The sequence below is a fragment of the Ambystoma mexicanum genome, chromosome 13 (genome assembly GCF_040938575.1).
Source record: "Ambystoma mexicanum isolate Mex_15411 chromosome 13, UKY_AmexF1_1, whole genome shotgun sequence".
NCBI classification, from domain to species: domain Eukaryota; kingdom Metazoa; phylum Chordata; class Amphibia; order Caudata; family Ambystomatidae; genus Ambystoma; species Ambystoma mexicanum.
The window spans coordinates 516,729,947-516,874,125 of NC_090938.1; the positions used below are offsets into that span (position 1 = coordinate 516,729,947).

General features: G+C 46.5%; 1 long non-coding RNA gene across 1 annotated transcript; it reads left to right on the plus strand.

The window, feature by feature from the left end:
• Positions 1-1,896: 1,896 nt before the first annotated feature.
• LOC138521409 (uncharacterized) lies at positions 1,897-115,275 on the plus strand. The gene is made up of 3 exons (XR_011283039.1): positions 1,897-1,958; positions 2,490-2,520; positions 111,688-115,275. It is a non-coding gene; the product is annotated as an uncharacterized lncRNA (long non-coding RNA).
• The last annotated feature ends 28,904 nt before the right edge of the window (positions 115,276-144,179 follow it).

Genomic DNA, 144,179 nt, shown 5'->3' on the forward strand with positions numbered 1-144,179 from the left:
CACTAGCTGTGCTGGTGGGGCTTGCTGGCCCTGCCTTGCCCTCCTTCTCCTCCTGCATCTCCTCTGTGCTGCCTGTAGTTGTTGTTGTTGTTGTTGTTGTTGTTGTTGTTGTTGTTGTTGTTGTAGCACTTGCATTGCAATCAGGTCCTCCAGCCCCAACATTGCTAGTCGTATTAGAATCATTGTGGAATGTGCCTGGGTGTGGGAAGGGGTGGGGTGTGCTCTTTTTGTACTTGGCCAGTCTGTATTGCCTCCACCTGTGCTGATTGTGTGCACCTGTGGCAGCTGGGAGCACTGCACATGGCCATTTACGTTGGTCCACGATGGCGGTATTAGCACCATGGCGCTAAGGTACTTAACGGCCTTCGCGAGGGCATTAAGAGCATGTCCGCTTAACTCGTGATATTCCCCACTTTGCGCCATGCCGGTATTTACGGCATGAGGGGTCGCGTGCCCGCGCACTTGGTGCTGTTAGCGGCATCGTTGATTATGGTGCCGCTTATTGCACTTTCACGGGTCATGGGTCCTCATTACGACCCTGGCGTTGGACCATGGTGCTATTAGCACCATGGTCCATGCCGGATTCCGCCATGGTGGATGGCGGAATTACCGCCCCATTACAAGGTTGGTGGGGCGGTAATTCCCCATTCACCATGGCCCCTTCCCCATTCCCAGTTTTGGTCCATAGGGCACAATGGGAATGGGGAAGGCGCTAATTACGGCACCGTAAATTACGGTGCCGTAATTAGCACCAAGGTCCCTTAGCTGGTTGGACTTTAACGCCTGCAAAAAGCAGGCGTTAAAGTGTGAATCGGGCGTCAAGGGTTTAACGGCGCTGCAGCCTTTTACGGTGCCGTTAACCCCTTAACGCCAGGGTTGTAATGAGGCTGATGATCTGACCTAGCAGTAAGCGATGCCGGTAATCCTTTACCGGCATCGTTTTTCACTTACCGCCAGGGCTGTAATGAGGCCCAATGAAATGGGAAATTTCTTATGAACAAATGAATGTTAATCGCTATGTGTATCATTATATTTATGACATTAGGGTGAAAAATGGGTAAGAGAAAACTATAATACGTACTGAGGAATGAAATAAAGGGAATAATGTTAACATTGTATTTAGGTTACAATCATATTAAGAGGGAAGGGCTGACATAATATATATATTTTTTCTAAAACTATATCAAATTAATGGTCTAACTCAACATGTGTTAAAAAGGAGTATGAGTGGTAATTTGAATAACTGAGTCGAGGAATGTATTAATAGAAACAAAATAAATAATGCTTTGCACGCAGTATGCTCATGCACTAGACACAGCATAAATATGATGGCAGACTTTAGCATCTCATGTATGGCACCAACACTTTTACAAATAATATTCGTGAAGTAGCACGTTTAGAAGAATTTTACACTTAAAATGCACTCCACTGCCTGGACCAGAATCGTTAATATGATTACTATGTATGTTCTCCCAATTGCTTTTGTACTAATGTGGTCATACCATAAAAGTGTTTACTCATACCAATAAGAGAAATAAGGGAAAAGAAAAGAAATGAAGGTGGAAAGGAAAAAAGAAAGGAATAAAAAAGAAAAAGGAAAAAAAAAGGGGAAACGTAATATACTTGATTATGAACCGGTTCATAATGTAAGTATGTAAAATATGTTTGCACCAAAATATAATGCATAATGGGATTGTTTATTTCAAATAATGCAAAACATTAAAATACTGGGTCAGGCAGGTATATACATTTGACATTTAATAGCAATTACTAATGTGCTTGTATTACTTGGTCCCGTTTCTCACACCATTCTAATATGGCCGCTAGGTAAAATGAGTGGAAACTGAGAATGGATTGTAAGTAACCATGGCAATAGTATAGAATACAAGGCAGGACTCGCGGACCGGCCCACTATTGTGCTAAACCGACGTGAGGAACATGCAATCGAAGCACTCAAGGTAAGCAGTCAATGAAGGTCTCGGAGCAGGGGGGGAACGGAGACGTTTTTCTATGCCCGTATATATATTTTTTCGGCACCAAACCCGATACAGATGTTTGCACGGAAAATCTAGAGTCCATTGGATTAATGGGAAGCGCACATTGCGGAATGACATGCTGTGATGTGAAGCGCTGCCACACCCTTTTTTTTTTTAACCTGGAAATTAAAGCAAATCTATCTTATTAAAGTTAGTACGGAGGGGTGCATGGACATTTGACATGTGCCTTTAAATTAATATGTAGCACATATCACAGAATGACATGCGATTATGTAAGGCATTGCCACACCGTTATTAATTATTCCTTAAAATCATGTATTCTATTTTAAACAAATGGGACTCGTTCTATTATTCATATTAGGAGGGGCACGCTAACATTACATGAAAAAGGGATGTCAAAGGATTAATAATTTTGAATAATGAACACTAAATAAGAATGTGCAAATCAAATCAAATTGATAAAGTTTATCATAATTATTGCCTCAATTACAGGGATTTACCCGGGACTATTGCAATAAGACGGGTAAGAGAACTCTATTCAAATTACAATATAGCCATATGTGAGATGGTATGGACCTATAAATAAGATTATGTAGTAACCACCAAATGTAAACGGGATAGTATATGGAACATGTTTGGGAGGTAGATAAGAGGATGATGTATGAATTATAAGCACAAATAATATAAACATGATTTCATATTCTTTTCAAAGAATGACAAAGCATGCTAAAACGATGTTTCTCTCTTTTTTTCTGTTTTTTATTTTTATTTTTTATTTTACTTTTCTCTTTTTGTCTTTTTGTTTGTATACCTGTTCTCATGAATTGATAAATATTTCCACTTATAATATACAAATTCCATGAAAACAAAAATATTTTTTGTGTTAAACTATACATTTATGTTTATTTGTTTGAATTTTTAAACACGTTCAAATTTAAACCCTCCATTTTCTTTCTACTTTCCTTTGTGGTCAAACATATGAATATGTCTATAACATTGTATATAGATTATGACTTATTTGCTGTTGCCCTGTTTGTTTTGAAAAAGGCTCTTGAGAAGCCGAAACTCGTGTAAACTATGAATAAAGGGCATTGTGATTCGAAACCAAGAATATAGAGTCTTGCAATTTGAAAATTCGTCTATGGCGCAATCCTTAAGTGTCAGACCACCTTAATCTTGCCTCGATTAAGATAGCAAACTCATGGCTACACATTAAGATAAATATAAGCTTGTCGGTCCGGTAACAACGGTACCGGTAAGTTGGGCGGTGCTGTTGTTACCGGACTGGCAAACTACGAGGTCTGCTCGCGGGTGCCAGTCCGCCCGCCAGGTCTAACCTGGCAGGCAGACTGGCACCCGTGAGCAGACCATGTAGGATTCACAGGCACCATTCACGAGTGGTGCCGGTGCATCCAATCTCCTCATTCCCATTGAGTCCAATGGGTTTTCAAATGGGAATGGGGAGTAATATTTTCTGGCACCTGGTAATGTGCAATTACTGTGTCTGCCGGGGCTGTAATGCCCCGGTAATTGATCAATCCTGGGCACCGGAAAAAATATAACTCTGGCGGCAGCCGTGCCGGTTTTACCGGCACAGCTACCGCCGGAGTCATAATGAGGCCCAAAGTCTATTTGTATTTGTGTTTTATTGGGATTTGTAGAGCACTTTTGTCAAAGCCCTTGCACGGCATCAATCATACAGTGGTACCTTAGAATGCAAATTGAACAAAACAAAAGACATAAAGCGTACCATCATTTATCGAGAGCAAACAGAAAAGGAAAGAAAATTACCTTTCAGTAGAGAACGGGAAGTAGCAAGGGAGGACGCGATGCGGATACAAAATGGTGAGGCCTTCCAATTTTTAGGTGCGATCAAGGAAAAAGCACGAAATTGAGATTGAGCACAGAGTGGACAAGAAAGAGAGAGAAGAATCAGAGGAGAATGGGAGGGGTACAGAGGGAGACTCAAGATGAGAGGTAAAGGGGTGCTTGACCATGTATGCATTTATAGGCTATGCCGAAGTAGTGAACAAGAATGTGATTGTGAAAAGTGAGCCAAGGAAGAGAAGGGAAGAAGTGATAAAGGATCGAGATGAGAGGTGAAAAAGTGGATCAACGTGAATACTGACAATTTTATGACTGCGCACCCCAACATATTGAAATCTTTATTGTTGTTACCCGATTTCACTGCTTATATATGCGGGGTTTGGAGGGGCGGGGGAATCCGTGCAACCCTGTCCTATATTCCCCCACATTTATTATTAACTTACCCCCCCCACATATATATGCAGTGAAGTGGTGTGTTAAAATTGCGACATTTTGGAATGTGCAGTAATGGTGTGCGCAGCAAAGGGGTGATATCGAAAAAGAAAAACAGATAGAGGAATTAAATATATATTGAAGTGGAACTAATGGAGGGGGATCGACCAGAAGCACCGAGTAATAGTGGAGCCCGGGTAAGACCAGAGAGGTAATCAGACTTTTAATATCAGGAAATGTCAAGAATGGATGAATTTTGAGGATATTGTAAAAAATGCAATCAAGCAGATCTAGCTGTGTTTCAGATGCACGCTGAAAAAGAAAGAGACGGGTCAAAAATCGCCCCAAGATTTTGTGCAGGTGGCGCGAAAGGAAGATGTGAAGGGGGTAAAAAAAAAAATCAAACCATTTAGAGAATTCACTGAAGGAGTAGGTGAAGTGAATGGAACAGCATCCAAGTGTGAGAAGTTGACAGACAGGACTATAGAGTACATTTAGCGGAGCGTACCTGAACACAAAGAAAACCACAACCAAAAACATCTTCCCCACGATCCAGAGGGATAACATTGAAGGCTGAGAGGTTTGCTTGGCCTGGCTGTAATCTTACTTCAAGGCAGAAACTCTCCATGTGAACTCTAGGCTGTGCAAATGGGAATTTGCTTACAATAGATGGTGTGCAATTGTTATGCAGAAGCCGCATACAGCCATCACACCCTAGATTCAGTGTACCAGAGTCCTTTTTATATTTAAAAGTACCTATGCTTTTTTTCTTTTTTCTTTATGTTTTTCATTCTTTTTTATACAGTTTATTACAAACCTTTAAAAAAGAAAGAAGACACGAAAAAAGGAGACACAATATTACAAAATGACAAGACAATTTCAGTTGTTAGGATTCTGTTCGCTCTTCCAACAATGCAATTTTCACCTGCAAACGTTCTTTAAGTTATTTAGGTTACCGTTATAGTCCACTATATTGGTAGTACAGCAATACTGTCAGAAATGTAGATGACTACCCCCACCTCAACTGGCGCTATCAATACCATTTGTGATGTAGGAGCCAAGTGCAGGGCTCTCGGTCTGTAATGTTCCCAGTATTTTCTTCAGGAAATGAATCAGGGCAAATGTTGGTTTATTATTTAAGCCCTCAAAGATGACGGCCCACCATTGTTCGCCAGACCAAGTGGATTTTTTTCAATTTCTGATCCCAATAATGTTGTTCTCAGATCTCGTAGAGTGGGACAGAATAGCACTAAATGTTTTAGGTTTTCTACCGTAATTTTACAGAGCCTGCAGGTGGTATCATTCTCGTAATTCTTTTTCCTTAGTTTTAGAATTTATTTTGTTTCAAGTTGCTACAATCTGAATCTTAAGAAGAGATCCTGTGAGGTTCTATCTGGAAAATTGGTCAAGTACTTAGCCAGAGTATTATACACTTTTGCTTCAGGCGGTACCAGCTGCATACATTTGTGGAGGCTTCTTTGCTGTATCGTTAGCAGCCAATCCCATTGCCAGAGCTTTTTCTTGACCTCGTTGGGGTTGGAGCATAGCGTATCTTTTGTTGTATTTAGCATTTGAATCAGGTCCATACAGCTCTTCTTCCACATTCCTTGTATTGTTCAATCTCCGTTATCAAGGGATTTTTTCAATATCTGGAATTGCGGAATGTTATCCATGCCATACACTTTTCTGTATAATTGCACATGACTTTGGCGGTTATTGACGTCAAGCCCAGCTCGAATCTGATACACGCCATCGGGGTTCCATTAGGTAGGTGCGGATCTTTTTCCAAAATGTGTATTCGCATGCCTCCCATACCTTGTAGGGACATCCAAACGGGGCCTCGGCTCCATGAATTAGCGCCAGACCTACCTTACTTTTATAAAAGTCAAGGACTGATTTTAAGCTAAATTTCCCATATTTATTATTTATCATTACTCCCTGGGTGGTGAAATGTTTACCTTTCGATTGAATTACTTTTGCCATGGGATCATCATTAATATTTGAGCTTATCATCACACCAAGGTATCTTGTCTGACTGACACTCCTCACCTTCTCACAGCTGATTTTCCATTGGAATTTTTCCTTCGATGTTCTTTTTTGTCCACGTAGGTTCTTCAATTCCAAAACCTCTGTCTTTAAGATGTTAATTTCAAGACCATTTTTATCAATGTACTCTTGCAAGGCATTCAGTTTCCGTTGCAGGCCTATTCGCCTTAGATCTAAGAGCACTATATCATCGGCATATAGTATCCATTCTACCAAGTTTCCATTAAGTTTTGGCGGAACCGATCTTGTGTTTCTGAGTGCATCACCAACATCTGATGTAAAAAGATTAAACAGGACCGCACCTAAGGGGCAACCCTGTTTGACACCTCGCTCTTTATTTATTGGTTTTGACAGGGTGCCATTGCGGTCCAGGCAAATTTTTAAGTTGGTATTAGAATATAAGGGCTTCATTACGACCCAGGCGCTAATGGGTTAACGGCGCCGTAAAAGGCTGCGGCGCCGTTAACCTATTAGCACCTAATTACGAGGTCCCTTTGCGGGACCCGACCTTAACGGCTGGTGTAAAAGTAGGGACCCTCAAAGGGACCTTGGTGCTAATTACGGTGCCGCAATTTCCGGTACCGTACTTAGCACCTTCCCCATTCCCATTAAGCCCTATGGGGCAAAAATGGGAATGGGGAAGGGCCAAGGAGGAAGGGGGAATTACCGCCCCGCCAACCTTGTAATGGGGTGGTAATTCCCCCTTTCTCAATGGCGGAGTCGGTAACTTACCAGCATGGACCATGGTGCTAATAGCACAATGGTCTTCCGCCAGGGTCGTAATGAGGCCCAAAGTCTCTTATTGCTCGGATAAGTCCTTCAGGGCTTTCTCTCTCCCTTAGTTTCTTCCATAGCAGATTCCGGTCTACTGTGTCAAAGGCATGGGCTAGGTCCACAAATGCTAAATGTATTGATTGTCTTTTTTTTAATTGCCTCCATTTTTAGCATGGTGATTATCAGTAGATTCAAGTTACATCCTACACCCTTTATGAACCTGGTTTGTCTGACATCATAGTTGCCTGATGCCATGATCCATGCTGTTAGTTGTATTTGCAGCTGGGTGGCAAAAAAGTTGCCGACTAGAGCAATCGGTCTATAGTTCCTTGGTTCGCTGCAGATTCCTTTTTTGAAAATGGGGACTATGAATGTGCTTTTCCAGGATGTTGGTATTCTCTTTTCGCTTAGAACGATCTTGAATAACACATCACAAAAATCTGCTCATTCCTCAGGGTTTTGTTTTAGTATGCAGTTTGTCAGGCCATCCGAGCAAGGTGCCCTTGAGGAGTTCAATCTTTTGATATTATCACTGATGTCTTGTCTCGTTATGGTTAGATTCCATTGGACATCCTCCACAAAGTTTTCTTGAGCATACCCGTCATGTTTTTTAAATAGATCCGTATAATGTTGGATCCATTGTACTTCATTTACCATAACGCTGGATAGGGCTTGTTGTTGTACTTCAGTTTTGTTTATTATAGCCCAAAATTCTTTTGAGGTTTTGTATGCCATACTTAATTGCATAAGCTCAGCGTCGTTTTGGTACATGGTTGCCTTGTGAGATCTTATCCAATTTTTGTATTTTCTTTTCAGTTTTTTTATCTCATTTTTGTTCAGCCTGTTGTTTTGATTTTTCAATACTCGGATGTTTCGATGTAGCTCGCGGTTCTTGGTTACAATTTCATGGTAAAAGCTATGTAGGGGTTTACATTGTTGGTTTCTGTTGTTTGCCCTGATTTTTTTATATTGATTAGGGCTGTACAGAATAACATATTTAGTATTCGGCCAAATACCGAATAGTGTGTCAACTATTCAGCCGAAGCCGAATATGAAGTCGAATAGTTGCTTTATTTAATAAATCATGTTCCAAACTTCAAAACACACACTTATTAAAAGCACAAATAAAGCACCATTTTAAATGCATTATATACTTTTATTTCTCTACATTGTAATTAATGTAGCATCTTTATTTAAAGTATAAAAAACAGAAATAAAGCAGATTTAACCAAAATGAAGGGACCAAATGTAAAGAAGATTGTTGCATATTCAGTGCCAGTTAAAGTAGGAGGCTTCACAAATTCAAAAGGACTGCCTTTGTGAATCAGGTGCATTGCATTCTCTATCCAGTTGCAACGTTGATGAGGTTGAGTTTCGAAACTTCTTTGCAGCTCACATTGAAATGTATAAAATGGTTCGTGTTGGCTCATGCAGGACACAAGTCAAGAGGAAATCATAAATGTGTGAACTCCATCTCACAACTATTCACCCCATCCAAACAAATGCTGCTCACCTTTCACTTACCCTATCCACTCTTTCTTGTCAATACACAAACATATGCAACTTATAATTTCCTGATAAAATATCAGATAATGTTAAACTCACGACTCAAGTCATTAAAAAAACAAAAGGGGGGACTATGAAGTAGGCAATGGGAAGTGACATGATAGGAACTGAAAGTATCTATGCAAATGTCTTTCAGTTTGTTTTTCCAACTGAAAAAGTGCACATTGCATATAAACATTCACCAAAAGAAAAGATGTTCCTGTATTGTTGCAGGTTAAGTATCAAAGATGAGCACCTTTTTTGTCTAAGAATCTGTAACAAAACATGCCCTAAAGAGCAGATTACAATATAAGATATTTTTCAGCTGTGTGATAGCAATTTGTCTAGTCTAATTGTATTCAGTTTTGCAAACTGAAGTTTATATTTGCCTTTCTCAGTTCATGTTGCATGGTATTCAAATGAGAATGTCCATGTATTCGGCAAGAGCCGAATGGCTAGAAACTATTCGGCCGCAGCAGAATAGTTTTTTTTCAGCCAGAATTCGGTCGAATACTTACTCGAAGCCAAAGTTCGGTACACCCCTAATATTGATCCAATAATGTAATGTAGTTCATGTCGAAATTTCCTTTGACCGTCTTTGTGATATTGGGTATTCTTTTTCCATTTAATCTCAGTCTGTTCCATCCCAGTTCAACTTCTACATCGTGGGGAAACACTTCTTTGGTGTTTGAGTGAGATAGATTTCTCATCGCAATGGTTACCAAGTTGTGATTGCTCTGTGTCATGTTGATTACTTTTAATGATGTTGTATTATCAGCACTCCAACTTGAGGTGAAAAAGTAATCCAGAACAGAGTGTTGTTTATCATGATTCCACATTGGTTGTGCGAGGATGTCATCAGGGGTATTCCCGTTTAGCATTCTCAATTCTCTCATGCTCATTTCACTTTGCCAGTGAGCTGACATCATCTCAAGGTTGTTTCAAAGATTTCTTTGTTTCACCTTTTACATTTGAGCTAACGGTCGTGTTCAGAAAGTCCAGGTTCCAGTCACCACATATGATGATATTTGGTCTCTCGACTGTTGACATTATTTCATCTATGATTTCGTATAGCCCGTTCATAAAAACCCAAGTCCTGGTAGCTTTGTGCTGCCAATAGATGTGTATTATAAGCAGCCATTGATCAAGTCTCGTTTGGCTGGCATCCAGGGCTATTGTTGATATTTGATTATAAAGTGATTTTTTACAAGTCTTTAAAATTTGCAATCCACTTCGTTTTTTCACTAAGGTAATCAACCCAGACATAGGACGACCTTTGTTTGGTTTAATGGCAGGATTCATGGCTATTTCATAGTCGGCAGCAATGTGTGTTGTTGTCAGCCATGTTTCCTGTAGACACAGGATATCCAGGTGAATTAGATCCTTTGGATGGTCTTGAAAAAGGTGGAAGTGGCCCCTTGTGTTCCCTGAGCCACTTTTTATGTATTCCTCATCGACATTCCTTGAGCATTAACTGGTTTTGTTTGAGTTTAACACTCCAGCTATCCAGTTCCAATTTTCAGCTAATTGGTCGACTTCATGCTTTGCCGTTTCTCTGGTGTTAATGTTCACGTTGTTATCGAGAGGAATTGTGATTTTTATTTGTCTTTTTGGGGCTAAAGTTGGTTCCTATTCTAATTCATGTTCATCAATGGGCCTCACTGGTCCATTGGAGACGGTCACTGGGTATATTGGTGGTTTGTCTTTTTGTGATGTAATTTTTAATTCTCTACCAGTAGTGCACCAGCCGTCTAAGTCACTTCCCACCAAGTTTAGTGAACCGGGCATCTGCACTTTGTCCATTGATATTTCAGCAACTTTGAAGCCCAGCTGGTTCAGGACTATTGCACCCTCAAGGATCTGATCCTTGATGGCACCGGCATGAATGTGCAGTAGGACACGGTCTGTTTGAGTTTCATTTAGAAATTCCACAGTTTCTATGTCTTTCAGTGCTACTGATTTCAGTTGAGGAATATGATGAAATAGGCCTCTCAGGTTGTTCCTGTTTAGAATTAGCCCATCTTCAGAATGATAGCTCCTCTCCAGCATAATACAATAATTGGAGGCTATCCTTTTTTTTGTCATGATGCCCGCTCCAGGAGAGCCGGTTCAAGCCCTGCGTCCCCGAAAGCGGACATCTAGTCCCCAAGGAAGGACCCAGCAACCCCATATAGGGGCCCTTTGGACAGTGTCCTGGTGCCTATGGCGCCAGGCTCATAAAAGACATCAGTCCTGGCGCCATAGGCGCCAGGCTCATTATGGAAGTGCTTGGGTGCACTTACCTGATGCAAACCATGCTGCAGAATCCCGGCCTCCTTGAGGCCTGAAAGGAACTACTTTACCTGTGGGACTAATTTACCATCCGGGCGTGGTCGGGGAAGGATACATACCTGATTGGAGGAAGGATACATACCTGGAACTTCTTCCAAGGCTATTTAAACCCCACCCGAACAGCCACACGTGCTTCGCGTTGTTCTGCATATAGCGGCTGGACGCTCACCGTGTCTGCTCCTGCATCCTGACTTCTGCCACGCCTGCCAGCATCCTGGGTCACCTGCAAAGGAAGAGAAGAAGAGAACAGAAGAAGGAAAAGTCCTTACCTGCTAAATCCGCATCCCGGAGACATCTCGCCGACAATCCTGAAAAGGAAGACTTTTATTTAAAAGCTCATCGCGTCGATCGCTGCAGCGCCGCATTCCACTCACCTTTACAGGGCGCCTCCATGTTCAGCAGTGATTATCCGGATTCGCAGTCACGCCCCAGCGCCTAGGGAGAAAAAGACCAGAACAAAAGGTGAGAGAGAGAAGGGAATAAGGAAAGCTAAATCTCCATGTTAAGACTTACCTGTTGATTCATTCCCTCTTCATTTCGGGTCCACGCCGCATCCTGGCATTTCCGGACCCCGGCCCCTAAGGGGAAAAAGAGACATCAGCGTTAATGAGCGAATGAAAAGACATTACCAAAAAACGCTCATTAAAGACTTACCTGATTTCTACAAGGATTTCACCTCTCATCTCGGGTCGGTGCCTGTTCCCCGGCATTCCGCACCCCGGCCCCTATGGGGAAAAAGACACTAGCATTAGTACGTTAATGCAGGGACACAAGGGGAACCTCTTATCAAAAAACTTACCTGGAAGCCAAGCAAGTTTGGTTCTCACCAATCCGAAAATCCAGTGAAGTAACTGGATACCAACGCGCCCCTGCGTCAGAAGCAGGATGGTGAGCGCGCCCTTCCAGACCCTAAGGTGAGACGCTACGAGGAATCACAGAAGGGTTTCGAGGAGGGTGAGAGGGGAAAGTGGGAGGCTGATTGCATTACCCCGCAGACAGTTAATCCCCTATTTTCGCCTACAGAAGGATATCTCTGCGAGCCAGACAAGCCAGATTTGGGGGCCCGGTCCAGTCCGTCTTCCGAACCCTGCGCATCACCTTGGAAGAGGTCACAGCAGCGCGAACCAGGCCAGCACCTCCGTGGGAGTCAGGTGAGCGTTACATTTTTGTGGTTCTTTTTATTTTTATTTTGATTAATTGCTGTTCGAGGGTCTCCTCTACAACTCAGGTCAGAAGTGTTCTGAAGCTTTCTAAGAGTGTTGGATTTGTTCTGTAAGACGTTTTTCAGAATTCTATCTGGCTCAGGTTCCACTCCGTTGGCTCTTATCTTTGTTGTTTTGTCGCCAATTGACGGGGTTCTCATCATTGTAGCTTTTTGTTGTGCGGCTTTTCGTTTCTCTTCCATGGTTAGGAACTTAGTGAAGGCTACAGACTTTGAGGCAGTATCACTCATTTGTTTGCTTTTTTTAGGCTCAGGAGAGGCCTCAATTTCAAACAATCTTTGAGGTTGTGTTTTTGTGATCCTCAAAGGCATATGATTTGAGTTCACCGCCGCATTCACGTTGTTGGGGCCTGGAGGACATGCTTGGGGTTCGACCTGTGAGTCAGTCCTTTCTTCCAGTCTGATTTGCTCCTCATCACTTATCTCGTAAATCGATAGATCCATCAATTCATCAATTGTTTCACCATCTTTTTCTACAGTCAAGTTCCTCTCTTATATCTTTGTAGTTTTTGCACTTTTCACTGTCTCTGTGCTGGCTGTAATAGTTGTTCCACTTGTTGCTCCAGCTGTGTGCACAACAAGATTTAGCGATTTTAGGTTCCTCAGAAACTGCCACGATCCAATACCGTTTTGTCGTTTCATACATGTTAGATTTTTAGTTTTCTTTTTGAACTTTCCTTGTTTTTGTTGGACCTCTTGCTTTGGGATAAGCGGGAGTTGTTTTTTTTTTCTCAAATATTGTATAAGATGTTGAACTCTTTTCAACTGCAGGCTGTTCCATCATGAATTCCGGTGTCGGGATGGTTTTAGCAGAAGTTGAGGGGGGTTCCTCTCTGGGCAAATTCTCAGTGACATTAATTCCCACCAAGATTTCCTTGGGTGGAGGATCTTCAAGGGTGATGTGAGTTGTTATAACAACACTCATTTCTTGTGGTCTTGGCGCGAGAACACACTCACTCTCTATGGTTTTATTTACAACTGTTTGCATCGAGATGAGAGGCCTATGACAGTGATGCTGCTCCAAGATGGACGCTCTTAGCTCCTTTGCTTCTGATGAAGCAGGTGCCAACTCCGCATTACCAGATGTCATTAGGAGTCTTTCGTGATCGTTTGGATTACTGCAAGTCTGTGCCTCGTCTCTTTCCCTCAGACACGGGCAGAGTCGTTTGCTTCCATCACTGACCTGACATATGTAATTTCCAGTGCACACAGGCCCTGTCACTTTGGCAATGTTGTCTAGATGTGTTTTTTTAAGAATTGAGAGAGCTTCTCTTGCGACCTCTGCCAGCAGTTTCTGATCATCTGCAGTACAGCGCAGTTGTTCCTTTAGTAAGTCATTTGCTTTTTCCAGTGCTTGGAAGTCATTATGCATCTGGATTTTCATTTCTCACATTTCAATTTCAATGTTCACCGTTTTGGAGTTTAGTAGGGCAATTAGTGTATTTTGATCTCCGTTATTGTCATTAAATTGCTCATACATTTTTGTGAACGGTGCGGTTGCTATTGTAATGGCTGGTGATATTTTAGGTGTCATTTCCGGACAGATCATCTCAGCTAGTGAACTTGTCGGGCGAGGAACAAGCTTTAGTGGATGCAATTTCACACGTGTTACTCTTCTGACCTTCGGGAAGGCTCTTTCAGCAATTGAGGAGTCTTGCGAGTTATCCTCAGATGATGAGTCTCTTTCCATTTCTCTGTTGTAGGTGGTACTATGCACACCTAGATTTATAACATCTTATCTGTCCCGATCGTTTTGAGGATTATTGTGCGATCTTTTTTGGGAGTACATTCTATCTCTTTGGGCACTCAAGTCCAGGCGCCTCTGTTTAATTGCACCACAAGGGAACCCGGTCTGCTCTGTTAGAGTCTGACTCAGGTTGCTAGTGTCATAGTTATCATTTTGGAGGCTTGGATTGTTCCGCGTTCCGTTGTCGTCATTTCTCGATGCTGTTTGATTTTCAAAGCCTCCTCCATTATGTACTTTTTCATTGAGTTGCATCAAATCTCGCAGAAGTTGATCTGCAACAGCCAACGATTTCCTTCTAGTCTTAGAGTGGATTGGATCCTCAGCGAGAACTGGATCGCCTTCCTCTGTTGAGGATTTGGTAGCATTTGTGGTGGCAATGTTTGTTTTAGCTCCAGATGGAGGTATGTGGTGGTTTTCATGCAGGAAGACTTCACTTTGACAATCATTAGGTGTCAGCACTTTGGCAGTTTCCTGGAAGGATTCGCCAAATGACGCTTCCTCAATTTCCTCCTGGAGAGTGCATGCCTGTAAGTGGTCATATTGACTTTTGTCATTTACTACTTTTACCACAATCGTCGGATTCCTCATTGCATCATTTATTTCATTCTGAGCGTCTTCTTTTATTTTGGCATTTGTGGAGATTTGATTCATTTTAGTCCCGTTTAGGGCTGTTTCCTTCTCGCTATGGGAGCTATCGAGTATCCGTGTTCTTAATACACTAAGGGAGGGCACTACCGGGCAGGGTGTGCGTTCTTCAATCTATGTTCACGTGGAGTAGATGGACGATCATCGGCCATGTCCGCACCCGTGCCAAACTCGAAACTTGCTCCCAGTCTCTCCCGGTCCTCAGGACAGCCGTTAGCCGACTTCCGGTTATCTCTGAATCCCCCACTTGCGCCGCATGCCAGCTCGAATGTGAAGCTCCTCCCCGTCCGTTCGACTGCTCGGCAGACGCGGCTGGTACACCAGGTTCCTGGTGTTGCCCAGCATCTACAGAAATCCGAGCTGCGACTGAGTCGGGATTCGCAGGTAGGTAGGTGTGTGGCATATTTATTTACGCTCCATAGCTCACAGAGTCTTGAGATTGAGTTCTGCTGTATTGTACTACATTGGTAGGCTGCTCGTCAAAGTTCTGTTGATCTATTGCTGAATTACAGCGTCTGTGTTGGAGGCGAGTCTGTGGATGTGAGGAAGCCGCTAGGGGAACGGACTCTTTTTCCGCTAGCTCGCGCATGTTAACGTCACGTCTAGGCGCTGCAACTGAATCTGTGTCGGTAGATGCAATAAGGGCCCTGGCATGTCAGTAACATTCAAAGTTTCCATAAGTCTTACCTTTAGGTGCCTCACCCCACGAACACCACAAATACTCTGCTTCACTCCGCGTTTGTGGAGTGTCTTTAAGCAGAAAACTCCTCCTCCAAACAGTTGAAGTGAAAAAACACTCCTAGCTGGAGCTCCTCTGATCGCGTGTGTGCGTGCTTTGCTGTCAAGCTGCACCGGAGCGGATGCTGCACCCAGCTGATCTTCCGCCACCGCCGCCGGTCTTTCTCGCACACTCTCTGCCAATCCAGGAAGCTTTGCTCGGGGAGGGGCATGGTTTGCTTCTAATGCATCCATGTTGAAGTAGAAGAAATAAGTTATACTGCTGCACTACATGCTGTACAGGGGCAGCAAAGCTTCAATGACAGTCAATAGCCTCTGCTCTATTATTGAGCATTAGAGAACTCCCAGGGCCTGATCCTGGCACGTATAATTCAAAGTGCTCTTTGGCTCCAGTCATTGACCTTGCTCGCCACATAACTAACTAGGCAAAACTTGGTTGCGCTCAAAGGTCACCTCTGCCTCCTACACAGAAGAGATCATCTTAATGGGGCAAGCACTATCCTCCAGAAGTAGTAAACGCTACCAAATTTCAAAACCACATGAGATCAAGTCAGCTCATCCCCTAGGTTCAGTTCATGGCTTTAAACCATACATTCCAGGATGACATCCGAGGTTCCTCAATGTTTTGGTTTGCCTGGATCTCTCAGAGTGCTAATAAATGGCAATAGAATATTTTTGGCCAATTCGATAGTATAGCATTGGGCCAATGGTCAGGAGTGTCACTTGCCCCAGTGTCTATTAATTGAGTTGGGGAATTTCCTTTTGTTGAACACACCTTCATCACTTCCTGGACGGCGACTTGAAGGAAGGGGCTAAATCATACTAGCAACATGGAGGCCCACACTTTGTCCTTACTGACTACAATGGACTATTATTCATGTCTCAGGAGGATAGCTGAGCGGCAACGTGCTCGCCTTGGAAGCAAGATGACTCGGAGCAACACAAGTTCGATCCCCGGTTCTGCGGTTAGAAACTTCTGGGTATTAAATGCGTTATAAATAACCTATCATATCATATCATATCATAACTATTCTCATCGCTCAGTGAGATGACGTCAATGCTGTCTTCTATTCGGGCACTGGGTCCCCTGGTCCAACCGCCACTGATGGAGTGCCAACTTATGCAATGTAATTTGTCATTTGGATAGCGCCTTTTCACATTGGTACGGCCTTAAATCGTTATAGGCGAACACCTTTGAGGGACCGGAGTTCAAGGTATGGGAGATTCGTCAGAGGAGTTTAGTATGTGTGTGTGCCTTTAAGCCAATACAAAGGTAGGTAGGGGTGACCAAGTCCCTGATTAGTAACCCATGTGGAGCTGGCATGTGGACAGGTGTTGTGATGTTGTCAGGAGAGTATGCAAGTGCAGGAGATTGATTACGTGTCCAGCTAGACTGAATTGTTATTGTGGGACTTAGCTCCATTCTAATGGCAGAGGTGTTGTGCGATGTGTCATTCAAACAGTGAATGATAGCAGATGCATGTGGGTGGGTGTCCATGCCCGTGGCAATCTTCCATTGACATGGAGTGCTATACAGAGCCATGTGGATTGAAGATGCTGGTGTGATTGTGGCAATGGAAGCGCACAGTCAAAGTGAGCAAAATGCGAAAGAAGCATAACATGCTGCAGCACAATGTGGCCGATGTCATCAAAGCAAATTATGCCAATGCCTTGTGGAGGATGGCAGCACATGGCACAGTATAAGGCATCATTCACTACAAACGTACCAGCTACATCCATTATGCAATGGGATACATTATATTGGTCTCTTTATAAAAGGACCCTTATACGTGCCTGAAGGATAGCTTGACTTATAAAGAGAGACCCCCCATAACCGTCATAGGGATTGAAAGCATAGTGTACCCCTCCAAGTCATTTAGCATCTTGAGTCGAGACGGTCTTCGACTGTGACTGACTGGAGTAATCAGAGGGGCTGGAAGTGTGACAATTTGCTTGAAAAGCTCTATGGGACCTGACATTGGGCCTCATTTCAAGTCGGGCGGACTGGTTAAAAAGGGCCGGTATTCATGGATACCTGCACTTTACCGGATCGCTCGACTACGGGTTTGCCAGTGGAGCACCTTGGATTACCTCCAGCTAAAAGCCAGATGCCATACCGGCAAACAAAGTCCTCATTAACGGCACCGGCATTGCCGGTAATCACGGCAGATACCCTCATGGAGTCCTATGTGACTCCATGAATGGGGATTTACTCCGTCCCTCCCAGCACTCGTAATCCGGGGGCAGTGCCGGAAACGGTAACAGCCTTTGTCAGACTCCTGACGGGTTTACCACCAGGATACTGGCAAGGTTGTAATGAGACTGTGGCTTGGAGCTAGTAGAGCAGGAGGCCCTGTGGTGATGACTTCTATCCCAGTGCGAGAGGATGTGTGTGTGAAGCTCTGTGCTCTTTGGAGTTTGTGTGTGAGGCCGCCAGCCACAAGCTACTGCAATGAATTCTTGAGAAGATGAGGACGTTTACATTCATCACCTGGGGGAAAGGAGAAGTACTATTCAAAACAGGACATTTTCCAACATGTATAATACTGGCATCTGCAGTAATGGTCAAACGAGCCAGTCCAGCTCCAAATAGTTGATTTGTTATAGATTTTCATTTTTTAGGGCTTGGCCATTTGTAAAATATGCATTTCGCATCGGTCTTGTAATGCCGGCATTTACTGCGTTGGCTGGCGAAGCTAGGCTCATCAGAAGGCAAACGAGAAGGGAAGACATTAGCCGCTACTTTGGCCCTGCAGTTATTGGCAGCCTCTTTATCTCCACGAACCAGCAGCAGTCTCTCAAGGCACTGGCAAAGACCTCTTTAACTGGCACTTAACCGGGCAGCAGGCGCGTTGCTGTGCGAGGGAAATGGCGCATTCGAGTTCTAATTATTTCAAGAACACATCACGGGACCATTATTTAAGAACATAAAACAGCGGAGGCATGCACTGAATTGGTGCCGGGAAGAGGAGCAGACTCCTCCGCTGAGTGTTTTAGTCCGTCTGATATTGTGGACTGCACTGCGGATGTCATTTTGGATTTGGCAACGAGTCAGTCTCCAAGGACCCTGTAGGCTCCTCCAGCTTAAAAAATAAAGGGCCAGGTTCATAGTAAGGTGCTGCATAAGAATGGCAGAAGAAAATGGCTCCTCACGATCTCACCACGTGTCGTTTGCACAGGACCTGCAGTGGTGTAGCACAACACTTGGGGCCCCTCTTGCAAGCCATTCTGAGACCCCCAACCAAGCTAAGCAACAAATAATGGGTCGCACAACACTCCGGGACGGCTTCGACTACGGCACTTGTGCAATACACAAAGTGATCATGCACACAGCACTTAAAAAATATATACATTTGTGTTGTAATGCATTACTCAGCACACTTTCTGAGAAGAATTGGCTAAAAAGCCAGAGCATTTGTAATTGTTTTGTATGGTAACACCAATACAACAATACAATCCATGCAGGTCAATGACAGTGCTCAAGAACATTAATGCTTTAATTCATTTAATGTTGCTATTAAAATGCCATGCCACAATGAAAACATGTCCATCTGCCTGCAAAATGTAGACCAATTTAGACACGAAGTAAACATATTACAGTAAAACATACCATGCCACATTATGACATGCATAGACTGGTTGCACAAAAATATCAGGCGAAGCAATAACACTTATCATGATTATTTTTTCACAGATGTCCAGAAAAATATACAAAGCCACAGTAGGAAACAGCTAGACTGCCTGCACCCAAATACTGGTTTAGCCATGTAATTACACTTAGCAAGACTGTGTAGGGGAGGACTGGCCGCGAGGCCCTCCTCACATACAGCTTTCTCCCCAGGTGAGGACCATGACTCGGTGGACGCCCCCTCATGCCACCCGGGCCCAGGTGGAGGAGGATTCGCCCGCCGACGACATTGCCCACACGCACCTCGTCTTTGCATTTACCAAAAATCGAGTCAGGCCTAGATGCCATCTTGTCTAGCAAACACGGCGTGAGTTTAGCACACTGTAACGAGGCCCCCACCTTTGGAGGGCCTTTCATGCATCTCTGTCGCCTCAGCAGCACTGGCAGATCCGCTGCGAGCGCGTTCCCATGAGAAAGTCGGAGATGAGCTAAACCCGAGATGCCAACACGGCAACATTATATTAGTAACAATGTGATATTGCACCCCGTATGACCCAGACCGCAAGGCCGGGGCAACGGGGAAAAAAGCTGAAGCATCACTATCTGAAGAAGGTAGAAAATAGTTCAAGTATTGGTGTTAATGAACTACCTCTGTTTAAAATGTGAACGAACCTTAAAAATGTAACGTTATATGATATCCCTCCAGGTCTGGACTAATGCTGCTATAACCACGGAGAAAGATGTTGACCAAACGTGTAACCTCTATTTGTAAAAGTGTTTTTCAATAGTATGTAGAAACTTGAACTCATATATGTTTTGAATCACCCAAAGCGGCGAGCATCAATCTCTGTAGGCCATAACCTAGATATCCCTCGTATAACGTCTAATGTACATACAATACGCACACAATGTAGTGAACATAATGTTAGGTAATGAAAAGGTACTGGAACCGACTGTATTAAAGAAATGTGTAACGAAAATGAAATATATATATATATATATGTGTGTCTGAATAACGTTAAAATGAGGCAGAACAGTATAAAACTTCTGCATTCACTGATCAGCAACGCACGAGGAAAATACCTTTGTGAGTATATGCAAGGTCATTCCCTCTCCCACCCCACCAAGCCTGCCAGATAAAAAAGCTAAGACTTGTGCTGCGCTCCCTCACCTCCCCCAACCAAGCTGGCGTTACTTCAGAGAGTCAGAGGCCCCGGCGCCGCAACCAAGGCCACAGCCCGCCACCTGTGTTATTTACAGCACGGTAATAAACCCACGGATGAACCCACTGATCTACCAGCACCCTCTCATAAATCCCCACGAACCCCCCCAAGAATCCTGACCCCGTGTAAGGACGACCCCCATCATTGGGACAAGACACAGAGACCCATCTATATAATAACTTCTAACGCAGCAGACAGACATGTATCACTCGGCCCAGGTCCCAGAGCCCCGTCCCGTGACCTAAAATACCGGTCAATAAGACTCAGGTAAATCTCACCCCAACCAACAACCACCAGACCTCTCACGAGGTGCATTCCTCATGTGTTGCGTTTATTTTATAAGATAAGCTACGGAACAATTTATTAGTGAACGTAAATGTCATTTTCTGAATAACTGCAGTGTGCATGGCCTAGGGCAACTAAGACAGGAAAGGTATTCATCATTGTCACAGGCTGCCCCAGCGCACCAACACCGCACGGATGACCTCAAGCCGGCCTGCCAGGCCCAACCCAACCCACGAGGCTGACCAGTGACGTCGTCTTGCCAAGACCAACCATGCTGCAGCAACACCTATAGTTAGTCGACGATACCCAATCCCAATTAACTTGTGCCCCCTATAGTGTTTAGGTGTTGATGACGTTTTCTGTATTAGAAATACGCCTGTCTTTGCTATTGTCAGACAGAGCGCTCTCGTAGGTTGCAGAGTTCTTTGCATGCCTTATCCTTGGATAAACTCCCACTTACGCTCACCCGCACTCTGTCTTGGTCTTATTCCCACTACGGGAGAGTCCCTTATTGTCTCTCATTGCGGGGAGGATCGTGCTGAATTGGGGGCGCTGGGGCCTGGTTCTTCACCTCCTATAACGAGAAGGTACAGAAGAAGGGAGAAAAGTAGGCGGAGAAGAGAGACTGGTGGAAAAGGGTATGATGAGTATTATGGGCTAGGGTTAGACAAAATGGAAGACCCACGACACCCTCACCAAGCAAATAAATGGTATGCAGATATGAGCACAACAGCTAAACAAACAACCAATGAGAGCTGTTATGTCTGCTCACTTATCCCCCATGCATCAGGCACACCTAAAGTATTGTTGCCACGAGAATTGCCCATTGTGGATGCCCAATGTCTCCTTCATCTCACGCTGTGTAGAATAAAGAACACTTTCCAAGCACACGATGTCTCTTTCAGAATGGTACAGAACAACAAAACGTGCTATTCGCAAGCGTCTGGAGTGATCTGCCTTAAAGAACCTTTCTTTGCAATACAAGGGACACTGTTTTCCGAAAGCAAATGGAAAGACGAAGAAGTGCTGTGCAAGGCAGAAGCGCTGAAAGGTGTCCAACCGGACAAGTTGCGGTGGATGGAAAGAACGTGCTTGCCAATATGGAAAGAACACATCCCTAAACTAACATGGGTAACAGCGATGGAGAAACCCTTCAAGCTACAAAGTGAAATACAAAACGAACTATGTTTCAAGGGAGAAGGAAAAATGGCAATGGGAACGAACACGAACTGTAACAAAACTCTCACCATCCCGGATATGAAAAAAGGGACAGCAGCATTAATGGACACCTACTGGGTATGCGGAAACCAGGCGTACCTGCACCTTCCCCAATCATGGAGTGGTAGCTGCTCAATGGCCACCTTGCACTCGACACTAATGGTGATTCCAGAAAGCCATATTGACAGAAGTAACATGATGAAAGGAGGCTTGAACCAGAATGCAGCTTCTCCAACTACACAAGCGCACCTTTATGTCCTGTCCTCCGGGGGGAAGGAAGAAGAGCTCTCAAGAAACAAGCGAGCCTCGAACTACATATCACAAGCATCATCTGATTTATTGGCACAGATCCCAGACAAGTATCGCCTGTTCAGCTCCGTGGAAACATTCTTTGCTTCACTAGTGTCCAGTGTCCAAGCAAGAGCAAATGCAAAATGGCTCCAGATCACACGGTGGGAACTGATCCAGTTGGCCAATGACACTGAAGAAGGGTTCAACATAATAAAGGTGGAACTACGAGCTCTGCGATTAATGACCATGCAAAACAGGTATGTCCTAGACCTGTTAACAGCAATCGATGGAGGTGTTTGCCGAAAAATAGGAAGTGCATGCTGCACGTTCGTACCTTCTGAAGACGCAGAAAATGGGTCCCTGTCCCACGTTATTGAAGCAGTACATAACCTGGGCGAGAAGATGAAAATGGAAGGTGGAGCTGAGGATAGCTCGTGGTTCGACAATATCTTCTCCTGGGTTCCCTCATGGCTTGGAGTGACAATGAAGTTCCTGATACCAATAGTGGTGATCATCCTTGTGATGTTCTGCCTGTGCCAGGTGGGCCTCCGATGTTGTGCTAATGCAGTCCCTAACGGTGCAATGATGATGGTGACAATGGGCAACTCCGGTGGTACAATTAAAGCAACACAAGAAGTACATGTGCAGACAGGAACAGACAACACCCCCAGGTACCAGTTAGTGCCTATGTGCCGTGACAAGTACATAGTAGATAAGCTATGGCACACCACGATTAAAGAACCACGAGACGTAGAACTGGAATGGTATGAGGAGGTCTGGGTAGATCTGGAAGAGACCGGCGACTGTATATATTTGACATGTACACCAGACGAGTATGCTAGGAGAGGTGAGAGCTTAAGGGGGGTGTGCAGAGCATGGATGCCTATAAAAGGAACCCCTGCATGGGATGGTGCAGTGTTAGAAGAACAAGAATGTAGGAGATTGGAAGAGCTAAAGAAATTCGTTACTTTAAGTAACGAAAGGGGGGAAATGTAGGGGAGGACTGGCCGCGAGGCCCTCCTCACATACAGCTTTCTCCCCAGGTGAGGACCATGACTCGGTGGACGCCCCCTCATGCCACCCGGGCCCAGGTGGAGGAGGATTCGCCCGCCGACGACATTGCCCACACGCACCTCGTCTTTGCATTTACCAAAAATCGAGTCAGGCCTAGATGCCATCTTGTCTAGCAAACACGGCGTGAGTTTAGCACACTGTAACGAGGCCCCCACCTTTGGAGGGCCTTTCATGCATCTCTGTCGCCTCAGCAGCACTGGCAGATCCGCTGCGAGCGCGTTCCCATGAGAAAGTCGGAGATGAGCTAAACCCGAGATGCCAACACGGCAACATTATATTAGTAACAATGTGATATTGCACCCCGTATGACCCAGACCGCAAGGCCGGGGCAACGGGGAAAAAAGCTGAAGCATCACTATCTGAAGAAGGTAGAAAATAGTTCAAGTATTGGTGTTAATGAACTACCTCTGTTTAAAATGTGAACGAACCTTAAAAATGTAACGTTATATGATATCCCTCCAGGTCTGGACTAATGCTGCTATAACCACGGAGAAAGATGTTGACCAAACGTGTAACCTCTATTTGTAAAAGTGTTTTTCAATAGTATGTAGAAACTTGAACTCATATATGTTTTGAATCACCCAAAGCGGCGAGCATCAATCTCTGTAGGCCATAACCTAGATATCCCTCGTATAACGTCTAATGTACATACAATACGCACACAATGTAGTGAACATAATGTTAGGTAATGAAAAGGTACTGGAACCGACTGTATTAAAGAAATGTGTAACGAAAATGAAATATATATATATATATATGTGTGTCTGAATAACGTTAAAATGAGGCAGAACAGTATAAAACTTCTGCATTCACTGATCAGCAACGCACGAGGAAAATACCTTTGTGAGTATATGCAAGGTCATTCCCTCTCCCACCCCACCAAGCCTGCCAGATAAAAAAGCTAAGACTTGTGCTGCGCTCCCTCACCTCCCCCAACCAAGCTGGCGTTACTTCAGAGAGTCAGAGGCCCCGGCGCCGCAACCAAGGCCACAGCCCGCCACCTGTGTTATTTACAGCACGGTAATAAACCCACGGATGAACCCACTGATCTACCAGCACCCTCTCATAAATCCCCACGAACCCCCCCAAGAATCCTGACCCCGTGTAAGGACGACCCCCATCATTGGGACAAGACACAGAGACCCATCTATATAATAACTTCTAACGCAGCAGACAGACATGTATCACTCGGCCCAGGTCCCAGAGCCCCGTCCCGTGACCTAAAATACCGGTCAATAAGACTCAGGTAAATCTCACCCCAACCAACAACCACCAGACCTCTCACGAGGTGCATTCCTCATGTGTTGCGTTTATTTTATAAGATAAGCTACGGAACAATTTATTAGTGAACGTAAATGTCATTTTCTGAATAACTGCAGTGTGCATGGCCTAGGGCAACTAAGACAGGAAAGGTATTCATCATTGTCACAGGCTGCCCCAGCGCACCAACACCGCACGGATGACCTCAAGCCGGCCTGCCAGGCCCAACCCAACCCACGAGGCTGACCAGTGACGTCGTCTTGCCAAGACCAACCATGCTGCAGCAACACCTATAGTTAGTCGACGATACCCAATCCCAATTAACTTGTGCCCCCTATAGTGTTTAGGTGTTGATGACGTTTTCTGTATTAGAAATACGCCTGTCTTTGCTATTGTCAGACAGAGCGCTCTCGTAGGTTGCAGAGTTCTTTGCATGCCTTATCCTTGGATAAACTCCCACTTACGCTCACCCGCACTCTGTCTTGGTCTTATTCCCACTACGGGAGAGTCCCTTATTGTCTCTCATTGCGGGGAGGATCGTGCTGAATTGGGGGCGCTTCCTTTCAGTGGTGACCCCGATAGCGTGATATCTCCAAACTATTTTTCCTAACTCCTTCTTAAACGACCCCCTTGTGGCACGAGAATCTCCGGTCGAGAAGGGATACGCACGGTGAGCCGTCTCCGGGAGGCCGCCCGCCAACGGCGACCGGCACAATAAGAAGTGCGCACTCAATGAGAAAGGGTACGGGATCCCGATTGGAAAAAAATCCCCTTTGAGTGCCGCTCGCCGGAGCCAGGGGCTGACCGTTGAGTTACCGGTGACGCCGCCTGGACGGACCCAGTTTCGGAGAGTATCGGTTCAAGACGGGCACGTGAGTACCGAGTGCGAGTGATCGTCAAGGGGAAAAGAAAGGGAATTGGGAATAACAGAACGGGGACAGGTAGAGGAGAAGAATATCGGGGGTCTACTACAGACGGGTCTTGAAATTTTCTTTATTCTTTCTTTTGCATATGGCCATTAGGAGTAAGAAATAAGTGACGTGGTAGAAGTGACGGAAACCTAGCTCCGAGAGGGGGTGGAAGGCGGCGCCGCATAGTACTATCTAAATTAGTACTGGGAATATATGAAGAAGTGAGAAATAAGTTATTGGTGTCTAGCAAAAGGAGACACCGGGAATATTTTTTAGTGATTGTGCTCTCACTCTCTCTCTATTTCTTTTTTTCCATTTCCACGGGGTAGGGGGTGAAAATGAGAAGGGTATGAAGTAGTTAGAACATCTTAAAAAGTGGGGACTCAGTAGTGGCACGTACAGACGTGAACACAGTAACCTTAGTAGGGAAACAGGGACAGCTGGCTAGGGAGGAAAGGGAGGAAAAAGACAAAAGTGTGAGTGGGAAGTATTGTGAAGGGTGCGCGCACCGTACGAGTGTGAGAGACGAACGGGTGGCCGCGAGGTGGTGTCAGAGAGTGTGGCCATAACCAGTACTTGATCAATTACAAGTGAGATCACATAAGAGTGCCTGGGAATGGGAAGGAGATGAGATATGGTGAGTGAGAAGAGATTTGTGCAGTGAATAACGGTGGGTGATAATTTTAAGAGGTCCGCTCTTGTCTGTGCCATAAAGGAATACATACGCATATTTACAGCTAATAAAAGGTAACGAAAGCGAACAAGGTAGCGCTAGCGATTTAAAGGATGGGGGCTGAAACTCCCTTGTCACACATTTGCAAGAGCTTGCCGGGATATGCTGAACGCATAAATAAATATCATGATCAATGGTTAACAGAATTGAAAGGGGAGGGGTTGCCCCAGATTTGGCCAGAAGGAGGGTCTTTTGACAAAAGCGTTCTCGATATGGTATGTACCTGTATTCGCCTCAAGTATAAGGGGAAAAAATGGCAGAACAGGAAGGAGATATTAGATCTTTGGAGATTGTTTGAGGAAGTACCCCCACCCAAAGCTCCAGCTCCAAATATTGATTTACCCTCCACCACAGACAATCCACTAATGATCCCGCGAGAGGAAAAGGAACAGTTAAGTACAGACCAGCCTGCGGAAGTGGTTATGTTGTACCCAATATTACCTAAACCAGCCCCTGCAACAGGATATAGCGACCCGATTTATGTGCCTCCCCCTTCAACCAGCACGCCACAAAGACCAACTGCACCCCCACCATACGAAAACACTAGAGAGCACACCCAGGGAGGCACACAGAGAGTGGACATAGAGAAGTTAACGAGTGACTTAGAGTCGAGGCTTACAGTGGCACGAGATGAGCTCTCAAGAATAAAAGACATATGTGAACGCACAGCGTGCGCCCCCACACAATCTGGACGCACGTCTAGAGCGTCGAGCGAAAGTAGACAAATTGAGGAAGGATGGAAAAAGGGGGAAATACTGTTCAGAATTGAGGAAGAACCGACCAGGATAATAGAAGTAGGGACAGCAGAAGGAAGCATTGGTGATGTCTCGAGAGAGAGAGGGATCAGAGAGGATTTGTTATGTGATGTCAGAGGAGGGGGGGATGAGAGTGATAGATTGAGCATGGCAGTAGGAGGAGAAGGCGAGGAGCTAGATGGGGCATGTTCACTGGGGACTATAGAGGATGAATGGATAGGACGACTAAGAAATAGGGTGGGGAAGATGGCGTCATTAGAGTCAGCAGTGACTAAGGAAAAGGAAGCTGCAACGGCAAAAGGGAAATTACAACTACCATTACTCCACAGGGGAGGTGGGAGGCCGAACTATATACCGTGGGCTCAGATGGACAAGGCTAACTTAATGAAATTACTACCACAGCTGTCAGGAGGGGCAAGCAAGTGGATATATGCATTTGAAAAACATACCGCGGGTATACCGCTGGCAGTAGGCGATGTGAAAAGCCTACTAGTGTCCTCAGTAGGGGATCAGGCAGACAGAGTGTGGGCTAAAGCGGGTTTTCCAGCTGTAACTTTGGAGTGTGATCGCCATGATGGGGCTTCTTTTAACACCGTGCGAGCAAGGGTGTGGGACGCACTGCGGGAAACTTTCCCAGATACCCCTGATCTGCAGTCAGTAATGCAATGTACCATGAATGATGGGGAGGACGCTATGGATTACATTCTCCGGGTGCAGGAGATGTGGAGAGCGGAAACGGGTACGCCCTGGCACCAATCCACGTCTCTATTTTACTTCATCATTAAAAGAGGGCTCCCAAAGGAAGTGCAAAAGGCACTAGATAAAATAGCAGGTGTTGAGGCAAAAGGCTGGCCGGAGATCCAAAGCATAATAGTACACCATTGTAAAAGGATCAAAGAAAGAGAGAGGGAAGTAGCACAGAAAAGGTTGGCGGACGAGGCGAAGTTGGTGCAATCAAAATTGGTGAAGGTCGCAGCAGCGGTAGCGGGACTCCCACTCATACGGGAGGGAGAGGAAGGAGAGGAGGGGCAAATAGCAATACAAGGAAGAATAGCAGCGAATTGGGCAGGACAAGGGCAACGACAGTGGACAGAGCAGGAGCAGAACGGAGGTCCAACGTGGCAAGAGTGGGCCCCAAGAGGAGGAAGAGGTGGGTACAGGGGGCGAAGAGGAGGACAAGGGTATGGAGGAATGGGAGGAAATGGGTGGCAGGGTCCCAGAGGTCCACAGGGGAGCTGTTGGAATTGTGGGAGATGGGGGCATTACTCAAGGGAATGTAGGAGCAGACAAAACAACGGTTTCCAAGAGATAGAACAGTACGGACACCCCCATCCAGGAAGCCCCTACGGCCTCCCCATGGGACAATACCAGCAACCAGACAATGTAGTACAAAGGAGTAACGCACAACTACACGGACATCAATACCGAACACAAACCAGCCCACAGAATAATGACAATGTGCACTACACGCCTGGTAATACTTTCGCCACAGGAGCTAATGGGGCACCAGCCCCCGCACCTTACAGTGGAGTGTCAGTAGTTTCGGGGAATATTTTCGATCAAGGGGGGGCAATGAGACACCCCGCATAGGACAGCCCACAGAGAGCACTTGCGTGTCCAGTACTGTCTACGACCCACAATGCATCAGAGGAACCATTGATAGGAGCGCAGATAGGAGACAAGCAATTCATATTCATGGTGGATTCGGGAGCGGAGAAATCATGCATTAGAGAGGGCCGGTTCCCGTTATCTAATAGAACGTTAGAGACGCAGGGGTTCTCTGGGGCTGTAATTGAAGTTCCTTACACAGAGGTATTGGATGTGACAGTGGGGGGTAAAACAGTGAAAGCACCCTTGCTGTACTATGAAAACTCTCCCATCAACTTACTGGGGAGAGATCTCTTGAGCAAACTAAACATGACCATATCATTCACAGGGAGCGGCATCGTATGTTCAACGCCAGGCATATGCCCCCTCCGTATATTAGCAGTAATACACGGCCACACAACAATAAAAGAGATCAGAGGGGTACCAAGAAATGAGGAGATGTTTGTTGAAGGCATGAGAACATTGGCTCTCATAGTACCAGAACTAAAAAGGGTGGAGTGGAGAATACCAGCAGAATTCCTTTTTCGTCCCATAGCAAGCCCTGACACTGCTCTTGGGGAAGTACTATCATTGGATTTGCATGCAATACATGTATCAGCAAACAGAATATGCGTGATTGGTATTGACATGGAAGGGTGTGAGTGGCGGACAGTATTGTGTACAAATGCAAATATCCCCCTGAGAGAGCTCTCGGATGAGGAGCTATTTTCTGACACTGAGGGAGATGGTGAAGTAGTGATGGAACTGGCAATGCCCTGCGACATCGTAGTTACAGCCAGACAAACTAAAGTTGAACTAATGGCGGTAGTAGGAGCACCGCATACATTTTTTGATGAAGACATGAGTTCAGTACCCGCTAACTTATGGACTAATGGCCCCCACGATGTAGGGTTGCTACATGAAGTTCAGCCTGTGGTGATAAAAGTAAAACAAGGAGCAATACTACCCCGGGTGAAACAATATCCACTGTCGCGAGAAGCAGAAGAAGGGATCAGAGAGACAATAGAAGCACTGCTAGCACAGGGTATAATAGTGCCCTCAAACTCCCCATGCAACACATGCATTTACCCAATCAAAAAAGCGAAGGGGGGTTCATGGAGGATGATACAAGATTTACGCCCATTGAACGATGTGGTAATGAAGGAGTTCCCTTTAGTCCCGAACCCGGCGACAATACTGTGCAACATTCCAAAAATAGCATCACACTTCACAGTAATTGACTTAAAAAATGCATTCTTTTCGATTCCCTTGGCAGAAGAGAGCAGGTACTTGACAGCATTTACATTGGGAGGAAGGAGGTTCGAACACTGCAGACTACCACAAGGATATTGCGAGAGCCCAAGCATATTTAACAGGGTACTACATGAAGATCTGGGGAATTTGTCTGTAGAAAGCACAGTGATTCAGTACGTTGATGATTTATTGGTTTGTGCACAGGCTGAGGAAGAATGCAGACAGGACTCGATAACACTCTTGACATTATTGGCAAATAAGGGGTACAAGGTGGACAAGGGGAAGTTACAATACTGTCTGACGGAGGTCCTATACTTGGGTCAGTTGATATCAAAGGATGGCAAGCGAATTATACCAGACAGGGCACAGGCGATTAGAACAATTGGGGAGCCCAAAACAGTAAAAGAGATGCAGAAATTTCTGGGTATGTGTAACTATTGCCGAGCATGGATATTGGACTATGCGGCGTACACAAGGCCCCTGCTACAGGCACTGAAAGAAGCACAACAAGAACACAAACACATAGAATGGACAGAGGTGACGAACACAGCATTTAACTCACTAAAAGAGCTGATATCAAGCGCTCCAGTACTAGCAAACCCAGATTATGGGCGCGAGTTCTTCTTATTTTCACACTGCAAAGGAACATTGATGACAGCAGTACTGACACAGAAAACATCCTTAGGGCACAAACCACTAGCTTACTACAGCGGCACCCTAGACGCAGTAATGCAAGGTCATTTCGCGTGCGAGCAATCCCTAGCTGCAGCCGCGTTCGCAATTGAAAAAAGTGCCACGATAGTAATGGGCTGCCCGGTGACACTGTTCGTGGAACACTCACTTTTTGCAATATTAGAGCGAACAAAGAGCACATTGACAACACAACGCGCCACAGCATATGAGATAATACTGTCCAGCGCTAACATCCATATAGTAAGATGTAAAACAGTGAACCCAGCCACATTCATCACAGAGGCATGCACCATAGAGGACATGCAAAACCACAACTGCGCCACGTACACAGGTGACGAAAGTAAGGATCAAGTAATTTTTGAAAATGCCCTGACCGAGGGTGAGGTGTATTTTGTGGACGGGTCAGCATCAATAGACATGGAGACAGGAGAAAAGCATGTGGGTATGGCAGTGGTACGATTAGAGGAAGATGAATATGAGATACTAGTACAACACCGCCTCCCATCACACTATTCAGCGCAAGCAGCAGAACTAATAGCGCTAATAGAAGCATTGCATGCCGCCAAGGGGTGCGCAGTGACCATATATACAGACTCAGCATACATGACAACAACAGTTCACGGCGGGTTGGCCCGGTGGGGGCGGAGAGGGTTCCGACGAGCAGACGGAACGCCAGTCCAGCATGCAGAATTATTGAAAGAACTGATTGAGGCCCTGCAAGACCCCACGGCAGTGGCCATCGTAAAATGTCAAGCTCATACCACCAATACAGATTTTGTATCTTTGGGGAACGCGGCAGCAGACGCCGCTGCCAAAGCAGCTTCATATCTACAAAAAGGTGAAATAGGAGAGTACATGTTGCACCACACAGCAAGCCAAGAAGTCCCCACAGGATACAACATGATGTCCACACAGGAGATAATAGAGCTGCAAGAGGGAGCTAGTGCAGAGGAAAAATTGCTGTGGACTAAGAGAGGATGCAGCAAATCACCGACTGATTTATTGTGGCGACAAGAGAGTTCAGGAAAAGTGGTAATGCCAATCACGCTGTTAGAAATAGCATTTCAACAACTACACTTTCCTGCACACAACACAAAGAAACACATAATGGCAGAGATACAAGAAGATTGGTTTACACCTTGCCTCCAGGAACACGTCACAAGGTTAGCTCTAGAATGCACGACATGTCAAATTTACAACTCAGGTATGACATTGCGTACACTAAGGGGTACGATACCAAAACCAAGTGGCCCATTCAGAGAGCTCCACATTGATTATGTAGACATGGGAGAAAGGTGTAACGGGGCTCGATACATGATTGTGGTTGTATGTCCATTTTCGAGGTGGGTGGAGGCAGGCCCTTGTGCCCGCCCTGACGCGAAGGGCGCCGCGAAGTTCCTAGTGCGGGAAGTGTTTCCGCGCTGGGGAATTTGCGACGTTATTCGCTCAGATAACGGGACGCATTTTGTTAATGAACTCTTTAAAGAAGTGACTACATTATTGGGAATAAAGCACAAATTATGTTCGATTTATCATCCTCAAAGTAATGGCGTCGTAGAAAAGATAAACGGCCTGTTAAAAAGCAGATTATCAAAACTTTGTTTTTCCCTTAAAAAGACTTGGATGTACTGCCTGCCTTTGGCCTTGTTTGAGCTACGAAACCAGCCAAGTAAGGATCACCATTTGTCCCCGCACGAGATCGTCACGGGAAGAAGAATGCACACAGCGCATTCGCCTCTCCGTGAGCGTTCTGATGCACACAGAAGCGCAGCCATATTGGGGGAGGAGTTCACAGAATACCTGCGAAAATTGACACGGGCAGCGCGCGTAATTTCAAAGCAACTAGCCCCCCCCTCGACAAGAGAGGAGGGGAACGCGACTGAACCAAACGGTTTGCCTGAAAAACCACTACAGCTAATGCCTGGGGACCTTATATATGTTAGAAGTTTTGTGCGGAGGTGGAACGCACCACGCTTCCATGGCCCCTATGAGGTAGTGTTTTGCACGCCTACAGCAGTAAAGGTTAAGGGCCTGCGATATTGGGTGCATTTGACAGATGTACGTAAAGCTTACAGCGCTGCGGAGAGTGAGGTGCAGGATGAGGCACAGGCAACAGCGGACGATGAAGTTGTGCGGAATGAATGATTTGAATTTTGTGTGCTTCATGAGATGAACAGTGAACACAATTAGCGCGCAACAAATGTCCTGGACTAAAACATGTACACATGTATATGTAAATTTTCTTTTTACAATTTTTGAAAGTTTTGCGTGGGGTTCTTTTTTTTTTCCTTCCTGTACTATTTAAGATGTTTTTTATTATTGTTGTTTTTAAAAATGTCATGTTTTTTTTTATTATTTATATATATATATAGTAAGTTACGAATAATATTGACTGAAAGCTACCTTGTCTGTCAACAAACCCCCTTCCTCACCCAACCCTATATTTTATCACCGAAACGTTACAATGTGGAAATGCTTACATGTTTGTATTTAATGAACTTTTGTGTCTCAAACAGGATTTATCATGGCATCGAATGGGCAGCCTGCAACTAATAGATATGTTAGATTTAGAGAAATGTTAGTGGCTAGATTAACATATTCATTTGAATGTGGTTTATCAATGTGTGCTATCGTGTTCTTCATCTCAATGTTTTGTCTGGTGTTACACTGGATTATAGCGTTCATCTCTACCGAGATGAACGAGGGGGGAGGGGGGAACAACACCACCCTTGCTCCTGGAACGAAAACAATTCCGACTGTAGGTATCAAAGAAGGTGATTTCTTGATCTGGGATGGATCACACTTTGTGTGGGGATACTATACTACACCACCCACTGCTGTCCTCTCACAATGGAGAACCAAAAATGTAGATAATGACACAATGTCCCAACCTGGAACATACAACAACCACACGATCCCTCCCGCCCCAATTTCAAACAACGATCTCTTGTTTATTAATGAGGATGGAAAAGTGATTATGATGACAGAACACACGTCCCTATATGAAGAATTAGAAAAGGGGGGTGGGAGGGAGGAAGGGGGGCCTGGTTCTTCACCTCCTATAACGAGAAGGTACAGAAGAAGGGAGAAAAGTAGGCGGAGAAGAGAGACTGGTGGAAAAGGGTATGATGAGTATTATGGGCTAGGGTTAGACAAAATGGAAGACCCACGACACCCTCACCAAGCAAATAAATGGTATGCAGATATGAGCACAACAGCTAAACAAACAACCAATGAGAGCTGTTATGTCTGCTCACTTATCCCCCATGCATCAGGCACACCTAAAGTATTGTTGCCACGAGAATTGCCCATTGTGGATGCCCAATGTCTCCTTCATCTCACGCTGTGTAGAATAAAGAACACTTTCCAAGCACACGATGTCTCTTTCAGAATGGTACAGAACAACAAAACGTGCTATTCGCAAGCGTCTGGAGTGATCTGCCTTAAAGAACCTTTCTTTGCAATACAAGGGACACTGTTTTCCGAAAGCAAATGGAAAGACGAAGAAGTGCTGTGCAAGGCAGAAGCGCTGAAAGGTGTCCAACCGGACAAGTTGCGGTGGATGGAAAGAACGTGCTTGCCAATATGGAAAGAACACATCCCTAAACTAACATGGGTAACAGCGATGGAGAAACCCTTCAAGCTACAAAGTGAAATACAAAACGAACTATGTTTCAAGGGAGAAGGAAAAATGGCAATGGGAACGAACACGAACTGTAACAAAACTCTCACCATCCCGGATATGAAAAAAGGGACAGCAGCATTAATGGACACCTACTGGGTATGCGGAAACCAGGCGTACCTGCACCTTCCCCAATCATGGAGTGGTAGCTGCTCAATGGCCACCTTGCACTCGACACTAATGGTGATTCCAGAAAGCCATATTGACAGAAGTAACATGATGAAAGGAGGCTTGAACCAGAATGCAGCTTCTCCAACTACACAAGCGCACCTTTATGTCCTGTCCTCCGGGGGGAAGGAAGAAGAGCTCTCAAGAAACAAGCGAGCCTCGAACTACATATCACAAGCATCATCTGATTTATTGGCACAGATCCCAGACAAGTATCGCCTGTTCAGCTCCGTGGAAACATTCTTTGCTTCACTAGTGTCCAGTGTCCAAGCAAGAGCAAATGCAAAATGGCTCCAGATCACACGGTGGGAACTGATCCAGTTGGCCAATGACACTGAAGAAGGGTTCAACATAATAAAGGTGGAACTACGAGCTCTGCGATTAATGACCATGCAAAACAGGTATGTCCTAGACCTGTTAACAGCAATCGATGGAGGTGTTTGCCGAAAAATAGGAAGTGCATGCTGCACGTTCGTACCTTCTGAAGACGCAGAAAATGGGTCCCTGTCCCACGTTATTGAAGCAGTACATAACCTGGGCGAGAAGATGAAAATGGAAGGTGGAGCTGAGGATAGCTCGTGGTTCGACAATATCTTCTCCTGGGTTCCCTCATGGCTTGGAGTGACAATGAAGTTCCTGATACCAATAGTGGTGATCATCCTTGTGATGTTCTGCCTGTGCCAGGTGGGCCTCCGATGTTGTGCTAATGCAGTCCCTAACGGTGCAATGATGATGGTGACAATGGGCAACTCCGGTGGTACAATTAAAGCAACACAAGAAGTACATGTGCAGACAGGAACAGACAACACCCCCAGGTACCAGTTAGTGCCTATGTGCCGTGACAAGTACATAGTAGATAAGCTATGGCACACCACGATTAAAGAACCACGAGACGTAGAACTGGAATGGTATGAGGAGGTCTGGGTAGATCTGGAAGAGACCGGCGACTGTATATATTTGACATGTACACCAGACGAGTATGCTAGGAGAGGTGAGAGCTTAAGGGGGGTGTGCAGAGCATGGATGCCTATAAAAGGAACCCCTGCATGGGATGGTGCAGTGTTAGAAGAACAAGAATGTAGGAGATTGGAAGAGCTAAAGAAATTCGTTACTTTAAGTAACGAAAGGGGGGAAATGTAGGGGAGGACTGGCCGCGAGGCCCTCCTCACATACAGCTTTCTCCCCAGGTGAGGACCATGACTCGGTGGACGCCCCCTCATGCCACCCGGGCCCAGGTGGAGGAGGATTCGCCCGCCGACGACATTGCCCACACGCACCTCGTCTTTGCATTTACCAAAAATCGAGTCAGGCCTAGATGCCATCTTGTCTAGCAAACACGGCGTGAGTTTAGCACACTGTAACGAGGCCCCCACCTTTGGAGGGCCTTTCATGCATCTCTGTCGCCTCAGCAGCACTGGCAGATCCGCTGCGAGCGCGTTCCCATGAGAAAGTCGGAGATGAGCTAAACCCGAGATGCCAACACGGCAACATTATATTAGTAACAATGTGATATTGCACCCCGTATGACCCAGACCGCAAGGCCGGGGCAACGGGGAAAAAAGCTGAAGCATCACTATCTGAAGAAGGTAGAAAATAGTTCAAGTATTGGTGTTAATGAACTACCTCTGTTTAAAATGTGAACGAACCTTAAAAATGTAACGTTATATGATATCCCTCCAGGTCTGGACTAATGCTGCTATAACCACGGAGAAAGATGTTGACCAAACGTGTAACCTCTATTTGTAAAAGTGTTTTTCAATAGTATGTAGAAACTTGAACTCATATATGTTTTGAATCACCCAAAGCGGCGAGCATCAATCTCTGTAGGCCATAACCTAGATATCCCTCGTATAACGTCTAATGTACATACAATACGCACACAATGTAGTGAACATAATGTTAGGTAATGAAAAGGTACTGGAACCGACTGTATTAAAGAAATGTGTAACGAAAATGAAATATATATATATATATATGTGTGTCTGAATAACGTTAAAATGAGGCAGAACAGTATAAAACTTCTGCATTCACTGATCAGCAACGCACGAGGAAAATACCTTTGTGAGTATATGCAAGGTCATTCCCTCTCCCACCCCACCAAGCCTGCCAGATAAAAAAGCTAAGACTTGTGCTGCGCTCCCTCACCTCCCCCAACCAAGCTGGCGTTACTTCAGAGAGTCAGAGGCCCCGGCGCCGCAACCAAGGCCACAGCCCGCCACCTGTGTTATTTACAGCACGGTAATAAACCCACGGATGAACCCACTGATCTACCAGCACCCTCTCATAAATCCCCACGAACCCCCCCAAGAATCCTGACCCCGTGTAAGGACGACCCCCATCATTGGGACAAGACACAGAGACCCATCTATATAATAACTTCTAACGCAGCAGACAGACATGTATCACTCGGCCCAGGTCCCAGAGCCCCGTCCCGTGACCTAAAATACCGGTCAATAAGACTCAGGTAAATCTCACCCCAACCAACAACCACCAGACCTCTCACGAGGTGCATTCCTCATGTGTTGCGTTTATTTTATAAGATAAGCTACGGAACAATTTATTAGTGAACGTAAATGTCATTTTCTGAATAACTGCAGTGTGCATGGCCTAGGGCAACTAAGACAGGAAAGGTATTCATCATTGTCACAGGCTGCCCCAGCGCACCAACACCGCACGGATGACCTCAAGCCGGCCTGCCAGGCCCAACCCAACCCACGAGGCTGACCAGTGACGTCGTCTTGCCAAGACCAACCATGCTGCAGCAACACCTATAGTTAGTCGACGATACCCAATCCCAATTAACTTGTGCCCCCTATAGTGTTTAGGTGTTGATGACGTTTTCTGTATTAGAAATACGCCTGTCTTTGCTATTGTCAGACAGAGCGCTCTCGTAGGTTGCAGAGTTCTTTGCATGCCTTATCCTTGGATAAACTCCCACTTACGCTCACCCGCACTCTGTCTTGGTCTTATTCCCACTACGGGAGAGTCCCTTATTGTCTCTCATTGCGGGGAGGATCGTGCTGAATTGGGGGCGCTTCCTTTCAACTGCTTTATCAGAGATGCCCAGTAGAGAAAAGTCAAGCCGCAGTAAGAATGGCTAGACTGGCTGCCCCAAAATGTCAGTCTAGCCACTAATAACACATATCATGCATGCTTACACTGTAAATGGATGACCATTACAATTTGGTGCACAACCGCCTGCCCACCCCACCACCCCACACATCACCCGCTCTTTTAATCCTTAAAATCAGCTCCTCTACCAAGAATTACCTCCTCCTCCTTCTTCGTCGTCCCAGTACTTACGTATGAGGCACCTTGTATCATGGGTAAGTACTGGGAAGAGGAAGAGTGGGACTAGGAGTAATTAGTATTACAGGTAACTATGTCAGACATTACCTCCATGTCTCTCCACCTCATCCCAATCCTCGGGTATGAGGCAAGATGCCTCATACACAAGTACTGGGCAGAGGAAGAGTGGGACTACAAGTAAGGAAGATTACCAGTAAGTAACCCAGATATTAACCACAAGCACACACACATTCACACATCATTCACCATACAAACCCTTAAAATCAGCTCCTCTACCAAGAATTACCTCCTCCTCCTTCTTCGTCGTCCCAGTACTTACGTATGAGGCACCTTGTATCATGGGTAAGTACTGGGAAGAGGAAGAGTGGGACTAGGAGTAATTAGTATCACAGGTAACTATGTCAGACATTACCTCCATGTCTCTCCACCTCATCCCAATACTTGGGTATGAGGCAAGATGCCTCATACACAAGTACTGGGCAGAGGAAGAGTGGGACTACAAGTAAGGAAGATTACCAGTAAGTAACCCAGATATTAACCACAAGCACACACACATTCACACATCATTCACCATACACTCACACACCTAGCAATCCATACATTTACATGTGAACCCTTTCACCATACACTCACACATGCGCACTTAGGCAGCCACCCATACACCATGAGCTCACTCATTCACACACATTACATTATATGCATACACACATACACACTTAAATGCACAAATGCACATTTACACAAAATACATTTTCTTACCTTTTTTATTTCAATCCATTGGTTCAAGGAATGAGGCCTCAATCACATGGGGTGAAGGGAAGCCCTATGACTTAAAAAGGAAATAGTTTCTTTTTGAAGTCACTCTGACTTAATAAAGACATTATGGGGGCGATTCATGGAACAAATGTGTGGCGAAATTTGTGGTGCTAGGTGGCGCAAGCGTGAAGACGCAAGCACATGCGCATGCGTGTGATTCATGGAAGGCTCTGTGCGTGTTTTCCCCGGGATGTGTGCGAAATCCGCGGGTGGCGCACACAGGCGCCCACGTCATTGCAACATCCAGAACGCCGTGCGCAACGCACATAGCCAAAGCGCACAATGTCAGCGCACACACCAAAAAGGGGGTGGAACACGGGGCGTAACACGCGGAATAGGGAACAACGCGTGAAAAAGAAGGCGTAACTGGGGAAGTACTGCTGGGAAATACACGGAACGGCCACACACACGCAAACTACACGTATTCATGGAATCGAATAGGGGAAACACGCGCATGCCAAAAGACACGCACAGGCCTAAACACGTCCGCCACCCAAAGGCAGGCAGAAGCATCACCGCGCAGTATAAAAGGGCGCACAATCAACGTATATACAGCTACGATGAATGTCCCATTCTGTGGCCCACGCAGTACGCTGTGGCAGCCAGGAAAACAACAAATGCGTATGTGACCAACACGCAGGCTAGTATGCCCGAAAAAAAGGTGTACACGACTAACAGGGACACCCGCAGTAGGGAAAATAGTGTGTGCGACTCACCGTCTGCTTTGGGTGTAGAAGAAGAACGCATAGCCAACACCCACGCCAAAAGAAGAAGTACGCACTGTAGCTGCTGTGAAGTAATTGCGTGTGAACCCCAACGTCTGGAAAACACATTCACCGCTTTCCACGAAAAGCACGTACAGAGCGATGGAAACCCACGTGGGACCTTCAACCCATGCCGAGGTAAACGCCTGCACGCATGTTACATCACCTACACGCTCACACGCTAAGGGCCTTTCCTCGGAATTCACGCAAACGTGCTGTTTTTCACGTGCCAAATTACTCCGTATTAAGCTGGCCACGCAACAACACACGGAAGACCACGCTCCTGCCCAGAAGGCCAAATGACTCCCCCCCAGAGCACCGAGCAGCCTCCCACGAGCCATCTTGCTGCTGCCTGCCTGCCTGCTGCCACTGTGCCCTGCCATTTGGTGCCTGCACATCTGCAGGGGTCCAGTTGCTGTGACCACCCCTGCTGGAACAGAAGACTCCCGACTGGTGTTCCATCACTCCACAGCCTAGCCCCAGGACCCAGTTGCCCACCCACACCTGCCTCGGGGGTTGCCATGTCCGACTTCCGGCACCGGTGGCAACCCCCCAGCAGAGAGGCAGAGGGCTACCAGCTTCAGTGAAAAGGAAGTTGGTATCCTGGTGGAGCAAGTTCTGGGGCATTATGATGCCCTCTTCACACCATCGCGCGTCACCAAGGAAGGACGGAAGAGGATCTGGAAGGACATAGTGGGTGCCATCAACGCGGAGGGGGTGGCACCCCGCGACATCAAACATGTCTAGAAGCGCTGGGAGGACTACAAGTCCAGGACCTTCAAAAAGGCCCACCAACTCTTGGAAACATCGGATGCAGTGGGGCGCCGGGTCCAGCTTACCACCCAGCAGATGAGGGTCCTTGAGCGCATTTGTCCAGTGCTTCACCACCAGATCCTCAGGATGCAGGCCCATCTGGAGTCGAGCGGTAAGTGGCCATGCATTCACGTTTAAAAAAGGGCATGGTGCAGTGTGCTGGTAGTTAGCTACTTGGCTGCATGTGTGACATGGGTCATGTTTGGATGTGTGTGTGCAGGGACATGATGGTGCTGCATGTGAGTCCAGTCAGGCGTGACCCACATGGATGGTGTATGTGTTACAATGCATTATGCGGAGCAGGATGCAGAATGCACACATGTATGCATGCCTGTGTCTGTACCTTGACATGTTTGGGGTTTGAGAGATGTGTGCTGCTGTCCTGGACATGCATTATGTACATGTCCTTGTGTCTGAATAGTGTGTGCGCCATCGATGCATGACACATGTCCGTGACGATGTGTTGAATCACTGATACAGCCTAGTCATCCTTGTATCCACTGTGTCTGGGGGTATACAAGGCCAGATGCATGACCCTCCGGTGATGTGTGTGCATGTGACCAGCATGTCCCATGATGCATGTGAGTATAAGCCCACCATTGGATGAATCTACGGTGCCTTGGACATGGATGCCAATGTATGTTGCATGTGCCATGCCTGTTCCTGCATGTGCTTTGCCTGCACTGACCCATGTGTTGTGGAGGGACATGATGGAAGTGACGTTAGACAGTGCCACTCATGTGCTATTGCTTTGTGTCTAGTGGACTATTGTTCAGTACCTTGATGCTTGTGTTCAATGTCTCCCTGTGATGCTGGAAATGCATTGGAGGGACAGTGCCTCCGTATCATTGTCCTTTACTGCTTTTTATTGTGTGTTCTGTTGTGTTTTCTGTGCAGGAGTTCATGTGGGACTCCTGGCGGTACAGCTCTCTCTTTTGGTTTTGGTGAACAGACCCATGGGATACCCTTATGGCACCCATGGGTAGAGGTACAACCCTGTGCCCCTAGTGTATGTTTTTGGGCACCTGTGTGTGGCCCACAGAGAAGGGTACGGGCTGGTGGCAGCTCCGTGCTGAATTGACTGGTGCCCTGAGCGTCCTCCATTTTGGGATGCCCAGGCCCTGTCATTGGAATCGGTAGATTCCTAATGGAGACAAGATGGCCCCCGTGGCCTCTTGCCCTCCATCGCCTGTTACCTTGTTCTTCCCAAAGTCCTGGGAAGCCCTGACTCTGTCCCTTCCCCCTGACTGGCTGTTGGGTGGAAGTTCCATATATGGTAGTGTGGGGAAGTGCTGACCAGACTGGCTGGAGCCTTCCCAACGACCGTATATTGTGGATACGCCTGTGGGTGGGACCTGGGTGAATGGAGTGTGTGACGAATATGCATTCTGTGTTGTGGGTGGCTAGAATCTGGTGTTTGACAAAATGACTGAGACAGCCCTGCCCGAAACTGGTATGAATGCAGTGTGGAGTGTTGAATGGCTGGGTACTTGTCCCAATACACATAATTTGTTGTGAGTGTCTGGAGAGAAGTGAATGGCCTGAATGCACTATGCACCTGATTGGCTGCCTGCCTACATGAATGCCCTTCGCCGTGATTGAATGCTTGAGTATGACCCAGCGGAATGAATGGGAGATCAACAGTATATCTGGGGACCTCTCACTGCTAGGAATCGTGTTCATAAACTGAAGTCCACTACGGCGAGTAACTGGAGTAAAACTAAAGCTTGACCTTGCAGCCCTGCTGGAAGAGAAGAATTGCTGTTGCTCTCCTTCATAATCTGAAAGCTGCCATGTCTCCAAGGACTGACCCAGAGAGGACCTGGTGAGGCGCCCTCTTCCCGAGCTACGAGGGACCATCGTGCACCAGTTGATCTTTGCCAAAGCTCCCTGGTAGACAGACCTTCAACAGGCTGCCGACCCGAGATGGGGACTGCCGCGGAATCCCAAGGAGAAGCGCCCGGACTATTGTCCGCCACTGTCAACGACCGCCATCGGCAAGTGGAGCCGCCGTGCTCCCGTTTGCCTAAGAACTTTCGAATCCAAGGACGCTCTTGTCCGCATCGTCGCTGCTGTATCCCGCTGGAGAAGGACTGACCGTCGACGCGCCGAGCAGCATCCGCCGGTGGGTTTCCCGCCACCCAAAGACCACAGAGACACCAACGACTCAATGCCCTTGCTGGGCCACAGTTCTTCAAACTCTTTGCCATCCAGAACTATCGACACCGAGGTGCCCCACACACCTCTTCCTTGCAGGATGTTTACACTTCCCCATCAACGAGCACCGCTAGGAACGAAGCTGCCACTTCACTGTCGTAGCTCACCCTGTTCTCCGTCGGACGTTCGATGACCCGTGACTCCTGCCTTAAAGGGAGTACATTCAAGAAGGGCCGTCGATTCCCCGATGAGGAACGCTACAACGCCAGGTACTTTGGAGTTGCAGAACTATTGGGAAGTCTCTTGTGAACAATATATGGACTGTGCTTGTATCTTTATTCTACAGGTTGCCCAGGTGGGGGGATCTCCACACAGAACTGTGTTTAATGGTAGTGACCAGTATTTCTGCCAATTGTTCTTACCAACTGCTTTCCTCTTACCTCTATTGTTGGTTTCCTTTACGAACAGATTTGTGTGCCATTTAACCGTACAGTTGATGCACTTTAAAGAGATCTAATAGTAATTGTGGTACCACGTAGAACTGTATATTTGCCATTGTAGATAACCAAGTACAAAGTGTGTTATTGTGATATTGTATATAACCTTGAATATTAATTATATAAAGACTGTGTTTTAACTGATACAGTGTGCGGACATTCCTTTGTGGGTGCTTGGGGACTACACTGTACTTAAGAACCAGCCCGCATCACCTCCTGAGAAGCTAGTCCTTGATTGCGCGTCCATCGCTACCACACTATAGAATCTTGGCTGGGGTCCTCTGTGCCTCTCCTCTACCATATAGAGAGCAGAAGTACAGACACCCCCCTCTTGCCCTTTACACTCCCTTTACACAGCGGCGAGTGAAGAAGAGGGCGGAGACGGTGCTGTGGAGGAAAGCGGCAGGGATGCCTCCACCAGCCGGCGACGCAAGGCCCAGTCACCCTCCCAGGAAATTTCATCATCTGGGGGAATGGTGCTGCGTCTGCCACTACGGCTGCAGTGGAAGGGGCGGATGAGCCCCCACAGTGGCTTGCAACAGCGGAAGACGGTGTGGAGCCATCCAGTTTGGTGGTGTTTGTAGAGGAGGAGGAGGCTGTTACAGAGCCGCATATGGGGCCTGGTGGGGGTTGTACCACTGGTGCAAGTGGTGCAGTGCAGGGGCAGGAGGCAGCACAGGTCGCCGCGGCGGTGCCTGTGCATGTCTTTGTCTCTGACACTGTGACTGCATCACCATGCACCAGCAGGGATACCCTGTCCCAGGTCTGTCCGCAGGTAGTGGGGAGGTCCACGTCATCTGGGACTCCTCTACCTGCGGACGAGGGGACCCGTGACCGGATTGAGGCCGTCCTGATTGGTGTCGCGTTGCGCACATGTGACATTTGTGATGACGTGCGTGCTTCCTGGGGGGACCACACACGTCATCACAAAGAGCTGTGTGTCAACGTGGCCCAGTTGGGAGGGACCATGGTCAGGGGTTTCCTCCATGTGTCGCCAGTATTGTGGCCCTCTCCTCCTCTGTGCACACTATACGCCAGTCGTTCTCCGTGCCGTCTTCCGGTCTAGATGCCACCAGGGCCCCCTGTGGATCTGCCCCAACTAATGCAGCCAGCCTGGTGGAGATCCCATCCCTGCCACAGTCGAGAGTCAGAGGTCCAGCAGGGGTGGCCACCCCACCAACTGGACCCCAGCAGATGGAGGATGTGCCAGCATCATCGGGCAGGGCATGTGCACGACGACGCAGGGGGATTCCATTGGCCCGAAGGCCGTCGTGGTTGCAGAGGCAGTTGCGTCGGAGGCAGCAGCGGGCTCAGCATGGAAGGCATCATGGCTCGGGGCCATCAACACCCCGGGGGCAGGCATCGGCCGAGGGGCAGCAGGACCCCAGACTGGGAGTGCATGGTGCCATTTGGCCTGCCTGCGGGGCATGGACTGGGATAATGGGCTGCCTGTGGGGCATTGCCAGGAGTGTAGGGTGGTTCCCTGTGGTGTGGGCTGCCTGCAGGGCATGGGGAGGGGGGAGGGACACACCCAGGAGGGCCCACATTGCCAAATCGCTTGTAAAACTCCAGGCGCACCCTTGGAATACACGTACCCCACTCGTGCCAGCGAAATCATGTGTAAAACTCCATGCGCACCCCCCGAATACACGTACCCCACTCGCACCAGTGAAATTGCGTGTAAAACTCCACGCACACCCCTGGAATACACGTACCCCACTTGCAAAAGTGAAATCATGTGTAAAACTCACTGCGCACCGCCGGAATACACTTTACCCCGCTCGCGCCAGCGAAATCGCATGTAAAACTCCCCGCGCACCCCCGTAATACACATACCCCGCTCACGCCAGCGAAATCACGTGTAAAACTTCACATGCACCCCTGAAAAACACGTACCCCGCTCGCACCAGCGAAATCGCGTGTAAAACTCCACGCACACCCCCGGAATACACACATGCAGCCCATCCACCCGCCCCATTGCCCGCAGGCAGCCCATCCACCCCTGGGCATGCCCTGCAGGCTGCTCACACCACAGGGGTACTTTCTCCATGCAATTGGCGCGAGCGGGGTACGTGTATTCCGGGGGTGCGTAGGGAGTTTTACACGTAATTTCGCTGGAGCGAGCGGGGTACATTTATTCCGGGGATGCGCGGGGAGTTTTACATGCGATTTCGCTGGCACGAGCGGGGTACGTGTATTCCAGGGGTGCGCCTGGTGTTTTACACGTGATTTTGCTGGCGCAAGCAGGGTACGTGTATTACAGGGGTGTGTGGGGAGATTTACGCGCGATTTCGGTGGCGCGAGCGGGGTACGTGTATTCCGGGGGTGCGCAGGGAGTTTTACACATGATTTCATGGTTGGGGGGCTGTATGCTGGTCCACTGGCCTTTGCGCCATGTAGGGGATTTGTGTGATGTTTTTGGCACACGGGGCGGGTTTGAGGCGTAACAGACGCTGCTGCAAGGTCGCTGTGCTACTCTTCGCCACGGCTGGTTATGGATGTTAGTATCCATGAATTCGCTGTGTGCTAAAATGGGTTTTGGCACACACGGCTGGCACAGACAGTCGCACGTGCTCTCTGTGCGCCAGCCACGTGCGCCACTTGTGCGCTAAATTCTATGAATTACCCCCTATTTCCGTTACGGGAATGAACGGTAATGGAAATAATTTCTTTATGAAGTCAGAGCGACTTCAAAAAGAAACTATTTATTTTGTAAGTCCAAGGCCCCCTCTCTATGACATGTGGAGGCAGGGACCCCACTCAATGCGCGGGCTGCAGAGAACCCCGCTAAGCCAAGTATTCCCTGATTCATGCAGGGGACTAGTGTGGAGGAAGACTGGCATCCAGTGTAAGGGACTCTGAGCCAGCTCCTCCAAGTGTTGGCAGCCGGCACGTTCTTTATACAAGCATTGATACAAAACACCCAGTTGGGTAACTTGGGTGCTGGGCCAAACTGGGTAGTGAAAATTCTAAAAGCACTCATGCTTTATACATCACCTCTATTAGTCACCTCATTGTAATGTCAGTTTCTACAATGACCACAGAAAATCGTCATAGCAAGTTGATAGTGGTATGTCAGTTTCTACATGGACTACAGAAAGCCTTTGGTTGTGCCAAGCAGCACTACTGTTGTCTCTGCCCAACATGCACTCACTACCAGCATGCGGGTAGTTCCAACATATACTCGAGGAAGGTAGGGTGCTGTAGTGTTTCGAGGAAGGCCTGTTAACCTGATGTCAGGTATTTTAACACACACACACATCCATGCACACGCATACACACATACCGGGAGGATAGCTCAGGGGCAACGCTTTTGTCTTGTAAGTTTAAATACCGGGCTTGCGCTTAGAAACTGGTCCCCGGTATTAAGCGTGTTATGAAAGAACAATTTTAATTGTAATTATACACTAGTGTCTCGGCTCCATCTTCTTCCAGTAGCCTCTTCTCAGGACTCAGTGAGACGAGTGAGGGACATCATTTCCCTAGGCCCTGACCCAGAATCTTTGCCGGACCTTGGCCAGGTGGTATTAGAGCACTGTGTCAAAGGCTGGATACTTACTGCTGCATTGCACTTTTGGAGGACAATCCAACATGAAGAGCCAGACCGCTTACTCATGAGTTGGTCCGATTGGGTTCTCCACGTGGGATTCTCCTGCTAATACAAAGCCCATGGTTGTGGAGCATGAATTGCTAGGTGCATGCAGGAACTCCATTATCTTCACAATAGATTCCTCATTAGTGCTGGCCGTCCTCATGCGAACTCTTTGAGCTCGGTTTAACAAGCCTTACCATGAAACTTTTCATTCAAAGTACCTGTAAGCAGTCTTTGGCCCTCATTATGACCCTGGCGTTGGACCATGGTGCTAATAGCACCTTGGTCCATGCCGGTAACTTACCGACTCCCCCATGGCAAATGGGGAATTACCGCCCCATTCCGAGGTTGGCGGGGCGGTAATTCCCCATGCCGCCATGGCCCTTCCCCATTCCCATTTTTGCCCCATAGGGCTCAATGGGAATGGGGAAGGTGCTAAGTACGGTGCCGCAAATTGCGGCACCGTACTTAGCACCAAGGTCCCTTTGCGGGTTGGTTTTTAACGCCTGCAAAAAGCAGGCGTTAATGTCTCCAACCCGCAAAGGGACCTCGTAATCAGGCGTTAAGGGTTTAACGGCGCCGCCACCTTTTACGGCGCCGTTAACCCCTTAACGCCTGGGTTGTAATGAGGGCCTTTGTATTTGTATTTTAAATTTGTATTGTGCATATCTGAAGGACCGGGCAGGGCCTGCATCTGGGTGCAGATGTTAATATTCAGAGACACAGGCTGAAATCATGCATCAGTGCCTAGTGTGAGGGGTCAGTAATGCGAAGCGGACAACTATTTGAGGATTTATCAACATATACCATTTCATTCTTAAAAGCAATATGATCAAAATGCCTCACCATCTCTACTCTGCCGAGGATTTCCCTACCTAACCAAAGCTAAGGGGAAACACTCTAAGATAACTGGCCCTCGCACTAACCAACAAAAATACAAAGCAAATACATGGCAATACAACATACCATGAGCAACATTCACAGTCTCTGAATAACCTTTGAATGTCCTGGGTGATTTCCCTTCCCCAGTATTCAAGGTCAGTTCTGTTAGTGTTAAACCAAAGAAAGAAATGTCTCAAATCAGTTCTAGCATAACAGTTAGTATTCTCTTAATTACAGTTTTCGAATTTACAATGGTACATTTGTCAGGATGACTTCTCAGTGGTGCTGCTTCCAGTTCAACAACTTAATTTCTACTTAATTCACTATGTGAACAGTCACCTTTGTGAGTTTAGGGCCATTTAGTAACGTGCATATGTAATAGATGGGATCACACAGATACATTCTGAGTCCAAAAAACCGAACCAACTCAGGGAGATGACCAAGTACTGTTTTATTAACAATTATCTAAAACAGGGAGTTACAACGAACATCAACGGATATATGCTCAATTTCTCTCGGCAATCTGTTAATAAAACATAGACTTTATACACAAAATGCATCAGAGGTGACGTCATACTATGTGGCAATAATGAAAAACCTATCAAAAGTCAGGATTAGCTAAGGGAAACATCTAAGTATACTTTCTATAGGAACTAAGATTTTGATTGGCTGCCCACTATCAGGTGGACAACATATGCCTACCTCTAAAACATGGCATCTTCAGAAATATTAGATACACAATTTCTCATTGGTTTTCAAACCATTAGGTCCTTCATTTTATGGACTACTACAATTGGTTGGCATGCTTGTGCCAGTCTGGAACATTTGGTTCACTTAGCAGCATGTAACCCAGACCCAGGTGCAAGGAGATGGGGCATGATGCTACCTCCCCACCCAATTATCCCAGCATCTCTCATCGCCCATGCCTGCTGCTATGAACATTGTCTTTGAACCTGGCCTTGCAAAGTATCCTTGTCTTTTAGAATACATGAGAGTGAGAGCGCTCGCTATCGTGTTCTAGGACTCTAAGTTTGAATTCTATTTTCATCCTTGGCTCACGTGACAGGAGGCCTCGATTTGGTCCATTTTGCAGCTTTTAAATGCTCCAAATGAATTACACTTGGCACTCTTGGTGTTCTTTCTTTGAACCTTAACAAGGGATGATTCATCCTTCGCACGTTTGCCCATTTCCAGAATAGAGAGCTGACCTTGGCTGCTTCAGTCTTGACTCCAGGCCAGACAACCTCGTCTTTCAGTTCCAGGATTCTGCTTATCCTTGCTGCGAAAGAGCTTTTTCTTCCTGCTTCATGGGTCCCGGCTTACTAAATTCATGATACGGATGTCCAGTTTCTATACAATGGCAGCTTCACCTGCGTTCTAATCACTACATATAGCCAGTTTCTATGATGACTTGGTCTACCTTGCATTTCAGCATCTGTACATTAATTGAACTGTTGGTTTTCTGCAGCACATCATGCACGTGTAATCTTCATCCTTTATATTGGAGCGTTCACTCAATTCCTTACTTCGTCATTAGTTGCTTTAGGATCCATACATTCTCTTCAGTCAGTATGCTGTGACATTGTGCATACTTTTTGTGACGTAACTGGCTTCTTTTCTCTGTTCCTTCTCATATTCCTTCATGGAGTTCCTCCCTCAAGATGTCATATCTTCGGGGATACATTCAGTAGGGTTGTCTCAATGGGTATCTTCTTTTGAACACATGCTGCAGTATTGTCACAACTGGTGGTGTCAAACATGGCACAATCTCAGGTCTCCAACATATGGGAGGTAAGGGGCAGGGTTTCCTGCAGAGGCATGCAGCTGCTCCTCTACATTTCCCCCTCTGGTCGAGTCTTCGACCACCTCCTCAATCATTTCCATGTCCTGGTATTTTCTCTTGAAGAAGTGTTGGTGCATCAGGGTGCTTGCTGATTTAACATGTTCATCTACACTCCAGGTCATGTAGTTACATTGTCCATTCGGGGTACAATAGATCCATCGTCCCACGAACGTCTTATGATTCTTTGAATACAGAAACTTGATTTCTTCAGGTGCTACAATGCCAGCCTCTGTATACTTTCTAACAGCGTCATCAGTTAGCTCCTTCACGTTTGGTTCAGGTTTGAGATCGATCATGATCTTCATCCCTACCACCTTCTTACCGCTTTCTTGAATTGGGCAATCACCCTCCTGACCACACAGACTCCAAACATTACTAGCACCGGTATTATTCCAAGAACATTTAATATATTCGCCAACCACTGTGGGATCCATGAAAACAAAGAGGTAAACCAAATGTCATCTTCAATGTCATCTGTCTCATCTTCCATCTTGGCATGCAGGTCTGTCAACAACGTTATGGAATCTGTCATGGTTCTGTTCTGGTCATTGTGAGAAGGTAAAAAAATGTGCAACATGATGGTCCGATTTTGGTGCTAACACCTCCTTCCATTGCTGTGATCATATCAAGGACATATCAATTCTGGAGGGTCATCAGTGCCATGGCCCTCAGCTCTTCTTTGATGGCGTTGAATCCCTTTATGGTAGAATTTATTGCAAAAGCTCCCATCTGGTAATTTACAACCTCTTGGCATTCACCACTGTTTGGATTCCAGGCATGAATATAGCCGTCAATATCATAGCAGTCTTGCTGAGCAACTTGTGCACTTCAGGAATGGTATCATACGCTGTTATCTACTTGGTTGAGAAATCATTTTCTCTTTTCGTCCAGCGGAAGAGTTCAAGCCATCTCCTTTTTCTCAAATGGTCATCCACTTTTGGAAATTCACCAATGTTTAGATCACTCTGAGGAATCACTAATGCAGGGAACACACTCCACCCCAATCCTTGGGCAACTTCATATAGGCTTTGGATCCACAAGCCCAATATCGATCCATATGGATGTCTTTCCCTTCTCTCATCCCAGGAGCATCAATGGTGGGTTTGCATTCTTTGTTATATCCCACATGGTTCTTTCCATGATTTCAGAAACACAGTGTCACATTAACCAATGGGACTACAACTACTGGGCCTAATTCTTCTTCTACGCATGTCATCAGTTTAGAGTGTTTGGCCCATGACTTTAAGCCTCCATCATTCACCTTCTACACCTCTTGCACGTGATCTGTTTTCAGCAGATGAGCTGCACAGGTCATCATTCCTTCTTCCCATCCCTTCTTGGAATTCACTCGTCCATAGATCAATAATTGAGTTTGTTCCAAACATCCAGGTGATCTGGCTATTTCCATCACCTCAGGGCAATTCATCCTCTTCATTACTTCAATGAGCACCTCATACTGCACTGCGACAAGATACACAAGCATCTTGCTTTTCCATCCAGGCTCTTTCTCCATTTGTGTGGTTTTGATATAGTCATGCTGGTATGGAAATGATCATTTTGATCTCCATCACAAAATTGCCCAACTGCTGCAAGATAACTGAGGCACTTTGCATTGTTTGCTGATACCTCATTCGAAATGAAAGTCCTTACTGTATTCATGGCATAGGGGATGAGAGAGCAGACATGGCATCTGTCATCAGATGTTCTTTCCACTACCTTTTTCATGTGTTGATACCACATGCTATTCCCCAGGTGAGCTGCATTATCTCGATAAAAATGTATCCCTTCATAATCCTCCTCTGCATCTCTTTTATGTCTCCCAATATACTTATAAAGATCAAGGAACTTGTCATTAATCGTTTTCATATTGGGGACAATCATAGGCACTCTTTCTTTAGTAGAACCATTAAGATGATAGAGATTGTGAAAGATAAGGAACAAAAAGACAACAAGAACAATCATGCATACATTGATTATGCATACAAATTTGAGCAGCCATTTCTCATGCCATCCTACTGCTTGCTGAACTTGTGTTCTTTCTATAATCGTATTGTCTTCTTCATTAATCATTTCTAATACAATCATTGAGCTTCTTTTACCTTTGTAACTGTATAATTTGTTCAATTATACCAATGAAGATCCTTCTTATCACTGGACCGTTTTTAGGATCCTGTGAAAAGGTGTGAATATTAACATCTCTTCTGACAAGAGTAGGATAAGATTGAAGTATGAACACAAAGACAGCAACCACAAGTGAATGGACGACACTATCTGCAGGTATCATGTAGGGGGCGTGGCTAGGAAGCCATGTGAAAAGACGTGTCTGTACGGGGGCTCCCGAAGATCCGTACATTATCCGACTGAAAACCGTGCAAGGACCGATGTAATCTGGCTGAGATTGATATGACTGCGTACATGAATCTCAGGTGAACGTGTGGACACGTTTCGATACGGGCCTGCACTGTGAGAGCGCAACAAGAAGCTAAAAGAAGACCTGGAGGCGAGAGTGCGATGAACGAGAAAATGGCCGCCGCCGCTTAACGAAGGAACAAAGGAGTGATTGATCTGGGCGCCTGACGGTCGCACTGGAGCGTGGTGGTGGGGAAGGTGCATGACTCGGGTGCATCGTGGTCATTAAAGACACCCAGTCCTGCGAGGCCGACGGCGCGGACCTGGGAAGGGAGCAGGGCCTGGCCTGGCCGAAGATACTTTGTAACCGGAGCGTGCGGTGTGACCTGGAACTGTGCCCCGGGCCCTTCATGGCCTAAAGTGCGCTTCAAAGGGTGAGACGCGACCTGGCTTAGCCAGATGGCCGGGGGAGCCGGAGGACAAAGGAACTTTGTGTCAGAGATGTGGCGATAATGATGGGGCACCCGAAGAGCGCACTGTGACACCCTGCCCTAGATCCGAGCGGGGATAGCGGGGATAGTAGGACAGGAGACATGTCCAACAAGCCCCTGAGAACGAAGACCAAACAGCCCACGCTCGACGAATACGCTAAGACGCCTCCCGGCCCAGACGGAGCCAAAAGCAAAGATAAAACGCAAGCCAAGGAAATGGCCGCCGGGGGTGCGAACCAGGAGGTCCTCGCTGCAATCGCAGACCTGAAAGCGACCTGGGAGACCAAGCTCCAGCTCGCTGTGGCTGAACTGAACACCGCAATGGAACTCCAGGTTGGGGCAGTACAGGAGGACGTGAACCTCCTAAGGCAGGACGTGCGTACTCTGGCTGAGCGCACGGAGACTTTGGAGAAAGAAATGGGCCCTACCGCGGCGGACTGCGCTGTGCATAAGAGTGAACTCCATGCCCTGGTGCAACGCGTGGGCAATTTGGAGAGTAGGGCGGAGGAGGCAGAAGGACGCGCCCGGAGGAACAACATTCGTATCGTGGGCCTACCGGAGGGAACTGAGGGCCATAATCCAACGGAATTTATCGAAAACATGCTACTGCAGGAGATCACGGGAGGCACCCTGTCGCAGGGTTTTGCGGTTGAGAGAGCGCACAGGGCCTTAACTAGGAAGCCGCCGCCGGGAAACCCGCCCAGGCCAGTGATAGCCAAGATCCTTAATTACCGGGACCGAGAAAGGATCCTTGAACACTTCCGTAAGGGAGGCACAATACAACGAGGAGCGGCGAACATAACTGCCTATCCCGATTACACCCTGCAGGTACAGCGCAGTCGTATGAACTTTGGATCGGTGAAGAGGAGATTGCGGGAAGCGGGGCTTAAATACATGTTGCTCTATCCGGCCAAATTGAAGGTTTTCTTTCAGGGCAAGCTGCTGTTCTTTGTCACCCCGGAGGATGCTATGGAGTGGTTGGATGCACAAAACTGCCCTCAGGAGTCAGATGTTCAGACGGCCGTTGGAAAATAAAAGACGAGATAAGTAACGCTGTAGGCCCGGTCGGGTCACGAACATTGGGACTTGAATATAGTCATTGAACTCGCTGGAGAACATGCGTGCGTCAGTGGTTATGAAACGTGGTCCGTGAGCACGGACATGGTTGCGAAGTAGAGGAGCCTCCAGAAGCCGCTCTTTACACCCCTTTTTGTGTTTAGTTTAGTCACTGTTAGTGGGGTGACACCCTGTCGGGTTCTCTATTTGGGTTTTCCTAGGAGGACCGAACACAGGGATGCCTGAGATCCAGGGATGGAGCTGGGCAGTTGTTTGGGGTAGGAGTTTGGGGGGGTGTTTTAGTTTTTGTATGAGCCTGGGGGTGAAACCGGGATTGGGTGTTCGCAAAGTGGGGAGGGATTGCCTCGGATGGGGGGAGGAAACTACTGATAGGCCATGGGAGACCTCAGGATATTAACGTGGAACGTTAGAGGGCTTAACAGTTATCTTAAGCGAAATAAAGTCATGTTGTATCTTAAGAGGCAGAAGATAGACGTAGCCCTGCTACAGGAGACACATCTAAAGCGAGAGAAACTGGAGCTGGTAGGGAGGAAGTGGAAAGGAACAGTGGTAGGATCAACGTACTCCGCCTATGCCAGAGGAGTGCTGGTGTGGGTGGCGCCACACGTCCCATTTAAGCTAATTGAGGAGGTTGTGGAGGAGGATGGGAGGTTGGTTATGGTGAGGGGGCTGGTAGAGAACAAAGTAGTGTGCATTGTAAACACATACGCGCCTAACCAGGAAACGGCGACATATTTTAGGACGCTGTGCACCAAGCTCAGTGTCGGGATGGGAGGAACGGTGATATGGGGTGGCGACTTTAATTGCGTGTTGAATCCCAGGGAGGATAGGTCGGATGACAAGATGGCTAAGCCCAGTCCGGCGGCTAAGGTATTGCAGACGCTGCTGGCGGATTTTGGCCTGGCAGATGTGTGGAGAGCGAAACACCCGGGCGTGAGGCAATACTCACACTATTCGGCTCCGCATCTACTGCACACGAGGCTTGATTACTTTTTCGCTACGCCAGACATAGTCGCGGAGTGCGAACATATAGACTACAGGGCGAGAGACCTCTCTGACCACTCGCCCCTGGTCATGCGATGGCAGCTGTATTCCCCACGAGCGCGTATACCAACATGGCGCCTCAGGGCGGAGGCGCTCAAAGACCCTGCCTTCAGAGAGGATATGAGGGAAGAGATAACTGCTTATTTTGAGGTGAATAAAGGGAGCGTTAAGTCGGCTGGCACCTTATGGGAGGCCTTTAAGGTCGTAATGCGGGGGATCGCCATTGCGAAGTCTAAGGGATTGATGGGGGGAGTCCTGGCGGATCTGCAAAGAGCTGAGACTGAGCTGGAGGAGGAGTTGAAAGGTGGTGGGACAGATGCGGAGGCGGTCTCCAAATTGCAACAGGAGTGTGCGGACCATTGGGATAGGCTCTGTAATTTGAACTATAGAAAGTATATCGAGAGATTGCATGCGGGGGGAGATAAAACGGGCCGACTCTTAGCTTGGCTGTACAAGAGCGAGACCCCACGATCCCCGATCAGATTGGTAACCAATGAAAGGGGGGAGGAGGTAGACACCCAAGAAGGCGTGAACAGGGCATTCGTGGAATACTATAAGGTCTTATACGAAGATTGCGAAGGGGGCAGCCAGGAGGAAATAGACGAAGTGCTGGAAGATATAGGCTTGCCTAAGGTCAGCGATGAGGAGCGAGAGGAGCTGGAGGCTCCGATCACCCTGGAAGAGCTGAAGGAGATTGTGAGACAGTTGCCCACTAGCAAGGCCCCAGGGGCAGATGGGTTCCCCAGTGAATTTTATAAAGTGTATGCGGAGGAAGTGCTCCCGCCCATGCTGGAAATGCTCAACGAAGCGTACGAGATGGGACGGTTGCCGGAGTCACTTAGGGAGGCGATTATAATACCGCTCCCCAAGCCAAATAAACCGGGACATGATTGTGGCTCCTACAGGCCCCTGTCGATGCTGAACCAAGATAGCAAGATCCTGACCGCTGTCCTGGCTACTAGAATGCGTAGAGTGATCAGCAAGTTGATCCACCCTGACCAGACGGGCTATGTCCCTAATAGGAACATTACTCACAACCACAGACGCCTCCACAGGGTGGTCGAGTGGGGTTGTAGTGATGACAGCGAAATGGCGATAGTGGCATTGGACGCGGTTAAAGCGTTCGACTCTGTTCGGTGGCCTTGGCTGCTGGCGGCTCTGAGATGGTACGGGATGGGACCAGGTTACGTTAGGTGGGTCGAGATGTTATACAGTGCACCACTAGCCAGGGTCCGCACGGGTGCAGTGGTGTCGGAGAGATGGCAGTTGTGCAGAGGCACTAGGCAGGGGTTCCCCTGGTCCCCAATGTTGTACATCCTGGCCCTAGAACCCTTAGCGATTTACCTCCGGCAGCAATATGACCCGGTCAGCATCGATGTAAGAGGAGAGTGTCACCTTATATCCCTGTATGCAGATGATATGCTGCTATACCTAAGATACCCAGAAGAAAATTTGCAGTTCATCTTAGAGGTGATGGGGAGGTATGCCTGGTTGTCCGGTATAGCGGTAAACCCCCAGAAATCCATTCTATTTCCGCTAGGGGGCTATGTGGGGACTCCGGCAGACAGGTTGCCAGTGTTGCAGATCCCGTGGGCGACGAGATCCTTTAGATACTTGGGAATTGACGTGTATCACACGACTGTGGAAGAGCACAAGCATAACACTGAACTTGCTGTGGGGAAGATCGAGAAATGCATGAGGTTCTGGGAAAGATTGCCACTAGCGATGATGGGCCGGGGAGCTATGCTTAAAATGGTGGTACTGCCCAGGCTTCTGCATTATTTTAGCAACATCCCTTACATGATTCCTGGGAAGTTTTTTGTGAGGCTACATAGTGTTTGCAGAGAATTCCTGTGGCACGGCACGCGCAACAGAGTTGCACTGTGGAAGCTGCAGAACTTCTACGAGAAGGGCGGAGTCAAACTGCCGAACTTTGAGGCCTATTATGTGGCAGCGCAGCTACAATATGTGTCCAGGTGGCTCTCTGACGACGAGACCCCTGAACACAGGCTGTTTGGGAGGGATTGCTCCCCTTTTTATCTGCGAGAGGTGATCTGGGTGACTAATGCATGCATGAGGGAGCGGCCTAGAATGCTAGCTTTGGGACGGAACATGTGGAAACGGGCCTGCCGGATGATGGGTAACCCTTTGCCGTGTGTGTCGCAGTTCCCATTGGTTGCACTGGCGAAGGGAGATGGACAGCTCAGAGTAATCATCCGGATATACTGGGAGTCAGTGGGGTTGGTCACCATGGGAGATATTTGGCAGGATGGGACCATCTTGGAGTTCGAAGAATTAGAGGCAGGGTCGGGATTGCACAGGGGTCAATATATGACATATCACAGGATAGTGCAGGAGATCCGGAATAGGTGGCCCGAAACTACCCTGGCCGATGAACCGGACGCCACGGTGGAGATACTATATGACACATCGGAGGGCGGGCATGAGGTCTCTAGGTTGTACGAGATGTTGATGACGAAGGTTGGGAGCGATTTAGTGCACTTGAGACTAGAATGGGAAACGGCGATGGGGGCCCCGATGGCAGATGGGTTGTGGGAGCGAGCCCTGGGGTATCATAAAAAAGTATCGAGAAACGCCAGGTTTAAGCAAATACAGCTTTATATAACGCACAGGGCATACATGACCCCCTTGAGAATATCCAAATTTCGGGATGTTGGACGCCAGGCGTGCCCCAAGTGTGACGAGGAGAATGCAGACATGATACACATGTTCTGGGCGTGCCCAGTAATTGCAGGCTATTGGGGTGAAGTGGCGCAGAAGCTGGCAGGAAAGGGTGTCACGCTCAAAGTGGATTCAGCCTGGGCCTGCTTACTGGGGGGATATCCCAGAGCGCGTAAACTTAGACATGTCGAGAAATTGAAAGATTTGGCTTATGTGCTTGCTAAACGTAGGATTGCCATGGGATGGAAGGAGTGTCATAAGCCACGAATGGAGGTCTGGTGGAGGGATCTCCAAAAATGGGCGGAGGCCGAGACGGCTGTGTGGCGGGATACCAGTATTGCAGGGGAGGAGGAGGAAATGTGCTCCCTCGCGGCATGGAAATTGTTGATAGCTGAACTGTTTGGAACGGGGTCGGCTCCAATTGAATCTGAGAGCGATGACGCCCCCCCGTTCACAGCGGATACCGATGGCGAACACCATACAGGCTCATAGGGGGGAGGGATGGGGATTGCAGTGCTTTTTGTTGTTAAATGTGTTTATCTATGTTCAGTTGTATTGTTGTTTGGTTTATATATAAAATAAAAATATATTTAAAAAAAAAAAAAAAAAAATCTGCAGGTATCATGTATTTGTATCACCTAAAATAATATTCTGCATGAAATGAGTCTGGATATTGATCTCTTTTCCAATTTCTAATCAAAAACTGATGTTTAGGCATAATTCTGATGCATCATTCACTGCTTCAATATATTTCTAAAAGTTCATTTTCGAAATTCCTTGAATTCTCTGCAAGTCCTTGCACTCTTTGCTAAAATATACAAGGAGTGTCTATTGAATTCCAGTCCAAAAAAAGCATATATTAATCACTTGGCACTTTATTGTCCTTCTTCTTAGTCATTGATCAGATCTGCACACATGGAAATTCTTCTTCTTGTATTACTTCTGGATCAGCAGCAGTGGGAGGGAGGGTCTCGCCTTTATACATCTTCTGTCATGCTCCGTAGGAAGCATTGATCCCTTTGGGATAGATGGAGATGTGTCGGACTAGAATCCTGTCTTTCCCCCAAGATGGTGCCTGTGAGCTCTGGCAGCATTGCAGGCTATTCGGTTCTCCCGGCTTTGGCTCCAACCATATAGCACAGAGGAGGAAGTTATCTAGGACCTCGAACACAGAAGCTCCATCCTTGATTTCCTATCCAGAAAACTTTCTGTCCTTCATAGCATTCTGTCTCCTCCCTGCAAACTCTCCCTCCGCAGCAGACTTCCCTCAGATTCCTCTGACGTGATCCTGTTGCCTGGCAACAGTGCATTCAACGGTATTGCACAGTTCTTCCTGAATTACTTCTTCAGTTCTTCCTGAGTTCGACTGCAGAATCCGTTACCGAATCCCAAACTTCACTGGCACAGAGGTAGGTCTCCACCTCTGCCAATCCTTTCAGCTGTATTTCCATTTTTCCTTTCACCTTCTTACCTTTCCTGAACCCGCAGACTGGCAGCTCTCAGTCCACTGCCTTGGGCTCCTCATTATCCAGAGCGGGAACCTCCAGCTCTTGCTATACTACTCTACGTCATACCCAGGGTAATCCATTTTTCATTCAAGGCACTGAAGGTATATCAGAGGGAGAACCCATTCTTAGCTGTGCCTTTCTGTTACAGTTTGATCAACAGATCACCTCAGCTAGCAAAGTAGACAACCCTGCTCCTCCTTCTCATGAGAACAGATGCCATCATGCCTACAGTTTGGAAGACACCCCATTGCCAGGGTTTTATTCCCCAGAGGGTTTCCCTGGGGATTCTGCTCTTCCCATTTCTGTTAAGGAGGGAGGGAGGCACAGAGCCACTGAGGAAATTCTTCAGTGCGGCCTTCGCCACTTCCGATTCAGGTCAGTGCAAAAGAAGTATCCTGTATTGGTCATTTCAAGAACTCAATTGTGACAGTTAGCGACGCCCGCATTATTTCTTTGGCACTGACATGGATCAAATGCAGCAACTTGTTTCTGCTGTTCAATCATTGACTTTAGAAATCCAGGATTTAAAACAGGAGAACGCTGTGCTGCGTCAGCAGATGTTTCAGGCTCCACAAAGTTTTGAGCTACCTCCTGGTCCTCTGACAGGTGGTAAGTTCGATGGTAACCCATACAAACTCAAAGAGTTCTTCGAATCCTGCACAGTTCAGTGAGTCTTTAAGGCATCCTTCTTTCCTCCAGATCGGGACAAGGTGGGACATATGATTTCCCATCTCACAGGTTCCGCTCTGGCCTGGGCCACTCCTCTGGTTACCACCATTAACCCCATCCTTGATTCCTATCCGGCCTTTGTAAACAATCTCAAGGCAATGTTTGGAAGACAGGAGATCACAGTAGTGTCACAAGAACATCTCTTGGACGTTAAAGAAAGTTTCTAAGGGGGCGTGGCCTGGAGCGCCATCTATGAAGACACTCCTCTAATGGCCTCCGTGGGATGCCCGCTGCATCTGGCCTGAAATGCGGCGAGATCGCTTTGCCGCACTGAACAAACTCCCGTGGTGAGATGTAATAGGTTGGAGCTCCTGTGGTCCGCTCCCTACGCACCTCCGGGGCAGCTAACGGGTGCTTGAGGCGAGCTCCTTCCCCGCGGCTCGGGAGACCCAAGATGGCGGACGTGACTGTATTGCCTGGAGCGGAGTGAGAAGCGGTGCCCGCCGGCCCTGAACCATCGTCGGCAGCGTTCGGGTGCCGGGCGAACTTTCGCCCACGACAACTGACGCCTCTCCGGATCAGCTCTCCGGCCCCATCCTGACTGCAACGAAGCATCGGGGACTCCCGTGCTCCGCTCAGCCAGCCTCAGGTCTCCCGCAACCCTCCCTACCTGGACTTCTGCTGTTGCTCCTCGAGGAACAGAGCCCGGCGCGGAGCGAGCGCTCTCTCGCCCCCGCCTGTCACCCAGCCGGAGATGCCCTCGCGGGCCCCAACTGGCTCCCGCTCTGACCCCCTCCCTTTTGGAGTCGCTGAATCTGCCTGCCTGACCTGTTTCCTCGCTCCGCCAGCTGGGGCGCTCCTCGCTCCCATGAACAGGGCGTACCAGAGTTGGGGCTTGCCCCCCCTACGGGGGCCTGTGGGGTGTGGGTGCCGCTCCCTGCACACGCCTGGTTGGTTGGCCTGACCACACAGCCCTCTCCCTTCTTCCTGGGGTGCCCGGCCCACTCGATGGCACAGCTGCTCACCCCCTGAGTGAAGGACGACCCCCCTCAGCATGCAAAGACCCTCACCGGCCATGTCAGCAGCTCTTCTTTGACCAGCTGGAGCAGTCTGGGGACACACACGGACAAACCCCTGAGGGAAGCACAACCCCTGCCAACACATGAACCCCTCCCCTGGTGAAATTTGCCGGGGAAGGGCTTTAGGGCCGCACCTTTGAGCCGGGGCAGGAGACCCAACCCTGCGCATCAGCTGGCAGCAGGAACGTCCCTCACGGAGAGCCCAAGGAATGCCACATCTCGCCGCTTCATCCGGTAACTTTACCAGCACCCTGCCTGGAGACACTGCGCTTTCTCGGAGGGATTCTAACCTGAGACAGAGGTAAGCCCGCGGGGCACCGGGACTACTCCCCTGGCCTACATACGTGACTCTTGACCCCTCTTCCCCTCCCCCTCTCTCTGGACACTTCCTGGGGCGCCCCGGCCCACGACCTTGCTTCCCGAGGATAAAGCTCTGACTCGCACCGGTGATACATTCTAGGCTTCCGGAGGGCTCTACAGGTCCTCGAGGGGCCTCTGGAGCGACCCGTCGCCACAGCTACAGTGCCATCAGCAGCTCTTGCTCCGCCGTTGACTAATAACACAATGTCCAAGCATCTGAAATCCACCAAGTCTTCAGACATAGCGACAATGCTAATGTCATCCGACAGACTGAAGAAACAAGACCCCCCCTTCCCACCCCACGGGAATCCCTAGACAACAAGGGACCCCTGGCGACCAAAGAAGACATCCGTGAGTTTATGGCTGACATTAAAGCTGAATTCCGGTCCTGTATGACAGAGCTTACCACTAAGCTAGAGAACACTGACAAGAGGTTTTCGGAGGTGGAACAGAGACTGGGGGAGGTTGAGGATCACACCCAGGACCATAGCGCCGCCCTAACTGAGGTTCAACGCTCAATTAAACTCTTGCAGGACAAGTGTGAAATCCTAGAATACAAGCAGGAGGACCTGGAAAATAGGGCCTGGCGCAACAACCTCTGAATTCGGGGAGTTCCGGCCTCAGTCCCAGACAAAGGGTTGGCAGAATACGTGGGCCTCTTCTTTCAAACTCTCCTCCCTGACCTGGAGGATTCACAGCTTCTCCTAGATCGCACCCATAGGCTGCGCCCCCGCCGCGGAGTGGAGTCGGATATCCCACCAGATGTTGTCACCAGGGTGCACTTCTTCACAACGAAGGAAGCCATCTCAGCAATAAGCCGCTCCAAAGGCGAAATCACCTTCCAAGGTGCTACCCTCCAGATTTATCAGGACTTATCTCCTCTCACCCTCCAGAAGAGGCGAGCCCTCCGCCCGCTAACCACTTTCCTTCAAGCCCAAAAAATTTGCTACAGGTGGCTTTTCCCCACAGCCTTGCAATTCTCTTACAAGGGCACACTGAGAAGAATTAGCCACCTGGAATACGTTGAAAAAATGATGCATTCAGATTCCCCCGGACCCTCGCCCCCACCAACCACTGAGGCGACAGCTGACTCAGACCTTATGGCCTCCCCTAAATCCAAACAAAACTCATGGTCGAAGGTCCCGAGATTCAGGAAAAGGAAATAGCCAGGCACGGTCCCATAATGGAGTCGTCAGCACTCTGTGACCCGGCTTGCCAGCCCGGTGCCCTGGAGCCAGCCATCACCTACAGGAACACAGATGAGCTTAATCGCTAATGCAGCTGGCCTCACCCACGGCCCATGCCCAGCTCCAAGGCACAATCCACCTATGAGTCCTTGAAACGATCCACTAAGACTACTTACGATTCTAGCCATGTTGGCTACACACTGTTCTGTGGCCCCGTTGGCCAGGGGGGGTTCTAGACCCACAAAGGGTCCACCGCCCCCAGTTAAATCTTGGACTTCCCGTTGGAGGTCCGAGCAAAAACACCAAAGGCAGGTTAATAAATGGTCAAATATCCCACGACATGTCGGCTGACCCTTCTGCATCACCCCCCCTCCAGAGCTCACTGGCGACTCCAGAGCTTGCCCTGGAACATCAGAATCTGAGGTTTATCTCTCTGAATGTTAAAGGACTGAATTTGCCAGCCAAACGCAAGTCAATACTGTAAAAAATCCAGAATGACAATGCTGCAGTAGCTATGCTACAGGAAACTCACCTACTGCCGGCGGACCTCGGACGCCTACGCTCCCGAAACTTCCCGAGGCAACTCTTCACGTCTGGGAACTCCAAAAAGGGTGGCATGGCAATCCTTTTCAGAAAAGAGCTGAACCCTCAAATATTGGACTCCATACGCTGCCCGGAGGGGCGGTTCATAGCGGTGAAGTGTCTGCTGTTGGGACAATTATATTTCATAGTCTCAGTATACGCCCAAATTCAGGTCAGGCGCCTTTCTATGAGTTGTTAAGTACAACTCTTTCTTCCTTCTTGGAGGGCCAGATAGTGATCGGTGGTGATTTTAATGGAGTCCCGGACCCCGTGAAAGACAAATCGCACCCACCCTCTGCTGGGGACCTCGCCATAGCACTGGCTCTCCTGCAATTATTCAGAACTCTAGAGGTGGTGGATTCATGGAGGGTACTCCACCCGTCCGAAAAAGACTTTTCCTTGTATTCTTATGTTCACAGGATGTTCTCCAGGATAGATCTTCTTTTACTATCTCCGCAAATCTTCACATTCACCAACGATGTGACAATAGGCTCCAGAATCCTGTCCGACCACGCCCCGGTGACCCTAGACATCCGAGTACAAGGGCCATCCAATCCCCAACAGTGCAGATGGAGGCTATATGACCCGATCCTTAACGAGATGCCACTCAGAGACGCGATCGCAACCACGATCAACAACTTCTTTAAGGAAAACCCTAGCAAAGACATTTCCTCCGCCAACAACTGGGAAGCAATGAAGGCAGTGGTACGGGGGGAACTGATTGCCCAAGGGGTGGCTTACCACAGGCACAGACGACAAACTCATCTGAGCCTTGAGGAAGAACTCAAAAAAGCAGAAAAGATCCATAAGGAGAAAGGCTGGACCCCAAAAACACAACAAGCTATCCAAATAGCACAAAAGAAGATCGAGGCTCACTACACCGAAATACTGCCCATCAAATGGCAAAAGCTAAACAGTTTGACTGCGCTAAAAATAACAAAGTGAACAAACTACTGGTGGCCAAACTTTCCAAGGGGAAAAGGATTAACACGATCGTGGGCCTCCGGGATCAGCATGGAAAAACCAAATAATCTGACCAAGACAAACTACATCTCGCAACAGCCCACCTGACCCAAGTGATGACCACCCCGGTACAGGACATAAAGGAACAGAGGGAATACCTGCGGAAGGCAGCGCTTCCCCGACTAAAAAAGGCAGCCCGTGACTCCCTGGAGGTGCCGATTACCGACGAGGAAGTGGACAAGGCGATAAAAGCCCTTAAATCCCGGGCCCCTGGCCCAGATGGATACACAACCAGGTTCTATAAGATTTTCAAACCTAAACTACTTGCACCTCTGGTACAGCTGTTTAACTCGTTCAGGGCCACGGGCACCATATCCCCGTCCATGCAAGAGTCAATTACGGTCTTGCTGCCTAAACCTGGAAGCGACCCGAAGAACCCTGCATCATACAGACCCATTGCCCTACTCAATATAGATGCCAATATCTACTCTTAAATTCTAGCAACACGACTATCCCAGATCTTGCCGGAGATAATCGACGCTGACCAGAGTGGCTTCCTCAAACACCGCTCCACAGCCAACAACATTCGTAGAGCCCTGGATCTGGTGGAACTTGCCTCCCGAGATTCTCAGGGCTTGGTGCTACTGGCCCTGGATGCAATCAAGGCGTTTGACAAAGTGGACTGGACCTTCGTGAGGCTCACCCTTGAGGCCTTTGGATTTGGGCCGGAATTTTGCACTATGACTCTGGCTAACTACAAAGCGCCCAAAACCCTTCTCAGAGTTAATGCACCCTCTCCTCCCCCATCAGCCTAACATGTGGAACCAGGCAAGGATGTCCACTGTCGCCGCTCCTCTTCACATTGATTATGGAACCATTCGCCAACAGATCAGGCTGAACCCTGCAACCAAAGGCTTTCAATCAGGCTCAGCGCACCATAAACTGGCCCTCTATGCGGACGATGTTCTTCTGACCATCACGGAGCCTCGTGCCTCCCTCCCTCAGGCCTTGGCTGAGATAGAGAGCTATGGAAAGGTCACAGATTTTGCCATCAACTTCCTGAAATCAGTTGCTATGGGCGTGTGTCTGTCCCTAGAGGACCGGGAAGCCCGAACCCCGCTATGCCCAATACAATGGACGTCCAAAGGAATCAACTACCTAGGGGTTCAGATTCCAGCTAACCCGAGAGAGGTCTACTGCGCAAACTTTCCCCCACTATTCACGGACCTGGAGGCAGACTTAAAGCGCTGGGCGGCACAAGAAATCTCACTAATGGCCCGAATCACGGCCTGTAAAATGAACTTGCTACCGAGATTCCTATACGCTTGTTCATCACTCCCAGTACCAATCCCAGCACCAGCCCTCCAAAACTTACAGAAGAAAATGCTGCAGTTCGTTTGGAGGGGGAAAAAAGCCAGAATCCCTAAGACCACAATGCTAGGCAACGCAAAGCTTGGTGGCCTCGGGGTCCCGGATTTACAGAAGTACCAGATGGCAGCTCAGCTGGCCTGCATTCAATCATGGCAAATACTCACTAACCGCCCCAGGTGGGTGGACCTCGAACAGGCGCAGCTACCCCTCCCACTACGCTTTCTCCCACACATCCCTCCTCCAGAACGGCGACGGTGGCAGGAACTTCTGGCGACCACTAAACATACTCTCTCTGTCTGGGACAAAGCACTGAAACAAGAGGATCCCGGTGGGACTCAGCCCCTTCTCCCCGGTGTTCAAGAACCCAATTTTCTCACCCGGGCTGTCTACCCGGAACTTCAAGTCCTGGATTGCGAGAGGCCTGGAGACCCTGGGACAACTCTTGGAAGGAGGACAACCCTGTACCTTTGAGCGATGTAAAGAACTCTTTAAGCTTCAGGAAAAGGACAGATTCACATATATCCAGTTGCGCCACTGGTGCTCTCACCCACAGACCCGCCAAGAAGCTACCCGCCCCCGTACAGCTATGGAACTAACCCTTAATGAGCTCCCAGTCCGGGGGAGAATCTCTACCCTATATAAACGCCTCCAAAAGGACTTCTTAATCTCCAAGACCCGGTATATGGCCCAATGGGAAGCGGACCTGAGCCAGCCTATTGAGGATCAACCATGGGTTAATATTTGGTCCTGGGCCCACACCTCCTCAGCATGCATCACAAATAGAGAATCCGACTACAAGATCCTCCTCCGCTGGTATTACCCTCCCCTAAGACTCCACCAAAAGAAACCTACACTCGACCGAAAATGCTGTAGACAATGTGGCCAAATAGGGTCCTTCTTTCACATGTGGTGGTCCTGCCCTAAGGCTCAAACCTTCTGGAAACAATGCCTGGCGACTATTTCAGACATTACTCAGATAAGGCTACCCCTAGACCCCGAACCCATTCTTCTTGGAGCTCCGGTCCCCGGAATCTACTCAAGGTCTGGACCCAATGCTAAACTACTATCTCAATACCTACTGGCGGGCAGAAATGTGGTAGCCCGCACTTGGAAAACGGCAGAAGGCCCTCTTATGCCTTTCTGGTGGGTGAAAGTCTGGGACATCCTAATCGCTGAGAGGGTGACAGCAGCCGGGGCAGATCTCCTACACCGCTTTCACAACATTTGGGGCCCGGTCTTAGACTTTGACCAAAACTTTCCAGCCCTGACATTAAGCCCCAATTGGCCAGGAGAACTATACACGATGGAGACCTCCAGCGGGGACTGGAAGAAGGGGCTTAATATCCAGAGGAAGGGAGGGAAGGGCAACAAATTGTATTGAGTCCATGATACATGTCACGTATGAACATGCTGTGTATTGTTATGACCTGCCTGTTTAAAATAAACACATTTAAAAAAAAGGTTCCCAAGACCTCCTAACTTACATCATTCGCTTCAAGCAAATGTTGGCTGATATGGTATGGCCGATGATGCTCTAATCACTCTGTTCCATAGAGGTGTCTCAGAGGAGGGAAAAGATGAAGTATCCTGTGTCCTGAGATCAGTCAACTTGGCTGAAATGATAGCCTTGGTCATGCATTGGATTATAGGCTTCAAGAGAGGCATAGCAAAAAGCGTAGAGGCAGAACCAATTGGACCCTTCCTGAGTCTTCGGTTCTGCCACCTAAGCCTGCTGCTATTGAGGTGCCAATGGGTTAGGCCTGGCCATGGTCCTTTGACTCCAGATGTACGTTCATGCACGATCTTTGGGTCTGTGTATGTACTGTGGATCAAAAGACCATCTAGTCAGGGAATGCCCAATTGCTCCTCCTTGAAGATCAGGAAACACCGGAACCCAGTCATAGGGGGAACCACGATTCGGGAAGAGACCTCCAATTCCCCAAATTCCGATCCTATGGCCCCTGTTGCTGATTTTCCAGACACTCCCATGGTCATTTTATTGGTAAAGTTCATGTTGGGTAACTCAGAGGTTGATAAAGTACAAGCCCTGGTTGATAGTGGGGCAGCAGGTGATTTTGTGGACGACCAATTGACACGCAGTAAGGGGCTCCTTCGATCCTCCAAGGGAATTTCCATTCCTGTTGAGAGTGTGGATGTAAGCCCTCTTACCTCAGGGCCCATCAGGGAAAAAACCCTTCCACTCTGAATGTTGATAGCATCTCATTTGGAAGAAATCAGTTTCAATATATAATCCGAGCAGCCCATTACCACATTATACGCTGTCTTCCCTGGCCTCGCTTACATAATCCATTTGTTAATTGGACAGCTGGTACATTTTTTCTCGGTTCCGAGTATTGCTTATCCCATTGTCTTCCTCAAGGCTCCATAGGGTTTTCCGCTGCCTCTTCTCCTACAAACACTACTACGGCCAAACCCTAACATGCTCAATCACATCCTAGAGATTCCCGAACCATACCAACAGGTCATGATGTGTTTTCCATGGCTCAACACTCTGAACTACCCCTGGATCGAAGGGATGATTGCGCTATCTATCTGCTACCAGACCAGCCCCTCCCATTTGGCTGCATCTCGGCCAAAGGAAAGGAGGCATTGAAAGAATATCTACAAAATAATTTCCAGAATGGGCTCATTGCAAAATCCACGTCCCCCGTGGGGGCCTCTCTCTTCTTCATTCCAAAGAAAAATACGTCCAAGCTACCTCCCTGCATTAACTTCTGTGGCCTAAATAAAATCACAATCCCAGAACGGTACCCCATGCCATAAATTCCAGAAATACTTGAAGCCGTTAGGGGATCTACTATCTATACCAAACTCTACAGGGTGCATATCATCTTATCAGAGTGAAAGCAGGAGATGAGTGGAAGATGGCATTCTGCACACCGTTTGGTCACTTTGAGTATAGGGTAATGCCCTTTGGATTATCCAATGCCCCAGCGATATTCCAAAGGTTTATGGATCACATATTTGCGGACATCCTAATGCACTGTCATCGTCTACTTAGACAATATATTGATATTCTCTTCTTCGAGGGCTGATCATGTCATGTCCAGGAAGTTCCCCAGCGTTCACAGTGTTTACATACTGTAAACTGGAGAAATGTGAATTTCATCAAGGGCATGTTACGTATTTAGGATACGTACTGTCTGCTCAATGGATATCTCTGGATCCTGTCAAAGTAGCAGCAGTGGTGGATTGGCCATCTCCTGCCTCAGTGAAAGATATTCAAAGTTTTTTGGGCTTTGCAAACTTCTATAGGAAGTTTATTCCTAGTTTTTCATCTATAATCCGAACCCTCACAACCCTGTTGAAGAAGGATAAACCTTTCCTTTCGTCCACGGAAGCTCAACTAGCCTTTGAAACCTTAAAATCCTTGTTTACTGTACCCCGATTCTGATCACACTGGACCAGAACAAAAAATTAATTGTAGAAACCGGCGCTTCCCATTATGCACTAGGCGCCCTGCTGTTGCAAGAAACCAGCAAAGGAGATGAATGACCAGTCGCCTATCTTTCCAAAACCCTGATCTCTTCTAAACTCAACTATTGAGTTCTCGAGAAAGAATTGTTGGCTATTAAGAAGGCCTTTGAAGAATGGAGACACCTGTTACTGGGAGCCATGTATCCAGTAGAAGTGCACATCGATCACCATAATCTTAAGGCTCTGCAATATGCCCAGACCCGGAACAGTCGACAGGCATGTTGGACTCATTTCTTTTCTCCATGCAACATTGTTTTCACCTTCATTCCCGGATGAATCAATCTTCGTGCTGACACCTTCTCTCCGAATGAACCGTTAGGTTTTTCGCAATGTTGTTCCGAACAATTATTCCATAAGGATTTGTTTGTGAACATTATTTCAAATCTTTTACAACGAATCAAAGATGACACAAGAATCCATGAGACAGAATGTCAACAAATGATCACGAGACACAATTTGCAGAAGGAAAACGGATGCTTTTTCCTGGGATTATATGTATATTCTCCCAACAGAATCTCTTTGGCACAAAGTCCTCCACATGTGTCATGATACATGGGCAGCTGGACATTGAGGAGTAAACAATACCACTGAGTTGATTTAAAGGCACTTCCGGTGGCCTTTTATGCACTCAGATGTGCGAGATTATTTATACTCATGTGTAATTTGTCTTCAGTCCAAAACCCCTTGAAAACCCCCATTAGGAAATCTAGTGAGAATGACAATCCCAGATCGCCCCTGGCAGATCATATCTACAGTCTTTGTTGTGGAACTACCACGGCAGGGTACCAGGGATTTACCGCAGTAATGGTGACCTTAGACTGTTTTACTAACCTCACACATTTTGTACCTCTGGCTGGCGTCCCAACAGCAGCAGAGATGGCACAAATGTTTGCGGATAACATATTCTCGCGTCGTGGGTTAGCTGAAACTATTGTGTCTGACAGGGTTAGCCAATATACCTCCCATTACTGGCAGCGGATCTGTTCCATTCTTCATAACAAACAGGCCTTGAGCTCAGGGGTTTTACCCCCAGACTAATGGGTCAACTGAGAGGTTGAACCAAACTCTAAAAGGGTATTTGAGGTGTTTCAACTTGGATGCTCAAGACAACTGGTCAGGATAACTTCCATTGGCCGCATTTGCATATAAGAATGCTACTCATTCACCTTTGAAGACCAGCCCGTTCTTTTGTACTTACTGCTATCACCCTGCCTGCTTCCCAGTAGCATCCACTGTGGCCACTCGATTCCCTGACATCGACAACCTAGTACATCACATTCAAGCAGTACACAGAACAGCCCGCATGGCCTTGCAGGAAGCCCAAGACAGGTGAAGTGCTTTGCGGACCATCACCGTATTCCGGCTCCTGATTTCCATCTCAGGGATAAAGTATGGTTGGCATCTCATTTTCTCCCTAAGCATCTGGTACCTTCTACATTGTCTCCCCGGTACTTTGGTCCTTTCATGATCTTGTACAAAAAAAGATTGCCAGCTGTTCTTCTACAGCTCCCATCTTCTTGGACCATGATACACCCTGTGTTCCACATATCACAGCTTAAACCAGACGTCCGGATCGTTTTGGGTGCATCTCAGGTACAAGACCTCTGCCGGTGTTCACAGATTTGGCCCAAGAATTTGAGGTGTCACGGATCTGCAAGTCTCGAGTACGTGGTGGACTGGAAGGACTAATCCCCGGCAGAGCGTACTTGGGAACCTGCCTCAGCAGTACATGCAGACTGCCTTGTCCATCATTTCTATCGACTTCATCCTGGCACACCTGGGGGTCTTCCCCTTCGGAGGGGCCATACGGACATGCTCCATAGGAAGCGTTGGTCCCTTTGGGATATATGGAGATGTGTTGGACTAGTATCCTGTCATTCCCCCAAGATGGCGCGTGTGAGCTCTGGAATCATTGCAGGGTATTCTGTTCTCCCGGCTCTACACATACAGCACAGCAGAAGAAGTTATCTAGGACCTTGAACACAGAAGCTATGCATCGCTACTATACACAGCGTGCGCTCTGTAAGTTCGATACAGCCTCTTGCTCCTTTCGGATATTCATCCTTGATTTCCTCTCCCTAAAACTCTCTGTCCTTTATAGCATTCTGTCTCCTCCCTGCAAACTCTCCCTCCGCACTCAGCAGCAAACTTCCCTCAGATTCCCCGATGCGATCCTGTCACCTAGCAACAGTGCGTTCAACAGTATTGCACAGTTATTCCTGGGTTACAACTTCAGTCCTGTCTGTTACACTTACTAGCCTCTCCAACTCATTAGGTCGCTTCATTGGCAGAAATTCATCCGGCGTTCGACCCCAGAATTTGTTTGTTTTGTTTTGTTTGTTTATTTAATATAGCGCAAAACCAAACCCGCAGGTAGCCGGGCGCAAACATTGCAAGAATACTTGAGAACTTGGTTACAGTGACACACACAAAGTAAGCAGTAGGAACAGTTCAACAAAATTATAGTCTGAAAGTGCTTATACAGTTAATGCCAGGTGTTGGAAGCAAAAGGAAATAGACCGTAGGACAGTTCAACAACGTTAGTCTGAATATACTTGTACAGTTGAGTGCCAGGTGTCGGGAACATGAAAGAGCTGAGTAGCAGTCAACCAAGTTTGTAGTCACAGTGGGGTCCATTGAGGTAGCTGGGTACTAGCAGTGGAGGTCGGTGTCCCAAGGGGACAGGTTAGCAAGGGCATAGTCAGGGGGGTGTCACTCAGGACGAGTGGTTCTATTAAGGAGGGGGATCACATTAGATGTCATTGGAGCGTATCCATGAGGGCACCTTACGCCTGAAGCTTGGGTAAGGTTGGTCCTTTCTGAGTTCTAGGGGGAATTTGTTCCAGGTTTGGGCAGCTGTGACTGGGAAGCTGGCGGCGCCAGCTGTGCTCTTTTTGTATCTAGGCACCAGCAAGGTGAACGCGTTAGTCGTTCTTGTGGGGCGGGTTGAGATTCTCTTGTTGATTCTGTTTACTAGGTACGGAGGAGCTATATTGTTGAGGCATTTGGATGTGAGCGAGAGAGTTTTGAGGTTGATCCTGTCTTAAATTTTTAGCCAGTGGATGTTCCTTCTGGCGGTGGAGACATGGTCTATGTTAGGTAGGTTTAAGGCTACTCTAAGAGCGTTATTTTGGAGGGTTTGGAGTTTGTTTAGGATATACTTGTTGGATCCCGCATATAGGGCAATACAGTAGTCCAATCTGGATATGATAAGTGCATTAGCTAAGGTAATACAGCTGGCCTCCGTTAGGAATGGCCTTCATGCTCGGATCAGTTTACAAGTATAGGTTGTGGAGGAGGCTAGGGAGTTAATTTGTTTCTTGAAAGTGAGTGCTGAGTCCAGAAAGACCCCAAGGGTTTTGACTGCAGGCATCACTTTGATGACATTGTTGTCAATGTTAAATGAGGCAAAGTTAGGGTCGAGTTTTTTAATTGCTGTCTCTGTGCCGAGGATCAGGATCTCAGTTTGTCGTCATTCAGACAGAGGCTGTGGGATGCCATCCATGCCTGAATGAGGAGATATATCTTATTTACCAAAGCCGAGTCCTCCAAGAAGTTTCCCGAAAGGGGGATGAGGATCTGAGTGTCATCTGCATAGTTAGTGTAGATGACACCCAGTCTATCCAATTTGTCAAACAAGGGTTTGGTAAAGATGTTATACATAGTAGGAGATACACATGATCCCTGGGGGACACTGCAGGAGACTTGTATGGGATCAGCAGCTGCAAGGGCGGAGAAGACTCTCATAGTCCGGTTAGCAAGGAAAGATTGAACCCAGGTTATGGCATCGCTTGAAAAATGGGCAGCGGAGCCGAGGTGATTGCAATAAAACTGCGTGATATACCAGGTCGAAGGCTGCCGATAAGGAGGAGTAGCATAGCTGATTTACCATTATCCTTCAACTCGTCAATTTGAGTCTTAAGATCAATCAGGGCTGTTTCAGTGCCATGAAGGGGCGTAAGCCATATTGTCGTGAGCCTAGAAGGTTATTGGTTTCAAGGTAATCCTGGATTTGCAGGTAGGCTACCCTGTCGATAATTTTGAGTAGGAATGGGACGGTGGTGATGGGTCTGTAATTTGTCGGAATGGAAGGGTCGAGAGTTTGTTTTTGTAGCAGGGGTAGGACCAGGACTGTTTGAGGTTATTGGGCACTAGGTTAGTCTTAAAGGTGGCGTTGATCAGTTTTGAGATGAAGGGAGCTAGGTCTCTCGCCCCATCTTTTATAATTTGAGGAGGGCAGTTATCTCCTTTGCAATTGGACGGCTTTAGGGAGAGTATAATTTTTTCTGTCTCAATTATGGTTATTTGTTTGAAGCTAAAGGGGTGTGGAGTGTTATTGGCCTGGTTTAGGGAGGGCTGTGCCTTGGGAGTGGGCACTGTGGCAATAGCAAGGCAGCTTTTTCAATTGCAATTTTGGTTTGAAGAGAGCTAATTTTTCCTGCAAGGGCATTTTGTATGTTAGTGCACCAGAGTTTATTTTTGGGAGTATTATCCGTTTGTGATATGGGCGATTCCATTTCACGCAGGATGGAGAATAATTCCTTAGTATCAGATTTGGCTTAGGTTATTCTGTCGTTGTAAGTGTTCTTTTTTGTACTAATGATTTCCTTTTTGTACTGTTTGGCATGGGTGGCCAACTTGATTTTGTTCTCCTCAGTAGGCGAGTGCCGCCATATAGATTGCAGTTTTCTTTTTTAAGTTCTAAGGTCTTTCAGTTGAGGTGTGAACCAGTTATTCAGGTGGGAGAGTTGTTTGCCTTTACGGATTTTGGTGGGGGCGATTAGATCTAATGCCATGGTCATGGTGTTATTATAGGTTTCCACAAGTAAGGACGGGTCTGTAATATTGTCTACATTGTTAAGGGTGGAGTGGAGGTGTGGAAGGAGTTGTTCAGCTGTGATGTGTCCTCTCATAACTGAGTCTAGAATCCCACTGTAACATGCTAAAGGTGTGTACCCCAATATTGTCCGTTGTGTAAGCACTGCTGTCATTACTGACCCATTTGTGGATGAGAACAAATAAAATGACTCGCCGTAATTGGGAATCCCTAAAACTAGAGCTTTACAAATATCCCTTTTTAGTTCCTCAATTCTTTCCTCCATTTCTTCGGTCCATTCTAGTTTTGTTGTACCAACTTGTGCTTTCTTTAATGCTTGCAGAAGTGGTCTTGTGTATGTTCTATAATCAAACAACCAGGCTCTAACGTAACTGCACAAACCCGGAAACTGTTGCATCTGTCTCACTGTGTTCGGTTTTGATGTTTTCATGATTGCCTCAGCTCTCTCATGTGTCATTTTTTTTGCTTCATGTGAAATTAACTGAACTATGTATAACACCTCTTCTTGACAATACTGTAGCCTTTCCTTGTCCACCTTATAGCCTATATCTACTAAAATAGACATTAGTTGTATAGAGTCCTGTCTACACACATTCTCTGTTTTACTGCAAATCAATAGATCATCTATTTATTGTATCACCACACTTTTGAGATTGATATTGGCTAAATCCATCTGTAGGACTCTGTTAAAGATTGATGGGGATTCACAGTACCCTTGAGGCAGCCAAGTGTGTTTTAGTCTCTTTTGGCAAAACGTAAATGAAGTCAAGTCCTGGGAGTCCTTATGCAATGGGATCGAGAAAAACGCATTTTTCAAATCGATCACCGTGAAATACTGAGCTTCTACTGGGATACTACACAATATTGTCACAGGATTAGGAACTAAAGGAAACTCAGCATCTACAATCTGGTCAAGAAGTCTTGAATCCTGTATAAATCTCCACGACCCTCCTTTAGATTTCTTAATCGGATACACTGCAGTATTACACAATGATTCTAATGGCACTAGAATCCCCTGATTCATCAGTGCTGAAATAGACTAAAATATACCTTCATCAGCTTTTCAAGACATTGGGTACTGTTTTGCTCGGGTTAAAATTTCTCCTGGTTTAAGCGTTATTTTAACATTTTCTATCCCCTTTAATGAACCTACATCATAGGGGCCTGTGGTCCATAGGGCGCTCAGCACCTTTTCAAGACCTCTCTGAAAAAATGCTGGTCTTTGCTGCATTATCTCAATTCTTTGTGGGCCTTCCCTTTTTCTATCTTTATCCAGTATGTAATGCTCATGAAAAACACCACTTTGTCATTGCTTTGGTCCTCCGTGAACATATCATCATCCGTTATGTCAGTCAGTCTGTATCCCTCCTCAAGAGCTATCACTTTTCTCCATGGTTTACCCTCATTGTCGAGCCCTTCAAGCATTTCTATCTCTATTCCTACTATAGCTGCTTCCAACTCTATAGGAATAGTCTATCCACCCTCATCATCTATAAGTATTTGTGGTCTAAACAAAAGCTCATCCGGTATCCTTACAAATTTGCCTACCAAACCAGATAGCCATGTCAACAAAATGCTTACTCCGTAAAGAAAAATTTCTGGATCTACTGGAATGCCTTGCAGAGTTACTTGCCCTGTGAACGCGAGTAGGAACTCTCCCACATTTAAATAGTGTATTACTGGAGTGGAGTACACTATTCCTTGATCGGCAAATGAAATTGTCACATTAAGTTTCGTCATTACATCTCTTCCTAAAATATTGACTGCTGTCTGTCTTGAATATAACAAAGAAACAGACATGTAACATTCTTTAATTGAGACTGGTAATTTATCAGTAAAAGGAACTCGACTCATAGTTCCAGAGAACCCTTGAGCATTCATGGTAGCTGACATTGGATATTTTCCCTCTTGTATACATGAACAAGTTGCTCCAGTGCCTACAAGAAAGGAAAAGGATTTGCTTCCTATCGTCACATTGACCCTCAGTTCCTCTTGGGCGTCTGGTGTCATGGATAGTGCTGAACACATTAAGTCACCCTGTGGGCTAACCTATTATGGGAACAAACTCATCCCTGTCCCTGTAAAAGGATTTCCTCCCACCACATTCACACCTCCTACTCTAGGTGTCAATACCTGTCCAGTATTCACATACTGCTGTGTCTGCAAAGGGGCTTGTTCTGACTGCAATCCAGTCCAATAGGTTAGAGATACTTGGTTCTATCAGGCTCCATATATACTCCTGTAAACCCACTCAATCATTATCATAAACATCTGCAAGCTTGTTTAGGATCTCCTGTGCCTTGCGGTTCTGCATTACTGCAGTTGGCTAGTGTGAAAAACTAATAAAAGTATTGACAATATGTATATGTATCTGTCCTCTAGCTATAGAACTGGGCAAGCATGTTCTTCATGTATACAAATGTGTGTTTGTGTGATGCAGTGCAGGACTGCGAATGTGCTTCATGTCTAACACTGCTACATCGTGGTGTCACTAATGACATCAGCATTGCGGCTTCTTGGTGCTTTGCTTGAGACTGTCCATAAGGGTATGTCCGTCCACGATCTTCGTCTCTTCTATAACTGTGAAGATGTGTACAAGATTCAGTCTGCATGGCTGGCTGAGAGGACACCTTTCTGTGTACTTGTCAATCATTGGTGCACTCTGGTGGATTCATCCTAAGTAAGATGGGGAGGCTGGAAGTATTTCTGGCTCTTCATTGTGACATGAATCTGGGGGTGATGAGGGGCAAATATTGGGACCCTCTCTTCAGTCCCCCCTCTGGTTGACCTGTTTACCACATCCTCATATTTCACACCTGTTGCTCTTGGTTGCTTTATCTTTGTTACCCCTCCGAGGTGTCCATAATAATTTATGTGATCATCAAATGTCCAGTCCATTTAGCTGCATACTCCTTCTGGGTTGCACCATACCCATTTACCTTCATAGACCTTAGCGTTACCTGGATTATATAGCTTCATCGCCTCAAGTGGGAATAGTGGACAGTTTGCTATTCTGTCCCTTAGCTTGTCTCTTTCCACCACTAGTTTGTCCTTCATTCCGCCTACGTTCACATCCATCAGCACCTTCATACCAATAGTTTTCTATGCTGACTTTAGGCATTGGGCAATACAGATCTTCACCACACATAGTGTCACTCCCACCAATATTAGTGATCATAGTATTACCTTCAGTCCATCTGACAGCCAGGATGGCATCCATGACCACAGGTATGCTATCCAGCTCTGGTCCTTTTCCGTCCCCTTGGCTTCTTCCATCTTGTCATGCATCTTGGATAGCTGGGCTACAGTTTCAGTCAGTGTGCCATTATCTTTTTTGTTGGCAGGTATGACTGTGCAACAGGAACTCCCAATTTTTGCGCAAACTCCTCTTTCCATTGTTGTGAGCAGATCCAGAACATATCTATTCTGGAGTGCCATCAACCTTACTGCTCGGAGCTCTTATTTTATTGCGTTAAACTCATTCACTGTAGAGTTCATTGTCATCATCAGCTCCCACGGGGTAATCTGTAGCCATTTCTTGTTTGTATACATCTGGAAGTTTGGGACCACTGTCACAAAGAACATTTGGCTCCTGCTGAATAACCTATGTTCTGGTGGTACTTCGTCTAGAGCTGTTTCCAATGCTTCTGAGAAATAATTACTGCCTCTTTTCACTCTGCTCCCTTCTTCCGGTTGCCTCTCTCCCTTTCCCACTTCTGCTCCTAGCGACTGTTTCTTTTCTTTGTCCTCGTCCACCTTTGGGAAGTCATCAAACTGTGTCTCCTTTCGTGGCACAACCAGTGATTGCCTATTGATATGTATCAATGAGCAAACTCCTCCCCAGTTGGGTGGCAGCTTCCCCTATTCCTTGGACCGAAATGTCCATTAGTGGTCCATCAGTACTGCACTGCCTATCTTCCTCGCTGCATGCTTTTCTATGCTACAGCATGCTGTATTCTCTCCCACTTTGTCATTACCATCATTCTGATAACAAAGTGCTGGATTTTTCAGGGGTATTATAGGCATCGGTCCAGCTTCATTCTCCACCCAAGAGAGCAACTTTGGACTCGCATCCCACTCCTTCAGGCATTTGTCATTTTCTTCTTGCACCTTATTCACTGGTGATTGTGCCATAGTGTGTGCCTTGCATCCCACCACTCCATCCTTTCATCCATCCTCGGTGTACACTTGACCATACACAAGCATCTGTGGTCTTTCCCAGCACCCAGGTTCTCCTTCTGTCTCTTTCATCCTTTTCCATGGGCAGTAAATTGCATCAATGTTATAGGGCCTCATTACGACCCAGGCGGTAAGTTACCGCCTGGGTCGTACCTTTACCACCATGGCGTAAACTACGTTTACGCCATGGTGGTTGGCGGACTTACCGCCCCATTCCGAGGTGAGTGGGGCGGTAAGTCCCCATTAACCCATTTACCCTTCCCCATTCCCATTTTTGCCCCATAGGGCATAATGGGAGTGGGGAAGGCGTTAATTACGCCACCGTAAATTACGGTGGCGTAATTAACAACAAGGTCCCTTAGCGCCATGGATTTTAACACCTGCTAAAAGCAGGTGTTAAAACCTCCATGGCGCTAAGGGACCTCGGAATCAGGCGGTAAGGGTCGGCGCTGTTTACGCCGCCGTAAACCCCTTACCGCCTGGGTCCTAATGAGGCCCATAGTCTGTGTGTCTCCTTTCTGTGGCCCATCAGTTATATATTGTATTGCTTTGTCTAGCTGCCAATAATTGTTCAACATTTCAAGCCTCTTTATGTAACTATCTTCATACAGGAACGTCGCTTGAGACATCCATCTCAATGTTGCAGTTTTCCCTTGAAATCTTCCATGAGTTGTTATCATAGACAGGTATATCAGGTACTGTCCATGCTCTTGCTGCTGGTATTTCAGTTGCTATAAACATTCTGAGGGCACTCATGGCGTAGGGGATTAATGAGCAGACATAACAGCGGTCCCCAGTGGTTTCCCTACCTACTTTGGTTATGTGCTTGTACCACGTTATTAGACACTGAAGAAGTGTCGGTGAGATAGAGATTCACCCCCTTCATGTATATATCAAGACTGTGCTTACCTCTCCTTACCGTACATGCAGTGCTCTCCTGTCCACCGGACATGGTTGTTCCATCTGCTGGGGTCAGGGTAATGTTAGCAGAGGATACAGCAGATTTGCTAGCAACCAGTGAAATTTTCCAGAATATGAATACAAATACTCAACTTGGAATAAGGAGACATGACAATATAAGCACATTTAGTAGTATTTCTCCCATCTCTACCTGTGCTGCCGGATCCTTGTGCAGCTTGAAGATATAGTTGCCCATCTGAAATGCACACAGAAATAAGCTTTACTGCGTTAGTGTTAGTTAATCCTTAAGACCTGCAAATCCTATAATCATTTATAGCAAAGGTAAACAGCTGTTCCCACAGATTTAGAATTCCAGGGTCCCTCAGGATGGAAAGAATAGACGGGATTCCCTGTCCAAGTTGTGGTTACAATTGGGCCAGATATTCTATAAAGGCAAGATTGTATACTCTATGCGAACTGGCCTGAAATCTGCTGGGTCTTCTCACATTGTGGACAAATTGGCTCGAGAATGTATCAGGGTGGAAAGCAGCGGGTAACATAAACGATCACTACATTTTACAATCAGCTTTCTCAAAGAATGTATGTAGAGAATAAAATAATAAACAGTATCCTCACTCTGGATGTGTCGGCAGTCCTTGACCTAACTCTGCTGCCCTTGAGCGGGTAATCATTGGGTGTCCTCCACTCGGCAGTGTAAGTTCAGAATTATCATTTTGCTCCTCCTGCTGCAGATCATTGGCCCTGTCGATCCCGTTGCAAGGTGAGGACGCTGCATTATAGGGCTCGATGTCCGAGAGATGATTTCAGACCGTCTTTCCTGCCAATCTGGCAGCCTTGTCTGCTACTGCTTTGATGATGTAAGGACCAATAAACCTGGGTGCGTCCCACTTTCAAATTCCTCAGCAATACCATATCACAACACTAATATGTCCTTTTACTCCAGAGTATTTTATTTCGTTGTCACTGGTGCTTTCTCCGCTGTCTTCTGTCTTCGGGGTCTCCCCAGGGTCGTTGCATCTGGCAAGAGATAAAAGAGGCACTAGCAATCAAGAAAGTAATGTAATTGAACATTTCCTGGCTTAAAACATCTGCACTACTCTCAGCATCTCTCAAAGCTCTAGTGGGAGGAGCCAGTGAGAGTTTAATGTGCAGTCCTGTTACCACCTTGGGCGTTAAATGGTGATCGGATCCTGGCTTATTTCACAATGCAAAGAGTGCAAGGGGCAGGCAATGGAGCCAGTTTTTCTTTGTGCTCTGCTTAATTATTGCGAAAATTTCTTTCAAATGGCCATTTAGGCGTTCACACACTCCATTTGCTTTTGGGTGAAGAGAAGTTATGTTGAATGCCCAGCAATGTAGTAATGTGCTTGAACATCTCATTGGCGAAGGGAAGGCCATTGTCAGGCCGCAGGACCTCACAAACACTCCACCGTGGGAATACTTCCACGACCAAGAACTTTGCTGCCCTGAGGGCATCAGGATGGGAACATGCCTCAATCCACCGAGAGAATGGGCACACAACCACTATCATCTAGCAGTATCCTTGGCAAACCTGGATCATGTCGACATAGTCGACGTGGAGATGTTGAAATGGGTATGGCTCCTCTCAAAACTCTCAATGCTTACATGCCAAACAGTTGCTATTGCCAGGTGTTCCTTCAAATTAGGACAGACCATTGAGCTTAGGGCCCTTTAGGGACGTGCATGTAATGTATGGGATCACACAGAATAACTCTGAGTCCAAATAATCAAACCAACTCAGGAAGATGGCAAGTACTGTTTTATTAACAATTATCTAAAACAGGGAGTTACACGAATATCAACAGACGTACGCTCAACTTCTCTCTGCAATCTTTTCACAAAACATGAATTATATATCAAAAATATGTCAGAGGTGACATCATTCTACGTGGCTAAAGGTTGTGATTGGCTTAAAGGGAATATCTTAGGATATTAGCTATAGGAACTAGGATTGTGATTGGCTGCCCACTGTCAGGTGGACAATATATGCCTACCTCTAAAACATGTAACATTAGATACACGGTTTCACATTGGTTTTCAAACTATAAGGTCCTTTGTTATATGGACTACTACAATTGTCTGGCATGCTTTTGCCATGTCTGGAACATTCAGTTCCTTTAGCAGCACATAAACCCAGACCCAGGTGCAAGGAGATGGGGCATTACACTACCTCCCCACCCAAATAGCCCAGCATCTCGCATCACCCATGCCTTCTGCCATGAAGATTGTCTTTGTACTTGGCCTTGCAAAACTATCCTTGTCTTCAGAATGCATGGGAGGGTGGGCACTCATTTGTGACTTCAAGTTCTAACTCTATTTTCTTCCTTGGCTCACGTGACAGGAGACCATGATTTGGTCCATTTTGCAGATTTTAAATGTCTTAAATTAATTAAACTTGGCACTCTTGGTGTTCTTTCTTTGCACCTTAACAAGGGATGATTCATCTTTTGCATGTTCGCTTTTTTCCAGATTAGATAGCTGACCTTGGCTGTTTCAGTCTTGTCTCTAGGCCAGACAACCTCGCCATGCAGCTCCACGATTCAGCTTATTCTTGCGACAACACAATTTTCCCTTCCGTCTTCATGGGTCCTGGCTTACTAAATTCATGATACAGATGTCCAGCTTCTATACAATGGCAGCTTCATCTGCATTCTATTCACAACTCATAGCCAGCTTCTATGATGACTAAGTCTACTTGCGTTTCAGCGTCTGTACAATTATTGAACGGTTGATTCTCTGCAGCACTTTGTGCACATGTAATCTTTTTTGTATTTAAAAGTACACTTGATTCTTTACTTCATCATTAGTTTCTGTAGGATTCATACATCCTCTTCAGCCAGTATCTCGGTACATCGTATGTCTCTTGTGACATCACTAGCTTCTTTCTTTGCTCTTTTTCATATTCCTTCAGGAGAAGTTCCTCCCTTAGGTTGTCATTGCTTCAGGGATACATTCAGTATGGATGTCTCAATGGGTATCTTCTTTCGTACACACGCTGCACTATTGGCTCAACTGCTGGTGTCAAACACGGCACGATCTCAGGTATCCAACATATGACAGTTAGGGGCGCAGGGTTTCCTGCAGAGGCATGCAACTGCTCCTCTACACCATGTTTGTCCAATATAGGTGGCAATTACCTCTTTCGATGTGTGCATTGGATAATGTAACTGTGTCAGTGCAGTGTTCAATAATGCTAATGGCATCACCGCCTTCCCTGTGTTGTTCTGCCACCATAGGGTTTCTGTCAGAGATATTGTACATCCTCTCCTAGTCCACAATTCTTTCTCCTCCCTGGGTGCAGCTCCCTACAACTCCATGATTCGTGTTTCTGGTAATGCAGTGTAACCTTCCTTCAATATCATTCTTTTTGTATAGTCTTGGACATTTGATGCTGTCTCCATTTCTAGGTGTTCTTCAAAATGTGCTGCACATTTTGCTTCCGAGTCTTCTGCTTCATTTCCCCTTGAGATAGGATCTTACCCTTGTGTGTGTGCCTGGCATTTCAATATGGCTATCTGCGCGGGGTACTGGATGATTTAAATTAAACTTCCCAGCAGAAGTGCATGATGTACCGGTGACCCATCTGCCCTCCTGAAACCTCTCCTCAACCATCGTGACAGTAAGGGTGTACTGTTGATGACACATACGTGGAGACTGAGTATACTGTTACTTCCTTTCCTTTGCTGTGTTCCAATGCTAGCATTAAAGCCACTACCTCTGCTGCTTGAACTAAATAATGTGATAGCAGTCACACACTGGCCTTGTTCCATCTTTCCTCAACCTCACCACTGCAGTTCCTGTATGTCTGACCCCATCTATCTGGTCAATCGTCGAATAACCGTCAATGTACAGCATGTCTCCCCCCTCAAGTGCATCCTCATCTACTTTGTGGGTGTCACTGAATTCCTGCATATTTTCTGCACAGTTGTGTGCGTAGTCACCCTCCTGTAACACATCACCAAGAAATATTGCCGGGTTAATGAGTCTGCACCTCAACACCTTAAGTGATGGTTTTGATAGTAGCACCTCGTACCCTGATGATATGATTGGTTATTTGTTTATTTATGCCCTCTGAGTTGTCAGTGTGCTCTTTGGTTTCTCCAGTATCGTGAAGAGGGCATGCTCCACGTAGAGAGTGGTGCTGCACCCCATGGTAGTCCCTGCTGAATTGTTCACCGCGAATGCGGCAGCAGCCAAAGCTTGTTTGCACTGGTAGTATCCTCTCATCACTCGGTCAAGCTTCCCACTGTAGTATGCGATTGGCGTGTGCCCCAAGCTTGTCTTCTGTGTCAGTACTGCCTTCATTACTTCTCCCTCAGTGTGTGAGAACAAGAAGAATTCCTTTTTGTAGTCTGGGATCCCTAGCACTGGAACTGTGCATAATGCTTCTTTCAGCTCATTAAATACCTCAGTCATTTCTTTCATCCAGTTTATTGTCTTGTGTCCTTTTTGTGCTTCCATCAGAGCACCCAGTAAAGGCCTGGTGTATGTGGTGTAATCAAAAACCCATGCTCTGCAATAATTACACAACCCCAAAAATTGCTGCATCTCCCTCACTGTTGTGGGTTTGGCTGCCTTGTGTATTGTCTCTGCCCTTTATAGCCTGATCTGTTGGCCATTTCGGGAGATGGTCTGCTCAATGTATAGCACTTCTTTCTGACAGTACTGTAGTTAGGCTTTCTCCACCTTGCATCCTTTATCATCTAACACTGTCAGAATGTGTACGGAGTCTCTTCTACACTTGTCTTCTTTTGTGCTGCAGATCAAAATGTCGTCTGTGTACTGTAGGACTGTGCTCTCCATCTGTACATTGCCTAGGTCCATCTGCAAGGACCCTATAGAATATAGAGGGTGACTCGCAGTACCCTTGAGGAAGTCTTGTGTGTTTCCACCTCTGCTTTCTATACATAAAGGAAATCACGTCTTGTGGTCTGGGTGTAGTGGTACTAAGAAAAGTGAATTTTTCAAGTTTATGCCTGTGAAGCAGGCAGCTTCTGCCGGAATGCCGCACAAAATTGTTGCTGGGTTTGAACCAGAGGATACTCTGCTTCTACAATGTGATTGAGGGGGCGCAAATCCCGGATGAAATGCCACAATCCCCCTTCTGCTTTCTTAAGAGGGTACACAGCAGTGTTGCATGGGGACTCTGATGGTACTAGAATGCCCCTTTCCACACGTGATGCAATCGTCACATAGATGCCCTTGTCTGCCTCCTTTGATAGTGGATACTGTTTTACTCTAGGTAAACTTGCTTCTGGTTTCAATTTTATCTTCACTCCCCCACTCCTTTCAGAAGCCCCACATCATAGGGACTTGTGGTCCATACGATGCTGGGAAGCTTGGCTAGATCCTTCTTGCAAAAGGATGGTGGTGCTTCAAGCGCCATTGCCATCCTCTGTGGTACCTCTCTGTAATGTATCTTCAACCAGTATGTCACACTCACTTCAAAAACCATCTTGTGTTCTGACCTTTCGACTCTGAATAGTTCCTCTTCTGTCACTGTAGTTAGCCTGTAACCTTCAGCTACAGCAATTATTGCTCTCCATGGTTATCCTGTGTCGTTCATCCCATGTACTGCTATCCATTCGTCCCTCACAATCATTGCCTCGATTTCTATTAGCACCATTGTCTCTTCTGCCTCATCCAATGGTAGCTCTGGTCTGAACAAATACTCATTTGGTACTCGCCACTTCTTCCCTTCAATCCCTGGGAGTCATGCAATAAAAATCTCAGTCCCATACTGGAACAGCTCCTCGTGCACTGGCACCACCCGTGTACTTTCCGTCCACAATAGGCTTGAATGATCTCTCTTTCATTTCACATGTGTATCTCTGGTGAAGAACACACTATCTATCCCCTTGTCTGTGAACAAAATTGTCATGTTTAGTCTGCTCATAGTGTCTTGTTCCAGTATATCTACAGGTGTCTGTCGAGAATAAAATAAAGGTAGTGATAACAAGGCAGATGTTGTGTCTAAAAGGAACCACTTCCCGAGCCCCAGAGAATCCTTGAGTATTCATGGCATCATCCTGACATCCTAAATGTTCCCTCTCAAATGCAGGATCTAGTCGCCCTTGTGTCTGCAAGAAAGGAAAACGTTTTGTCACCTATTGCCACCCGTATGCAAGGTTCCTCCTCAGGGTCAGGAGTGATCAACAGGATGGAACATATCAAGTCTGTCTGTGGGCTGTCCTTTTGGGGGCATAAGGACATGCCATTCCCAGAAAATGGGTTGTTCCCCACCATGGTGACCCTTCCCAAGTTTCTAATGAGGGTCATTGCCGTGGAATCTATGTGTGATACTGTGCTGTCATTTGGCTGTGTACTGTTCTGTATCTCTGGCACCTGCTGTGTGCTGCCTCGAATATGTGCTGCTTACAAATACTGTGGTACAGATGCTTGCATCTGTGGTATCTCTGTCACGGGCTGGTGTGTCTGTCCTTGCTGTAACTGTGGTTGGTCCTGCGTGTAATAGCAGTCCTGATCCACCTGGTATGCTTGCTGATATTGAGTTCCCCAAATATGCTGCATCCCTCTGCTTCTGCACGCTCTCAAAATGTGTCCCATGTCTCTCTCCCTTGCCTCTGGAAACCCCCTGCATAACCCCCAGGGCTTGTCTGCACCTGCAGCACATGTCCACCAAAGACCTCCTGTGATGTATCTGTGGCCCCTACCCGTGTCCTCTCGATGGCCCCACTCTTCCTCGAAACCCTTGCTGCATGTTTTCCCGCCCCATGAATCCTCCCCATGGGCAGCAGTGTATACTGTTGCATCTGTGTCCCTTGTGCGCTCATGCTTATCAGCACCGCCTCTTCCATGGTATACTTTGATAGTTTTTTTCTGCAGTAGTTTTGCTTCATCTAACTTCCTTTCTTCCGCTTTCTCCTTTAATTTCTCTTGCAATAGCCTACAGTGATGAATGATTTTAAGCTGTATTTCTGCCAAGATTTCGCTTCCATGCCTATAAACTTCCTTAGCTGTTTCTGAGCAGGTTCTGGCATCCCCTGGCATAATATGTGGTAAAACACGGCTACTGTTTTGTCACATGGTTCACGAGTTTCAAGGCGCGAAAGCTCTTGGATCCCCTGAATGTAGTGTAAGGAGTCTTTGTCTATCTCCATTTTGCGAGACATAATTGCAGCAATGTCTGACGTGTCCTAGTATTGTATCCATAATGCTTGCCATACTGCAGCTCTACAATTTGCAAATGGCAAACCATTGTGTGCCGTATTCTGGGTGATCACTCCGGGAAACCCCGCCCTTTTCCTTATGTCATTGGCAGCTTCCCCCACTGGTAACCTCTGGCCTGCTGTCATCCTTTTCATCTCATATATCCATTTTCCAGCACCCGCTGACAACGATGGTAACCTACATCTCACGTTTTCTTTGTCGATATGCTTCCATGGTATATATTGATGTCGCCTTTTCTTGCAGGGGCCTCTGTGTGAAGCCTACCTCCCCATTCGCACCTCGTGTTAGTGTGATTTGTCTGTCTATGTTTCTAATGTCGGTGTACACGTCTATTGGTTCTGTTATGGGTATTCGAACACTGTCATCTGGTTCCACCATTAGCCTTTCTCTAGAGCATACTGTAGCTGTTTCCCACTTCCTTCATCCTGGGGGGGTCTCTAAGCCTCTATATGTATGGTGCTAGGTCATCAATGTTACATAACTCATCCACTGACCATGGTGTTCGCTCGTCCTTGCTGACTCCTGCTCCCCCTGCACCGTTCCCTCACTCCCATGTCAACCGTTTGACTGCCCCTGTCCCTGTGGTTGGAGGACTACGTCTCTCACCTCCCTCATCCCCTCTGTGTCTTCCTTCATTGTCTGACCCCGGGCCCATGGTACTGCAAAAATCATCTAGGAAGCTCAGTCTCCTAGTGGTCACATCTGTGTTGGGCTTCATGGTAATGTCGATGTCATGCAGGTCGTACATGCTTCCTCCTTCCCAGGTCCATAGACCCATTCAGTCCAGTTCTGTGGCACTCCTGCCCTGTGTTGTCGTGCTATCTGTCTCTGCTTGTCCACCCCCTCCAATTCTGTCACCTCCCCGTCCATTGTCGATCGTGTCTTTACAGCTCTGATCTCAAGCTCCTCCTCCTCTCTGCATGCGCGCTCTCTCGCTAGTTTTTCCACCTGCAACCTACTGTGTTCCCTCTCCATCCACTTGTGTTTCTCATTCTCCTCTGCCTCTCTCCATCTCTTGATCTCTTCTTGTTCTCGTCTCGCCCTATCCTGCTGTTCCTGTTCCTCTATTCCTTTCTGTGTGCTCTCACTAGCCTCTCTTTACTCTCTCTCTGCCTCTGCTCTTTCACTTCCTGTCTTCTCCATTCCCTGCTTTCTCTCTCTATCCTATCTTGGCTTTCCCTCTCCTTCCTATCCTATCTCAGATCAATCCATTGCTTTGCGGCTCGCCTTAAGGCCTTCTATTGCTTTGGGTGCTTCCTCTGTCTCCCCAATCATCTTCCCTTCTAGCTTCAGGAGAATCTATCCCCCTAGCCACTTGTTCATGGCTATGCCCTCTAACCCCTCCTTCGTTTCCTTCTGCGCCTCGCCGGTCGGCCCTCTTTCAGTGATCAGCTGCCCTGTACATCTCTGTCCCCCTTCCCTAGTATATCATGGTGATTTATATGTTGGGTTTGAGATCCCTCGGCTGCTCTTAGCTCTTGTAATGGGTACATCCCCTGCTCATCATCTGTGTCCTCAGACTACTCGCTTACAGGAGTGGGTGGGGAGCTGAGGGTGGGGGTGCAAGCCCCTGAACCTCCTGTTGGCTCAGCATCAACTGAAACCTCGCTGTGTCCCCCTCACCCTCCTAAAATATTCTCCACAGCTCAAACATTGACATACGGCTTACTAGCTCATTCCCCTTATAGGTACCTTGTATGTGTGTTGAAAGCGATTGCTCCACATCTTTGCAGAAATGTCCGAAAGGTGGCCATGTTTTAGTTATTGTCCCTTGGTGCTTTTAGCCCATTCTATACTGTATTTGCAAATCTTGTCTTTGTAAGGTGGGAAGGTCTTACACAGGTGCTGTAGGGGCATGTCACCCTCACACTTCCCTTGATACATCGTTCTTGCTTTTACCTGACCTCACATTGAGGTTTTCAATAGTCTGCTGTTGAGGGAAAAATACAAGGTAATCACAGGGGGCCTCATTATAAGTTTGCTGGTCCGGTCACAACGGTACCGGCAAGCTTGCCAGTACCATTGTTACCGGGCTGGCAAACTACGAGGTCTGTGAGCAAATGCCTTTTCGCCTGCCAGGTCTGACCAGGTGGGTGGAACGGCTCCTGCTCGCAGACCATGTCAGATGCACCGGCTCCATTCACGAATGGTGCCCGTGCATGCAACCTCCTCATTCCCATTTAGTCCAATGGGCATCAAATGGGAATGGGGAGTAATATTTTCCGGTGCCCGGGGATTGCTGTAATGCCTCTATAATTACACATTCCTTGGTGGCAAAAAAAAAATGACTCCAGCGCCAGCCGTGCCGGCACAGCTAGCACAGAACTCATAGTGAGGTCAAATGTCTATTAGTTCACTGCAAGCCTTGCTGGCTCCACAACCTGTCAGGCATGCTCCGCGCACCCCCTGTGGTCTGCTGACACTGCTCGGCTGCCGCCTCCCCCAAAGCTGCCACTTTCCCTTCTTAGTCTCCTGGATGCCTCATGGATTTCTGGCAGGATATTCCCGAGGCTGGCTCCTGACAGCCTTTCCATGGGGCACACGTTCCACGTCTTCTCAAAAGCCGTGAGGGGTAATGCAGCCTCTCAGGTTCTGTGGCACAGGATTTGGCTCTGTGCCGGGTTGGCGCAGCCAACCATCCACTCTGCTACCAACTTGTTGGGAGGGACTCCCAGGTATGCCAGAGTATGACTGGGGGTCCATCTTACTTCGAGGACTCAATACTCTCCCCAGAAAAAACGAAGTCCTCAGTCAACGGCAAGAAAGAACTGTGATTTATTGCAAATAAAAACAACAGGGATCAATACAAGAAAATGGGAATTCTCCAGTACATTTCAGCTCTCCATGGCGTGCAGCATAGTTTTGTACCTGGATGTCGTCATCACCTGGGGCCTTCCCCGAAAAACCTATCATCACAAGGGATTGGGTATCGAGAGTACTATTACCTATAGGAGGACCCTATAGGGCTTATTCTACTGGTCCTTTCAAGTCAGGTTGCTGGCATGTCCCATCCCCAAGAAAACATTATATTGTTGCAGAGTAATGGGCTTACTATTGGTTTGCACCCTTTGCCATCCACCCCTGACTTTCTAAGCTGTGATTGGTTATGGCTGATCTCCACAGGCCTGGGACTCGATTGAATTCTCAGCCCTCTGTGCACCTCTTCAAGATGGCGTGAACGATTATGTGTCTACATTGCAACTTGTGTGCACCACCCTTGCCTATGATAATGCGCTTCTCAAGTTGCAACACTTGTTGCCATCTATATCTGACTTGCTGGAATCGGCTCTGCTTTCCCACCACGGATGACTGTCATTTGCCTCGTTTGGCTGTACTACATGCTTGGAGAACACAAAATTGAGCTCTTCAGCTTACATTGATGGGGATTTATTCTGCTTCTCTGCAGCTGGTCCCCTTGTCTTCTGGAGATTGGAATGTGTCCACATATCTCTGCCCTTGGCTGTGGGACTGTCTTGCATGTCTTGCTCTCTGAGCAGCCTTAATCAGCTTTGCTTGTCTCATGCTTTGTGGCTTGAGGCCTGCTGTAATTTTCCTAACCCTTATAATGCAGCATCTACATTGTCCATTTTATGCTAGGTTCCCTATAGGTTAGTAATACTTGGTTCTATCAGGCTCCATATATACTCCATAAACATTTGTAAGTTTGCTCATGGTCTCTTGTGCCTTGTGGTTCTGCGTTACTGCATTTGGCTAGTGTGAAAAACTAATAAAAGCATTGCCAATATGTATATATAGCTGTCCTCTAGCTATAGAACTGGGTAAGCATGTTCTTCATGTAAACAAATGAGTGTTTGTGTGATGCAGTGCAGGACTGAAAATGTGCTTCATGTCTACGTCATGGTGTTACTAATGACGCCAACATTGTGGCTTCTTGGTGCTTTAGTCGAGACTGTCCATAAAGGTAGTTCCGTCCACGATCTCCATCTCTTCTCCTATACCTGTGAAGATATGCACAGGATTTGGTCTGTATGGCTGGCTGAGATGATTTCTTTCTATGTACTTGTCAATTATTGGTGCACTTTGAATTCGTCTGAAGTAAAATGGGTGGCTGCAAGTATTTCTGGCTCTTCAATGGGACATGAATCTGGGAGTGATGAGGGACATTCTATGCACCCTCTCTTCAAAAGAAACTCAAGTAATTTACTGCTTATCTAACTACGCAACATTTATTTGGGTTAGCTGTTAATCCAGCCTTTCTCAAGGTCCTGGTAACTTGGTATAAATGGAACATATGTTCAGTCCAGGTTTTGCTGTATATAATGATATCATCAATATAGGCCCCACAAAAAATGAAAATCTGACAAAGGTCTTAGAACCTGATTCATCAATTTCTGGAAAGTGGCAGGGGCCCCATGTAATGCAAAAGGCAATACCTTGAATTAAAATAACCCAAGAGGAGTACAAAAAGCAGTTTGGGGTTTATCAGTTAGATTGACATGTACTTGTCAATAGCCTTTAGGTAAATTTAGTTAAATCAATAGTGGACAGGTACTTGGCTTCACATAATTTATCAATCAAATCATCTATTCTGGGCATAGGATGGCTTTCAAATTGGGACACATTGTTCACCTTTCTTTAATCTATATAGAATCTCCAGGAATTATCTGGCTTGACAACTAAGACTATCGGGGTGGCCCATGTGGTTTGTGATGGTTCAATAATGTTGGCCTTCAACATAGCTTCTTATTCTTCCTGAATAACTTGCTTTCTACTTTCAGGGATGCAGTAAGGCTTTTGATGTACTACCTGTCCCGGAGGAGTATATAAATAATGGTGTACGCCTTCCACTCTCCCTGGTACAGGTCTATACACATCAGGAAATTGTTGTAATAAATCCAATACATCCTATTTTTGATTTCGGGATAGCTATGGGGAGATTAATTGGTTTTCCTGGTTTTCTTCTGACAGAAGACTGATTAGCATGATGGAGGTATCTTTGCCCATAGGTTCTCTCCACTCTTTAAGTAAATTGATATGATCTATATGGGTTTTGATTTTCCGATCAGGCTGTGATATTTTGTAATTGTAAGGTCCCATCTGTTCAATTACTTCATAAGGCCTGTGCCATCTAGATAACATCTTATGATCTGATGACGGAATAACAACTACCATTTTTTGACCTATGGAGAAAGATCTTATCAATGCATTCCTGTCATGAAATTCTTTCTGCTGTTACTGAGCTTTTGCCATATTTAGATTAACTATTTCCCCCACTGCTGCCCATTTTTCTTTCAGTTGCTGAACACTTTGTGATAAAGGAACAGTGGCTCTCTCCCTCACCTCCCAGGTTTCCCGTAACATGTCTAACACTTCTTGGGGTTCCCTTCCATACAACAACGCAAAGGGAGACACTCCATTGGATGATTGGAGAGTTTGTCGGATGTCAAACCAGGCCCAACGTATCATAACATCCCAGTTCTTCCGATCTGTTACAACCAATTTCTTTAAGATAAGTTTCAGAGTCTGGTTGAATATTACAACTAATATGTCAATCAATGGATGATAAATTGAGGTCCTTAGGGTTTTAATTTGAAGAATGTCTTTTAACTCAACCATACGTTTACTCATAAAAGTGGAACCTTGGTCAGTCAGGATTTCTTTTGGGAAACCAGTTTGGGATATACATTCTAATAAATGCTTCACAATTTGCTTACAAGTATTATTCCTGAAAGGCAAGGCTTCATGATACCTGGTGGCATAATCTAAAATAACCAGGATGCATTTATTACCCAATTTCGATGTTTCTAATGGTCCTCCTATGTCCATCACAAATCGGGAAAAAGCAACATCAATAATAGGTAAAGGTTGTAAAGGAACAGAAGGAGGCATTTTTGTGTAGGTCTTCTGGCAAAGCTCACAGGTATTTATTAACTTTTTGATATATGCATCAATACTGGGCCAATAAAATCTGTTCACAATGTGGGCTTGGGTCTTACGATTCCCAAATGTCCCCCAGACAAATGAGAATGAGCCAAGTCCATTACAATGGCTTTATGACTTCTAGGTACCATAAGCTGAGTTTGCGGTTTACCAGAAGGGTCTACATCTCCTCTATACAACAGCCCATTTGTTTGAGAAAAAAATGACAACTTTTCTTCCTCCCTTCCTCTTCACTAGTTACCTGATTGAAACGTTCTGCTAGCAAAGGATCATTATGCTGGGCAACAACTAAGTCAGGAATCATTTCGTCTTTCTTATTTATAGGTACTGAACTTTTGGTTCAAAGGCTGCCTCCCCAGAACCTTGAGATCCTCTTCCAGTCTGTTCACAACTATTAAATTCCTTAAGCTTTGGGAACATAGCACATTCCAAGAAACCTTGTGCTACCCTTTCCCCAACTTTGATTTGGTATGCCTTTTTTCCATTATTTTGCATTAAGGGTTTTACATCTCCTCTATAGTCTGGTCCTGGTCAATCACCCCTGCAAATACATCTTTGCCATACTTCCAGGCCGGGCCAGGCTTAGAGGCAAGGGTGATAATAATACCCTTAGGGGGACTAAGGATCAAATCTGTGGGGATCAGATCTCTTTCCCCTGGTTGAATCAATTTTCCCCTACTGCTATACATGTCAAATCCAATAGAATGTTCAGTAGCTATAGTGGGGTTAGAAGTTATCTTACTAAGCTTCTCAAACCTGAGGGCTACCCAATTTGTATCAATTGACTCCAATCCCATTCTTGACACCATATGCAAGGGGTCAGTAGTACAAGGCGAGGATTCATCAACATTTTCCATTTTATTTTTAGAAGAAATATGATCAAAATGCCACACTATCCCTACTCTTCTGAGGATTTCCCTGCCTAACCAAATCTAAGGGGAACAACTCTAACGCAGGATAACTCGCCCTCACACTAATCAACAAATATACAAAGAAAATACATGGCAATACAACATAACATGAAACACATTCACAGTCTCTGAATAACCCAATGTCCTGGGTGATTTCCCTTCCCTGGGATTCAAGATCAAATCTGTTAGTGTTCAACCAAAGAAAGAAATGTCTCAAATCCTTTTTTTATGTTTCAAAGTCAATGTAAAGGTTTGTTAACCAAAGTTCCAATGATAGCCAATCTCTTCTCCTTGACTAAATATCCACTTTCCACTTCCACCAAATAGCACCAATGGTAATCCCAGCCACAATGATTTGCCACCTCTTCAAGAAGACTTGCCATAGTTCAAAAGAAATGCAATATCCACAACTGTCAGTGATACAGTTTTAGAATTCACAATGGCATATTTGTCAGGATGACTTCTCAGTGCTCCTGCTTCCAGTTCAACAACTTCACTTTTACTTGATTCACTATGAGAACAGTCACTTTTTTCTCACAGTACTCCACTTGGTTTGGACTACTACAATATTGCATCTACTTGGAATACTACCAGAGCTTCAGTGATTTGTACTTCTAGACAGGATTCGACAAGATGAATATTAAAGTACTCCAACAACTACAAGTAAGCAAGGCACTCTTCATCTGAATAACTTTCTTCAAAAAGGGCAGCCTCTTTCCCTCTCTTGTCTGTTCGCCACAGTGGCAACCTGGGTTTGCCTTTAAGACTTAACTCTCTCTATCTCCCACAGTCTCTGGCATTATAGTTTGTGTCAACTTCAAAATAGTCTTTAAAAACAGCCAGTTTCCATTCCCCAACTTTTCCTGCCCTTTCTGCCACTTATCAGCCCAAGTAATTAGCCGGAAGCCCTGGTGCCACTCTCTTAGCTTCAGGTAATGTTTGAAACCATGTATTTTAGGGCAATTCCTTTTTATTAACTTCACAATACAGTTAGATTGCTCTTTAACTCTGAGAACATCTGGTTTCACTGTTAATATGTGGAGACTCTTGGCATGGGCAATGCGTGTTCTCTTCATCAATAGTGTATACACTTTGACTTCATATAAATGAAAGGTATGCAGTGTTAAAGGAAGGAATAGGATTGAGTCTTCCTTTAGAGATCACAATCAGGCACCACTTCTTGATGAAGTTTTCATGTTTTGAAGATTGGTATATAATTGTATTCCTGGGTGAAAGTGAAGGATAGAGTTCAGTCCTCTTTTGCGAATTACATTTAGGCACGTGCCCATTTCTTAATGTAGTTCTCATAAGGTAAGGGTTTCAACAATTGTATTGTCAAGGTTAAGTATTCAGTGATGGTCTTCATAGCGTTCACTCTTCTTAATTAGTGACACACAAACATTCCTTTAGACAGTAACAGTCTTTTAAAGATAAGACAATGGATTTGAGTAGCATTAGCTTCCTACGCGAGTAAAATAGACCTTCAGATTACATGTGAGTGCTACATTTCCATTGTTCCAGTATTTCAACTTCAATGAACAACTTCTACTCGCTTTAAACCATACACAGGTGAATATGGAACTTGCTACTGTTGTCGGCAGCTAGGATTGCAGTCACAGTACCAGGTCCTTCCACTCCTTCCAATTGCCTACACCTGAGGGGGCTTGTTATGCCTCCCAGGTTCCTTCAGGTGTGGGATCTTAGGCTTAATTGCCTGACTAATGCTACAGTTGCCTATTTAGCCCTCTTCCTCATCCCAGTACTTCAGAGATTATGGGACTTGTAGTCCCCTTCAACAAAGGTGTTTCTTTGAACTTCTGCAGTTTGGCAAACAGCCATTCAAAGTGTGGGATTACTGGGAAAGTTTAACAGAGGGGTTTCCCAGTCTTGCTGGTCTGCCCCCGACCCCCATGTGATCCTCCCGCAGTACACCACCGCAGGTTCGGGATCATGAAGCAGCTGCCTTTTCCTGGCCAACTGGGGAGGGTCACAGACCAGGTTTCTGGGAGGAATCATCCCTGATTCATCACATTAGTTGTTGAAAAGGAAAGGTTTTCAATTTTTTTCTAAACCAATAGAGGGGAGTGGTTTCACAGAGATGGGATCGTAGGGTCGTTCAGGCTTGCGGGCCAACAATGGAAAAACATCTGTCACCACGGTGAACATATTTAGTGTGGGGGATCATCAACTGGTTGTGACTCACTGACCTAATTGTACGATGTGGTTGATAGAATTACATTTTGGCTGAGAGATAGTGAGGGGCCAGGACATGAAGCACTTGAAAACCAAACAGAGAGTTTTAAAGAGGACCCTCTGCTGAACTGGCAACCAGCGCAGACTCCTACAATATTTGGAAATGGTAACAACTCTGGGAAGAGAAAAAAGGAGTCCATTGTGAAAGTTCTGGGCAACTTGAAGATGCTGTAATTGATTACTAGGAATGCCCATCAAGAGGGGTATACAATAGTCTAGTTTGGAATTAACCAGAGCTCCTACAACAACGGGGCAGTCTTCAGAGTTAATCAGAGGCCGCAAGGGCTTTAGTAATCTCATTGCTAATAAACAGATTTAACAATCTCACTAATTTGGAGATTACAGTGCAAGTTTGTATGCCACATGCAGCCAAGATTTTTCACTTCAGATGCAGGAACCTCAAAAAACACTGCACAGCAGATAGTTGAATAAATGTCGGTAAGCTGCTTCTTGGGTCTGGAGACAATAACTTCCATTTTCGAAGGACTGAGTTGTAGTTTGTTTTCTAATTTCCAATGTTTGATTTTACAAGCACAGGCTAGCACTCGGTCTATTGCATCTTTGTTTTTTTTCTCATCTAACTCAGATCTGAGTACCTTCCGATAACTCAAGTCATAATGGGAGAAGATGTTCAGGAGACGTCGGATGTAAATATTAAATAACAGAGGAGAGAGAGAGGACCCATTTGGCACACCACATTTGACGGGTAGAGATTAAGACAGAAAATGTCCCATTTTAACCTGTTGGGAGCAGTCGGACAAAAAAGAAATAAGGCATTTCAGTGAGTCCTCAAAGACTCATGTTACTGTCGCTAATCTTGAAATAAGGATATCAAAGTCAACATTATCTAAGGCTGCCTACAGATCGAGGATGACCAGCATACTAATGTCACCTTTGTCGGCAGTTCTTAAAATGTCTTCTCAGATGGACAAGATGGCTGTTTCAGTGCCATTGATTGGTCTTAAACCCGATTGGTAGCTATCAAAGATACCATGAGCCTCCAAAAAGCATTGAAGTTGAAGCATCACAATTATTTCCAAAATCTTGGAGGGCAATAACAAGCCAGCAAATGGTCGATAATAAAAGGATGGATTTTTTAACAATGGAGAAAGATAGGACCTCTTAAGCTGGGAAGGTATGAAACCTTGAGTCAAAGAAGCATTATAAAGGAGCAAATAAACTCACCAAGTGATGACGCATCTTGTCTGGCAAGGTAAGTGGGGATAGGGCCATAGGTAAAATGAGTGAGCTTCAAAATGGAAATAAGTTTTATCACTTCATCCAACGAGGCTAGAGAAAAAGTGAAAAGGGGTGAAGTAGGGGAGTCAACTTTTCTAGCATCAAGGTCTGGCACAGGGACTTGATGAATAGTAGATGGAGAATCAATATTAGACCTAATAGCGTGAATTGTATACCCCAAAAAAGCACAGAATTATTTAACCAGGCTGAGTTAAGGGGCAATACTAGGTATAGGATAAGGCAGACAAAAAAGCAATTTAGGTCTATTATCAGCCTTGTATATCTGCTTTTGAAGAAATTAAGATTTGGCAGATGGAATGACCTTATTATAAATTAGTACCCGGCGAGGGCTCAATCAGAATGAAATAAGCATTCTGATTGGCCTTTGCCGGGGCATTACCCAGACAGAATTCCCTCAGCCGGGATTCCACGGCCATTGTTCCCGGCGGGGCGTGGCAGCCCCTCAGCCAATGAGAAGGCTTGAAGCGGGGCTATCCCCGCTCCGAGCCTCCACACAGCTGAGAAGCTGCCTTCGTCCCCTGCCGGGGACACAGGTATGTGTTTTTTTTCCATTTCCTCCCACATCGCCGCTCTCCCCACCCCACTTACCTTCTGCCTCCTTTGTCCTCGGCAGGCAGCGTGGCAGCCTCCAGCCGTGTAGAGGCTCGGAGCGGGGCCATCCTTTTCCATGCCTACGCAAAAGCCCAAAACGTTGGCCTTGCCAATGTTTGTTTCTGTCTGCAGTTAAGCCACTGAGCGAGAAGTGCAGCAAATGTTATGAAATTTCTTTCAGCTGCCACAATATCCTGTGTCCCCCACATCACCAGCCCGCCCTAGAAACTTCTTCTTAGGCATGATCTCGCAGCAAGATGGCACAATACCTTCTTCTCTGGAAACGGACTATAACTATGGGCTATGGGCGTCGCTCGGGCCTATAACTATGGGCCCCGGAACATTACCTGACTCTGTAATGCCGTCGCCGCTCTGGGCATTTTGCTTAAGTGTTTAAGGCTGTTTTAACATCCTGGCAATCTTCGGGATCTCTGGACTTTAACCATTTTTTCTCCTTCTTGCCATAGTCCTTTTTAAGCATTTTTAATGACTCTCAGTGCCAGTGATTATTTTTCTTTAAGGGTCTACTTGTGATGCAATGAGATCAACATTTTGTTTTAACTGAGATATATTAGTCTGATAGAACTCAGTACAATTTAATCGGGTAGAAATGGAATCTAGCCCATGGATAGTTGAGTACATTCTTTTTTAGTGTAAAGCCTTTGCTAAACCATTTAAGCTTTGCTGGGATGGAAAATAGAACAGCAAAGTGCTCTGGCCAAAAAATTGGAATATTTCTGGCATGGGACTAATATTTGCCTCTAAATATTACAGGTTCTAAACAGTGACCACCTGTTTTAGAGGTAGAGTCAGTGAGCAATGAAAGGTCATGTACAAATAAAATATCCTTAAGTTTAATGCAATCAGAATTATCCTGAATATTACACCAAATATTGAAGTCGCCAAGAATAATCAAATTAGAGTACTGCAAGGCTATTGTGCCCAGAAAAGCATTAAGGATTTCTAGAAAAGTGTCACTCAGACCAGGTGGTCTACAGCAAATAATACGCTGGTAGGATTCATTCAAGGATAAAAGAATAGTGGAAGCATACATTTGGGACGTTTTATCCCAACTCATGACCATAGGATAACTCCAAGGAAGATTCAGCAATAATGGAAATACTGCCACATTTTTGTGTCCCTATATTTAACCATTTAATTTGGTAGTTATCAGTCTTCTGAGAGTTAATTACTTAATTGGAGTTGTAAACCCGCTACTGGTGTAATAAAAATGTCTTAACTAGGTCTGCCTTCAGCCACTTGATTTATAAGTGCTATGAGTGTCGTTCACAGAAGTCCTGCTAAAAACAAGCATTGGCAAAGCCCCCAGTTTTGGCGTGCGTTTAAGTATAAGGCATTTGCCAGGCACTGCTTTTAAATGCCCAGACACTCGCACCATTTCTCAATGGATACCATCAATAGCCCGTTACTACCGCTACGGCAGTGCTTGGCAAGTGCCTTTCCAATGCCTACAGAAAAGCACAAAACGTTGGCATTGCCACTGCTTGTTTCTGTCTGCTATGAAGTTAAGCCACTGGGAGAAAAGTGGGGCAAATGTTTTGAAATGTCTTTCAGTTGCCACTATATACTCCCCCGACCCCTCCACATCACCAGGCCGCCATGACACTTCTTCTTAGGCATGATCTCGCAGGAAGATGGCACAATAATGTCGGTTCTGATTTCTGCTGGGTTGTTATGACTGTCCGGTCTGCAGTTCTGGCAGTGGTGTGTACCCATGCTTGCAGTGAATTCCCTCCCTTAGGGGCATACTTCAACTAAAACTGCACATGGGAAAATTGGGAGATATGGAAGAAAAACACAAATACTCCTTTTTCGTGATTTTCCACTTGTCTGCCAATGGGAGGAGCTCATTGCTGTGCATTGCCAGGTGTTGCCAGGCAGAAATAATGCCCTGATATACATGGGCATGAGCAGTAAATGCCTCTTCCATGTCTTAGAATGCCTAGTGATTACACGTGGTGGCATGCCCTCAGACGGCAGGATTGATGATGCCAGGGCTGCCGCTGCTCTCAAGCTACCCTACTATCTGCCATGGCTCACCCACAATAGGAGTAAGGCCCTTCCCTGCCACCTATTCTGTGGCAGATGCCAGGGATGTTGGGTTAAGTTAAGGCATTTTGCCAGAAGCATGATTGCTACCACAGAATGCAAGAAGGGGAGGCTTCCAAAAAATGTGTTTGATGGGCTCATGTCGTGGGTAAGTGGCATAGTGCATGCCAGGAGCAACTTGGCAGGATGCAGTGCAGCCCACTTCCGAACCTCATAACATTGCACCCGCCACACAGTGGCAGAAAACATTAAAATAACCCTGCAAGAGCCGAGTGGAGGCGCTCTGTGAGCTGCTTGTTTATCTGGATCCCTGGGGCCAGCGAGGAAGCAGCACGCAGTTGGTTCCTCTGTTGAGGCAGTCTGTAGGCTGGTGGGGTAGAGAGGGGTGCTTGGGTGGGCTGTGATACCTCCCTAAATTAACTGCGGGACAGCTGTATGTCTGTATATATGCAAGTATCTATGTGCTGTATGTATAGTAATGGGAGGAGAGCTGTACAAAGGTAGGTCCATGGTTATTGATTCAGACAGGCATGAGCAGAGGAGTGGAAGAGCAGTGGGGTGTGAGTGGGGAATTAAGCCACAAACGGGCCACTGGTCCAATCACTGGGGAATACCACAATCTCTTCTGCATGTAAGGGTTGCCATATCCTGCAGGTCTTCACCTGCTGATTCACATGTGGATCCGACATGTTCTGTGGGGATAGTCATGTAGTTGGGTTCCCATCTCAGTGTTCCTGCACGATGATGGACAATGCGTGGCTTCTCGCAGTTGTGTTGGCATGCCTTTCCTTTTCTTTATCCCTCTCCTTGAGCAATGCTGTAACTCCAAAGAGCATCACCTCTCCATGGAAAACTATTGTGATGGCAAAATGGGTTTCCACGGCGTTGGGCTAAGCCAGGTCTGGGGTGGCACATAATTTCCTCAGAGAGACCACAACACCATTAGAGTTCCACGATCTGTCGAGTCATGGTGATTTTCCATCTGTTTGTTAGGCCAGAGGCATCTCCACTACCCACGGTGAATCCGTGGAGCCTGTGTAAACCCACTGGCAAACCCAACAATCTTGGGATTTGGTGTATGTGGGATGATGACGTGGAAAGTCTTTTTCCACATCTTCCTCCCACACCTGTCGACATGAAAAAAGCAGTTGCATTAGGTAACATTTGACAAGATGTCCATGAGTCTTCAATTTGGGACTGCAGCACTGTAGGAGGGGGGTCCACATGATGTATATGGTGACTTTCCAGTGCTGGGGGGTTGCAGCACTGGAACCCACACTAGCAATTCTTGATTTCTACATTGGTGATGTTGGGACTTCTAGCACCATGTTGACCTCATGAGATAGTTGGTTATTTTCTTTTATTATCTTGTTATATTGGATTACAACTTATGCCTCATATGTACTGTTTTTATTTTATGACAATGTCATCCAAAATTAATATAAGGCTTACACCTTGAATTTAGGTGGCATCATTGAATCATTTGTGGGGTTTCTCCCACAGGCATGCCCAGGTATTTGAAGATGAAACCTACATTTTTAGTATTTGTGTTCCCTAGCCTGGGATCCCTAATGGGCTTACCTGAAACATCTATTACTCCATGTCATTAAGTTAAACAGCACAGTACCCACTAGTACGTGCCCACATACAATATGGTTATTTTTTCAGCCAGAGCTTATGGTGCATTGGACATCAATGCTTTGAATGTAATGCACCATGCAGTTTTGAAATGGTGAGGGCCTGGTGTGTAGCCAATGTGTGGGAGTGAAGGGTCAGTAGCCCCCCCGTCCCTCCTTTCCTTAGTACAAACTTGGACCATGTGCCTCCAATGGTGGTGGGTGCCCCCGAGCCCTTATGTAATGTCAGCACTGGTTGGCATTTGCTGCGTAGATGGGACTATCGCGCAGGACACAAGGCATCCACCTTTGTACGCCCTTGACGCCATCTTGGTAACTAGGCCTCACTGCGATAATACGAAAAGGCTTCTCTCCCCTTTGCAGCGCCACGCACACAGCACACATGGCCCCCACCTTTTTTCTCACTGTGTCTGGAAAACTCTATGGCTCCATTCTCACGCTGAAGCCAGAGGTAATTGCAACAAAGAACAAATGTAACAACCCAGTCTTCCTCTGAGATCACTTCCCTGCATGTGAACCGGCTTGAGCCAAACATCCATCTCCACAAATCTGTCCATGCCCCATCACCCTTGCCATTGGAAAATTACTGCCAGTACAACCCTGTGTCCTTGCAAGGTATTAACTTGATGTACCAAATATGTGGCCCACCATGATGCCTGCCAAGCAGACCTCCGACTAACATTAGACCCCTGTCACAATATATTGACTCCTAATACTAACAAATGCCAACGTGCCTTCGAGTCTTTACGAGTCCACACTCTAGCTTCAATGAACGCTATCATGATGGTCAAAGCTCTTTAACCTGATGTTCAATATAACCCTCTGTTATTGACAATGTAAATACATATAAGACATTTATAGGTTTACAGTGATTTTTCAAACACATTGCAAAGTAATTATTTAGTGCATGCTTCATAGAGATGTATTATGTTAGCTTAGTTGAGTGATCACCCCACCTCACAGCAGCCTGACCTTCACCCCTCCTGGACACCAGCGATAGATCACGCAAAGTCCATCCTCCTGGCAAAGGAACAACCAATCCAGATGGAACCACATCGTCATCGCCGTATGTGCCTATATTGACTAACCAATCATATACCGCTTTGGCACCCTACAGTAATTGCGTCATATATGATGAAATGTACCCTTATAATGTGATGTAACTGTGATATTTGTTAGAGCGCTCTCAGGCAGCAGAGTTCTTTGGATGTCAAATATATAAACTATTTTTGATCTCACGCAACCTGTCCTCTTAGCCTTATTCCCCATCCGGGGAGTGTCTCATTTATTCTTTTGCACGTCTAAAGACGGGGAGGTAGCCTACATTTTTGCTGACCCCCACAACGTGATTTGGGCCAGGTGCCTCGAGGCCCGTGCAGGGCAACGAGATCCAGGACGCCCCCCAGCAAAACCATCGCCTCCGCGGCCGACTAGCCTGTGCGCACAACGAGAAGGGGTCAAGGCTTCCCGGTTAATGAATACCCACTGTAAAAGCTGCTTGCCGAGGCAGGCCATGGCTTGGTTGGGGTACGGACCAGATTGTGGATGAACCGTGAACGGTGACTCTCGGACCACCCGACTGAACACGTGAGTACCGGTTGTGAAAGTTCCCAAGAGGTAAGGGAAGGGTTAAGAATGAAGGAGAACAGGTAGCAATTAATTAAAAGAAAGTTAGGGTCTGTGTGAATGATACTAAGGCTTTTCTGATCTATCCTTTACATGGCCATAGGTTTTGTGGAAATAAAGAAGTAAGAGAAGAGTGAGGAAACCTAGCCCGAACGGGTAGAAGGTGGCACCGCGTAGCATTGTCTCGTCCAGTGCAGATGAATAAGTGAGGATAAGGAGAAAATAGTAGGGGTCTCATATATTTAGTAGACTCGGAGTAGTTATTTAGAATATTCTTTTTCCATGTGAGCAGGATTCTTGGTAAGGTAGTAAGAGGGAGTAAGAGATGGGGAGTGTGTGAGAAAGCTAGAACAGACGGGTAACAAACTGGAATAATCAAAAAAGAGCGAGTAAAACCACGCAGGTAGTACATGTTACGTGTGATATGTTTTCACGTGCATTCAGGTGTTACATGTTGATCTGTCAGTAACTACAAACTAAGAAGCCGAGAAGGAGAAAGCGCCAGAAGAGGTAGTTGGGTCAGCGAGAGGAGACTGTACGACAACCACGACTGAGAGTGATACCACTAAAATATACCTGTTATGGAAAAGGCCCGCACTAGGATACAGTGAGCCTCAATATGTGCCAGTGAGTCCTGCCCCGACTACCTCAGCAGAGGCAGCAGCCACAGCACCACCTCCGTATGACAGGGAGGGGCTGTACGGCCCAACTAGTGCCCCGCCTGTAAACTTAGCATGGTTAACTGGGGCTTTAGATAGACAGCTCGCACACGCACAGATGGAAATAACACAATTAAGAGCGTTATGCAATAGAAGCCAGATGTTGCCAGGGGGAGGGGAAGTGCCACCATTAGTAGCAGCTGATCTAACGCCCCCACCAAGAGTCACAGGAGAGCCAGCGCCGGCAACGCCAGCACCATCACAATCAGCGGCATCGTAGTCAACACCCATACCAAGAGGGCAAGAGCAAGAATGGCAATCAGCAGAGTTCCTGTTCCATCTGAATGGCAAGCCAGTAAGAATAATACGCCCCACAACCCAAGATAATCAGCGTGGAGAAAGACAAGAAGAAGAGAGGGAGCAAGAAGAAGAAGTAGAAAAAGTATGGCGCGATCTCGATGAATATGAAGAAGGGGTAGCGGCAGTGGGATCCCCACTACATTTCATTTTGATGACTTAGATGAAAGATCGCCTCCAAGATGGCAGGGATGGTTAAGACAATGGGTAGGTAACATGCTGGTGAGCAAGACAAAGAAGGAGATTGTAAGTAAGACAGGAAGAAAGCACAAACTACAAATGCCACTTATACACAAAGGGGCAGGAAGGCCGCACTACATTCCGTGGGCTCAGATGGACAAAAACAACTTGCTGAAACTTCTCCCCCCACTTTCGGGAGGGGCGGGAAAATGGATACATGGGGCCTCATTACAACCCAGGCGGTAAGTTCCCTACTTTACCACCATGGTGTAAACTCTGTTTACACCATGGTGGATGGGGGATTTACCGCCCCATTCCAAGGTGAGTGGGGCGGTAAATCCCCATTCCCCATTTACCCTTTCCCATTCCCATTTTTGCCCCATAGGGCATAATGGGAGTGGGGAAGGCGCTAATTACGGCACCGTAAATTACGGTGCCGTAATTAGCACCAAGGCGGGTTAGCGCCTTGCATTTTAACGCCTGCTAAAAACAGGCGTTAAAATGGTTATCAGGCGTTAAGGGTTAACGGCGCCGACGGCGCCGTTAAACCCTTAACGCCTGGGTTGTAATGAGGCCCATGCATTCAAAAAGAACACAGCAGGAGTCCCATTAGCAATAGGAGATGTAAAAGGTTTGCTGGTATCAGCTGTCGGGGATCAAGCAGATGCGGTGTGGGTGAAGGCGAGTTTCCCGGGAGTAACTATGAGTTGTGACCGTCATGATGGACCACCATTTAACAACGTTAGAGCACAGGTTTGGGATGCATTGCGGCACACGTTTCCAGACATTCCAGACTTACACTTAGTGATGCAGTGCACAATGGGAGAGGAGTAGGAGCCTACGCAATTCATCCTCCGGGTGCAAGACCTGTGAAGAAGTGAAACAGGTATGGCGTGGGATCAATCCACCGCCCTGTTCTATTTTATAATCAAAAAGGGGCTTCCGAAGGAGGTACAGAAGGCCTTAGATAAAATAGCTGGGATAGAAGCCAACGGCTGGCCTGAGATTCAAAGCATAATTGTACACCACTGCAGGAGGATCAAAGAAAGGGACAAAGAGATAGCACAGAAAAGGTTGGCAGACGAAGCGAAGTTAGTACAGAACAAGCTAGTGAAGGTCACAGCGCTGAACGCGACCACATCAACTGACAGGAGTAGTGAAGGAGATGACGGAGCAGGAAACTTGCCAGTCAGGATGGCTGCAGCATGGGCTACAGGAGGGCAAGAACAGTGGGACAGAGAGGAACAGTACGGTGGGCCCCAGTGGAAAGGAAGACCAGCAAGAGGACGAGGTGGGTACAGAGGGCCACGAGGGGGATTCAGAGGAATGGGGAACAGAGGTTTCACAGGGCCTGGGATGAGAGGGGGACCACAAGGATCGTGTTGTAATTGTGGTAGATGGGGGCACTATTCAAGAGATTGTAGAATGCGACCTATGGGGTATTACCAAGGGCAGCCCCCAATGGGAAACGAACAACAATACAGACATCCACATCCAGGCAGCCCCTACGGGTTACCTATGGGAGGGGCGGGCAAGATGATTGTCACGCTCACCTGATTCCCACGGAGGCGCAGGTCTGGTTTCGAGTGCTGATGCTTCTTCTATGGTGAAGCGCAGGACTCTGAAGATGGACTCACTGGCTCGCAGGAATATTCCCCTGTGCGTGAAAAAGAAGTATTACCTACTGACGGAATAATGCTCAAGCCTCCCACTCCCTTCCAGCCCTCCACGATACCCTTCCTCGATTCCCCGTGAAGTCTCACCTTAGGGTCTGGAAGGATGAGTTCTCCATCCTGCTTCTGATGCAGGGGCGCGTTGAAACCCAGTTACTTCACTGGATTGAGGTTTGATGGGAGTTCAAATAAGCTTGACTATTCAGGTAAGGCGCTGTAAGAGTTCTGTAGCAAGTTCAAAAGTTCAAGCTTAATAATAATGTTCATTGTCTTATTGCAGCAAGCGCTAACGCTTATGTCTTTTTTCCCCTTAGGGGCTGGGGTTCGGAATGCCGGAGATATGGCGCCGACCCGAAGTGAAACGTCCAGTTCCAGTAAATGACAGGTAAGTTCTGGATGAGCGTTCGGGTAATGTCTTTGCAGTCGCTCATTCAATGTCTTTGTCTTTTTTCCCCATAGGGGCCGGGGTCCGGAATGCCAGGAAGCGGCAGGACCCGAAATGAAATGGGAATGACCCAACAGGTAAGTCTTATAAGGAAACTGAGCTTTTCCTATTCCCTTCCTTCTCTCACCTTGTGTTCTTGTCTTTTTCTCTCTAGGCTCTGGGAAGTGGCTGTGGATCCGGATGATCGCTGCTGAAGATGGAGGTGCCCAGGAAAGGTGAGTGAAATGCAGCGCTGCAGCGATCGAAGCGAAATGCTTTTAAAATGATGTCTTCCCTTTCAGGATCGTCGGTGTGAAGTCTCCGTGATGCAGCTTTAGCAGGTAAGGTCTTCTTTCTCTCCCATTCTCTCTTAGCAGGTGACCCAGGATGCTGACAGGCGTGGCTGAAGTCCAGATGCAGGAGCTGACACGGTGAGCGTCCAGCTGCGAGGAGCAGAACAACGCGAAGCGTGAGTTGCTGATCGGGTGTGGTTTAAATAGCTTTGGAAGAAGTTCCAGGTATGTATCCTTCCACCAATCAGGTATGTATCCTTCCCCGTCCACACTCAGGGGAAAGTAGGTCCACAGGTAAAGTAGTTCCATTCAGGCCTCAAGAGGGCCTGGATGTAGCAGCATGGTCTGCATCAGGTAAGTGCACTTAACACACTTGAACACATGTCTAGCTTTATGAGCCTGGCGCCTAAGGTGCCAGGACAGGGGTCCTACATGAGCCTGGCGTCAAAGGTGCCAGGAATGTGTCCAAAGGGCCCCAGCTTGGGCCCGCTGGCACTTCCCTGGGGGAAATGATGCCTGCCTCTGGGGTTGCTGGGTCGGACCTGGCTCCTTGGAGGTAGGCATCATGACAATGATCAATACTATAGTGAGCCCCAAATGCAGCAAAGACAGCAACCTCAGCAACAACAGCCACAGCAGAGTGGAGCACTAACAGCCCATGGTCAGACAGAATACAGTAGGAAACACAAACAACATTTTCGCAACATCATCAAATGGTGCGCCCGTGCCTTTTCGCGGCACAGCCGTGGTATGAGATAATGTTTTCTCGGTGCCAGGAACTGAAACATATGCAGATTAGGACAGCCCACAGAGAGCACTTGCGTGTCCAGTCCTATCTACTACCCTACGTACAGAAGAGGAACCACTAGTGGGAGCAGAGATAGGAAACAAGCAGTTTATCTTTATGGTAGACTCAGGAGCAGAAAAATCATGTCTTATGGAAAGGCGGTTTCCGCTCTTGGGAAAAAATTTGGAAACACAGGGGCTATTTTAAAAGTTCCTTATACAAAATATCTTGACATAACAGTGGGGGGGGCAGGGTGCGCACCCTTACTGTACCATGAAGACGCGCCATTCAAAATAATGGGAAGAGACTTGCTGAGTAAGTTAAATATGACCATCTCCTTTACTGAGCGGGGAATAGTGTGTTCAACTCCAGGAGTGTGTCCTGTACGAGCAATACTAATGATTAGCACAATGACAAATGAAGGTGTAGTGAGAGGGGTGCCCATTGACATAGACATGTGAATTTACGGCATCAGAGTGTTGGCCTGGGTGGTACCAGATATAACAAGAAAGGAATGGAGGGTGCCCGCAGATTTCATTTTCTGCCCAATTGTAAACACAGATGTTGTACCAGGAACCATACTGTCCATTGATTTAGAGGGGGTTCAGGTCTCAAGCAAACCTATCACGGTAACAGGACTGGACACAAATGGCTGCGAATGGAGAACAGTACTATGTATAAATCCAAACATAATGATGCGCGATTTGAGTGATGAAGAACTGTTTACTGATAATGAGAGTGATGGGGAGATAATGATGGAAATAAGTATACCATGCAACATCATGATTCAATACAGGGAAATACACAACCCACTCATGGCCAGCGTTAACATCCCGCCTACAATTTTTGAAGAAGATATGAAAAAGGTACTGCCAGAGGTCTGGACCACAGGTCCCCATGATGGAGGGTTATTGCATGATGTAACACCCATTAAGATAAAATTGAAGCCAGGTGCCATACCCCCAAGAGTTAAACAGTACCCACTATCAAAAGAAGCGGAGGAAGGAATAAAAGAAACAATAAGTGCTCTGTTGAAACAAGTGATAATAGTACCATCCAACTCCCTGTGTAATACAGTCATTTTTCCGATCAAAAAGGCAAAAGGAGGGGCATGGAGAATGATACAAGATCTCCACCCACTCAATGACATCATTCAGAAAGAGTTCCCATTGGTCCCTAATCTGGCATCAATACTGTGCAGCATTCCCAAGGAAGCTACATATTTTACTGTGGTGGATTTGAAAAATGCTTTCTTTTCTATACCATTCGATCCAAGTTCCCGTTACCTCACGGCGTTCACGCTAGGAGGAAACAGGTATGAACACTGCAGATTGCCACAGGGATATTGTGAGAGCCCCAGCATTTTCAATAGGGTCTTACACGAAGATCTCAGAAATATTGATGTAGAAAGTGTGATAATACAATACGTGGATGATTTGCTCATCTGCAGTACAACTGAAGAGAAGTGCAGAGAAGACTCTATAGCGTTGCTGAATCTACTAGCTATGAAAGGTTATAAGGTAGATAAAGGAAAATTGCAATAATGCCTAGCTGAGGTCCTATACCTAGGACAGCTAATATCTAAAGACGGCAAGAGAATACTACCCGAGAGGGCAGCGGCCATACACCACCTGATAATACCGAAAACTGTCAAAGATATTTTTCGGCATCTGCAATTACTGCCACGCTTGGATACTCAATTATGCAGCCTATACCCACCCATTGCACCCACCCATTGCTACAGGCATTGAAAGAGTCCCAAAAGAATAATGTCCCAATAAAATGGACAAATGAAATGATGACACAATACTTCAAGCTACAAGATCTGATCGCACATGCACCAGTTCTCGCGAACCCAGATTATGACAGGGAGTTTTACCTATTCTCACACTGCAATGGCACACTGATGACTGCAGTATTAACACAGAAAACGTCCCTAGGCCACAAGCCATTGGCCTACTATAGCGGAACGCTGGACGCGGTAATGCAAGGTCACTTCGCGTGCGAACAAGATCTCGCTGCAGCGGGCTTCGCAATTGAAAAGAGTGCCACAATTGTAATGGGCTGCTCGGTAACACTGTACGTGGAGCACTCACTCTTTGCAATCTTAGAGCGATCAAAATCAACACTGACAACACAGAGAGCAACAGCTTATGAGATAATAATTTCCAGCCCGAATGTGCATGTAGTGAGATGTAAAACAGAAAATCCTGCCACATTCATTACAGAACCATGTACTGTAGAAGACATGCAAGAGCACGACTGTGCAACATACGAGGTAGAGGAGGATGATATCCCCAACACAAGTGAGAACGGATTACAGGAAGGTGAAATATACTTCATAGATGGGTCAGCATCCATAGATACTGAAACGGGGGAAAATCTTTTAGGGATGGCCGTGGTAAGAATGGAAGAAGATAGTTATGAAACGATAGTACAAAGACGCCTCACATCTCATTTCTCCACACAAGCAGCTGAATTAATGGCATTAATTGAAGCACTGCATGGAGCAAAAGGATGTGTAGTAACAATATACTCACATTCAGCCTATGCCACAACAACAGTAAATTCAGGATTATCACGATGGCGATGGAGTGGGTTCCAAAGAGCAGATGGGTCGCCAGTACAACATGCTAAATTATTAAACAAACTAATAGGAGCATTAGCAGAGCCATCAGCGGTGGCAGTTGTGAAGTGCCAGGCCCATACTAACAACACAGATGCAATCTCATTGGGAAACGCGGCGGCAGACACAGCAACGAAAGATGCCTCGTATTTCAATGTACCGCCAACAATTGAATGCATAGCTAAGACCCCCCACTACACAACCATTAGAGGAAAGGTATAGCAACACGCCAGTAACGCAGATAATAGAACTACAGAGGAGAGCACCAACAGAAGAGCAAGAACTATGGGATAAACAAGGGTGTAAATAATCACCTACAGATCTGATCTGGAGACAGGAAATGAGTGGGAAAGTGGTAATGCCAGTGGAGCTATTAGAGGTAGCATTCCAGCAGTTACATTTCCCGGCCCATGTGACAAAGCAACATATTGCAGCAGACATACAGGAGCACTGGTTTATTCCCAACCTGCAGGAGCACCTATCAAAATTGATCATCGAATGCACCACATGTCAAACATACAGTTCAGGGATGACTCTGAGAACATTGTGAGGAACTTTACTGTGTCCTGTGGGGCCCTTCAGAGAGCTTCACATAGATTATGCGGACATGGGGTAAAGGTGTAACGGAGCAAGATACTTGATTATGTATTTTATTTATTTGTTTGAATGTATAAAACGCCCAGCGGCCCTGGGGCATCGTGGCGCTGTTACAGAATATTCACTTAATACAAGATGGCAGATATGACAGAAATAGTGATACAGAATAGCAAGGATAATACATAGGCAGTAATACATGTTAATGACAGTTGGTGTTCCATGGTTACAGAGGTACAGTGTAGGATACTGTACATTTTGGGGGTGGTCTAGTTAAATAGCTTTGTTTTTAGTACCTTTCTGAAAACTGTGTGGGATTCTTCGTTTCTTATGCTGAGTGGAAGCGCATTCCAGGCTTTTGGGGCTAGTGCTTCAAAGCTGGTGCCATCCGCTTTGGCTCTGTTGAATGCTGGTACTGAGAGTAGGTGAGAGTATTTGTCACGTCTTGGTCTGTAGGCTGGAGCCTGCGGTATTCTTTCTGCTAGGTATGCTGGGGCGGTCTGGGCGAGGAATTTGTGTGTGATCGTAAGAGCCTTGAATGTTATGCGTTCTTTGATGGGGAGCCAGTGGGCATCTTCTCTCGCCTGGGAGATGTGCTCTCTCCTGGGGATGCTGAAGGCGGCTCTCAGGGTGCTGTTTTGTGCAATTTGCAATCTGTTAATGTTATTTGCTGAAGTGCCTAGGAGTAGGATGTTACAGTAATCAAGTTTTGCGCCAATTGTGGCTCTAGCGATGTTAAGACAGTTGTTTGATGACAGGTGAGATTTGACTGCGTTTATGATTTTTGTTGTAAGTGCAGCTGAAGATTAGATGGCACTGACTTGCCTGTCCATTGATAAGGTGGAGTCCAGATATACACCAAGGGTTTTCACTGCAGTAGAGGCTGTGATAACAGTGTTCTCAATACTGAAGGAATTGTATTTGATGTCCAGTTTTTTTAGGGATTCTTTTGGGCCTACCAGTAGAATTTCTGTTTTTTCTCCATTTAGACAGAGGCCATTGGCTGCCATCCAGGCCTGGATGCGTGCATATGCCTTCTGGATGGTGTTGAGGTCCTGTTCGTAGTTCTGTGTCAGGTGGAGAAGAATTTGTGTGTCATCGGCATAGTTAGTAAACGCTATGCCGTATTCTTCTAGGTCACTGAACAGGGGAAGGGTGAAAAGATTGTAGGGCGTAGGGCAGGTATATGATCCTTGTGGCACTCCGCACTCAATGGGGGAAGGGGAGGCCGAAGCCTGGTCAGAGAAGACCCTCATAGCTCGGCCCTCCAGGAAGGAGGTAATCAAGGTGGTAGCTTCTTGAGAGAAGTGAGCGTGCCAGTAAGATGTTTACACAGGATCTTGTGGTCAACCAAATCAAAGGCCGCAGAGAGATCCAAGAGTAGGAGGAGTGAGGATTTGCCTTTGTCCATGGCTTCAAGTAATTGGTTCTTGAGGTCCAGTATGGCCGATTCTGTGCCGTGACAAGGGCGGAAGCCAGATTGTCTTTTGCCTAGGATGTTGTGTGTTTCCAGGTAAGATTGAATTTGTAAGTAGGCGGCCTTGTCCAGAATTTTCAGCAAGAATGGCACAGTGGCAATTGGGCGGTAGTTGTTAGGGGAGTCAGGGTCGAGGGTGGGTTTCTTTAAGAGTGGCCAACCCCAAGCTTCCTTAAGGGCGAGCAGGACGGTGCTGTTGGCGAAGGAGGCATCAATGAAGCTAGTGACAAATGGGGCCAGGGCTGTTGCACAGTCTTTGACTAGTTTGGCTGGGCATGTGTCCCCTTTACATAGTGATGGTTTGATGCGCTTCATGATCAATGGGACTTCCGGGATGGTAACTTCCCTGAATGCAAAGGGTATGGGTTTGTTTGGGTAATGTGGGGAGTCTGCGACTGGCGTGGTGGCCAAGGGCTTAGGTGTGTGTGGATTGGCTTTGGACAGTTTGTCAAATTGAGTCTTAATTTTGTTCTGGAGTGTTTTTATTTTGTTTAACATGGCGTGTTGAATGTTGTTGATTGCGGTGGTATGCGCATTTTCAAGATGGGTGGAGGCAGGTCCATGCACACACCCAGACGCGAAGTGTGCTGCCAAGTTTTTGGTACGGGAGGTGTTCTCCAGGTGGGGAATTTGTGATGTTATAAGATCAGATAATGGCACACATTTTGTGAATGACCTCTTCAAGGAAGTGACATCACTTCTAGGAGCAAAGCACAAACTGTGTTCTATTTATCATCCCATGACGAATGGGATGGTGGAGAGGATCAACGGCCTGCTCAAAAGTAAACTGTCCAAATTGTGCAACACACTCAAGAAAAACTGGGTGTATTGCCTGCCCCTAGCACTGTTCCAGCTCAGAACGCAACCGAGCAAAGAACACTATTTAAGCCCCCAACTGGCAAGCGTATACACACGCTACTCTCCCTGATAAGAAAAGCATCGGATGCGCATCGGGCCGACACAGTGTTGGGGGAAGAGTTCAAAGAATACATTACACAGTTGACACGCTTAGTGCGTAGTATAGCGCACCAAATTGCACCGCTCTTTACTGAAAATGCTGCAACCGACACTGTAACTCCAGCCCCAGACAACCCAGGTGGCCCATTAATGCCAGGAAACAATGTATACATGAGGAGTTTCGTTCGGCAATGGAACTCGCCACGGTTTCATGGACCTTATCAGGTCATATACTGCACACCCACCGGAGTCAAAGTGAAGGGACTGAAGTATTGGGTGCACCTCTCAGATGTGAGGAAGGCACGCGATACAGCACTCCCTCAGCATGAACAAGTGAGCAACACTGAAATGGTGAATACTGATGAAACATAATTATAAGGGATTTAACAGGAGCAATATATAGCAATGTGCTTGCATGACTCTCTCTCTCCCCCTCTCTTTTCTCTATCTTTCTTCCTGTTCTTTCCCTCTATCTCTTGCTCACACGTCCTGCACCCACTATCAAGGTGAACTCAAAAAGAAAAAGGGGGGGTTTTAGAAGATGTATAGCAGCAAACAGTACGTGAATGACTACTAAGAAGAAAATCACGAACAGTAGTAAAGTATGCAATCTGAAAAATGAATATATGCTCGGCACTTAACCATTTTATATCACCCCTCCAGGTAACACAATGGCCGAAAGGAGTGGACTCCCAGAAAATGGCTTACTGTTAGTTAGCGATAGGATTGCTAATAGGGCTAATAAATATAACACTGTCGAATGCACATTGAAGTACACTGCGGTTTTGCTATCTGTGATGTTATTTTTTATGGCGCGGTACTATACGCTCTTATGCCTTGTCTATGATATGCACAAAGGGGGGAGCGGAGAACAGTTGATACGGAAGGGTCAACATTAATTTGGAAGGGTGTAAAAACAGTGTGGAGAGAAAACTATTCAGCTGATGACAATGACGATGATGTAACACGCATAATGATGCACTTTTATGATACGTCAACTGTCCCCCTTTCATCAGTTGCCGCTATAAGGAAGTACAATAACAATGAAACAAACGAATATGATGGTGATTATTTTTGGCCGAATGAATTAACTGAAAAGAACATTAATGCACAGACAACCAATGACCCTACCTCATTTTATGTTGCTGCTACGCACGAACCACAAGTTTCACCAATCGAGGACACAGTAAATAACATTAATAACACAGCATGGTCTGGGGTTTTCCCAATACATTATTGAAAGGTTAGAAGTTATCACAAGGGAAGGGGAAAAAGGGGGGTGGATAAGAAAAGGTATGACATCTACCATGGCCTGGCATTAGATGAAATAGAAGACCCCCGCCACCCTGATCAGTCAAATAAATGGTATTCAGACATGAGCGCCACAGCAAAACAAGCATCCACCGAGAGCTGTTACGTTTGCTCTCTCATTCCACATGCATCAGGAACGCCCAAAATACTTGTGCCTCAAGAGGTCCCCTTGTCAGATGCCCAGTGTTTAATTCATCTTGTATTGTGTAGGATTCGGAGTACCTTCCAGGCACACACAGTTACAATAGAAATGCTGGAGAACGAGAGGACATGCACAAGCAGACGCCAAGGAGTAATTTGCAACAAAGAACCATTCTTCGTCATAAAAGGAACGAGATTTGCAGAGAACAACTGGCATAACAAAACTATCCAGTGCAAAGCTGAGGCACTTAGAGGACCGGCTGATGAGAACTTTCAATGAATAAAAGAAATGTGCATACTCATATGGTCTCAGCACATTGCCAAACTCACATGGGTACCGCACTAGAAAAGCCGATCAAAACACAGAAATACCAAATGAACTATGCTTCCAGGGAGAGGGAAAAGTGCCGATGGGTGCCAACAGACAATGCAATAAGACAATCATAATTCCAGTTATGAAGAAGGGAACAGCGGCCCTCATGGACATGTATTGGATCTGTGGCAAACAAGCATACCTGCATCTTCCGGCGTCATGGAAAGGCACTTGCACCCTAGCTACTCTACATTCGGTTCTGATGGTAATACCATAAAGTCACAGCCAAGGTGGATAAGAAGAATCGGCTGGCATATCGGCAGCAGGGCAATCAGCTGGTAAATCGGCAGCGCCCCGACCAAAGGTAACAGAGCCTCCAGTGTATCAACTGTTGACTTGAAAGATGAACTCTTTCCAAAAAGGAGATCATCCAATTATATCTCCTCCGAATCATCTGCTCTTCTTGCCGCAATCCCACTGAAGTACAAACTCTTCAACTCTGCAGAGACATTCTTTGCATCTCTCCTAACGCCAGGTCTCAAGGCCCGAACTAATGCCAAGTGGTTACAAATAGTGCGCTGGGAACTGATCCAACTGGCCAATGACACTGAAGAAGGGTTTAACATGATAAATGTGGAGCTCTGTGTATTGCGCCTAATTACAATGCTGAACCGGTACGTCTTAGATCTCCTCACGGCGATGGACGGCGGTGTTTGCCGAAAAATCGGGAGCGCATGTTGCACATTCGTGCCATCTGAAGATGCAGATAATGGAACACTTTCCCACGTCATATCAGCAGTACACAGCCTGGGAGAAAGAATGTCGAAAGAAGGGGGAGTGGAACCAACTACCTGGTTTGACAACATGTTCAGCTGGATGCCGTCCTGGTTCAATACCATGATGAAAATTTTTGTTCCTATCATCGTCTTAATAATCCTATTTTTCTGTGTGTGCCAAATAGGTATCCTATGTTGTGGAACATCTGTGCCTAATTCCGCTATGATGATGGTAACGATGTGCATACAGGCAACAGTAAAAACTATGATAGATGCACAAATGCAAACTGGGGAACTTAATCCACCAAAATATCGCATGACAGCAGTATACCATCAGAATGGGGACAGGGTTGACAACCTATATCACACTACTATAAAAGAATCAAGAGAGTTGCAGTGGTACAATGAAGTATGGGTGGACCTGGATGGGAATGGAAGGATTTATATGACATGTACCCCTAATGAATAAGCAAGGAAAGGGCACAGCCTGAAAAGCATATGTAGAGCATGGATGCCCATAAAAGGTACACCAGCCTGGGATGAAGCAGTAGCTGAAGCTGAGTATTATCAAAAGGAGAATAAAAGAAACTAATAGTTTGTTACTTTAGATGTAACAAAAGGGGGGAATGTGTGGGAGTGAGGGGCCAGTCGCCCCCCATCCCTCCTTTCCTTAGTACAAACTTAGACCATGTGCCTCCAATGGTGGGGGGTGCCCCCGTGCCCTTATGCAATGTCAGCACTGGTTGGCATTTGCGTAGATGTACCATTGCACAGGACACAAGGCATCCATCTTTGTGCCCCCTTGACGCCATCTTGGTAACTAGGCCTCACTGCGATAATACGAAAAGGCTTCTCTCCCCTTTGCAGTGCCGCGCACACAGCACACATGGCCCCCACCTTTTCTCTCACTGTGTTTGGAAAACTCTGCGGCTCCATTCTCACGCTGAAGCCAGAGGTAATTGCAACAAAGAACAAATGTAACAACCCAGTCTTCCTCTGAGATCACTGCCCTGCATGTGAACCTGCTTGAGCCAAACATCCATCTCCACAAATCTGTCCATGCCCCATCACCCTCGCCATTGGAAAATTACTGCCAGTACAACCCTGTGTCCTTGCAAGGTATTAACTTGATGTACCAAATATGTGGCCCACCATGATGCCTGCCAAGCAGACCTCCGACTAACATTAGACCCCTGTCACAATATATTGACTCCTAATACTAACAAATGCCAACGTGCCTTCGAGTCTTTACGAGTCCAGACTCTAGCTTCAATGAACGCTATCATGATGGTCAAAGCTCTTTAACATGATGTTCAATATAACCCTCTGTTATTGACAATGTAAATACATATAAGACATTTATAGGTTTACAGTGATTTGTTCACACGCATTGCAAAGTAATTATTTAGTGCATGCTTCATAGAGATGTATTATGTTAGCTTAGTTGAGTGATTACCCCACCTCACAGCAACCTGACCTTCACCCTCCTGGACACCGGCGACAGATCACATGAAGTCCATCCTCCCGGCAAAGGAACAACCAATCCAGATGGAACCATATCATCATTGCCATATGTGTCTATACTGACTAACCAATCATGTACCGCTTTGACACCCTACACTAATTGCGTCATGTATGACGAAATGTACCCTTATAATGTGATGTAACTGTGATATTTGTTAGAGCACTCTCAGGCAGCAGAGTTCTTTGGATGCCAAATATATAAACTATTTTTGAACTCACGCAACCTGTCCTCTTAGCCTTATTCCCCGTCCAGGGAGTGTCTCATTTATTCTTTTGCACATCTAAAGACGGGGAGGGTGCCTACACCAGTCCAATACTTTGATTGGGGCAATGTTATGAGCAAATTCCTTCATACTCACAAGGAAAGCCTGGCAAACATGATGGCTTTCAGAGAAGCCAAACTGGAAGCTGGAATGCTCCTGTGGCAGCCAATGCGACCATACATGTGGAAGGGAACCAGCATTCCGAAGTCTAAAACAGGTATGAAATGCTTGATGTTATAGAGGAGAGGAATCTGGAAGAAGGCTGCTTGCATTTTTATGGCAGCACAAACCTTGAAGAAGAGGTTTCAGCCAACAGAGAAGCTGGTAGACTTGCAGCGGGGGTTGAGTACTGTAGTGTTACTCAATTGAGCTCCGATTCCTTCAACTAGCATCGTACTTGGGTTTGCTTGGAGGAGCATCTCATGAGGATAAATTCCATCTTGAATGGGTGTCAGTTCTTTGTAGGCCCCCTACGACCAAGACTTCACTCTGGGCTGTTGACTTACAGATATCGTTCCCTGTCTTCTGCATATCAATGGATCTTCATTTCAAGGTCAATAAGTCATTCCCCCCGGTGATTGCATGATGAGGATGAAAGCATATTACTAGGTGGATTTCAGATCCATGGCCTTTGTGGAGGAGTTGTTGCCCATTTTTGGAGTAAGAGGTGAACGACTGCAGAGTCATCAAACCACATATAAGTGGCAAGGATGCTGACAAGTCGAACCATAAACAGAATGGTCTACCATGCGGAACGCAGCAAAGAACAACCAGAACTATTAATCTGGAGGTTTTCATCTATGACTTGGATGATGGTATTCTTGGGCCAGCATTTAACTCAGAAGGTGGAACAGTAATCTGTTGTAACTTGATGAGTGTGCTAGGTAAGTGTGAGGTCAGAGGTTCCATGCCTCATGTAATGTGTGTTCCTGAAGGTTGTAAAAGGGACAGTTGCTTTAATTAAGAGAAGTAGCTGACTGTATGGGTGTGGGGGATCCAGTGCCTGTCACTGTCACATCGTGTCCTGTCAACTTACCTTCCTACTTGTATGCACCTTGATGGTACAACAGGTCAAAGGACATTAAAGCCAGGTTTTACCATCTTACCTGGACTGGTGGCATTACTTACATTATTTCACTGGTGATGAGTTTTCCAGCAAGTGGAAGCGGATACTGCTCCCACAAGTTTTTTCCCACAGCCAGGAGGTCAGAGTCAGTGCAGGAAGCAGACCACGCCACGGCCCATGTCAAGAGGTCCTTTGGCATTTAATAGCCAGTTGGGAAGTGTGACTGGGAAATCCTGCAGCCTGTGAGGATGGCCACACCAAGAAACACAGCAGGTTTGGCAGTTTCGGAGTGTGGAGAATCAGTCCAGCCCAGGATAATGGTCACACCAGGAGAGAAGAGTCCCATAGCCTCCGTCATGATGGCAGGTTTTGCGGGTGTAGAGCACAGTCACACTCCTAAGGTGTCGTCAGGACGGGGTTCGCTGGAATTCCAGACCCATTGGTGGGGGTACTGGGATATCTCCCCGTTGGTGATCAATGTAGGCAGCTTGGTGGCAGGCAGACTGAGTGGCGATTGTGTTGTCCTCGCCCTCCCACCTGGAGCAGTGTTGTGGTCATGGAGGGTGAGTCGTTGAGGGCAGTCCCAGCTAAGGAGAGAAGGGGTGGTCCGACTCTCTCCACTTCAGCTGCCAAAATGGTGACATCAACGAGTCAGTGTTGGTGTGCGTGTGCCCATTGCCCTGTGCACAGCACGATGGAGGTTTCAGGCTTCTTCTTGCCTGATTTTGAGGATTTGTGTACCAGTGGGGGCTCCGCGAAGGGGTCATTCTCAGAGGCGGAGTCCAGGACAATATGTATCAAGGTTTTGGGTATTCTTAACAGCAGCTCCAGCCAGTTGGTCATGGGGAAGATGGTGTGGCTCAAGGTGATTCAAGTTGTGGGGTATGCCTAAGTGGTAACTGTATGCCCCAGAGGTTTGTGACAATTGTCTGGGTATTTCAACAAAGTTGAAACATTTGGATTTTGACTTGTGGTGGTCGCTCATGAACACAGACATGTTTGGCTGTGGTTAGTGCACATTTCATTTGGTTAGATCTGTTTTGGGCCTTTGTTGTTTTGTTGACCTTCGTTTTGTATCGTGGTCAAAGGGGGTTTTAGCTCCATGGTCAGGGTATGGGTGCATGTTAGGTTTTGGAGGCCTTTGTTATTTTGTGTATTGTCATGCGTGTTTATGTTGTGGCCTTTGTAGGATGGTTGATTTTCCAGGGAGTTATTGTTATAGGACATGAGGATGTGGGATTTTACACAGGATTTTGCATATTCAATGTGTACATTTTGGTAGCAAGAGGAAGCAAAGTTAGTTCAGAAAACATTCTTGACATTTGCTATACAAGGAGCAGTATTGACAAGTGGTGAAGGTGTGACAAGACGTACAGCTAGCACAGTGCCGCAAAGTAGGGTATTCTATAGATCAAAGTGGGTACAACTTTTGGTCACAAGGTAAAGGGAGTGGACCTAGAGGAGGACAAGGCGGATTTCAAAACTCTCAGGGGGCAGAGGATTTAATGGAGCACAACTGCAGCCATGCCGGAATTGTGGAAGGATAAGGCACATGGCCTAAACATGTAGAAGTAGAGGGGGCATGCAGCAGAACTGACAAGCTCCAAGAGAGAGGGGTGGCCTATTTAGCACAGTATAACACAGAACCACAAGAATATTATGCCCAAGATCACACGCAGAGACACATGTGCTGCAAATACAGCAAGCACAGCAAGTTCCAATGTAAAGGCAGCCGCCACAGCACACACACAAGCAAGCAAGCGTCTATGCAAACACAAGTGCAAACCCAGCAAGTACAGACACAACAAGCAATGGTGCCACAATGGAATAGAAAAACAGGAATCCCACAAGCACCCACACACAGAATAGGGAGGGTGACTGTGGTAGAAGGAAATCCTTTCATGGGTACAGGTATGAATTTATATCCACAATAGGAAAGCCCACAGAGTGACCTGATGTATTCAGCAATATCAGTGACACCAGACCCCCAAGAGGAACCAAGGGTCAGGGTAATGATAGGAGGCAAGACATTTTCATTTCTTGTGGACACTGGAGCAACTCATTCCTATGTTTGAGAGGGAAAGTATCCAATGTCTGGTATTGCCATGAATGTGCAGGGATTCTCTGGGGGCTATGGGTTTAGTTCCTTTTACTGATGAGTTACTAATTTCTATAGGTGAAAATAACTGCATATGCCACTATTGTATTCCCGACAGCCACCAGTTAACATATAAGGACGTGACTTGATGACAAAGTTAAATATGACAATGTCTATTACTAACAAAGGAACAGTGTGTTCCACTCCAAGGATACATTATAAGAAAGTAAGAGAGTTTATATTAGCATTTGCAGTCCACAAGGCATCATGAGGAGTTTCATTGGATCCAGAAGTATATTTTTATGGAGTAACTGTTTTGTTAACGTAGTTACCCAGATATGTAGGCAAAATACTGAGGATACCTCCAAAAATACCTATGGATGATAAAGAAGGACAGGTTATTCCACTAGAACTAGATGCAGCAGTAGTGAGAGAAGAAAGAGGGGTTGTCCATGGGACAGATGATGAGGGAAGAGGATGGATAGCCTTAATAGCTCTCAGTGAAGGATATCAATTAACAGATTTGATAGACGAAGAATTGTTTGGAGATGACTATTCAGATGATGAATTAGTATTTTATATAAGTCTCACTTATTAGATTAACGTAGAGAATAGAGAAATACTGTAGAGAATGGCATTGGTAAAAAAAAACAGTAATTTCTTTAAGAAGATTTAGAAAAGGTGCCAAGCATCTTATGGACCAGCGGTCCATATGACGTGGGCCTATTGAAAAGAGTAGGAGCAGTTAAAATCAAGCTTAAACCCAGAGCCATTTTACCATGAGCAAAGCAGTATCTTATGTCCAGAGAAGCAGATGAAAGTATATCTGAATCAATTTCTGCTTCAGTACGACAGAGAATATTAGTGCCATCAGAATCCCCATGTAACATGGCTGTGTATGCAGTGAAGAAATCCACACGGGGGTTGCGGAGATTTATTCAGGATCTCCATCCCCTAAATAATATAGTTGATGCAGAGTTTCCTCTGGTTCCGAATACAGCTACGATATTATGCAATATTCTAGCCACTGCCAAATAGTTTATTTATTTATTTATTTATTGTTCACTTGTTAGGTGCTTATACAGGAAGCAAATACTGTTTCAAAGCGCCCACAGGGCAACAGGGAGGGAACATTGAATGATAGACAATGTAATTACAACAATGTTAAATAATTACATTCAACAAATAAGAAGAGACATTGGGGACGGGAAGACAATCCTACTATGCCTTGTGAGTGTTCAGAATGTGCAAGTGCAGAGGGGAGAGGGGTATGGGATAGGTGCTGTGGTGCTCATGGAGAGCAGCAGGCAAATTCATATGAAGAAAGGTAAGTGCAACCTTCAGTGGTGGAGGGTGGGCGAAGCAAGTGCAGAGGATAGACTGCAATTGGGTTGATAAGGTGTGGGAGGTCAGGGCCCGAGGATGCACTGCACACCAGTCAAGCTACTGTGTGATTTGCAGGGGATGGAGGGGGTGAAAGAAGAGGTAAAGAGGAAGGTCTTGAGGCTTTTCTGTAACTTAAGGAGGTCCTGCTCAAAATGAAGAGGGTGGGGGAGACTCTTCCAATGAAGGGAGCAAGCTAAGGAAAGTGATCAACAGCCTGCTCTCTAGCAAACCACTTCACACGCAAGTAGTTGGCGCCAGAGGAATGCAAGGGTCTAGAGGGGAGTATTTGGTCAGAAAGAGTTACAGATAGAGTGGTTCCCAGCCCCAGACAGCCTTGTGGATGATGGGGATGGATTTGAATTTAATCTGTGCTGCAATTGGGAGCCAGTAAAGACTTTGAGTATGAGGGAGGAAGGAGAGAGAGGAGTCGAAGATGACTCTGAGGTTTCTGGCTTCCAAAGAGGGAGCAGGGGGAAAGCCCATGGAAGAAGGCCAGAGTGGAGGGAAGAAGACAAGTGCCGGGTCCCAATAGGGAGGATCTCTGTTTTTCTGGCATTGGGGCAAGGATCATTAGAGGTACACAAGGCCTAGATGTCTGATAGGCAGTCAGGGATGAAGGAGAGTGCAAGGGCATCTGTAGGAAGTTTGAAGAAGAGTTGTCTGTCATCATCATAGCACTGGAAGTTGGGGGAGAAGGAGGAATGAGGCATGCCAGCAGAGTAAAGTAGATGGTAAAGAGACAAGGCAAATGAATGGAGCCCTGGGGGACACCACAGGTGGAGGCGGAAGTAGGAGCGGAGAAGGAGCGCAGGATGACTGTAGAAGAGTGGTTAGTTAGGAAGGAGTTAAGCCAGTCCAGTTCCTGCTCCGAGATACCCAGGGTATCATGGAGCATTTTATGAGGCTGGAGTGGTTCACTGTGTCAAATGCAGAAGATGGATTAAGGAGGATGAGTACAGTAGGGAGTTGGAATCAATGGATGCAAGCAGTTCTTCACAGGTGTTCAGAAGAGTAGTTTCCCTGCCTCTGGCTGCTCGGAATCCAGACTGATGGTCGTGAAGACTGCCGACATGTTCAGTGTGGGAGTTAAGTTGGGGGAGGGCCAACTTCTCAAGCAGTTTCCCCAGGAAAGGGGTGATGGAGATGGGGCGATAGTTCCCCGGAGAGGAAGGGTCTGCTGATGGGTTTTTTAGAAGGGGGCACACAAGGGAGTGCTTGAGGAAGGATAGAAAAGAACCAGTAGCAAAGGAGAGGTTACAAAGATCAGCGAGAGCAGGGGTGAGAGAAGAAATGTTTTCCTTGATGGTTCTGGATGAGCAAGGGGCAACCTGTTTGGAAGAGACCTTCATGGAGTTGACAACTCTGGTGACTTCTTCCAGAGAAACAGAAGCGAAGGTGGAAATGGAGGAAGGAGGAGGGTGAGTGGTCAGTGGAGGCAAGGGGAGAGGGATGGGTTGGAAGAGTTTGTGACAAGGCTGTTCAATATGTCCTAGGCTTTGGGGGTGAAGTGAGTGGCAAGTGCATTACGAAGGGCCTGGGAAGGAGTAGGGGCAGAGGATACTGTGGACGAGTTGGCAAGTTCCCTGCCGATTTTGAAGAGTTCAGTTGTTGGACGCACCCGATACTTGTCTCTGAATGTGGGCCATTTTTTTGGCATTGATAGAGAGTCTGTAATGCCTTTGGAGTAGGCAGCAGGCCAGTTTGTCAGAGGGTGAACCTGAAGTTTGCCACTTCTGTTCTGCAGCCCTACACTTACATTTTTGGTCTGCAAGTTTGGAGACATACCAGGTGTTACGCTTGGAGACAGGTTTCACATAGATCCTCATGACTGGAGCAAGGATGTCAAGGGTGTTGGTAATGGAATGATAGAGGTTGCTGAAAGCAGATTCAGGGGTACAGTCTGAGTTGGGTGGGCAAAGGGGAATGACTGTGGAAGTGAAGGCAGCAGCCGACACTCATTTCATCAGATGGATGTTTGTGAACGAGGTTAGCAGGGATTTTGGAGGAGTTGTCACAGGGCCATAGGGACCCAGATGGGAGGAGAGAAGAGAGTGGTAAGACCAAGAGAGAAGAGCGACCAGAGATGAGATGGATAATAAGGATGATAAGGTCACCTAGGAGTAGCAGGTTGGAGGTGGTAGAGAGTAAGGAGGAACAGAAATCAGCCCACTCAGAGAGAAACAGAGAGGAAGCGCCTGAAGGCTGTTAAATGAAAGCAATGGTCAGGGTGCGGAGGGAGATATGACCAATTTGCATGCTAGGCTCTCAAAGGATAAGTAGAGCTGAGTGGGTAGGATGGAAGCAGGAATCGACTCAGGGAAGATTAAGACAACCCCACCGCTTGCCCGGTGAGGTTGAGGCTTGAAGGCGATCTTAAAACCGTCGGGTAAGAGTGAGTCAAAGGAGGTGACTGAGCTGGCATTGAACCAAGTCTCAGTGAGCGCGAGTATGTCAAGGACAGTGTCTTCAAGGATAAGGCAGATGTCAGCAGAGTGTTTTTTGGCTGAGAATTCATTGAGGGTTGCCAGGTGGAGATGATCATTGCCTTTGAATGTTTTTTGTAGGTGAGAACCGGGGTATGGTTCTTCAGTCAGATGTGGCAGAGCGGGGAGGGGTAGTAAAGGGAGAGGCAGGAGAAGGAAGGAAGTTGATGAGAGACTGCAGGATCCAGTCAAAGAGAAGGTGGTTGACCTGAGGGCCTTGAACCAGGATTGTACCCAGGAAGAAGACATTAATGCAACAGCGAGATGAGAAGATGCCTGCCAAGAGGACTTCCCACTTGGTGCCACCATTAATGGTTTAGTTTAGTTTAGTTTATTCATTTGTATTGTGCACCAGACCCGGGGGTATGAGGGCGCAGGATCAACAAGGATATTCACAACTTGGTTACAGGTTACTTATTCATTACAGTATTGCAATATGACAATGTAGCCAAAAATGTACAGGTTTACAATAAGGAAAATAGTTTACCAATTTACAGACAATCAAGTAGGGCATGTAGTTTACAAATTTACAGCTGAGCATAGTTTCTATGGTATATAGTATTATTAGTATTATTAGTGGTCCTTGTTTTTTATCCACTGGATGTAGTTTCGTCTAAAGTGTGTGTAGGTTTGGGGTGTCCTGAGGGGGGGTGGTAGGGCGTTCCAGTGTTGGGCAGCTTTAACCTGGAAGCTGTTGCCACCCATTTTGGTGCATTTGAACCTGGGAACTATAAGTAGGTTTGCGTTGGAGGTTCTGGTAGGTCTTTAGGTCTGTTGGGGGTGTATTTGCTAATTCTATCGACTAGGTAGCGTGGAGCAGCGTTGTTAAGGCACTTGTGTGTAAGTGAGGCTACCTTAAGCAGGATTTTGTCTGTGGTGTTGAGCCAGTTATATGTTCTCCTAATGTTGGAGATGTGTTCTCTCCTGGGGATGCTGAGCACTGCTCTGAGAGTGTTGTTTTGTAGTGTCTGAATTTTGTTGGTGACTTGCTTGCTGACTCCTACGTAAAGGGCATTACAGTAGTCCAGTTTTGATAATATCAGGGCTCTGGCTAGTGTTATGCAGCTCTGAGTGGAGAGAAAGGGTTTGGCTGCTTTTATAAGTTTTGGAAGATGCCATGGAGCTAACCTGTTTATGGAAGGAGAGGGAGGAGTCGATGTAAATTCCTAAGGTTTTCACTTCTTTGGCTACCTTGATCGGGTTCCCGTCTATAATGAAGTTGGCATAATTGTGGTCCAGTTTGGTTATGTTTGCAGTGGAACCAAGGACAATAAGTTTTGTCTCGTCATCATTCAGGCATAGACTGTGCGAAGCCATCCATGCCTGGATGATGAGGCACACCATGTTCACCAAGGCCAAATCGTGGTTGTAATCTCCCGTCAACGGGATGAGGATCTGTGTATCATCGGCATAGTTAGTGTAGGTGATACCCAGGCCATCTAGATCATCAAACAAGGGCTTTGTGAACACGTTGTACCATGTAGGGGAGACGAAAGAGCCCTGTGGGACTTCACATGTGATGGGGATGGGGTTGGCGGCAGCAGAGGTGGAGAAGACATGCATGGATCTGTTGCTGAGGAATGACTCAATCCAGCCGATGGCTTTTTGGGAAAAGTGGGCAGCTGAATCTAGGTGATTACATAAGATTTTGTGATCAACTAGGTGGAATGCTGCAGAGAGGTCTAGGAGAAGTAATAGAGCAGTTTTCCCATTGTCTCTGAGGGTGTCAATTTGAGTCTTCAGATCAATGAGGGCCGTTTCTGTCCCGTGTTGGGGTCTAAAACCTGATTGTCTGATACCTAGGAGGTGGTTTATTTCAAGGTATTTTTGTATTTGTTGGTATGCTGTCTTGTCTAGTATCTTGAGTAGGAATGGGACGGTGGTGATGGGTCTGTAGTTAGTGGGAATGGAGGGGTCAAGGGAAGGCTTTTTGAGGATGGGGAGGATCCAGGACTCTTTGAGGTTGCTGGGGACTGTACCTGAGGAGAAGGAGGCGTTAATGAGTCTGGTGATGAATGGCAAGAGGTCTCTTGCTGCGTCTTTAATGATTTGTGGGGGGGGCAGAGATCGCCCTGACAATTAGATGGTTTTAGGCTGAGAATGATTTTTTCCACTTCGAGAGTAGAGGCTCTGTAGAAGCTGAAGCAAACGGGGTTGGGAGGGGGTGTGGAGGTGGGAGGCTAGGGGAGGTGTTGGTGGAGTTGGTTGGTTTGGCTATGGATTCTTTTTTATTTTTTATTTTAGTTTGTAGGCTTGTGAATTTATTATTTAGGGCATTTTGGACACTGGTGCACCATTGTTTGTCCTTCACACAGGTGTCTGGAGTAAGCACCGGTGTTTCCAATTCTTTGATGATCGTAAACAGCTCTTCGGTACTGGAATTGGATTATGCGATTCTTTGATTATAGGATTCTTGTTTGGCAGCTATGATTTCTTTTTTGTAATTGGATGTTGTTTTATTGAGTATTGTCTTGTTGTGGTCTGTGGGAGACTGTCTCCAGACTTGTTCCATTTTACGTTTTTCCAGTCTGAGCGCTTTAAGGTGGCTGGAGAACCATTGGTTGAGGTGCTTTTTCTTAGTTTTAGAGGTGCAATGGAGTCTAAGGCTGTGCACATGGATTTGTTATAGCCTTCTACGAGGTCATGGGGATTGGAAGTAGCAGGGAGTTGGTTAAGCGTTGGGAGGATGAGAGGGATCAATTTTTCCACTGTGATATTTTTCTTACTTCTCATGGGGATGCCTGAGTCTAGAACATTGTTGGTGATGGGGCTCGAGGCTTCGAGGGAAAAGGAAAGGAGATGGTGGTCAGACCAGGCTTGAGGGGAATTATTAGTGATGGATGCCGAGCAGTTATATTCTGCTACCCAGTCAAGGGTTCTCCCTTTGTTATGGGTGGGGCCAGATACCTTTTGTGTGAAGCCTAGTTCAGACAGAGTGTTATTGATAAGGGTGGCCTGGTGATCTTTGGGGTCTTTGAAGCCTCGGTTGAAGTCCCCTAGGATGAGGCGCTGGGAGGAGTTTTTTAAGTTGTTGGTGAGGATGGCATTGAGGTCTTCCTCAAAGGATCTTAAGGGTCCATGTGGTCTATAGAGTAGGTGAATGGATATTGTTTGGGACTTGGCAGTGGGCAACTTCGCTGTGAGTGATTCACATGATGGGAGGTGGGTAGCTGAGTCGAGTCTAATGTTGAGGTGGGTTTTGGCAATTATAGCTAGGCCTCCGCCTCTAGATTCTGTTCTATCCACTCGAATGATGGTGTAGTCATTGGGGATGGCTAGCGAGAGGGCTGGGCCAGCGGCTGCATGGAGCCAGGACTCTGTTATGGCTAGGAATTCTAGGTCTTCAGCTAGAATGAGGTCTGCTATGTCTGTAGCATGTGCAATTATGGAATGTGCGTTAATAAGGGCACCTTTTAAAGCTGGGGCGGTAGTCTTGGTGGGGGTGTGCACTTTGTCTTTGGTCATAGTATTGGGTGGGCTAGGTTTGAGTTTTTTCAGGGTAAGGTTGGTGCATGTGCTGATGGAGGATCGGTTGGTTAGTTTGGATTGGGTGGAGTCCCTAGCTCGGTGCTCGTGTATTTTCGGGAGTCTGGACAGTAATCTGGTGTTTCTTTCTGAGAGGCAAGGAGGGGCGAATTGGGGGAGCATGGCTGTGGTGTGTGGCTCTATGGAGGGGGGTGAAGTGGTGCCTAGGGAGACTGTGCTGAAGGTAGAGCTAGGCGAGCTTGCAGAGTTGATAATGTGGAGGATAATTCTCAACAGTATTGAGTAGGTACCTGGGTACCAATGGTAGTGGAAGAGAGTAGAGATGAGATGAGAAGTCCAGAGTTCCGGGTATGGGACAGAGAAAAGGATGTCAGTGAAGATTTCTCTGCAGGATGCACTGACATAGGTGTCTGCAATTGGGAGGCCAGGGTTTGCAGCAAGGATGTCTTTTTTCTGCTTTTTCCATCCAGATTTTGTGAGAGAGGGTGGATAGGTGATAGTGTAGTAGTTGGAGAAGATTGGGGAGATGGAGAGTGCCATCTCACAGCAAGAGGAAGGCAGTGAGAGGCAGATAGATAAAGAGGGAGGGGGTGCTGCAGTGCACAGTTCTGACCTAACTAACAGGCGCAGGGTGAGAGCACACCTAAATTTGGTTTTTAAATGAACAGACACAAAACAATGCAGGAGGTGAGCACACCTAATTTAAAATGATAAACTAACAGACACAAACAACGCAGGAGGTGAACACACCTAACTTCGATTTTTAAATTAACATACACAAACAATGCAGAATGTGAGCACACCTAACTTCGATTTTTATATTAACAGACACAAACAACGCAGTATGTGAACACAGCTAATTTCAATGTTTAAACTAACAGAAACAAACAATGCAGGATGTGAGCACCCCTAACTTTGATTTTTAAATTAAATAACTAATTAGCTAAATAAGGTCTCAGGGTACTTACATAACAGGAACAAAGAACATATAAAGTTGCCAGTGCTAAGGACTGGGTCTGGCAGTCATTTCAGGTTATTATTTAGTTCAATTAGATGTCAAAAAGAAATGTTTTGAGACATTTCCTGAACTGCTGAATGGTAGCACATTCCTATATTTTTAAGGGAATTGAGTTCCAGATGTGTGGAGCCCATGCATTGAAGCTTGCCCCTCAAAGCTTTTTCAAAATAATGCATGGTTGAGTCAGTAGCATATGGTCATTTGAGCGCAATGTCCATTGTGACGTGACTTTTTAAATTCTTGATACAAGGTCGTCTGGTGCTTCACAAGGACTGAGCCTTTGAAGTTGATATGTTGCTCTATGGAGAGCCAGTGTAGCTTCCTTCGATATTCTGTGATGTGAGTTTGATGACTAAGCCCACAGATGACTCGGACTGCACAGTTCTGTAAAACTTGAAGTCTCCTAATATTGCTTTTAGATGTTCCTAAAAGGAGGTTATTACAATAGTCTAACTTGGTATTGACTAAACTAACAGACACAAGAAATGCAGGATGTGAGCACACCTAAATTTGATCTTTAAACTAACAGACACAAACAATGCAGGATGTGAGCACAACTCATTTCAATTTTTAAATTAACAGACACAAACAATGCAGGATGTGAGCATACCTAAATGTGATGTTTAAAATAACAGACACAAACAATGCAGGATGTGAGCACACCTAACTTTGGTTATTTAAGACACAAGTAATGCAGCAAAGCAGTACAGAAGTGGGAGAAGTGTAAGTGAGAGTTCAGGAAGGGAAGACAATGTAAGATTTTTAACCATGAAGTACAGAGGAGAAATGCACAGGCACAGAAGTGAAGGAGTGATGAGGCAGGCAAACAGAGGAGTCAGCACGCACATAATAGCAGAAGGAGGGATGCCATAGTCCAAGGCCGCACGGATGAAGTAACCTGCATCACAGCGCATTCTATGCCTTTTAGTATGTTACGGGGGCCTCCAAAGCCCATCCAGGCCCGGACAGGCACAGACATGGCCTTAGATCAGAACCTTTGGTGGATGGGCCGGCTTGTGTCTACGGTGCCTCTGATTGGTTTAAGGTGGGACAGGCAAACAATCACGTTGGAAGCAGCTTGCAGGCAAACAAAGGCACGTTTGCATTATGTTGGGGCAGCCATCTTAGAATGTTGCAATACCAGTGAGAGATACTGGTGGATGGCACAGTGAAACAATAAAGGAATGATGCAGCACTTTAATCAGGCTCCGAACAATAGTGCTTTCATATTTAAATTAATTGCGCTTCTTGAGAGACAATTAAAAACATGTTGCACAATAGACAACGACTTATTTAAAAAATTTGATATAGATTTTAAAAATGCCTTTTCCCCAGTGCCCCTTCATGAAGACTCACAGGATTTGACTTTTTTTCGTATGGAAATCAATGCTGGAAATATACAAGACTTCCTTAGGGGTATTGTGAGTCCCCCCCCGATCTTTAATAGGGTCCTCCAGATGGACCTTGGTAATGTACAACTTGAGAGTGCAATAATTCAATATGTAGATGATATATTGGTGTGCAGTGAGACAGAAGAAAAGTGCAGGAAAGACCCAGTCCAACTAATGACCATACTAGCAGAGAAGGGATATAAAATAGACAAGGAGAAGTTACTATATTGCCAGGAAGAGGTCCTGTGCATAGGACAGTACATTTCTCAAGAAGGAAGAAATGTGACACCTGAGAGAGAATAAGCAATAATGAAGACTTCCAAACCAGAGACAGTGAGGGAAATGCAACAATGTTTAGGCCTTTGTAATTATTGCAGGTCCTGGATTTTTAATTATAGTGCACATATTTAACCACTTTTAAAAGGACTTAAGAAAGCGCATGTAGACAAAAGTAAGATAACATGAACAAATGAAATAATTGAAGGATTTGAAGAGTTAAAAACAGCAATTTGTACTGCCCCTGATTTGGGAATTCAAGATTATAATGAAGAGTTTTATTTATTCTCACATTCAAATGGAGAAGTAATGACTGCAGTCCTCGAACAGAAAATTACATTAGGTCATGGAAATAAGCCATTAGCTTATTATAGTGTGATTTTAGGCCCAGTAATGAAAGGACAATTTCCTTGCGAACAGGCGTTAGCTGCTGCTGCTTTCACAATTGAGAAGGCTGCAAATATTACCATGGGGTACTCAATGACATTATTTGTCAAGCATTCCTTTTTTGCCATTTTAGAGAAACCCAAAAGTACATTGACTGCACAAAGAGCATCAGGATATGAGGTCATTATTTTAAAGCCAGCGATCAAAATTGTTAGATGTAGGGTAGTGAAACAAGCAACATTTATAGAAGAACCAGTGGGAAAGGAGGACTATGTACATGATTGCACAAAGCATACTGAATTTTATGATGATATTCCGATGCTAGATAAAATGCTCTCAGAGGGGAAGACATTCTTTATATTGACGGTTCTTCGAAAATGTATCAAACGACAGGAGAAAGACACACAGAAAAATCAGTAGTAAAGCTAAATAGGAGTGGTGAATTTGAAGTAGTGACAAGTGCAAGATTGCATTCACATTGTTCAGCAAAGTCTGCAGAATTAGTGGTGATTATTGCTGCACTCCAGAGATATGAGGATGAAGAAGTAACAGTGTACTCTGACTCCACCTCTGTGACGTCAACTGTACACCCAGGATTGTCATGCTGGAAAAGGAGGGGCTTCCTCCATGCAGATAGCATACCAGTGCAACATGCATCCCTATTTGATAAATTCATTAAGGCACTAAAGCTCCATTTGGCTATCGCTGTGGTGAACTGTGCAGCCCATGCTAAGAGGGCAGACATGATTTCTTGCAGAAACAAAGCCGCAGATGTTGAAGCCAAAAGGGCATCATATTTCCCTAACATTTCTGATTTCAAAGTAGAAAGTGTTAACCTCTTAAGTAATAAGGGCAAGGTATCTCGTCATTGGGATTACCTCCCTGTTGCCAAGGACGAGGTACCTCGTCCTTGGCACTTAAGGGGTTAATGAAACAGAAAACGTTAGAAAGCATTGAATGGTAAAATGCCAAAATCATCAAAAAAGGCCTTAGCACTGGTGGGAAAACCCATGGCAGTTAAAAGGTTAAGCAAATGTCAGGGTGATGTATGATGGTAACAGAAGGTTTTAATATGTTATTCATTGCACAATTAATTGACTTACAAGGATGAGCCTCACAAGAAGATCAAGATTTATGGAATAGGCGGGGGTGTTCTTTATTCCCTACAGAGGCTTTATGAAGACAGGAAAGCACTGGAAAGCTGGTTATGCCTCTAGCATTATTGAAGGTGGCACTGGAGCAGCGTCACTACCCCCCACACACAACTAGAGAGAATCTTGCTGCCATGATCGCAGAAAATTGTTTCCCCCAAATTTATGAGAACATGTGACACAGTTTATTGTGAATTGCATTATATGCCTGAAATTCACAGCAGGATACACTTTAAGAACAGTAGAGGAGCAATCCCAAGACCTAATGGTTCTTTTCAGAATCTACATATAGATGATGTGGATATATTGCAAACGTGATGGATATAGGTATATGTTAGTGGTAGTATGTTGTTTTTCCAGATGGATTGAGGCAGGTCCCTGTACACACCCCAATGCCACATGTGCTGCTAAGTTTCTCATGTGTGAGTTATTTCCTAGATGAGATGTGTATGAAATACTGCGGTCTGATAATGGACCGCATTTTGTGAATGAGTTATTTGAACAGATTACCCTTTTATTAGGTATCAAGCACATGTTCTCAGGCAAATGGTATTTTTTGAAATGTTAAATGGACTTCTTAAAAAAAGGATAGCAAAGATTAAGATCACTTTAAAGAAGGAATGGCTACACTGCCTTCCAATTGCCTTATTTGCACTCAGAAATCAGCCTGGGTCAGATCACCACCTGACTCCTCATGAGTTGGTGACTGAACACCACATGACAGTACCTCTTTCTCCTCCCACTTGAATAGGAACGGATGCCCACAGTGTAGCAAAAACATTAGGCGATGAGCTGCATTAGTATTTAACAAATATGACTGATAGTATTTCCTTCATTTCTCAACCGATCATAAACTGGAGGGAGGGGTCAAAGAAGATTGAAGAAGACAACCAAACAGTTGATTCCAGTGATTTACTAAAACAGCCTAGTTTGTACCCACGGGACCAGGTGTAAGTAAGGAGTTTTGTCCAAACTTGGAATAATCCCCGCTTTGAAGGACTGTACCTAGTAGAAGGGGTCACTACTGCATGTGTGAAACTACAAGGAAGGAGAGCCCGGCTACATCTGCAGGACATAAAGCTGTACAAGGGATTAACCTTGCCCCTACTGCATCCAATGATAGTGAAGCAATGGAAGAAACTCCATGGATGATGATATGATTGGCTACTAAGAACCAAAGCAAAGACTCATTGAAATGAGGGCACTTTGATTTTCCAAAGAGTTCTCAAATCAAAGGAGAAAGATGACAAATAATGTTTGAAAAATAATTCCAGAACTTTAGATAGGAACAAGGAACAATTTATTGATGAGAGGGATCTAAAGAAGAAGAAAGCACTGCACTTTTATGTTACCCATAACCATAACGCTACACACATATACATGCATATCACCAGCTTTGGATTCTCTCCTGACCGTCGGAGCACCTCTCACTGGGTCCGGGTGAAGCCCCAGCCAGCTACAGTCCAGCTGCAGTCCGGATCCGAACCCTCCACTTCCACACTCAGGGCCCCGTCGGACCGCAAGGGTCGGATCCGACCTCATCTGTATCGGCTTGAGCCCCATGACTGCCCCTCCCGCTCTGCCTCAGGTCGGCCCTGCAGGATTCTTCCCACCTTGCTAACATTCAGGGCGGCAGTTATTTCCTCCCACCACTGCACACCCGGTAACAGCGGCATCCCCTGGATCCTCCTTACGCCCTCTGCAACCCAGGAGCCCCTCTCCTTGGGTCGGGGTTTGGGTACAGCTGCAACCATCCTCTGAGCCCGCATCTCACCAGCTTTGGATTCTCTCCTGACCGCCGGGCTCCTCACAGCCCTTGGAGCTCCCTCTTCATCCCACGAGGTCTGGTCCCTCCTCTTCCTCACTTGGGGTCCTAGTGAGTCTGCTTCGCTGCTATGTGGCCCTCTTCTGCACTGTGCTGGGTCTAACCAAGCCCACGATCATCTGTTGTGCAGGTTTCAGTGCCTCTCGGGTCACCTACCTGGCTTTAGCCCAAGCTGTGACAGGTCAGCTCTGGGAGTCCCCTCCATGGTTCTGAGGCATCCTGCCTCCTCGACTGCCCCCTTCTCCACTACACTGAGCCCTGGGGAGCCTCCAGCCACACCTGGAATCAGCTTCAGGTCCTCCTGAGTGGTAGTACGAACTTCGGACCTGCGCTGTGGTAACTTTCTTCATTCTACTCTGATACCACCCACAGCTGGCCGCTGGTCTCCCACAGCTGGCCGCTGGTCTCCCCCAGCCATCACTTTGAGTACTTACTCCTACGACTCTTTGGGCTCCTGCTGATCTGATCATCTCTCTGCATTGGTCACCTCACTTTCCTGCCCCAAGCACCTGGACTCCTCCAACCTCTGTCTCGAGAACCTACACCCTCTAAATCTTTTGGCCCATTCCTGCTGTCTCTCACCATTGTCTTGTTTCCACCCTTGACACCATCCTCAATTGGACTCACCAACTTGAATCCCCAGTACCTACTCCCCCTGACCCTATGCGATCCGCCATATCTACCTTCCACCTCACCCTCTCCCCCTCTCCCCTCAGATTCCCCTCCTCCCCCTCTCCCTTCTACTCTCCTCGTTTCTCCTTATGCCTCGTCCCCTTCACTATCCTCTCCCCCACTCCCCCAGCCTCCCTCCTTCCCTTTCTTACCGCCCTTACCTTCTTTACCCCCCACCTTCCAACCATGCAGCCCTCATGAACGCTGCTGTTTGGAACGACTTTTCCTCCAAAATCATCACACTCAGGCAAAAAAATAACTCCCTCTCTGACTCCCTCTCTCCTCCGCCCCCTCTCCTCCCTCTTCTATCATGTCTGTCTTCTCATCTGTTTCCCATTCTGATGTCTCCTCCCTTTTATCCAAAGCCCACCCCACATCCGCCGCCTCTGACCCTCTCCCCTCTGTTCTCATCCCTAAGATCTACCCTCTTCTTATCCCTTACCTTACCACTTTCTTCAACTCTTGCCTCTCCTCATCTACCTTCCCTTCTGCTTTCAAACATGCAACGATTATTCTTATTCTCAAGAAACCCTCTGATGATCCACTGCTTACTGCTAACTACAGACCTATTTCTCTTCTGCCTTTTCTTTCTAAACTCCTTGAACACCTTGTCTACTCTCAACTCTCTTCCTTTGTCTCTTCTTCTTCCCTCCTTCCTCCTTTCCAATCTGGCTTCCGTCCTAAACATTCCACCGAAACTGCCCTCACCTCTACCCTCAACTCCCTCCTCTTCGCTCGTCATGCGAAGCAATCCTCTATCCTTATCCTCCTTGATCTCTCTGCTGCTTTTGACACTGTCGATCGCCCACTTCTGCTCCACACTCTCTCCTCTTTCGAGTTTAAAGGCCCTGTCCTAAAATGGCTATCCTCTTACCTTTCCTCTCGTTCCTTTGCTGTCTCATGGGGAGGCCAGACCTCTCCTTCATTCCCACTTAGTTACAGTGTTCCTCAAGGCTCTGTACTTGGTCCTTTCCTCTTCTCTCTCTACACCTCCCTCATTGCCCCTGTTATCTCCTCCTTTGGCATCTCCCATCATCTCTATGCCGACGATACTCAACTTTTTCTCTCTTTCTCCTCCTTCACACCTGACCTCCACCTTAAACTCTCCTCTTGTCTCACAGCCATTAAGAACTGGATGTCCTCCCGGATTCTCTCACTTAACACCGATAAAACCGAAGTCCATTTCTTCCCCTCTAATACTCTTCCTCCTTCTTCTCCTCCCCCTTTTATCCACTTTCCTCCTTCCAATCTCCCTATATCCACTCATGCTTGCAACCTAGGTATTCTCTTTGACTCCTCTCTCACCTTCTTGCAACACATTTCACTCACCTCCCGCTCCTGCAGATACCACCTCTACAATATTCGCAAAATCCGTCCCTCCCTCACATTCCATGCTACCAAACTCCTAATCTCCTCTCTCATCTTTTCCCGCCTCTTCTATTGCTCCTCTCTAATCTTCGGTTTTCTCACATCTCAGCTTACCCCTCTCAAATCTATTTACCATTCTGCTATTCGTACCCTCTGTCTCCTTACCTCCCGTGACTCCACCTCCGCTTCGCTCTCTCACCTTGGCTGGCTACCTTTCCACCTACAACTTAAATTCCACTTTCTCTGCCTTGTTTTCAAAACCCTCCATGGTCTTGCACCTCCCTATCTCTCCTCCCTTCTCTCCTTCTACTCCCCCTCTCGCCCCCTTCGTTCTGCTGACCACTTCCTTTTCACTGTTCCCCCTTCCCCCTGTTCTTCCTCCCGGTTCCACTCCTTCCAACTTCTTGCTCCTCTGCATTGGAACTCTCTCCGCCTCTCAATCCGCTCTTCCACTTCCCTCACCTCATTTTGCACTTCCCTTAAATCCCTCCTCCTCCACTCCCCACCTTGATGCACCCCCCTGCCCTCTTTACCCCCGTTCTTCTTCCCCTCTTTTAATCCCTCTCTCCCTTCTACCTTTACTTTCTTCCTCCCCTCCTGTTACATATATTCAATCCTTCCCCTGCCCCTCCCCCAATACTCCTGTTCCCACTCTACTCCCCCCCTCTCAGTCAATTGTTCTTTGCACTGTTTTGCTGAATGATTCAAGTTGTAATTTGCTTGTAAAGTTATTGTTATTACTCTGTATTTTGTTGTTCCAATGTACAGCGCCTTGGTGTAAAGCGCTCTATAAATAAATAAATCAATCAATCAATCAATCACATTCTTGCATGCTGATTTTACTTACATAGTGCAGTCTTATGCAGCCTTAGTAAAATGACACATAGACATTGTTTCATTTTTCAGAAATCATAAGGACAGCGCTATTATTTTCAGGATTATCATTGCAATCATTTTGCAATTTCTGTATAAAAACTGTGATTTATAAAGAGTAGCAAAACATTACATGTTGAATTAAAATAATGGGAATTTTCCAAATTATAAGAGAATCACTGCCAGCAAGGACATCAATAGGTTTCATTGGAAAACTAATTGTAACCTCATTTTTCACAATGATTTTTCTTTTCTTCCTTATTATTATGGCATTTTGACATATAATGATTAATACTGCAGATACAGTGATTGACAATGAAACATCTCATCTTATCCACATCCACATCCAAGCCCATGTCCCTGCCGCATCTAACAACTCGGCTGAACTCTTTTAAATCTGCAAGGAGCTGGCCAATCCTGCTGCAGTCTCTACCACTCATATCCCCTCCCAGGCCCTCTGGACAACCCTGGCTTCCCATTTCATCTCTAAAACCCAAGACATCCTGTCCAGCCTCTTGTCCTCTCCTCCTCCTCCTTCTACTCTCTCCTCTACCTTTGGCCCCCCCCTGGGCCACCACTCCTCCCGCTTTCTCTTCCTTTCCTCTGTTCTCCCCTGACGAGGTTTCAAGTCTGATCTATGAAAGTCTCATCAAAACGGGTCCTTCCCTGTTCTTCCAAAACCATCAAGGACCACATTGACACCCTTGCTCCTGCCCTGGCTGACTTCTACAATGACTCCTTCGCCACTGGAGCCTTTCCTTCCCCCCTGAAGCATTCTCTTGTGCACCCTCTTCTCAAGAAACTCTAAGCGGAACCCTCCTGTCCAGCTAATTATCGCCCAATCTCCATCACTCCTTTCCTGGGAAAACTCCTGGAAAAGTGGGCCATCTCCCAGCTTAATCTTCACACTGACTCTGTTGGTTGTCTCCATGGCCATCAGTCTGGCTTCAGAGCAGCCAGAAGCATGGAAACTGCTCTCTTGAACATCCGCGAAGACCTGCTCTCTGACCTTGAGTCTAATCTTTGACCTCATCTTACTCATCTCTCTTCTGCCTTTGACACGGTCAACCATGCCATCCTGTTCAATCGTCTCTGTGATGACTTGGGTATCAACGATCAGGCCCTGGCCTGGCTGACCTTGTTCCTCTCTGATCAACCCTCCCAGGTCCAACTTGGGCCCTTCCTTTCCTCTATCTCACTCTCTACCTGATGTCCTGGTGTTCCCCAGGGGTCTAACCTCTCTCTCTGGCTGTTCAAACAATACCTGGCACCTCTCACCCACCGCATTGCCGCTCTTTGTTCCAACTTTCAGTGCTATGCGGATGACACTCAGCTTGTTTTCAGGCTCCCCTCTGCCGACTTTTCTCCTTCTCTCATCTCTGACTGTCTGTTTGCTATCCAGGAGTGGTGTGCCAACAACGATCTCTGCCTTCATGCCAGTAAGACGGAGATTCTCCTCATTGGCACACCTGCACCCTCCATTCCTGTCACTCTGTGGCCAGCTTCCCTTGGCCCTCTTCCTGCTCCCACCTGTGAAGCTAAGAATCTTGGGGTCATCTTCGACTCCACACTCTCCTTTTCTCCTCACATCTCTGTCAAACCACCAGTTGCACCTCCTCAGAGGTATTCTTCCTTTCATATCGTTCCCCCAGAAGCTCACTATCTCTAGAGCTCTAGATCTCTCTAGACTGGACTACTGCAACAGCCTCTTTCTAAATATGCCTGCTTCTACTCTCCGCCCTCTGCAACTCATCCAGAACAAGACTGTGAGACGTGTCCTTGGCCTCAAACCCAGGGATCATATCTCTCCAGCACTGACATTTCTGCATTGGTTCCCAGTGGCTGCAAGGATTAAGTTCAAGACCCTCTGCATTGACCACAAGGCCTTCTGGGGCCTGAGTCCTCAATTCCTCCAACTCTCTCTACGTAAGTACCTTCCTATTCAAGCTCTTTGCCCCTCCACCTCCAACCCCTTGATATTGATATTGATATTTTATTTCTATCGCGCTTGCACACAAGTGTTTCAGAGCGCGACAAGGCAAGGTAGGGGAACAGGGGAGAACAAAACAGCGATCTTACTAGGCCCAGTGGCATTGAGAACGCGCAAGTGCATGGGAGAGGGGAAGGGGTAAAATACATTGAAAGGGGGAGAAGTGGGAAGTGCAAAGCAGAGGAGAAACAGATAAATAACAATAAATAAATAATAAAGGCAACAAACAGTTTTAGTGCAGCCAGGAATTTGCAAGTGCTAGGTTTAAGGCAGTAGACAGGTTAGGACTGATAAGTGCAGGAGGAAAAAGTGGGGGGGGCTGTATGGGTACAGATGCAGACCCCAGTGCAAGGGGTAGCCCGGAGCAGTGCGGGAGGGTGGCAGGGTGAGCAGGTACCTGGGCCCAGAGGACATAACGTGGCCAGGTGCAGGGTGCCAAGAGAGAACAGATCAGCAGGGGAGAGGGGGAGCAAAGGCAGAAGAAAAGATGAAGGTCTTGAGGTGCTTTTGGAACCGGAGATGGTTCTCCTCAAGTTTTAGAGTGGCAGGTAGGATGTTCTAGAGGGAGGCCCCAGCCGAAGACAGGGATCTACCCCCAGCTTGTTTCTTCAAAAAACAACTTACCCTGAGGGAGTTGACGGTAGAGGAGCGAAGAGCTCGAGAGGGGAGGTATTTGCGGAGGGATAGCTGAAGGTATTTTGGACCCAGGGCCCAGAAAGCCTTGTGGACAATGCAGAGGGTTTTGAATTTAATCCTTGCATCCACTGGGAGCCAATGGAGAGATTTCGGAGTTGGAGAGATACGATCCTAGAGCTTGAGGCCAAGGACAAGTCTCGCAGTCCTGTTCTGGATTAGTTGCAGAGGGCGGAGAGTAGAGGCAGGTAGATTTAGAAAGAGGCTGTTACAATAGTCCAAGCAAGAGAGAACCAGAGCTTGGGATACCATGAGCTTCTGGGGGTAGTAGAGGAAAGGCAGAGTACCTCTGACGAGGTGCAGTTGGAAATTTGACTTTTTAGAGACCTCAGAGATGTGGGCGGAGAAGGAAAGGGTGGAGTCAAAGATGACCCAAGGTTCTTAGCCTCGCAGGTGGGGGTAGGAGGAGGGCCAAGGGAGGCCGGCCAGAGAGTGAGGGGAAAGGATGGTGAAGGTGTAATCTTGAATGGCAGTTAGGCAATCAGAGATGAGAGAGGGAGAGGAGGTGGCAGGGGGCAGCCTGAAAATGAGCTGAGTGTTGTGAGCGTAGTGCTGGAAATTCGAGCAGAAAGTGGCAATGCTGTGGGCGAGAGTTGCCAGGTATTGGTTGAAATGCCAGGGCGAGAGGTTAGACCCCTTGGGAACACCACAGGTAGAGAGAAAGATAGATGAAAGGAAGGACCCAAGTTGGACCTTGGAGGGTCGATCTGAGAGGAAAGAGGTCAGCCAGGTCAGAGCCTGATCAGTGATACCCAGGTTTTCACAGAGATGGTTGAGCAGGATGATATGGTTGATTGTGTCGAAGGCAGAAGAGAGATCGAGGAGGATGAGGACAGAGGGAATGTTAGAGTCAAGGTTGGAGAGCAGATCTTCACGGATGTTCAGGAGAGCAGTTTCCATGGTTCTGGCAGCTCTGAAGCCAGACTGGTGTTCATGGAGACAGCCAACAGAATTGGAATGAATGTTAAACTGAGAGATGGCCAACTTTTCCAGGAGTTTGCCAAGAAAGGGAGTAATGGAAATTGGGCGATAGTTAGCTGGACAAGAAGGATCAGCTGTGGGTTTCTTGAGAAGAGGATGCACAAAGGAGTGCTTCAGAAGGGAGGGGAAGGATCCCGGGGCAAAGGAGTGGTTGCAAAAATCAGCAAGGGCCGCAGCGATGCTGTCAATGTGGTCCTTGATGGTTTTAGAGGAACAGGGATGAACCTGTTTTGGCGAGGCTTTCATAGATCAGACTTGTCTAGTGACCTCGTCAGGGGAGAAAAGAGGAAAGGATGAGAAGGATGGTGGGGGGGTGTCTAAAGGAGGGTCAGCAAGCACATATGGGGAGGGGAGAGGAGGGGTGTGGGTGGAGAGGGTGGACAGGATGTCCTGGGTTTTTTAAATGAAGTGAGAGGCAAGAGCATTGCAGAGAGCCTGGGAGGCAACAGGAGGGGTAGAGACTGCAGCAGGGTTGGCCAGCTCCTTGCAGATTTTAAAGAGTTCGGCCGAGTTGTTAGATGCCGCAGAGACACTTGAATGTGGACTCTCTTCTTGGTGAGGACAGAGAGTCGGTATTGCCTTTGAAGCAGGCGACAGGCTAGTTTGTCAGAGGATGAACACGAAGTCCTCCATTTCCTCTCAGCCACCCTACCCTTATGTTTAGGTGTGGCTAGGTCAGAGTCATACCAGGAATTGTACTTGGCTTTGGACTTCAAACGGATCCTCATGACAGGGGCAAGAGCGTATCAGAAATTCAAGAGTAGAGCAGAGACAGGGATGTATCAGGATGTGAGACAGCCAAAGGTGGAAGGGGGGAGAGAAAGTGGTGGCAAAAACCTCAACTGACACACGCTTCATGGGCCAGATATCTGTGAAGGTAGGTGTCAGTGTTGGGGTAGGTTTGGCTTGGGGGAAGAGAGGGAGAGATGAGAGGAGGGGGGTGATCACTCCAGGAGAGAGGAGTGGTCAGAGGGATGGAGAGGGGGAGGTCAGAGGAGATCAAGACATCGAGTGTGTGCCCTGCAGAGTGAGTCGGGCCAGTGGGAAGGATTGACAGGGAGAGGGAGTCACAGAGGTCATGGAAGAGAATGGAGGAGGAGCAAAGAGAGTCTAAATGTATATTGAGGTCACAGAGGAGGAGGAGTTGAGTGGTAGAGGCCAGGAGGGAGGAGGAGAGGTCTGCCCACTCAGAGAGAAATTAGGTGATTAGACCAGAAGGCCGGTAGATGGTAACCACAGTAAGAGAATGGGTAGATGAGAGAGAAAGCCTACAGACAAGGCATTCAAAAGAGAACTAGGTCTGAGTGGGAATGATAGAGGCAGGAATCCTCTCAGGAAAGATCAGGGCTACCCGCCACCGGACCGGGAGGATCTGGGTGCTGAGAGGATCTTGTAGCCATCAGGGAGGAGAGTGTCAAAGCTCGTGACAGGGCTGGCCGTGAACCATGTCTCAGTAAGAAAGAGGACATCAAGGTCTAGTTCTTCAAGGAGGTGGCAGATGTCGGAGGAGTGTTTGACAACAGAGCGAGAGTTTAGAGTGGCAATATGAAGAAGGTTGCCAGCCTTAAAGACCTTCCGGGGAGGGGTACAGATCAGAGGTACGCCCTGCAGAGGAGAAAGAGCCCGAAAGATATCCTTTTTGAACTTCTTCCTACCAGACTTAGTGAAAAGGGAAGGATAGTCAATGGAGAAGCAGTTGGAAAAGATAGGAGAAACAGAAAGCGCCAGTGGGGTGGAAGCGAGGAGAGGAAGGATGAGCTAAGGCAGGTAGGTATGGGACAAAAGAGAGTGGTGGGGTCACTGGGCTGGCAAGTTACAGAGAAGAAACAGTATACAAGCAAAATACAGAGAATTTTGCAACGGGCAGCAAGATTTGACTTTTTAGAACAAAGCAAAAAAAACAAGATTTGACTTTTTAGCACAAAGCAAAAACAGCAAGATTTGACTTTTTAGAACAAAGCAAAAACAGCAATATTTGACTTTTTAGCACAAAGCAAAAACAGCAAGATTTGACTTTTTAGCACAAAGCAAAAACAGCAAGATTTGCCTTTTTAGAACAAAGCAAAAACAGCAAGATTAGACTTTTTAGCACAAAGCAAAAACAGCAAGATTTGACTTTTTAGAATAAAGAAAAAAACAGCTACATTTGACTTTTCAATCTTGGAATCGGATGTTAGCAAAGGGCTTTAGGAAGCACTGTGCATCAGGATGACAACATGGGAGTAACAAGCAGAAAGAACAGTGATAGTCAAAGGCGGTAGGAGTGAGTCCATAAGGAGGGAACTAACCCATAGTTCTGAAGGAGGCAAAGTTAAGGCAGTCCGGATTTCTTAGAGGAGTGAGGTGGCAGCATCATTGTGGTTAAGGTGCAGGGAGGACCCCAATTAGCATTCCGGAAGCGGACAGGGAGCAGACAGCGGCCTTAGAAGTGGGCCTTAGCTGAAAGGGCCGGCTGAAGCCTGCCAGTCCCTGACTGGATGGAAGAAAACACTCAGCAACCAATGGGAGTGCAGCACAGGGAGAGGTGGTTCAGCACAGCCTGCCTACACAACAAAGAAAACCATGGCGGACATCTTGGAAGGGCTAAAAAACAGTCAAATAAGCAGGTAATAGTGGGAAAAAACTTGAGCTTTCAAAATAGCAAGGCAGCTCCAGGTATTAAAAAGCTCACAAAATGCCAGCACGATTAAAATGCCAAATAAAACAGTCCTTTCCAACAATTTTATGCACATTTCATTTTTTTTCTTTTCTTTTTTTTTAAATTTCGATTTTTTAGGATCAATAATTCCCCTGCACGTGCAGTAATTCACAGAAAGTGCACCTACCTAATGGAATGGTCAGCAGCAAGGCACACACTCCAAATGTGCAGGAGAACAACAGATGGCCAGGAGGGTGGAAACAGGACCTCACTCTCAGTGAGAAGAAAATGAAAGAAACTGACTTTAGGGTCAGTCGCTTCTCCAAGCAATGAGTTGGTGGTAGATCCCTTTCTTTGGCTGGGACATCCCTCTGGAACAGCCTACCTGCCTCTCTGAAACTTGAGTACCAAATCCAGTTCCGGAAGCACCTCAAGACCTTCCTCTTTGCTTCTGCCTTCTTTCTTCCTCTCCCCTGCTGATTTTCTGTCTGATACTGCACTGGTCACCTGCCTACCCTCTGATTTCAGGCCCATGTCCCTACCCGCCCAGTTGCATACCCACACAGCCTCCTGGCAACCCTTGCACTTGGGTCTGTATCTGTAACCCTACATTCGCCCTACCGGCACATTGAACACCTGCTGTCTGCACTTACCCTTGCACCTGCCACATGCTGGCCGCACTTCTTGTTATTGTTTTGTTCCCATGTACAGCACTGCCCCCTCCCCTTTCCCCTGACACTTTCCCCTCTCCCCTCCCCAGCACTTGTGGGATCTCAGTGTCACTTAGCCTAGTAAGATCTTTGTTTCTGTCCTCCCTCTGCTCCCCCTTCCTTGACTCGTCATGCCTTGAAACACTTGTGTATAGGTTTGTTACAAATGCCATATCATATCATATCATATCCCTAACAAAAGCAGCAATAGTATTTTCCCTGATTTATCTGAACACATTATTTGACTTAAGAGAGATGCTGGAGAAGATCATGCATAAATAAATACTTATCTTTATTCAGCCAATTTAAAGAATAACATGTGCTATCAGCACATGAAGGCGGTGGGGAGGAAAACATCATATGAACGCTGCTTCATGTGTTCTCTCATCCCTTATGCCATGAGCACGGCCAGAACATGTATTGCAAGAGGAATACCTATACTTGATGTGAGATGTCGCAGTCATTTAGCAGCATGCACAACAAGAGGACAAAATGAAGGAAAATGGGCAACCCTAAAATGAAGTTCGAGAAGACATTCCCATATGAAGATGGATACATAACAACGCAGCAAATGGAAAAAGATCCCAGCTAGATGAGTTGGGTGCTTATGTATTCCTTTAGTGGTGTGACTAGAGACCAGATATGGATTGTCAAACAAAAGAGACTAGGATGCGCAGATGCATGGGAAACGCCAGGATTTTCAGAATGTTGGGAAAGGCCTCAGCTATTATTATATGGATGAGCAGCAACCAGAACGGGGTGGGAAGATCTAATGTTGGCCTGCAGTGTACACTTATTGATGACAGTAGCAGAACAGATAGTACAAGTGGTGAATGATGAATGCCTGAAACATGGGCCGAGAATGCAAAACTATTAACATGGGTCAAGAATGAAACGGATCCTGTGTCCATTCTACCAATGAAGTATTTCACATTGTGCTTCAGAAACACAGGATTAACTAAAGTGGGAGAAAATGAGGGATGCAAACAGATAATTGATGTCCAAGGAATTAGTGGAGGAACTGCCGTACTGATGGACCACTATTTGGCCTGTGGATCCACTCTATGCTCTATCATGGACATGTATGTTCCTGCATTGGTGATTCACCAAAGTGATCTTCATATTGAAGATTTTCTGAAGATGGATGCACACCAAAGAAAGAAGAGGTTGCTTAATCGTCTTCAGCTAAAGAGAGAGAACTATTTCTCAGCAAAATCAATAGCAGCTTATGATGACATTCCAGCTGAGCATACATTATTTAGTAAGACGACAGTGATATTTAAAGCTAAATTTATGCCAGGAATACAGGCTGCAGTGAACACCAAGTGCTTGCAGATAACTAGGTGGGAGCTGCTACAAATGATAAACAAAGCAATCAAAGGGTGCAATGCGAATTGAGGGCTATCAGGCTCATGACCCTTCATAACAGGTATGTGCTGGACTTAATTACAGCACTGGTAGGTGGTGTGTGCGCCAAGATAGGGCCATCCGGTTGCACATACCTATATGCCCATGATGGAGAAAATGGTACCTTGACAGAGGCAATAATGATGCTGTCAACCCTACATACAAAGATGGAGGAAGAAGCAGATGAAATAGAGGAAGATGACCGGTTCTCATCCCTGTTTTTGTTGATTCCAACCTGGTTGGCAAATGCCTTCAAGCTGCTTGGAGCAATGCTAGTATTTGTATTGCTAAGATTTTGTCTTGTAAGAATAATGATAGAACAATGTAAGAAGACAGCGAAGAAAGCTATTGAGATTAAGATAGCAATTGATATGAAAGCTGTGACTGATGAACATACACAAACTGAAAGCATCACTCGCGAACACCTGAAAGGAAGTCCCCTGGCATCCCAGGAACAAAGTTGTACAACCCCAAGGATCATAAGAACTATGTGGGATGGCAGGTATTATGTCAACCAACTGGAGAGTATTGCCACATGACCTGGAGTGTGGATGAACATATAAAGAATGCAGGTGACCTGAGGGGTTGACAGGGATATGGATTCCGGAGAAACCAAAGTATGGAGAAAAGATGAAGATTGAAGCAGAGGAGGTGGTTGAGTACTCAACCAGAGGGGGGAATGCAGAGAGGCAGTTGTACACGTCATCTCTAGGGCCCGCCCCCTCACCTCCATCATACTGGACTAGCAGCAAGAGAGAACTGTATGTGACACCAGATATCATCCCAATACTGCATTGAAGATACAAAAGATGTTATGCACTCAGACATTGATACCGAATGTACCTCTCAGATTGACGTGGTAGAAGGATGCCTGCATACACCACTGGATGTAGAAGAGCTATAAGAGAAGTCAGACCACAGCAAAGTG